The 110,858-nt window shown below is 43.6% G+C and overlaps 1 protein-coding gene across 4 annotated transcripts; it reads left to right on the plus strand.

The window, feature by feature from the left end:
- The first annotated feature begins 36,761 nt into the window (after nt 1-36,761).
- On the plus strand, nt 36,762-98,484 carry ABCB5 (ATP binding cassette subfamily B member 5). 4 transcript variants are annotated; one of them, XM_069960480.1, is made up of 28 exons: nt 36,762-36,843; nt 62,281-62,402; nt 64,072-64,126; nt 65,517-65,667; nt 66,731-66,773; nt 67,620-67,811; nt 68,063-68,234; nt 70,660-70,784; nt 70,857-71,031; nt 74,124-74,237; nt 75,687-75,797; nt 76,564-76,689; nt 76,803-77,006; nt 77,190-77,360; nt 79,276-79,437; nt 79,685-79,840; nt 81,420-81,563; nt 83,080-83,184; nt 84,858-84,935; nt 85,162-85,245; nt 86,885-87,088; nt 88,489-88,589; nt 91,202-91,342; nt 93,670-93,826; nt 96,075-96,272; nt 96,397-96,603; nt 96,755-96,901; nt 98,256-98,484. In XM_069960480.1, the coding sequence occupies exons 2-28, from the start codon at nt 62,365-62,367 to the stop codon at nt 98,451-98,453; spliced, it is 3,759 nt and encodes a 1,252-aa protein (XP_069816581.1). In that variant the 5' UTR covers nt 36,762-36,843; nt 62,281-62,364; the 3' UTR covers nt 98,454-98,484. The 4 variants fall into 4 exon arrangements, with proteins under 4 accessions (XP_069816581.1, XP_069816579.1, XP_069816578.1 ...); XM_069960478.1 differs by lacking the exon at nt 36,762-36,843 and adding an exon at nt 37,151-37,227; XM_069960477.1 differs by lacking the exon at nt 36,762-36,843 and adding an exon at nt 45,479-45,557.
- The last annotated feature ends 12,374 nt before the right edge of the window (nt 98,485-110,858 follow it).

Raw genomic sequence — 110,858 nt, forward strand, 5'->3', positions numbered from 1 at the left:
AGGCCCTAGCTCTGTCTCCTCCAGGCATTGACTGGTCCCAGCTTTTCCTAGCAGCTGGGGAGGGGCAGCATAGACCAGCAGTCAGTTATAAGGCAGCAGGCTGATGAGCAGATTGCAGAGATAACGAAACTATTCTCTTCGTCATTACTGTAAATTTGTTCATCTTTCGCCAACACACCATTTCTGTCATTATTTGATATAATCAGTACGTGTTGTGACAGCACTGGGATTTATCCTATTATAATGACACTTAAATGCTGCACAAGCTCTGTATTTATGGACAATGGATCTCTGTAAAATTTTATTGTATTTGTGATGCACATACCGTTGAATACTATAACAAAGCAGGGAGCTGCTCCAACATTCACTGTTTGTGGCTTGATGCAGGCAGATGGGCTGATGTCACTGGGCAGAAAAATCTTCAGAGATGAGATGAGAGAATTCATCAGAGAAGCCTAGGCTAGACTGAGAAGTTGGTGAAGTGTGACTCCACTACAGTGATGGTTGGTCGGAGTACAGCCCAGCCAGATGTTAGTTTGTTGTGACGCCAGTGCCGGTTGGGCACACAGGTGGCACACCTGCTTTTATATTAGTGAGGCTTGCTTTACCCTTTTCCCTGTGGTCGGATGTGAGGGGGTCCCTTGGGCGCTTATCACGGTGGTCCAGAGTGCAGTTGTGACCCACCCAGACTATCGGTACCACCACCCATAGAAAGGGTAGATGACCCAAGGACGCTGCTGTTACTGTGTAGGTGCTGAGAAAAGAGTCACTGAGTCTCGTTACAATAAATAAACTCAGTGGTATACAATAGACTTCTGACTTGATAAGAAACTTTAGACTTGACTGGCAAGACTTGTGCCGAGAGCTTGAGAGGTAGAATAGCCGTGCTTGCTTGGTTGCGTGTTGAGTTGGAAAGAAAGAGTGCAGAGGAGGATGTCAAGAGAGTCCCAGCCCAATGTAGTACTGTGCTCTGCTGGAACTTTAGAAGTAGAATAAATAGACTTGAGAATAGATATAATATTTGTGCCTGTGTTTTGACTATTTGGTCTTTGTACCACCTATTGCCCAAGAGTGTTGGGCGACCCATCCTAAAGGGTGACACAAGCCCCAGACCTTGTTACCTGGGTTGAGCAGAGTGGCCAAGGTTTCTTGGTTACACCCGCACTGCGAGATAGAGTACGTAGGCTTCTAGCAACTTTGCCCTATCCAGATCAGTTCCTCTTTCTTCAGGATTCTGTCCTGCACCTTTAGACTTGTTCACAGCGTGGGCTGGGATGATCCCCGACTTGTGCTCTCTAAGAGTGTTTAGCACTGCATAGTGTGTAGAAGTGCTGCTTTTAAGAGAAGAGTGTCCTTGTCTCCCATGTGTGTCTGTTCTGCTTAATAGCTAGACTAAGACTCACTGGACTTGTCCTTTAACAGGGGACCTGGCAGGAGCAAGGGCCCAACGTAACTGCTGTGAGACCGTTCTGGCTTGCGTCCTCTCTGTACAGGAATGTGACTAAGACTAAGACTACCTAGCACTTCCTCTACCCATGTGACTACCTTCTACAGGGTATGTAATACCTGCAGTGAGTGGGTGAGAAGAGAGTGCAAGAGAAGAAAGGAGAAAAAAGATAGGTAGAGAAGAGGAAAGAGCTCTCATTGGTGCAAAAATCACAAACAAAAATAACCCCTTGAGTACTACAGCTGTGCAATACTTAAGCATACAATATACATACTAGCAACATCTAGTGGCAAAACTCAGGTACAACTACATCACCACTTTTACTTGGAGTACAGGCTTTTGCGAAGGGTGTATATACTAGCAACACCCGCTGTGGGATACCACACTATCAGAGAAGTCAACTACGTATTACTGGATATATTAGTACTGTATTTAGATACATGGTATGTAGAACAGGCATCTACCCACTGTATGATAACTGTATGGTCTTGTTATTGGTTTTATTGACCTTTATATAGTGATTTGTTATGAAGTAACAGTACAGTGGTAATACTGGTTGGTGGTTATACATGATAATGGTGTGGAGTTATTCCTTGGCCCTTGAATAGTGGTATTACTTAGTAAATACATGATTGTATTATTCAAAATTATACAATTATACACATAATAGTTTTTTATGATTGGGCAATTTATTTTGAAGTGCTAATTTTCATAATAAAGTAATATTTAGGGACATTAAATTGCCAAAGCAATGTAACGGAGCCTAGTGGCTGTATTATATGACCAAAGACAAGATCTCCTAGATTGGTGCATAATTAAAGAGCTTATTACATGGCTCAATGATCATATGACCAGGGCACACAATCTCTAGATTGTTCATGCAGCCCTTTGCATTAATCAGCCTTCGGATGCATTTTTCCTATTACATAGGAAGATGTGGGGGCAACAGCAGATTATTTTTTTGGATAGATAAGCCACGGCACACCGATTTAGAATGCAGATGAAGTAGTTTATTTACATTGTATGGCTATGTTCACACTATGTAAGCTATGTAATAATCACGGCCATTGTTGCATATTTGCGACCGCGGAAAACTGACATGTCAGTTTTCCATGGTCGCTATTCAATGAGTAGCGGGCACAGAAAACCTGTCAGTGCACACAATGCCGCAATGACGCTCCATTGTGTGCAGCAGGGAATTTGCATACGGGCGCGGCCATTCTGTGACCCAGCCATGTGAATACGGCCTAAGTAGACAAAAAAGCTTTTACTCCAACCAGGGTAAGTAACTAGTTACAAAAACATGAGACTTAAATGGGTACAATGTTTCGGTCCTAACCAGGACCTTCTTCAGGCATAGGGGTCTCTGTAGTATAGGAGACAGAATCCCGGCTGGTGGAGTGTGAGTGCTCAGATTCCTTCTCCTACATTGTACACAAATAATATGTAATCAAATACCAGTACAGTGGTATCTTGGTTTAAGAGTAACTTGGTTTAAGAGCGTTTTAGTTTAAGAGCTCAAAGTTTTTCAAAATTGTGACTTGGTTTAAGAGTATTGCTTTGGATTAAGAGCTCCCTGTACTGGGTGAGACAGGGAATGGGGGAGGGGCATGGTCTGCATAGTGGGGTCTACAGCACTGTACACTGACCCAGGAAGTCTCCCTCACCTTCCAAATCATAGCAGATCCACTTCAGCCTGGGGCTTACATCAGGGGACAGGATTGTGGAGGTAATCTCTTCATAGCTGTAACCCCTCTCTCCCCGGACAGAGAGTGCTGCATATATGTGCCATCTGTCAGCCCTTGTGTTTCCCATCCTCTCCATTACTGTACAGTAACTTATAATATCACATATTCTGCTGTTTCTGAATGTTTGTTACATTTGTTTTACATGTTATTTTGAATAATAAATCATTATTTTGGGGTGTAAAACCATTTGTTGGTATTTCAATGATTTCTTATGGGAAAATTTTGTTTTGGTTTAAGAGTGGATTTGGATTACAAGCATGGCCCCAGAAAAAATTATGCTCATAATCCAAGGCACCACTGTATTTGATTGTTGTCAGCAATTTATATTTTTTATTTCTTAAAAGGGTTATCCATATTTTAGCTCAGGCAGCTGGAAAAAAAAAATAAAAAAACAAACACATGTTCACCCTCCTTAAGGGTATTTTCTGTAGGTCCCCAATGTGTTTCACTTCCAGGATCTGGGTTGGTAGAATCATTGCCAGCTCATGCCAAACCTGATCCCTAAAGAGTGGCACTACTTTAGAATTTTCGTATTATAAGGTTAATTGCCAGATTACCCCTTTAAACTCTGGGGGAAAGAGTCTGGGGGAAAGGAATGGGGGGGAGATGTCTAAAATCCTCCTTTACGCTCACCTCACTCATCTATCCTTCTTTTCGTTATTATTTAGAATAAAATGCATTTTTGGATTTTATGTTATGCTGAAAGAAATTGCTTTACAGAAATAAAATGATGAGTCCCGCTGGAGTGATCAATGTAAGAAAAAACATAAAAGTGCAACGTGCAGTGCATCCTTATGACGTCCATTAAAACTATGTTGCGGTTTGGGTTTGAATGGGAAAATGAAACTAGATTAAGAACATTGTGCGAAGGTTAATGTAATATAAAGGAAAATATTGAAGTGGAAGATGCATACTTTTAAAATGTTCATATCTTGGGACAGTGAAGAGTGATGTGTCCTTTTTTTATGTACTGTTATTATGGTGAGAATAATGTGGTTGGTTTACTAGTTTTGCCTCTTGGTGGCGCTAATCCATGAGAATCTTTGCATTATGAGAGAACAGTACCCACGTTCATGCAGCCCTTGCCCAAACAGTAAATACTTTACCTGTCTATATTCCCGGTCTTCTACTGCGCTGTCTATGCTTTCTGGCACTGTGCTTTAGAGTGGCTTGTCTGAGCTGACTGGCAGTGCCGGCCAATGACTGGCGGTCCCAGTCAGCCTGTCAGCCTGACAGTACAGACTGCAGGAGAACATTGGGAGCGCAGACAGGTAAAGTATTTACTGTTTGTTCAATCATCAGCCGTGGGTCACGAATCGCTGTTACACTTAGTGATGGACAGTTGGTAGACAATTATTTTAGGTCTGGGCCTAAAGAAATGATCAGCTGATTGATTTGGCTATTACAGGCATCGGCATCGAGCGGCGAGAGTGCAGAGGGGGCTGCAGGGAGCTGCGGGGGGGCTGAATGGGTGATTGCTAGATCACCCGGGCAGCCCATAGCAGATAGCTCCTATTCCGCGGAGTGACGGCAGCATATCGCTGCTCCAGTTGTTTGTCTTTCAACAGCTTTCAACAAATGACTGCAATGATCAGCCGACATCGTTCATGTTGGGTGATCATTGTCTTTTATTACAAAAGATGAATATCATCCATAACGGCCCGGTTGATAATCATTTTGTGTAAAAGGGCCTTAATTCTGCAGCACTTTACAATGCTCGTCATCACTCAAATCAGTCCCTGTACTCATTGAAGCTGACAATCTAAATACTAAAGTCATCTATTTGTGTGTTTTTGGAGTTCTTGATGTAAAACTTGGTTGAGCATTTGTATTTTCATGTGTCTGTAAAATTGCAGAAGTATTCTCCACCACAGAAAAGATCATGTCGTCCTCCAGTTTATGTATTTTTCTATCATGCAGATTTCAAGGGATTACCTTCTAACAAGACATCAAGCTATGAACCTACATCCATCTAACTCTTTGGATTAAATTTTACCATATTCAAAATGTCCCACTTACTCACATGATATATGTTTGTGATTGGTGGTTGTCCAACTACTAGGACACATATTTCTTATAAAAAGTGGTCCCATGTCTTGTGGTTGAATAAAGAGGCAGTCGATTATGTGCACAGCTGCTCAATTCAAAGTCTATGGAAATAAGGGGATATCCAGAGCAGAAACTATTGGTTTTAACATGTAAATAACTTATAATTAGAATTTCTCTACAAATGGTGCACAGATTGTTTGAACTCAGCAGTGAGCAACACTAGCGATGGGTCCAAGGGGATCAGTACTCGGGTTTCATTGGCTAAACCACCCTTCTTCTATGTCATTGTCTCTGCTCTAGACAAAATCCTCAGACTTAATGGGTGATAAAAAGACATAGCAACAACAGTAACATTGAAAAAATATATATAATTTTTATTTATTATTATTGTTCATGTAAGTGCCGTCCCCAAAACAATGTTGCCCTGGGCACAGGCCCTTGGGTGCCTAGTGACAAATACTGCCCTGGGCAATATCACTATTGACCTTATAAAATACAAGTCCCCAGTTTAAAGGGGTTATCCAGTGCTACAAAAACATGGCCACTTTCTTCCAGAGACAGCACCACTCTTGTCTCCAGCTTGGGTGGGTTTTTGTTGCTCAGTTCCCTTGAAGTGAATAGAGCTTAACTGCAAACCGCACCTGAACTGGAGACAAGAGTCGTGTTGTCTATGGAAAAAAGTGGCCATGTTTTTGTAGCGCTGGATAACTCCTTTAATGTAACCAGTTAGACAATTAGAATTAGATGCTTCATGCTGGAGATTACTTCCATTCTAATATTATTCTTTATTCCTACAATTCTCTCTGACGCCTGATATTTACAGAATAAATCCACTGTTCTGTGTTTTAGAGGACTTAACTTACAACCATCAAACCTAGGCAAATATCCCAATAAGACCAATGCCAGACCATAATATAAAGAATACTGGTGATATTTCTCCTAAGACTCTTCATTGGATTTCATGGTTCTGCAGGTAAACATGGCCTGATAATAAAACTAGAGACTGTAAGATGTCCATAGAAGTCACGATTATCAAACAGAATCTGAATGATTAGGGGAACGTTACTAAATGTTATTTCTTTGATACTAAATTTGTCCAGTTCTCCTGAAATCCTGCATGGTTGGGTCGCACCATTTATACCTGGAAATCCACTCATTGGTGTGTAGTGCTGCAGTCTCTCCTCCCAGCCAGCAGAGGGAGCTGCTTTCATTGCATACAGCAATCTGAGGGAAGCCAGGACCCAGAGGAGAAGGGTAGATTCCAAGCCCAGGAAACAGGAAGGGCTGCTGTGTTAGCTGGACATATATGTAGTGAGGGAGCAGTAAGAGCTGTGACTGAGAACAGGGCTAAACCAGGCCTAACCCAAGGTGTGAGGCAGCTCAGGACACCTGCAAAATGTAGCTACAGACCTGTGGCAGAGTGTGTGCCACAGATGCAGGGGAGTCAGGAGGTCCAGTACCAGCCACATTTTAGGGAACAGACTAAGTGCAGCTCAGTACAGGGGAGTGTATGGTTCAGCCAAAAAGAAACAGGTTACTGTCCCAAGTTGTCATTGTGTGGGACATGGTGCTTTCTGTAACCCTGGGAGACGGTGTGTGAAGGGAAGGGAGACTCCCTTTTCAAATGCGTGCGGCCGAAAACAGGGTTAATAACTAACAAAACTACCTACATTATTGATCTAAAAACTGTATCTTGTTCATATTACAAGCTTCTTAGTAAAGCTATATTCCCCACAAGATAGTATCTGTCCCTATTCCTGCACACTTCTAGTACATCACAGGTGCATAATATGTGTATCACATTAACCTTGTTATGACATTATGTCATAAATGAACGTCATGATGATTGCACCAGACCATAAACCTCTGCTTTCTGCTGTATAAAACTCTTAGATCAATGTAGGTAGAAAAATAGCTTAAAAAAATAGTAAAAATCTAGGAAATCTTTATTCAAAACATGTAAAAAAATAAAAAACATTGATGTTTACAAGAAAAAATGCTGACATGTTTGGACAATACATGCTTACAGTTTCACCTATGTGATCGTGCTGGGCCATGATCTTCACCCCGTTCAGTGTCCAGTTTAAGGCCATGTTCACATAATGTAAGTTCCATACGAATCACGGATGTTGTTGCAACGGCCGTGATTTGTACAGAGCCTATGTTGTGCTGCAGGCTGAGGGAATCCCGGCTGGAGTGTATATACAGGGTAAACACAGTAGAAAGCTGACATGTCAGTTTTCTGCGGCCGCTATACACTGAATAGCGGCCGTAGAAAACCCTGTCAGTGCACACTATGGAGCGAGCAGCTCAGGCCGCATGCTCCATAGTGTGCAGTGGGGAGTTCTGATGCAGGCGCATCAGAACTTAGTGGCGCTAAAGATCATCCAGCCGGTACTGCAGTACTAGCCGGGAAGATCTTTAATGAGACCGGCCGTTCTGTGACCTGGCCTTTCTCATACAGCGTGTGAACATAGCCTAAAGATACATGCTCTATAGTAAAGACTTAATGCGACCAAAAATGCGATATTTTTCACTTTAATTAGGCTGGGTTCACACTATGTATATTTCAGGCTGTATTTGGTCCTCATGTCAGGTCCTCATAGCAACCAAAACCAGGAGTGGATTGAAAACCCAGAAAGGATCTGTTCACACAATGTTGAAATTGAGTGGATGGCCGCCATATAACGGTAAATAACTTCCATTATTTCAATATAACAGCCGTTGTTTTAAAATAACAGCACATATTTGCCATTAAATGACGGCCATCCACTCAATTACAACATTATGTGAACATAGCCTTTCTGTGTTTTTAATCCACTCCTGGTTTTGGTTGCTATACAGCCTCAAACATACAGCCTCAAATATACGTAGTGTGAACCCAGTCTCATGAGGGTGCGTTCACACCTACAGGATCTGCAGCAGATTTGATGCTGTGTTCAGTTATTTAAATGAAATATGCTGCAGAAAATCAGCTGCAGATCCTGTAGGTGTGAACGCACCATGAAACTTTTGCGCTTATGCCATTTACCATCCGAGATCAGGAATAGCACAATTTAATAGTTCAGGCAATTACGCATGCGGCGATACCAAACATCTTTATTTATTTATTTTTATTTACTAAATGGGAAAAGGAGAGTGATTCAGACTTTTATTAGGGGAGGGTATTTATTATTAATAAAAACACTTTTTTTTAACATACACATTAATTACAAGTCCCCTTGGGGGACTTCTATATACACAGCACTGATCTCTCATAGGGATCAATGCTGTGTAATAATACATGCCTGACAGTTGCATTTAAATGTCCTAATTAGCGGGTGCGGCAATTGGATAGCAGCCGGGATCACAGCAGTTCAGAGCGGGCTCCTGGCGCGGCCCCTCTCTGAACCCCCTAATGGCGCCATGATGTACAAGGTACGTCATGGGTCGTTAAGGGGTTAAACTATAGTTCAATACAGCCATAATACAACTAAATAAAGTAATATTCTTTAAATTCTGTATTATAAAATAAAATGTAATTAAGCTACTCTTACCAGTCAGATATTACATTATGACCATTATGACATCACAGCTCACTACCACTAGAAAACAGAGGGGGAGATTTATCAAACATGGTGTAAAGTGAAACTGGCTCAGTTGCCCCTAGCAACCAATCAGATTCCACCTTTCATTTTCCAAAGAGTCTGTGAGGAATGAAAGGTGGAATGTGATTGGTTGCTAGGGGCAACTGAGCCAGTTTCACTTTATACCATGTTTGATAAATCTCCCCCAGAATGTATACAGTTTCACTGTCAGACAAAGTCACTTCATCAGACATTGGCTATCTAGCAAGACACTTACTGACTGCGACTTTAGAATTTACCTACAATGTCTGGATTTAATCTGGACAGTTTTCAGGTGGAAGCATTACAAGGAATTCTAAACACCTATTCCCTTGCTGCCGCGCTTCCGCCACCGGATGGCATCTTCAGCATCATTTACCTGCTGGATGAGAAGCTGGCAAGAGACTGCCTGACCAAAAACCATCAAGGTCGTATAACATCTGACTATATTGGATACTAAAGAAAACAAATGGATGCAGCACTCAGCAATCAAAATGCGGTTGGTGACAGTGGTATACACCTTTGAGGACCTCAGGTGCGGATATCCAAATAACCGCAGCACTCCGATAAGCTGTGATCAAACTGCACGTTTTATTTCTTCCACAAATGCATAAGCAACGTTTCAGTCAAGTACCCTTAGCATAGCTTGAAAACTGTCCAGGATAGCACAATAACATCAGGATAATACTACGGCAATCAAAAAGCAGAAAATCAGCATAAATCTTATTAACATATTGCATAATAATAATAAAGAAGAATAAACACATAGAAGTATTCTTTAGTCCTAAATGTCATTGTAGCTGCAGCTAGCAGGAGGATGACCTTGTTAGCATAAACTGGCCTCCTACACTGTGCTCTTTGGTTTGGTTTGATACTTCTAGGCTAATGGCCCTATTCCACGGGCCGTCTAGAAGAGCAAACGAGCGTTCTCAGCGCTCGTTTGCTCCTCGTTCCCTGCTCGCTGCCGCCGCTATTCAGCATGGATGCAGCGAAAGGGTGAGTGCGTGAGGGGCGGTGGGGAGCTGCGCCGGGGGGGGGGGCTGCCCGGGTGATCGCTGATCGTCCGGGCAGCCTATAGGATACAGCAGCGTCTGCTGCCGATGTTTCTATTCAACGGAGCAACGGCAGATCGTTGCTGTATCAGTCGCATGTTTTTCAACATGTTGAAAAACAAGCGACTGCAACGATCAGCCGACATGAACAATGTCGGCTGATCGTTGCACTCTATTTCACGGGACGATTATCGTCCGTAGCGGCCTATATTGGCTGGATACGGCCGATAATCGTTCCGTGGAATAGGGCCTTAAAGCATAACTGTCATTTTTTTGAAAAGATTAAATATCAACAGTTCAAGCGATTTTAAGAAACCTTTGTAATAGGTTTTATAAACCAAAAGAGTTTCCTTCTGGACTGAAAAAGCAATCTCCCAGCCTCCCCCCTCACTGCAGAAGAAGCAGGATTTCTGTCTCCATTATGTGGCTATGGAGAGGGGAGGGGCTGTTAGGAGTGACTGAGCACGGAGGATTTCTGCAAAACACAACACCCTGCAATCTTCTCTCAGTAAGTTCATAGGTAAGCACTGACCTTTCTGACCCCAGAATCCTGCTGTTTAGGTGCCCAGACTGTCTACAAACAGCTGACCTTCATGTCACCTCTTCCTGCTCCCTCATCTCCCTCGGCCCCTCCCCCCTCCATAAGGATAGAATGGAGAGAGCAGAACCCGTCTTCACTGGCTTCTCTGTAATGAAGACGTGTTTGCCTGATAATGCACAGATAAGAAGTCAGGGGGGGAGGCTGGGAGATTGCTTCTTGAGTACAGAAGGAGGCTTTTTTGGCTGATAAAACCTATTACAGAGTTTCTTAAAATCGCTTATACTACTGATTTCTGCAATAAAAAAAAATATGACAGTTACGCTTTAAGAAAAGATGCCAAATTGCAGACTTGGCGTCTATTAAACTGGCTCAAGAAATCCTGTGTGTAGTGGAGGGTACAGCCCAGTCAGCAGACCACCTGGTAAGGAGCCATCATCTTCTGTACCACATACCCCTGCTTTCCTATTTTCTCCAAATCACCAGTTATAGTTATATATTAAATTAATAATTTCATCTACTACTGATATAAATTAGTATCCCATCTTATGTATATGATAATGTAGTATTTGTTAAATGTTCCACGTATTATTTCTAACTATCAGGAAACGGAAGTTGAAGACTTATCTCTAAATTATATTTTTTTTATTCTTTTTTAGAGCTCAATCGGATCATTGGATCTAGATAAAAAAAACGAGCAAGAATGAATGAAACATCAAAACTAATCAGCAGTGGAGCTTATGGGGGAGCTTTATGCTGCGTTTACACGGAGCGATAATTCGTACGATTAACGATGTCGAAGTAACGTTTTTTTTATAATGATCAGGGTTTAGACGGAACGATATATCGTACGGAAAATCGTTTTGCGATCGCTTAAGCCTATCTCGCACGTAGGTTAAATCGGTAAACGTCTATCTACACGATCTGCTGATTTTTTTGCGAACAACGGTTTAAGAACATGTTGTAAGATCAAAATGAACAATTTCTCGCTCGTCGTTTGATCGTTTCTTGTGTTTACACGTACGATCATCGTTCGAATTCGATCATTATTGTGCAAATTCGAACGATAGTCGTTCCGTGTAAACGCAGCATTATGTTGCTGTATTATACATGTCCCAGGGATCCTTATACCATTGCTACTGCCAGTGCAATGTTACTATAGGAAAACCATATGAAGCCACATCACTATCCACTTCCAATTGCCACTATTCAGCTCAGTCAGGATATAACATGGATGAAGATTCTGGCAGTACTGGCAATGTGCAGACATCCCATATATGATCATTTATGTAGATTTATTATATATTTGTAGAGGTGACTATCTAGTAACAGCCATAGATCTAGTATTAATAATTAATCATTTGATGAGTTTTAGAGAAAGTTTTATTAATAAGAATTTATTATAAACCATGGATTTTCCTCCTGTGTGTACTTACTGACCCATAAAAAACAATATTTGTCATGAAGAAAATGGACAAGAGAAACATAATAAAACCAAGGACACTCAATCGGGCCTAGAAAGGGAGATATTAATGTTCGTAGATTGTCCCCATGTGGTCTCCATGTTTGCCTCCTTCACAACAAGACATCATTTGTGCATGGTCATGGAGTATGTAGGAGGTAAGAGTATATATGGAGCCCATGTCTCCTTATATTTTAGTGTCTTAATCATTGATCTTTGTAAGTCAATCCTCCTATGTATGTCTACACTAAGCATTTCTGTAAAGATTACATTCAATATATACAGTATGTGTATATATTATATACTGCTTCGGTGTCTCATCTCTCTTATTATTATACAGTATGTGTCATCCGCAATGTATAAATCCCTCACCTGTCATTTTGCTTCCTGCTATCGGTGAAGACTTGGCGACCTATCTTAAGAACCAGGGTCGTCTGCCTGTCATTTTGGCCCAGAATTGCATGGCAGAAATGGTCCGAGCTATAGAATATCTGCACAGCTATGGAATAGTGCATAGAGACTAGAAGCCTGACAAGTAAGTGACTGTGATATTACAGCTTGTTATAATGTCTGTGGATTATCATTTGTAGCTAAACCATCTTTTATATTACAGTATCCTCCTATCGCCATCTGGACACATTAAAATAACTGATTTTGGACGTTTAAAACTTGGCCTTATGAGACCAAAAAGTAACATCTACAGGGTTTGAATGGAGAGAGTTTCCTGATCGAGAGATCTGCTTTACCTATAGAAATCCGCTTATTCTCTACTTTATACAACTCATCAACTTTCTCTCCTTCTCTACTGTTTTCCTATCTAGAGGACTTTCCTTACTATTTCTCTGAAACCATTTAATTTTAATGTAGAGAATTTGAGTTAGTGACATAATACTTTTATTAATCATCATCTCTTTTATCTATTGATTCTAGGTTATTGGCACCCCATTGTATACAGCTCCAGAAATCATCCTATAGCACGGCTATGGAAGACCAGTTGACTGGTGATCATGAGGGATTATCCTACATGAGTTGATTCTAGTAACCCTACCTTTTGATTGGAAAACCAAAAAGGAGCTTTATGAGAAGATTATCAGGGGTAAGTGTGGTAAACTGGATGCTATACAAGGGACATCGATTTGATTTATTTAATTAGTTTTTTAGTTTAGGTGTTTGTTGTGTAAGGCCGAAGCTTTACTTAATATCACAGTCTAATGAAGTGGTTATATTTTCTGTCGCTATCTATCTAACAGATGACATCACTTGGGAGTTTGAGAACAGAGCTTCCCCTCAGGACATCATTGTTGAGCTCCTCAGAAAAGACCCTGCACATAGACTTGGGACAGGTAATGTACATAACAGTATTATTATTATCACTTCTTACAGCTAAGACCCTGTGGCAAGACATAGAGAAGGTCAAGGCCATGAGGATCATGCCTGAGAATCTCCACTTTACTTGTCTATTCCCAGTACTTTCATAGAACAACATTGAGTATATTTTATGGTCTAACGTTCCTTCATGTTGTCTATGTTCAGATATGGAGCAACCTCTGACATTTCTATATCATGTTTCTTTTCACTTTTCCACAAGGAGCACGAGCTTAAGATGCATCAATTCCTCAGTGACTTAGATTTTGACAACTTACTAAGTCAGAAGCCATTATATGTTCCTCAGGATGTATCAGACACAGATACCAGCTGCTTTGAAAGTAAGTAGGGTGAGACGTCACGTAGACTAAGCTTCCATCTAGTGTCCTCCATGTTATGTGACAATCTCTGCTACCACTTGAATCCTTATGACTTGTAGCTCACTCTGAGAGATACCAGCACATGATCTCAGAGGAGGAAGATGACACCGGGGAAGAAGACAACAGCTCTTAATTCCAGCACATCATGTCACCTTCCCGGAGGCTTTCTTAACTGATGAATGAAGAGAAACCCAAGTCACCTCCAGCATGCTTCCCAACTGAGACAATATCTTCTTCTTCTGAAACTGATTGTGACATTCAGAGATTTGCTGACACCTTATCGTCATCATAATCATCATATATAAATATCATCATCTACATATATATAATGGTGACACATTGGGTAGTAGGTCTATGGGTCCATATGGGATAGTGGACAAGGCAATCTTCTGCAATAATATTCCAGGTCACCATGTGATATAATATAATATAATAAATTTATAACATATTGTGATGTAATGCCAGATTATCAGGACTAGAGGTTGTCAGATTAAAATTATTCTACTAACTGAAGATACACAATAAACCTTATGTGCTGGAGTCACATCTTACATATAATTAAAATTAACATAATTTTTTTACTATTGGAATTTCAAGTTGAAAGAAATCTGCACTGAAAGACAAAAAATTGCAAGTAAAGTAGAAGACGGAGAGAATAGAACAAGAGGTAAGTGTGACTATAAACTTCATGCTACATAATGTCAGCCAGTGCTAATAATTCACATGGAGCGAACGTTATCAGTCACTGATGGGACGGTCACATGTATTCCTGCTCCGTGACATAACTCTAATTTCCTATAACATGGAGTCCAATCACTTACATTATATCTACTTGTCATAGGGTCTCGTATCCGCCGGCTGTGGTCACCCTGCTGACGTGGATTGTCCAGAGCTGCTCGTGCCACCAGAGGAAGCCGCATTTTCGGATGCAGTGCCGGATTCATTAGAAACATCTAGAAGATGAACAAGTAAGAGCTGATTGTTCTTCTGAAGATTGCAGGAAAAGACAAGTGTTTATTCTGATACTGATCTGGACATGTATCTCTCTTTTCTTACAGTAACTACCGGATGAGACCTATTACCAAGACTTACCTATTTACCAGACTTAGACAACCCCACCGTATGTCCATCACTGTAACATCCATGTAAATTAGAACTCTACTGACCCTAAGATTTATTTTGATCGCCATATTGGGGTCGGGAAGGAATTTTTTCCCCACAAATAAGGACAATCCATTAAAAAAGTCCTAAGCACTGAAGAGCAGAGTCACAATTTCTGCTGTATTTTTTATTATAATTTATTAATTATAATTAATTAAAAATTAGAAAAACCACATGGATGATTTATTTTCATCTCTTTATTCTTCCTCAATCAACAAGTTTGAAGTTGCACCTAATTTACCCCCCCCCCCAAACAAAAATACACACACACACATACAGTATATATATATATATATATATATATATATATATATATATAGATAGATATATATATAGTCCATAGTAAACCCGGCCGGAGTGTATACAATGGGGGGCATTTATTAAGTCCGGCGTTTTTTACGCCGGACTTATAAATGTCCCCGCATCTCCGGCGCTACATAGATTTATGTAGAGGCGGACTGCCTCTACATAAATCCTGTGCGCTCCGGTGCGCACCGCCGAAAACCTACGCTTCTGACCTATTCCAATCCCGCTCACCTCAGCACTAAGTCTTCAACTTTTACACTCACTAAAGCCATGTTAACCCCTTTCTCATGTATCCCTTCCCTAATTGTCCAGGGCTGCCATGAGATAATACCGCAGACTTCCTTAACCATTATAAATAAATCCACTCAAGACAACGGTTATGGGAAATTTTTTAAAGGCCAAAAGGCGCCTATGTTTATTAAAACTTCAAAATATATTTAAACTTTTAAAAATAACTTTATTCAATAACTGAAGTACAACTAGCCCAGCCAGCTTGCTCAGGCTACACTTTAATAATTAAAAATATAAATAGTAATGGTCACGCCTGTTCTTCTTAAAGGGAACCATTCACCCCGTGGCCCCCGGCAGAAACTGACATACAGTGACATAAAGGTCAATATACTTACCACATCGCTCCCGGTCCCGTCCCGGATCCCGTTGTTGACACGGAGAAATCGCCGATTCTTCTTCTCCCGCCCATTATGGTAATGAGCTGAGATGAGTCCAACGTCCATAGGAAACGACGGACGAGTCCAACTTATTCATGAGGTCCTCTTCTCGTCGCCGCCCATCCACGCCTCCTGGAACTTGATTGACGTCTTCAGTCTTCTGCCGAATTCCCGCTCAGGCGCCGCTGTGATGGTCTCGTCACCTCTTCTGCGCCTGCGCGGTAAACAGGATACGGTGTTCGAGCAATTCGGCGCACGCGCAGTAAACAGTGAAGCTGCGGAGCGGCTTCAATTGTGAACTGCGCATGCGCCGAAAACGACTGTCACGGCGCCTGCGCGGGATCCGGCGAGAAGAAAGAAGACGAGGAGGAAGAGGACCTGGCGTCATTCAAGTGTCGGAGGCGGGGAGAAGGCTGGACTTCGGACCCGGCGGCGCTCATTACCATAATGGGCGCGAGAAGAAGAATCGTCGATTTCTCCGTGTCAACAACGGGCTTCGGGACGGGACCGGGAGCGATGTGGTAAGTATATTGACCTTTATGTCACTGTATGTCAGTTTCTGCCGGGGGCCACGGGGTGAATGGTTCCCTTTAACTGAACAGCTCACCCCAACCGGGCCGAGACCGTCCTACGGAACCGGCCCCACCCCACCAACCGCTAGTTCAATCATTGCTTGCAGGTTAAGATCAAAGATGTCAAGTCCCACATCAGAAAGGTGGACCCAATCTGCCAGGTACAGCCCGGCCACACCACCCTCCAGGTCCATATGACGGAAGGAAAAACCTACCAGGGAAGGCAAAAACTTGGACATCGCCCGATTGATACGCTTGTGTATACGATCACAATACTTGAGATCTGTCGAACGCAACCATACCAAGCGAGGAACAATTTCCGAAAAAATCAGCCGAGCCCCCGGAAACATGCCCTGAATGGTGACAAAAGTACGCTTCATCAAAAACAATAAGTTGACAGTTCCCATCTTACCAACATCGTTGCCACCTAAGTGGATGATGACGTCCGGCTCCGAGGATTGCACAGACAGGAGAAGCAGCTGGTTGATAAGACCATCCCACCGCTGACACCCGATACCGAGCCAATAAACGGAAGCCGACTCAGGAGGAAGAGACAAATTGGAGGTATAACAGCGCCCCGCAGCTCTGTGTTCAGCTCGATGGACAAAGGAGTGACCAACAATCCAAATGATAAGACCTGCAATGAAACTGATACATTAATATAACATAAGAGCAGGACGAACATAGCGCTTATAAAACTATGAATCCCATCTCCCCAGGCGCCTGATGGCAGTTTCAGATAAGCGCAGAGAAAACGCACTAGTCGCTGCACCAATTCGGAAAGAGTGCAAAGAAAAACACACCTCCTCCAGCCCCAGAGCCAGCAGACAGCGCCGAAGAACAGTCCGAAACTGAAACTGGGTCAGAAGACGCGAGTCAGCATGAACAAGCAACTGCACAGCGTCAGGACGCAAGGCCATGTATCGAGAAGCAAAAGCCACAGGACACAGAGCCCTACCTTGCAAAGCGCCTACCCGCAACCATCTGCCCCGTCCCACCTGGTCCATTTTTGAGCGTGGGACAAAGATGCGCAGATAACGTGGCTTAATAGTCACATGCTGTAATAATAAACCACCATCAGCAAAACGACTACGCAGCAGCAATTCCCCTATACGCAGCGCACCAAAGAACATGAGGGCAAATGCAAAATTAAATAAAGAGGCCTCAAAAGGAGAAGAACAGCAGACATGACATACCATACATAACATTAGCAACAGTTCGGGGGACACAGGGCACCTCCTGTCAGGTCGCCCCTTGTCCTTTCCATAACCTTTCATGACCTGCCGGATCAAGAAAGAGGAATGCAAAGGCGGCTCACCCAACAGTTTTAGAAAAAACGACACCCCCGCCAGGAAATGCCCCAAACAACTGACAGACACCCCCTCAGACATTAACTGAAACAGACAGGCCAGAGCAGCCTGCTCGCTGTGCCTGAAAGGGGAAATCCCCCGAGGCACCAAAATAGCATACCACAGCCGCCATGCACGCACATATGCTGACCAGGTACCAGGAGCCAAGGACTGCTGCACAAAATCCCAAATCAAGCCCAGATGAGGTCCCACAGAAATTCCGGACAGCATTCCCCCTCCAGCTCCGCCTCGGGTGCCAGCTCCCGAAACCTGCGAAACTGGAAGCGAGAAAGTGCATCAGCTAAACTATTACGACACCCAGGGATATACCGTACTTTTATCCGAATGTTACAGTGTAAACATAGTAACACCAAATAACGCACTAAACGAACAACATAAGGACAGGAAGAATTCAAGCAATTCACTGCATATAAAACACCTTTATTATCTGAATGAAAAAACACTCTCCTATTAGCCAGCTGACAACCCCACAAGGTTAAAGTTACCACAATAGGAAATAACTCGAGTACTACAATCCGTGACGTAACACCCCTTTCAACTCATGCAGTCGGCCACTTGGCTGCACACCATTTCCCTGCAAAATATACGCCAAACCCTACCGAACCTGCAGCATCTGAAAACAAATGCAGCTCCGCAGCATCCACAAAATCAGCTTGCCAAAAAGATCGACCATTATAACTCTGCAAGAAGTCTAACCAAACTACAAAATCGTCTCGCATTTCGGCGTCAACCATCACCCGCAACAATGGATTCCTGAGACCCAAAATGCGAGCCGCTGCCTGCCTGCAGAATATCATGCCCATTGGCATAATGCGAGAAGCAAATGCCAAAAGGCCCAACAGAGACTGCAGTTCCTTCACCGAAGCCGATCTCCTAGCCAACAACCTTCACAGCCACTCACAAATCTTCGCTGTCTTCTCCGCCACCTCCGCTACCACCTGTAATCAATACAGGTGGTAGGTAACACAGCCTTGTCAGCAGCCAACGGAACACCAAACTCAGAACAAACAACATTAAAACAGCACATCACCTCCTCACACACACCAGTCCCTCCCATACCTAAAAACAAAAAATCATCCAGATAGTGGGTGATGTCGCCCCTCATACAGCGGACCGCAACCGCCCACTCCAGAAAACATGAGAACGCCTCGAAATAAATACAAGACAGGGAACAGCCCATCGGAAAACACTTATCTACAAGAAAACAACCATCAAACTGAAACCCTAGAGAATTAAACGAACCAGGAAAAATAGGCAACAACTGGAACACCAATTCAACATCAGCCTTAGCCATCAAACAACCTAAACCAAAAGATTTCACCAATTCCACAGCCTGGTCAAAAGTAGCATACGACACTGAACATAACTTTTTAGAAATACTATCGTTCAGGGAGCCCCCTGGAGGGAAAGACAAATGATGAATTATGCAATAGGCCCCGGGCTCTTTTTTCGGCACTACCCCCAATGGGGAGTTGCGAAAATCCACAAAAGCCGGTGCCAAAAAGGGCCCGGCTACTCGGCCCAACTGAATCTCCTTTGCAATTTTTTGTCGAACCACCTCAGGGTGCTCCCTAACCGACAACAAATTCTCAACCCATGTACAACCTTTACCGGCAAAACCAGGCAACACAAAACCACGACTAAACCCATCAAGGAGCAGCTGCGCCATCGGTCTGTTTGGATAGAGCTTGAGCCAGTAACGCATGCTCTCCAGCCTTACCGGCGTCAATGCCTTTTGACACCTTGAAGGATTGAAGTCCTTGGTGGCAGGCTGACTCGCGGCGTTGATTCGCTTGAAACAACGCGACATGGGATGTCCCCCCCACAGAAAGCACACTCGTGTTTATATTTACATGTGTGCGGCCAGCGACACTGGGAATCATTGTAGGCAAAGCAAGTGCCTTTACGAAAAGTCACAGTCGCTGCCGTCGTGCTCTTCTGTGGGGAAGGGCGCTGAGACGCCATAAGGTTCAGCCACAAGCCGACGTCCTTCACCCCCCCAACGCAGGGAGGGAAAAACCGACAGCTTCTGGCGGAAGCCCTCATCATAGAAATACCACCCAAGGCCCCCAAATTGTTTATAGGCCTCGAGTATTATTTCCACGTGCTGAAACAAACCACAGCACTTGTCAGGAAAACGTTCACCTAAAACACTGGCATAAATACAAATAGGCCTAAAGCCAATTATTAAATAAACGAGGAGCCGTGCGATGTCGGTCAGCCTCAGACCCATCCTCCCCCTTATCCTGCCACACAGGGGGCTCCTTAGCAGCTGGCAAACGGTACAATAGGTCAACAAATTCACCACTCCAGATCTTATCTTTCACAGACCTGGAGAGGTGAAAACCCAGAGGTGACATGGGACACACAAGTGCCTCCCTGTAGCAAGTCTCAGGGACCCCCCTCCCAGACGGGCCAATAGGGGTGACATCAGACACAGAGACACACATATCCAGTGCTGACTCCGGCTGCTGCCAAGCACCCGCCACATCCAGGAGAGGAGGGGGGCCAAGACACCGCCAACAGGGGGGGGTGGTGGGTACTAGGGGGACAGGGGGGGCGGGAGGGAAGAGCCACAGCAGGGAGGGAGGCAGGAGCAGAGACAGCAGCCTGCAGGGTCACTAAGACTGAGGAAAGCTGGGCTAGCACAGCTGGCAGGGCCAGGGGGATGGTAGAGCACTCACCCGACCCGGAACTCCGGCTCACCGCCTCCACTCCGACTCCAGAGGAGGGCCCCACAGATGGTCCGGCAGTGGCAGGCGGCTGCAGCAGGGAAGCCCCACATGGCAGCGAACTGCCGGGAGCCAACCACCAGCATGGGGGGGGGGGCCGCAGCAGCAGATGCCTGCAGCTACGGCCAACTTACGGCCTCTAGGCCCGACCTCCCAGCAGCGTCCGCGGCACTTCCGGCATCCGGGCGCGTTCCAGTGACGTCACTTCCGGCCGTCCTGCGTTCCACACGGCCGGCAGCTCCAACAGGGACAGGTGAATACCGGCGGCAGCAGCGTCTCGTCCTGGCACCACGGCGGGATCCCACCACAGGAACTGGAAGCCTCGCATCCCCCTCAGAGTTGGCTGGCAGCTCTCCCTCCTCCACGTCAGCCTGTAAGTCCAACGGTCCCAGAACGGCGCCATCATCCATCACAGCAGCATCACCGGCAGCAGCAGCGGCAGCACCAGCAGGACCCGATACCGTCTCTGGCCCAGGGAAGAGGTGGGCACCCGATGCCAGATCCACAGCACAGCGCTCCAGCCAGGCAGTCAGATCAGCAGAATCTGCCCGGCGGCGCAGCTCCTCGAACAAAGCCTCCATCACGGTAAGTCACAGAAAGCACAGCTCACTAGCTCTTTCCTATCCTCAGGTTGCTCCGGCAGATAGACCCTGTCTGCCTGAGCAACCCCTATTTTATACCTTCACCAATTCTACCTCCCACTATTCCTGACAGCCTATCACAAACCTTTATGAAGTGGTTATATTTTCTGTCACTTTTGCTTTTCTATCTAACAGGTGACATCACTTGGGATTTGAGAACAGGTCAATAATATTCCAGGTCACCATGTGATATAATATTATAATATATTAAATTTATCATATATTGTGATGTAATGCTAGATTATCAGGACTAGAGGTTGTCAGATTAAAATTATTCTACTAACTGAAGATACACAATAAACCTTATGTGCTGGAGTCACATCTTATATATTATTAAAATTAACATAATTTTTTTACTATTGGAATTTCCAGTTCAGAGTAGTTCAAGAAATCGAGACTAAAAGACAAAAAATTGCAAGTAAAGTAGAAGACGGAGATAATAGAACAAGAGGTAAGTGTGACTATAAACTTAATGCTCCATAATGTCAGCCAGTGATAATAATTCATGTGGAGTGGACGTTATCGGTCACTAGTGCGACAGTCACATGTATACCTGCTCAGTGACATCACTCTAATTTCGAAAATATAAAGCGTTTCTGAGCTCCCAGCATCATAATGACTAAGATGCCGGGAGCTCTGTACTCCGTTCCATAGTGCATCGTCCATATTTACAGGCCCTGTACGGAGCATATGAGTGCCCCCTTAGACTGCCTAGTTTATCAGCATAGAGAGCACTAACTGTGATGGTTTATCACACAGAATGATCCAGCTGCAAAGTAGAAGTAGAAAGTACAATCCAGGGCACTCACCAAGTAATAAATACAACCACCATATATTGGTGATTTATTGCAGCAGCAATAAGCTAGTGGCTGTTTGACGTCACCAGACACTTTCTCAAGGCCTTGAGAAAAGCGGCTGTTGATGCAAAACAGTCATTGGCCAACTCCTGCTACAGCATGGTGAGTGCCATGTACAGTGGTCCCTCAGGTTACCATATTTTCAACCATACAATGGCCTTTTCTGGACTACTTCAGACCAGACTCAATATATCATACTATAGACCAGTGCTTCTCAATTCCAGTCCTCAGGCCTCACCAACAGGTCATGTTTTGAGGATTTCCTTAGTATTTCACAGGTGATATAATTATACTCAGTGCATCAGGTATTAGCACAGGGGTCCTTTGTATGGGATATCCTCAAAACATGACCTGTTGGGGAGGCCTGAGGACTGGAAGTGAGAAGCACTGCTATAGACAGTCTTAATCTGCAACACACGTTAATGGTTAGATAAACTGCCTAATGAAAGTTGACATTTACAGGCACATCCCCTGTATTATTCATGTGGTGTATGTTTTATACTGTTTTATTTTCTCTTTGTTGTTTTTGTTTTTCTGGGCCCCTACATGATATGTACAGGACCCTGAAAAAGCGTCTGTCCTGTACTTAGAAAGCGATTTCTAGCTTCCAGGACCAAAGGACTGCTGTCAGAGATCTGTGTGGTCACATGACAGCAATGAAGAAGGGGTGTGTGCTCAGCATGGACTCATCAGGACTGACAGAGACTGCAGGGAGCATGAAGGACTGAGCAGTACAGATGTGGGTACATACATGCAGCACTCTGTCCGGGGAGAGAGGGGTTACAGCTATGAAAAGATTACCTCCACAGTCCTGTCCCCTGATGTAAGCCCCAGCCTGAAGTGGATCTGCTATGATTTGGAAGGCAAGGGAGACTTCCTGGGTCAGAGTACAGTGCTGTATACCCCGCTATATAGACCATGTCCCTCCCCAACTCGCGCTCACACCTAGTTCAGGGAGCTCTTAAACCAAAACAATGCTCTTAAACCAAGTCAAAATTTTGAAAAACTGTGAGCTCTTAAACCAAAACGCTCTTAAACCAAGTTACTCTTAAACCAAGGTACCACTGTATGTATATATATATATATATATATATATATATATATATGTAATATATCTACCAAATTTATTAGATTTGCGGATTTTTTTTGTTTCAAATATTTTGCAAAGGGCTTATCCTTCAATTATACACATATAGATATATATATTATATGAGTCAATGTATTTTTATTGGAATGAGGCGGAATAAATTATCAAATTTTATTTTATTACTTTTTTAAATATATCTCTTTTTTTCAGAATAGAACACGAAAATGAGCTGATGAGCGATTTTATAGAGATATATCGGTCCTTTCCGTGCTTATGGCAAGTAAAAAGTAAAATCGATATACGGAAGTTTCTACTCTTCTCTATACATGCCTGCCAGGAGAGGGATTAGATACTTGGGTTGTCTTTCCCCCCAGCGAAGTAAGGGGTCATTCACACGTCTGCAGAATTCTGTCTGTGCATGGACGGTGTTTTGCGGACTGGACCTCCCAGCATCATGATTAATGACACAGTGGCACGGCTGTCTTGGTACACTAGCACAAGCTTTTAAACAGTTTAGGGGCTCTCGACATCATATTCATAATGGAGGTCCAGTCCGCAGTAGTCTGAATGCCCCCTTACCAAAGCACTATGGGAGGCATTTATTAAGTCCGGCGTTTTTTACGCCGGACGTAAAAATGCCCCCGCAGCTCCGGCGCTATGGAGATTTATGTAGAGGCGGACTGCCTCTACATAAATCCCGTGCGCGCCGTTGCGCACCGCCGAAAACCTACGCCAGCTGAGGACTGGAGTAGGTTTTCGGCGTACATTTTGGCGGAACGGATGATAAATCGCGCGGACTCTGAGTCCGCGCCCTCCGTTCCGCCCACTCTCCGCCCCCTTTCCGCCCCCTGGCGTACTCGGCGGAAAGTGCCGATTTGCGAATATTTTATTCGCAAATCCGCCATTTTTGCTTAAAAAAAGACACAAATCGGCACTTTCCGCCGAAAATCATCCATTCGCCGGATGATACATGTGGCCCTATGTGTACATAATTACCCAGATATATGGTTATTCTGAGGGTGATTCTTTTTTTGCTACTGATTTCTTCTAGTTGGGCATTGCTCTGAATGTGTATTCATTTCTATATGAACTGTGACAGTGTGTTTTTGTCTCTTATCCATTGTCTAAAGTTGATATCATAAAGGATATGGAGATGTGGGAATCTTCTGGACAGTGGATGCTTTCTGTTTATTGTCTCTTGAAGGAACAGCGCCACCTATCAGGTATTGTTTCCCTGCACTGTTAAATAGTTTTGCTGTCCATGAACAATGTGTATATGTGTGTTTAGTACAGAAGAGCGAATCTTGCGCATGCTTGGGTTAGTCTGAACCCAAGTGTTCAGCATTTGATTACCAGTGGCTGAAGAAGTTGGATGCAGCCCTATAGAGTTATTGAAAACATGAATACAGCCTATGGTTATATCCATGTTTTCCTGGCAGCCTCTGGGCTGCATCCAACTTTTGCAGCCAACAGTAATCAAACACCTTGTGCACGGGTTCAGACTAACCCAAGCATGCTCGAGATTCGCTCATCGCTAGTGTTTAGCATTCTCCCCAAACCTGTGTCCTCCAACTGTAAGACCTAAGGTCCCGTTACACGGGGTGATTATCTAAATTATGTAAAATAATCTGCTATCAGCCGCACATCGCTCTGTGTAGCAGCAGACATGTGGCTGATATAAGCTGCACAGTCATTGAGTTGTGTGATAGGCTCCGCAGGTGAGCGCCAATCTAGCAGATCAACACTTTAGATTATAGATTACAGCGCAACTCGGGCCTTGTGATGAGGCCTCTGGGCAATAAGGAGAGTTGTAGTTTGCAAACAGCCTGCTGGGATATCCTGATGTATAGCGATTATTGTCATGGTGGTCAGATGACATTTATTATACTTTTTTTTTTTTTTTCTCACAGGTTTTACTGACATCTCACCTGAAGAGTTGCGTTTGGAGTGTTACACATCTCACAAAGAAGGCAACCTGCAAAATTATGTCATTTTTCATTCAGTGTTTTTGTGTTCACTTAAGTTTTCATTAGATGGTAGCAAAAATCCACAAATCTTTGCGCTACTGTACTGACACAGTGCGTCAGTGCCAATTACTTACAGCGTGCCAATGACTTACATTATATCTACTTGTCATAGGGTCTCGCATCCGCCGGCTGTTGTCATCCTGCTGATGTGGATTGTTGGATTGTCCAGAGCTGCTTGTGCCACTAGAGGAAGCTGCATTTTCGGATGTAGTGCCAGATCCATTAGAAACATCTAGAAGATGAATAAGTAAGAGCTGATTGTCCTTCTGAAGATTGCAGGAAAAGACAAGTGTTTATTCTGATACTGATCTGGACATGTATCTCTGTTTTCTTACAGTAACTACCGGATGAGACCTATTACCTAGACTTACCTATTTACCAGACTAAGACAACCCCACCGTGTGTCCACCACTGTAACATCCACATAGATAGGAGCTCTACTGACTCTGGGATTTATTCCGATCCGGTCCGATTCCGGTCAGGAAGGAATTTTTTCCCCACAAATAAGGACAATCCAACAAAAAGTCCTTAGGGGTTTTCGCCTTCCTCTGGGCCACCATAGCAAGTACTCGGCTGAAAATGAAGAAATTCTTTCAGCTTTCAACTTGCTATGTAATCATCTAGGAAGCCCATCTACAAATGTGGTGGCAGTGACGTTATCTACCGATTTAAGACAGAAGGAACCCAGATCCTTCACCCACCAGACTGGACAGAAGGCCCAATGATTGTAGAAAGACAGATTCTGTAATAACAACACAATGTCAACCAAGCCCTGAAGAGCAGAGTCACCATTGCTTCTATATTTAAAATAATAAAAATAAAAAAATGAATTATAATTAATTTATTAAAAATTAATTAAAAATTAGCAAAACCACATGGATGATTTATTTGTATCTTTTTATTCTTCCTCAATTAACAAGTTTGAAGTTGTACCTAATCTACCCCCCCCCCCCCCCCAAACAAAACGCTCAGTTCCTCCTGCTGTATAACCTGATATCTATAGATTAGTAGATTAGATAGCATTGTCTTGGTGACAGGTTCCCTTTCAGTAACCAGGGCATTGCAATAGACAAAGGAGCAATTCACTTTTACATTTTAAATAATAAAAATAGTAAAGCCTTATGTTTCCTACATAATCAGAATTTCAAAAAACGTGCCCACTTATGCCAACCTGTTCCTGGGCTGGTGGGAGGAGACAGTAGTCTTTGATGAGTCCCTCAAACAGTATCATGAGCTTATCGTTTATTGGGCATGATTCTTCGACGACATTGCTGTCATATTGTCTGGCACTAAGATCCAATTTGACGCTTTTATGGCCATCTTAAATCATACGGAATTGGGTCTAAAATTTACCCACAAAATACAGGAGAAGGAGCTTTGTTTCTTGGATTTTCCTTAGAAAAGGCAGCTGATGTACATATCCAAACAAAAATCTTTAGGAAACCAGCAGCAGGGAACACACTCCCCTGGCTCTTAGGAAGGGGATCCCTAGAGGTCAATACCTAAGAGCCAGGAGAAATTGCTCCACCAATGAAGCCTTTACAAAGGAGGTCCAAGTGCTAAAGACCAGATTTGAGGAGAGGGGCTTCCCCAAAAAGGTACTTAAGAAGGCCTACCAAGATGCAGCTATGAGAGATAGGAATACACTCCTGGTTCCAAAAATCCATACACTGGAGGAACAAAAGACTCGTATTATTGGAAAATTTGATGCGGCTGCAACTGACGTTCGCCAAATCATAAGAAGCTTTTGGCCAATCTTAATGTCATAATCACAGTTAGGATCCTATTAAAATGTAACCTTTATTAATCACTAAATATAAAAGATACCCACACCAAAGGTGCGCACAACAACAACCTCCACCATAGCAATATCGGACCCGAAGTCCACACGCCTAAAATATATACTTAAAACCCCTATGGACGTCCATCAACACAATAAAGTATGTACTTAGACAATGTATGAATAAATAGAAAACAATGTCATGTGAACAATCATACTAAAGTGCATGCGTCATAGATGGGCTATGTATTAACAGGAGCAGATTCTAAAAACGGAAAGGTGGTGGGAGTGACAATCCCTATAGCTCCCTGTAGGTGCACCACACTATCCCTGCTCGCTCAGGGTGTAGCGGGGTGATCGCCCTAGAAAGGGCGGCCCCTGCCCCGTACTACCCCTAATGCCACTCACCCTACAGTATCCCTACCTAGATACACTCCCGACACCAGTGTTTCGTACTGATACTCATCAGGGGGGTTTTTTTCGTATTTGGATAGGGTGGGCAATATAACAAAATATAACAAAATGTGGCTACAGCAGTTGATCCAAATAGGTTAGGATCACTGCACTCACGTGGCTCAATGGCCTCCGGTAACGGGCGGCGATACGAAAGCGGCTCCTGTCCACCTTACACCAGTATGGAGATTTAAATACCTCGCGGTCATGCAAGTAGCCGCTGCGTCACCTCCTACTTCCGGTCCTGTGGAACGCAGTATGCGCTCCACACCGTCACTTCCGGAGTGGCGTCAGCTCAATAATCATGTGACCGCTGTTACTAGGCGACCATACCAACAGTCGCTCTACAGATTTAACAACTAGAGATTTACATGGAAGCGTAACCCATCGCATATAGCAAACACCGTCTAATTTCTTTGGGCTCAACTATATGTATAAAACACCAGTTAGCATGCTACATAATACTGAGTGATATGTACATATTTACAAGAGTGGCACAAAATACAGGAAACAAAAAGAAACAAAAAGAAACAAAAAGGAGAGAGAGGCGAGAGGGGGCGCAGTGTGTCACAAAAACACCAGTCCCCCAAAAAATGGGGTATCATCAAAGATAAAAAACTATATTGCACATATACAACAACCAGGTCGCTAATTTATAAAAAACAAGCATAGGTTAGTTGTTCATTAAGACCACTGGGAAAGACTGTGCGCATCCGGAATATCCACTCCGTTTCGCGCTGGAGTATAAGTCTGTCCCAGTTGCCACCACGAACAGGGGGTTTCACCAATTCCAAACCTTGAAACTTGATACAGTTAATATCTCCTGCATGAACCAAATTAACATGTCGCGCAATTGGTTTGTCAACCTGATTTCTGATATCACATAAATGTTCGCCAATGCGCCGACGAAACTCACGGATCGTTTTGCCGATATATTCCAACCCACAGATACATGTGGCTTTGTAAACGATCCCTTTGGTTCTGCAGTTGAAATAATCCCGCATTGCATATTCTTTACCAGTTACATTACTTTTCACCACTTTACTAACCCCTATGTGAGTACAGGCAACACATCCACTGCATTTAAAAGTACCCACTATTTTCCTTTCTAACCAAGTGCCTTGGGATTTAGGGGGAATGTAATGACTTTTAACCAGTCTATCACGTAGACTCCGCCCCCTTCTGAAAGTGATTTGGGGTCTATCACTAATCGTTGCTCTGATATCCGGATCCAGGAGGAGGATGCCCCAGTGTCTCTCGAGCACCTTCCGAACCTCACTGGATGCGGCATCAAAAGTGCCTATAACTCTGGTGACACTCTTAAGCTCTTGCTTTTTCTTAGGTATCAATAGTTCTTCCCTTCTAGAGTTACCAGCCGCCTGATACGCTTTCCTCAGAACTTGATCTGGGTACCCCCTTTCCTTAAATCTGTCCCTTAGGATCGTTGCCTGTCTCTGATATTCAGTGGGGTTGGAGCAATTCCGTTTAACTCTTAGATATTGCCCCCGTGGTATCCCTAGTTTCAAAGGCTTTGGATGGTGACTATCCCATGTCAGTAGTGCATTGGTGGCAGTAGATTTCCTAAAAATGGTGGTTTCGATCTTTCCACTTGTACCCCTCTGTATAAGAAGGTCCAGGAATGGTAGTTGTATTTTATCAATTTCAAAAGTAAATTTTAATCCAATTCCATTATCATTGAGTAGGTCCACAAACTGTACAAATTCATCTCTACTGCCGTTCCATATCAGAAATATATCGTCTATGTACCTTGCCCATAATCCCACATGCTGTACAAGATGGGATTGTAGTTCACCAAAAACAAGCTCTTCCTCCCACCAGCCTAGGTAGAGGTTAGCGAAAGTGGGGGCACAAGGGCTCCCCATCGCCACCCCCCTAAGCTGGTGGTACATCTTGTAGTTAAAGAGGAAGAAATTATGGGCAAGGACATATTCGGTAAGCTCCAAGATGAACTGATTGTGTGCCTGATACTGGCACCCACGTGATCTCAGGAAAAATTCCACCGCCTTGAGACCTGGTCCGTGTGGTATGGACGAGTATAATGCCTCAACATCAATGGATGCCAACCATGCATGCTCATCCAATGTAATGTCTTCTATTTTAAGCAGTAAATCCATAGAATCACGAATATATGAGGCTAAACCAGTTACAAAGGACCGCAACACCTTGTCAATGTATATGCCGGCATTCTGAGATATGCTATTAATGCCCGACACAATGGGGCGGCCTTCAAGGTTTGGAATTGGTGAAACCCCCTGTTCGTGGTGGCAACTGGGACAGACTTATACTCCAGCGCGAAACGGAGTGGATATTCCGGATGCGCACAGTCTTTCCCAGTGGTCTTAATGAACAACTAACCTATGCTTGTTTTTTATAAATTAGCGACCTGGTTGTTGTATATGTGCAATATAGTTTTTTATCTTTGATGATACCCCATTTTTTGGGGGACTGGTGTTTTTGTGACACACTGCGCCCCCTCTCGCCTCTCTCTCCTTTTTGTTTCTTTTTGTTTCTTTTTGTTTCCTGTATTTTGTGCCACTCTTGTAAATATGTACATATCACTCAGTATTATGTAGCATGCTAACTGGTGTTTTATACATATAGTTGAGCCCAAAGAAATTAGACGGTGTTTGCTATATGCGATGGGTTACGCTTCCATGTAAATCTCTAGTTGTTAAATCTGTAGAGCGACTGTTGGTATGGTCGCCTAGTAACAGCGGTCACATGATTATTGAGCTGACGCCACTCCGGAAGTGACGGTGTGGAGCGCATACTGCGTTCCACAGGACCGGAAGTAGGAGGTGACGCAGCGGCTACTTGCATGACCGCGAGGTATTTAAATCTCCATACTGGTGTAAGGTGGACAGGAGCCGCTTTCGTATCGCCGCCCGTTACCGGAGGCCATTGAGCCACGTGAGTGCAGTGATCCTAACCTATTTGGATCAACTGCTGTAGCCACATTTTGTTATATTTTGTTATATTGCCCACCCTATCCAAATACGAAAAAAAAAACCCTGATGAGTATCAGTACGAAACACTGGTGTCGGGAGTGTATCTAGGTAGGGATACTGTAGGGTGAGTGGCATTAGGGGTAGTACGGGGCAGGGGCCGCCCTTTCTAGGGCGATCACCCCGCTACACCCTGAGCGAGCAGGGATAGTGTGGTGCACCTATAGGGAGCTATAGGGATTGTCACTCCCACCACCTTTCCGTTTTTAGAATCTGCTCCTGTTAATACATAGCCCATCTATGACGCATGCACTTTAGTATGATTGTTCACATGACATTGTTTTCTATTTATTCATACATTGTCTAAGTACATACTTTATTGTGTTGATGGACGTCCATAGGGGTTTTAAGTATATATTTTAGGCGTGTGGACTTCGGGTCCGATATTGCTATGGTGGAGGTTGTTGTTGTGCGCACCTTTGGTGTGGGTATCTTTTATATTTAGTGATTAATAAAGGTTACATTTTAATAGGATCCTAACTGTGATTAAGATATTTTTTCTGAGGTTTCCCAATTTAGTCAGAGGTTATTATCTGTACTACTCTGTGATTACAATCCTAATGTCAGACCCATTAATTTCTAGGATAGTGAGTACTAAACCTCAAATTACCTATAGGAGGGGGAAAAACCTTAGGGATCATCTGACACACAGTCACCACATTCCTCGGAAACCATCAGGTACTTGGCTTGAAAAATCGTGAATTTGCAAACTGCAAGACTATGTATGTAGTATATTTGGCTACCTGTCCTTGTGAATGTATTTATGTAGGCAAAACAAAAAGGGAATTTCACCGCCGTATTTTAGAACACATTGGTGATATCAAGCATAGACGTGAGAAACCGATCGCACTTCATATGCGAACCTATCATGAATCCAATCCATTTGCCATCATGTTTTAGTTGATAGAGGTGGTTCAACCATCTCCAACAGGGGGAGATATTGATAAAAGATTGCTACAAAAAAACCCTCAGTGGATTTATCGTCTTAAAGCTGTAGCACCTTTGGGTCTTAATGAGGCTTTATCGTTTATTTCATTTCTATAAAAAATAAAGGGGTTAATTGTCAATACTCCTAGTCCATTACCCTGCCATTTTAGGGCAAATTAACATCTATTATATATCATTGATACCCTGACCAATCAACATTTATCATTTCTAATGGCACGTCTCAGATCTAAGATAGTTACCATTTATCCTTGTTTTGAGTATACAGTGCATTAATTTTACCCTGAGACAAGCCATCTGCACTACATTGTAACAATTTCTAGCACCGTATGGGTGCTCTGATTTTTATCTATTTATCTTACAAGTCCAAGACAACATTATCATTTTACACCTGTTTCCCTGATAAACCTGTGGTATAGGACAGGAGAAACACGTTGCATATGTATATTGATAGTTGTTTATAGGTTGTGTATGTTTTTTAGTCCCACATTTGTTGTCACTGTTTTTTTGTTTTTTCCCTTCACTTAGTAAAGGGAGGGACCGGCACTGTGGTTGGGGCCACCCTGTTAAGGAGGTGGGTACCCCAAAAGGCAGGTAGAGTTTCTTCATCTGGTATAGCTGTGAGAGAGCACTTTTACCCTGTCCCCTGCCTTTCCGTTCCCCATCCATAGATACACTACCGTTCAAAAGTTTGGGGTCACATTGAAATGTCCTTATTTTTGAAGGAAAAGCACTGTACTTTTCAATGAAGATAACTTTAAACTAGTCCTAACTTTAAAGAAATACACTCTATACATTGCTAACATGGTAAATGACTATTCTAGCTGCAAATGTCTGGTTTTTGGTGCAATATCTACATAGGTGTATAGAGGCCCATTTCCAGCAACTATCACTCCAGTGTTCTAATGGTACAATGTGTTTGCTCATTGGCTCAGAAGGCTAATTGATGATTAGAAAACCCTTGTGCAATCATGTTCACACATCTGAAAACAGTCTAGCTCGTTACAGAAGCTACAAAACTGACCTTCCTTTGAGCAGATTATGTTTCTGGAGCATCACATTTGTGGGGTCAATTAAACGCTCAAAATGGCCAGAAAAAGAGAACTTTCATCTGAAACTCGACAGTCTATTCTTGTTTATAGAAATGAAGGCTATTCCATGTGAGAAATTGCTAAGAAATTGAAGATTTCCTACAACGGTGTGTACTACTCCCTTCAGAGGACAGCACAAACAGGCTCTAACCAGAGTAGAAAAAGAAGTAGACTGGAGGCTGCGTTGCACAACTAAGCAAGAAGATAAGCACATTAGAGTCTCTAGTTTGAGAAACAGACGCCTCACAGGTCCCCAACTGGCATCTTCATTAAATAGTACCCGCAAAACACCAGTGTCAACATCTACAGTGAAGAGGCGGCTGCGGGATTTTGGCCTTCAGGGCAGAGTGGCAAAGAAAAAGCCATATCTGAGACTGACCAATAAAAGAAAAAGATTAAGATGGGCAAAAAAACACAGACATTGGACAGAGGAAGACTGGAAAAAAGTGTTGTGGACGGATGAATCCAAGTTTGAGGTGTTTGGATCACAAAGAACGTTTGTGAGACGCAGAACAAATGAAAAGATGCTGGAAGAATGCCTGACGCCATCTGTTAAGCATGGTGGTGGTAATGATGGTCTGGGGTTGCTTTGGTACTGGTAAGGTGGGAGATTTGTACAGGGTAAAAGGGATTCTGAATAAGGAAGGCTATCACTCAATTTTGCAACGCCATGCCATACCCAGTGGACAGCGCTTGATTGGAGCCAATTTCATCCTACAACAGGACAATGACCCTAAACACACCTCCAAATTGTGCAAGAACTATTTACAGCAGAAGCAGGCAGCTGGTATTCTATTGGTAATGGAGTGGCCAGCGCAGTCACCAGATCTGAACCTCATTGAGCTGTTGTGGGGGCAGCTTGACCGTATGGTACGCCAGAAGTGCCCATCCAACCAATCCAACTTGTGGGAGCTGCTTCTAGAAGCGTGGGATGCAATTTCTCCAGCTTACCTCAACAGATTAATAGCTAGAATGCCAAAGGTGTGCAATGCTGTAATAGCTGCAAAAGGTGGATTCTTTGACGAAAGCAAAGTTTGATGTAAAAACAATGTTATTTCAAATACAAATCATTATTTCTAACCTTGTCAATGTCTTGACTCTATTTTCTATTCATTTCACAACGTATGGTGGTGAAGAAGTGTGACTTTTCATGAAAAACACAAAATTGTTTGGGTGACCCCAAACTTTTGAACGGTAGTGTACATCTTTACTAAGTAGTTGGTCACTTGCACTTTTTTGGCACTAATTCTCACTGTTGTATTTTGGTATGATGTTTTAATATTATTCATTAAAGGTTAAGTTTTAGCCCTAGGGTGTGTTCCTAAGTGTACTTCAGTGATATTGTTTCATGATTTCACACCATCGGGCATTGGTACCTGGTGGCCAGCGGAGGCCCCACACACCTTGCCTCTGACCACCGCACGTCGCCTCTGACCACCGCACGTCGCCTCTGACCACCGCACCTTGCCACTGACCACTGCACGTTGCCACTGACCACCACACATTGCCACTGACCACCGCACGTTGCCACTGACCACCGCGTGTTGCCACTGACCACCGCACCTTGCCTCTGACCACCACACCTTGCCTCTGACCACCGCACATTGCCTCTGACCACCGCGCCTTGCCTCTGACCACCGCACCTTGCCTCTGACCTGCACCTTGCCTCTAACCACCCTTAATTGCCAATAACCCCCTCCAGATTGCCCGTAACCACGCCAGATTACAGGTACCCACCTCAGATTACCTATAAACACTTCAGTTTATCCATAACCACCCGAGATTGTCCGTAACCACCCCAGATTGTCCGTAACCACCCCAGATTGTCTGTAACCACACTACGTTGCCCGTAACTACAGCAGGTTGCCCGTAACCACCCTAGATTGTCTGTAACCACAGCAGATTGTCCGTATCCACCCCTCGTTGCCCGTAACCACCCCAGGTTACCTCTAACCACCCCATGTTGCCTGTAACCACCCCAGGTTGCCTGTAACCACCCCAGGTTGCCGTAACTACAGCAGGTTGCCCGTGACCACCCCAGGTTGCCCGTAACTACCTCCAGATTACCCGGAACCACCTCAGACTGGCCGTAACCACCTCCAGATTACCCGGAACCACCCCAGACTGTCCGTAACCACCTCCAGATTACCTGTAATCTCATTTTTTTATTTTATTTTAGTAACTGCGCTATTCTAATAACTATTACTAGCTGCGGTTTTGCTCCAGCAAATTGGCACTCCTTCCCTTCTGAGCCCTGCTGTGTGCCCATACAGTGGTTTATGCCCACATATGGGTTACAGTTGTACTCAGGAGAACCTGCGTTACAGATTTTGGGGGACATTTTTTTCTCCTGTTCCTTGTGAAATTTAGAAATTTCAAACTAAACCAACATATTATTGGAAAAATTCAAGTTTTTCATTTTTACTGGCCAATTTTGAATACTTTCCTCTAATACCTGTGGGGCCAAAATGCTCATCCTACCCCAATATGATTTCTTTGAGGGGTGTACTTTCCAAAATGAGGTGACTTTTGGGGGGGTTCTATTCTGTAGACATTACAGTGGCGCTGCAAACGCACCTGGCGCTCAGAAACTTCTTCAGAAAAATCTGCACGGAAAATGCTAATTGGCGCTCTGTTCCTTCTGAGCCCTGCTGTGTGCCCATACAGTGGATTATACTCACATATGGGGTACCGTTCTACTCAGGAGAACCTGCGTTACAGATTTTGGGGGGAATTTTCTCTCCTGTTCCTCGTGAAATTGAGAAATTTCAAACTAAAGGAACATATTATTGGAAAAATTCGAGTTTTTCATTTTTACTGTCTACTTTTGAATACTTTCCTCTAATACCTGTGGGGTCAAAATGCTCACCACACCCCAAAATTAATTCTTTGAGGGGTGCACTTTCCAAAATGGGGTGACTTATGGGGGTTTTCTCTCTGCTTACACTACAGGGGCTCTGCAAATGCACCTGGCGCTCGGAAACTTCTTCAGCAAAATCTGCATTGGAAAAGCTAATTGGCCCTCCCTTCCTTCTGAGCCCTGCTGTGTGCCCATACAGTGGTTTACGCCCACATATGGGGTACCGTAGTACTCAAGAGAACCTGTGTTACAAATTTTGGGGTGCTTTTTCTCTCATGTTCCTTTTGAAAATGAGAATCTTTAATCTAAACGTATATATTATTGGAAAATTTTAATTTTTCATTTTTTTACGGCCTGATGGTGAATACTTTCCTCCAGCCCCTGTAGGGTTAAAATGCTCATTATACCCCTAGATTAATTCTTTAAGGTGTGTAGTTTCCAAAATGGGGTCACTTATGGGGGTTTCCAGTATACAAACCTCCTAAATCAACTTAAAAAAGTACTGGTCCCTAAAAAAATCAGTTTTGGCAACTTTTACGAAAATGTGGTAATTTGCTGAGACAGGTCAGATTTTGAAAAATGAGCCTGGTCTTTTAGGTGCAAATAGGCTTGGTCTTGAAGGGGTTAAAGACATGGTATCAGTCTGCAGCAGTCCTGGGTTCTTTTTGATCACACCAGTATAAGCTATGTTAACTGTGGCCGGCTGTCAGTGACAAAACATGTCACTATGGTGCCATGATACAAAACTTTTTTCTGCTAGGCCCCTGGAAATGGTATTTTAACTTCGGTGCTGTATGCAAATCCAGCTGAACTAGGCATCAGGGTGGTCCTTGCGGCCGATCTAGTCACAGTCCTGTAGCTGTACAGCAATGCAATCTCACCTCTCTTGGTGTAATTCACAGCTCAGTACCTGGCTTGTGTTACACAGAGGCAGGCAAGAGGCATGATTACATGTACAGCTTCAGGATCATGACTAGTTTGGCCACAAGGACTTCCCTGATGCTTAATTCAGCGGGATTTGCATACATATACTCAAATATATACTCCTTCCTGTACAGTAAACCAATTGCACCAATCAAAAGGCTGCCTTCCTGTGTCACAGATCAACTAAGAAAAAAAAAATGACACAGAAAACTGTATATAAATAAACACTTTCATCCCTTATTAACCCTTCGGGATCGAGGATGTAACTGTATGTCCTTTTTGGGGGGTTTAGTTACTGCTCAAGGACTTACAACGATGCCCTGAGATGAAACAGGCACAGGAAACTGATCGCACAGCCCCAATGGTTGCTATGACAACAGGAGGCTTCCCTGAGGCCTACTGTGTCATAACTACAGAAGCTTATGAGGCTCAGCCCTCAAACAAAATGTTTGTTTGTGCTAATGTTTTGTTTTGTACACTTTCCACAATATAATCTGCATGTTGTGTTCTGCAAGGTTCCTATGTTTTTTTCCCCTTGCTCTAAAAGCAACCTATTAAGTGGAGCTTATAATTGCACTATTTCATTTGGTCACTAGATGTCTCTGTTGTAGCAGGAACCAAGAGGATGCAAGAGGTTGTAGGAATGGAGGGGAAACTAGTAATAGTGATGGTGGTTATGCTGCTGTGACTTTGAGAGGTTAGGATTCTTAATAGGAGGAGTAAGAACCATCTTTGTAGGATAAGATGTTATATATAATATTACAAAGTTTCTTATATTCACTTGTACTATTGACCGATGCATAGTTTATTGCCTGTTTAATGACATTTTAGTCTCACCAACCAACAATCAGCAGTTTCTACTTCCCCAGTATTCACATATGACTGCCTAAACTCAAAAGGTGATATAATTAGAAAGATCTACTGTATATGGCATGTGACCTCCTGGGCATCATGTCCTCCACCCTACAGTAACCAACTGGGAAGCAGCTACTACAGGCTCCAAGATCTCCTTTAGCCTCCTTTCTACATTTCAATCAGCCACTTTGGCTCTCATATGATGGTCAGCTCTGATCCCTACGCAGTGAGTGCCCTCTAGTGGCATGCAGAATTTCAATAAAATTGTCATTGTGCTTTTGTGAACCTTCCCTTTCACTGTGATTTGCATAATTGCGTTAAAATAAAGACAGGATATGGTCCTCTTGGGATGCTTACTATGGTGTGCCTAGTATCTGATTAGTGAGATGTGTATCTTAAGGCCCTATTTCACGGAATGATTATCGTTCATAAACTTGCTCCAACGACCGCGCGTTAACGATCACTAAACAATTTTTTTTTAACACATAACACACGTGGGAACGTCAATGATATATGTAGTGTAACGATTATTTTGCGGTTGTTACATGACCATACGACACAACTACTTTTTTTAAACCTTTTTACGAACGACTGAAAGGTTTCTAATTTTACAAACCGATTAGCGAATTATCTTTCAAAGACCAACAATTTTTTTTTGACATGCTGAAAGACAATTTTGAACGACAATATAACTATTTCGCCCTTGTCGTTTGCTCGTTTCACCCCTTCCACGAAGCAATTATCGTTAACGAGCAGTCGTTGGAGCGAGTTTATGAACGATAATCGTTCCGTGGAATAGGGCCTTTATTTCTTTTTTTCCTTCATCTTGTTCTCCCCCACCCTTCCCCAGGAGTCTACGTGATGTTTAGTGTTGTCCTTTCTGCTCTCCTGTTTATTTACCTAGGCCCCAGACTCCTGGGCTCTGATTAGTGTTTTGTTGCATGGTTATGCTGCTGGATTTTACTCTATATGGTCTCTCCTGTCTGTATTCTGTACACCTTGTTATGGCTATTTCGAGCAGCGCTACATTTTCTTAGTCATGATTGTGTTATGTAAGGTTACCGTTGCTTATGTAACCCCATATGCCTGTATATTTTTGTTTATTTTGTCGATTAAAATGTATAAATAAACAATTGATTAAAAAAAAGAGACAAGGTTCGGGCAGCATGATAATAATGACAGCTTCTATTCAATTAAGATCAGAAAAGGAAATGTCATCTCTATGAGAGAATCAGTGCGAACCCCCCCCCTCCCCCCTCGCACACACACACAAAATTTTCACTGAGACATTGAATTCAGTAAAGTTCTACTGAGAGTCAATTACCTGTAGAAAATTTGCAAGTTTTACTCTTTTATACAAATGCTTGAGAGTTGCACTGGCTAAATATACTGTGATCAACAAGTCTCCTTCAGAAACACCATTACAGGTCTCAAAAATCTAGTGTTATTGCTTGGAATAAATATAAGGAAAGATAATCCGCCACTAACTGTGGTATGTAAATTCTTATTATCCTCTTTGGTATGAAAGAGATTAGTCAGGTTCTATTAACTCTGTGCTAACTTTATGCTTTGCAGCTGTCCTGCAAAACATATGCACTACCAAGCACAGCGATCTATGAACAAAAGGCATATAAAATATAAAGATAGTGATGGGGTTAGGTATATTGAAACTTCTGTGCTCACTAGGCATGGTAAAGACAGGGTATATATAGTGCATAGTGAAATGAACACATACCCCATATAAACAGATGTGTATTGACTTGCCTGTGCTTGCTACACAAAGAATGAACAAGATAACCAACATGTGAAAATACAAGTAGTGTATAAACCCACACACCGTATAAGCAGCGTATTTACTGCTGCGATACGCAGCAAACACGCAGCAAAAACGCATCAAAAACGCAGCAGATTATATCTAAATAACTGAACACAGCATCAAATCTGTACCAACAAATCTGCTGCGTATTTGCTGCGTTTTTGTTGCGTATCTGCTGTGTATACGGTGTGTGGGTTTGTACCCGTATAGTTATTAATAAAATTTCCATGCTAGGTATAGAAAAAGCAGGGCATATATGCCATGTCTGTGCTCTCAAGTAACCACCGCTCCCAACACCTCCTAACAGCTTGATCAGAATGGCCTAGATCAGTGATGGCTAACCTTGACACTCCAGTTGTTGCAAAACTACAATTCCCATCATGCCTGAATACCCAAAGAGTGTTAAGGTTAGCCATCACTGGCCTAGATGGCCGGCAGTTTGTTCTTCCAGTCAGGGCCGGTTTTAGACTAGATGTGGCCCTGGGCAAAGTTAAAGGTGGGGCCCCAAATGCTGAAATATTTTAGCAACAATTTAAGGTCCCCATACATTTTACTCTTTTGTTGGTGGTACCTGTTGCTCCTGGTGGGTTCGGCCATCAGTGTAAGGTGTATGGGGCTCTCTGGACAGTCCTCTGACAGATGATATCAGTGGACATAGGGGATCAAGCTTGATGGAAAATCAATGCCCAACCTCTTTGTTCTAAGAGAGATAAGCCGCCATCAGATCTGTATGGCTATGGCTTTACCCTCTCATAGAAAACACAGGAAAACTCAGATGTGCCAAATTTCTATGTATGGGGAGGACGGGACCAGATGGGAGAGATAATTGTCAGCTGAAGGAATGTTCAGCCAGCAGTTATTGGAAGTGTACGGCCACTTTTAAGGCCGTATTACACGGCCTGATATTCTGTAGAAGTGAGCGCCAATCTGGTAGAATGGAGCTCGCTTAGAGAGCCTACTACAGCAAAAGCTATGGAGGAGATTTATCAAACTGTTGTAAAGAAGAATTGGCTCAGTTGCCCCTAGCAACCAATCAGATTCCACCTACTTAGAATCTGAGTAATGAAAGGTGGAATCTGATTGGTTGCTAGGGGCAACTGAGCCAGTTTCACTTTACACTATGTTTGATAAATCTCCCCCTATGTGTATATATACAGTATATCATTAGTGATGTGTGTACAATCCTTGCTGTATATAGTAAACAATAAAGATATATATACTACCTGATCACGTTCCCCGGTGTCCTCAGGCCATGACTGTGATATATACTATCTGATCATGTTCCCCGGTGTCCTCAGGCCTTGTCTGTGATATATACTACCTGATCATGTTCCCCAGTGTCCTCACAGAGCGATAGCGTCCTGATTCGGACAATTTTCGCTCCATGTATTAGGGCCCTTACTCAGTTCAGAAGTTTACATGCCGCTACATGTCAGGACTACCGCTACATGCCGGGACCGCAGCTACATGTCAGGACCGCTGCTACATGTCGGGACCGCCCCTACATGTCGGGACCGCCCCTACATGTCGGGACCGCCCCTACATGTCGGGACCGCCCCTACATGTCGGGACTACCCCTACATGTCAGGACCGCCGCTACATTCTGGGACTGCCCCTACATGTCAGGACCGCCGCTACATTCTGGGACTGCCACTACATGCCAGGACTGCCGCTAAATGCCAGGAATGCCGCTAAATGCCAGGACTGCCCCTACATGCCAGGACTGCCGCTAAATGTCAGGACTGCCCGCTAGTGGTGTAAATACAAGAACTATTTATATGAATTGCTTTAAAAAAATAAATTTAAAAAAATCACTATAATCAGGACCAAATATTACCTCCATACCGTTATTGAAGAAAACACAATATATATAGGCCAATATTACCACCATAAAAGTGACCGCCCCATAATGACTCTATATACACTATATACAGACCAATATTACCGCCATAGAGTGACCACCGCATAATGACTCTATATACACTATATACAGACCAATATTACCGCTATAGACTGACCACTGTATAATAAATGACTGTATATACACTGTATACAGACCAATATTATGTGGTTGTCACCCTATGGCTGTACTATTGGTGTATATAGTGTATATATAGAGTCATTATGTGGCAGTCAATCTATGGCAGTAATGACTCTACGCTATATACAGACCAATATTATTGCCATAGGCTGACCCCTGTATAATGACTTTATATACACTCTATATACAGACCAATATTACCGCCATAGAGTGACCACTGCATAATGACTCTATATACAGACCAATATTACTGCCATAGACTGACCCCTGTATAATGACTCTATATACACTGTATGCAGACCAATATTATGTGGCGATCACTCTATGGCTGTACTATATATACTGTACTGTGGCTGTACTGTATATAGTGTCATTATGTGGTAGTCAATCTATGGCAATAATGACTCTATATATACGCTATATACAGACCAATATTAATGCCAAAGAGTGACCACTGCATAATGACACTATATACAGACCAATATTACCGCCTTAGAGTGACCACTGCATAATGACTCTATATACAGACCAAAATTACTGCCATAGACTGACCCCTGTATAATGACTCTATATACACACTATATACAGACCAATATTATGTGGGCGATCACTCTATGGTTGTACTATTGGTCTGTATATAGTGTGTATATAGAGTCATTATGTGGTGGTCACTGTATGGCGGTAATATTGGTCTGTATATAGTGTCATTATGTGGTAGTCAATCTATGGCAGTAATGAGTGTATATATATACGCTATATACAGACCAATATTAATGCCAAACAGTGACCACTGCATAATGACACTATATACAGACCAATATTACCACCATACAGTGACCACCACCTAAAGACTGAATACCACCTTATTTTTTTCTCAATAAAATACACCGTATCGCCTTAGTGACATCATCATACACTATACATAGGAGCTGCAGCAATTACATAGGACTGATGAGGCCGGAGAATGGCTGCAGCTCCTATATACAGTCTATTCACCTCAACACTTGGAGTCAGCAGTGCTTATACACACACACCATTATATATATATATATATATATATATATATATATATATATACACACACACTCACACACCCATGAAAACACATTATACAGATACAAACCATCCAGTCCACACACTATACACAGGACATGTAACACACACTGCATTCATGCATTATACACCTACATTCATACACATTACACACTACATGTACAGAATACTTACCCCCTCTAGCATGCTGGTTGTAGTGGTGAATCCCCCTCATGTTCCTTGCAGCAGCAGCAGGCTGTCATCCTCACCTGGCAGCCCTCTCCTCCATCGTCCCGACAGCTCCACACCAGAGGAGGAAGTCACGTGCAGTGAGAGGAGCTGGAGGGAGGGGGAGGGGGAGCAGACACCGAGCCCAGCGTCCTGCAGCCTCTGCGTGACCCCTGATAGCAGCAGCCAGGGATCACTGCCAGACGCTGGAGGACGCTGTCTGTGCTCTCCTCTCCTACTGGAACTGCGGTAGGGGGCCCCTGGGGGATGGGGGCCCTGGGCATTTGCCCTGCTTGCCCCCCCCCTAATGCCGGCCCTGCTTCCAGTGCATCTTAGAGGCGTGTAACAGTCATCTATCTTTTACCAAGGGGTACACTTCCCAAAAGTAGCCTCTGAGAGGATTTTTATAGGGCAGTGGAGGAAGCACTTTATATGCCCTCTTGTGCCAAGATCCAGAGTGTGATTACACCTCTAGTCATTTACATATCTCCATGTTTTGCAGCCATTCAAAATTTCTACCTAGGTGCATTATTTTATAGTCAATGATTCCAGATACATACTGCTCCATTCATTGGGATTGTATTGACACAAAAATGGGCCCTGTATAAGCCCACACCTACAAAACAGGGGGCAAATAATCATAGAAATAAAAATATTATACCTCAGCAGCTCCATAGAAGCTCCACCATGCAGTTATACATGGCGAGGAGAATGGGTGCTCGGAGACATATCCCAGATTCCCGACAACAAATTCAGAACTGATTACCTGAAAACTGATTACCAGAACTGATTTTTTTTGTAAGTCAATTGGAAATGGGTTCTGTTGTCTGGTATAAATTCAGTTTTTAAAATTTAGGGGGACATTTATCCAAAACATGCAATTTTTCTACAGAGTATTTGTTTGGTTTTTACCCACCCGAATAGGACTAATTTAACTAATTATAAATTAGTGAACAAAGTAACAGCATAAATTGTGCGATTTTTTTAAATTGTGCATATGATTCGTTAAGGGGGAAATCATTTGAGGGAATACTCAAAACAGGCAGATTAACCCTTAGAGGACCGGGCTAATTTTGAATTTTTGTGTTTTCATTTTTCCCTCCTTGTGCTTAAAAGGCCATAGCAGTTGCATTTTTTCACCTAGAAACCCACATGAGCCCTTATTTTTTGCGCCACTAATTGTACTTTGCAATGACAGGCTGAATTTTTTCATAAAGTACACTGTGAAACCACAATGTGTGGCGAAATTGAAAAAAAAACCAATGCATTTCTTTTATTTGGAGGGTTTTTGTTTTTACGCCGCTCGCCCAAGGGTAAAACTGACTGGTTATATATGTTCCTTAATTTGTTACGATTACAACGATATGTAACATGTATAACTTTTCTTTTATTTGATGGCTTGTAAAAAATTCAAACCATTGTTAACAAATATATGTTTCTTAAAATCGCTCCCTTCCCAGGCTTATAGTGCTTTTATCCTTTGGTCTATGGGGCTGTGTGAGGTGTCATTTTTTGCGCCATGATCTTTACTTTCTATCGGTACCTTGATTGAACATATGCGACTTTTTGATCGCTTTTTATTACAATATTTCTGGATTTGATCCGACCAAAAAGGCACAATTTTGCACTGTGTTTTTTTTTGCGCTTACGCCATTTACCGTGTGACATCAGGAATGTGATTAACTAATAGTTCGTGTGATTACGCACGCGACAATAATTAACATGTTTATTTATTTATTTTTATTTATAACGTGGGGAAAGGGGGGGTGATTCGCACTTTTATTAAGGAAGGGGGCTTTTTTATTGATAATGACACTTTTTTTTTTACGCTTACACTAGGAGCCCCCCTGGGGGACTTCTAGTATAAGCACACTGATCTCTCATTGAGATCTATGCTGTATAGTTATACAGCATAGGTCAATGAGATAGGTACTGGATTGCTTCTGGCTGCTGCCGAGCCGGGATCAGCGCCATTACGGCAAAGACCCCGACCTGGATGTGTGGATTGCTCCTCGCTAGACACCAGAGATGGGCTGCAGTAAGTAATCGGATGCAGCTGTCAACCGTGCCCGCTAATAACCATTATAACCGTGCCCGCTAATAACCAATCATATGGTTTGGAAAAATCAAGTTATATAAAATCTAACAATAGCAGATTCATCAAAAAAAAGTTTTAGTTAGCATACAGTAACATCCTATTCTAAGTGCATTCCTAGCAAGTTAAAGGGGTACTCCAGATGGAAAAAAAGTGTTTTCAGATCATTTGTTGTCAGAAAGGTATACAGATTTTTAAACTCAAGTCTTCCAGTCCTTACCAGCTGCTGTAGGCCCTACAGGAAGTGGTGTATTCTCTACTGCTGTATTCTCAGTGCTCTCTACTGCCACCTCTTTCCATGACAGGAACAGCCCAGAGCAGTATATCAAATCCCCATTGAAAGTCTCTCCTGCTCTGGATGTCAGAAATGTGCAGTAAGCCTGGTGTGAACTGGGCCTGTTTTTATTTTTTGTGTGACACACCCGCTTGCTTCTCAGCCTCCTGGTAATGCAGAAGTTACACCGCTCCCTGCTAGCCTTGATCGCTGCAGCTGAGCAGTGTCTTTTGATTGACATATTCCTTAGCCTGTCCGAAACCTTGAGGATCAAATCGCCGGTCTAATGGGGATCCAGACCAGGCTCTTGATCCTCATAAATGAAAGCAGAGCCAGTCTTTCTCTGCTGGCTATTAAGGTTCATACCCTGAAAGAAATGAAAGGTGGAATCTGATTGGTTTCTAGGGGCAACTGAGCCAGTTTCACTTTACACCATGTTTGATAAGCCTCCCCCTTAATCTCCAGAGTACCCCTTTAATTTGAGAATTCATATGAGACACATCAAAAAGTGTTCTCACTTCGCCTAGCTCACCGTTCAGTTTTCCAGCACTGGAAATTGTGATTTCAATAGTATTTCTATAGGCTGGATACTCGCACTATAAAACATTTTTTTTCCCGTGAGTTTTCATATTAAACTCTGGGCACATGCTTCTTCTTACTCCAAGAAGAACAATGGAATAAAAACAGGACGTCCAAAAGGGCCGCTTCAAAGTCCTAATCCATACTAACCTGTTCTGATGCTACAATAAATCCTATAAATGTTATAGCAACCATCCATACATTGCCAAGTAGTACAGATAATAATAGGGCAGTGTAATCTGATGTACATTGTGTGTGTACAGAGGCAGCGGCTGAAGTTCTGATGATGGAACAGGTGGAGCTGGGAGGGGCCCTATCTTCTATACCGGAAAGAAAGCTTTGTCAGATGAAACAGCACTCTAAGCTCAGCACAGGACCTGGTCTAACTCCTCCTTCTCCTGCCTGTCTCCTTAGAGCTAACAGGCTGGTAGGAAGGTGCGGCTGGAAGGATGGCTGCAAAGAGAAGGAGAAGAAGAGACCTGGATCCTGGGGTAAGAGCAAGCGACAAGGTAGAACCTGTACATAGGGCCACATCTTCTGTATATATAATGACTATGCAGAATTCCCCTTGTGATCCAGGGTGGGAAGCTTCATTATTTAGGAGATGCTGTAGATGCAGAATGTAAGGGTTATTGCTGAGAGTCACTCTATATGAAGTCTATTTATTGCACCAGGTTTACTTTAGTTATTTCATGATTTACACCTCCGACCGTTGTTTTTGTATATCTTTTACTGTACGGTTTACAGCATGGGAGATTAATTTGAGTGTTTTGCAGGCGACGTATTGTAAATGTATGTTTATATACAGTATATCTGTTCATGGACATAAAATAATAAGCCCATCTAGTATCCTGTCTTCCTGTCTGCATTCTCCTGAATTAGCAATAAGGTAGTTATTATAACCCCCTCCATCCTATGAAAAAGGATATAAAAACGGCAGCTTAATTGGACACCATAAAGGACTGTTTAACTCCTTAGGGTAAATGCACATTAGACTGTTTTGCTGTGTAAAAGTCGCATGGCTTTAGGTGCAGATTGTGCAGCAGGCTTTACATTCTGCATTGATATAAAGTGACATGCTGCAGGTTATCAGCACTGCAGGTTCAATTCTAGATGAGACTTCAAAAATGACATTTACTCTGCTGGTACTGGAATCTGCTGGGGATTTGCTATGTGAATTTCTGGGCTGAAAATACTCTAATCTAGTGTGAGTTTTCATTTAAAGACTCAGCTAACTTTGGTCGTCTATATTTATATATTCAGTTTAGGCATATTTTTCTGCTTTATAAATGTAGCAAACCTTCCTTGGTGTTCTTCCTGTTTTACTGCAATGCGACCTAGAATTATAGTGTCACTGTTGTTATACAAAAACTGAGTTTTGAGTCAAGAGTTTTGATCGGTCCAGGTCTGAGTGGTCAGACCCATACTGAGCGGGAGAACGAGGGGGGAGAGCACTGTGCTGCTGTGAGTCAGGCTCATAGACTTTCATACACCTCAGACCAGGTTGCTGTTGGACTTTCCTGTTTTTGACCACGTTCACACACTGTATTTGGGTGTTAAATAATGATTGCTACTGCAGGTTGCAACATTGGACAGCGTGCAATTACATTAAAGTGTATGGAACAACAGCCGTAGTGTATACACACTGTATACACTACGGCCATTGTTCATTGTGGCTAAAGAGAATAATTGACAGGTCCATTTTCTACGGTCGCTGTTCATTAAACTGAAAATAGTCTCCCAGCCATATTTTACACTGTGGTCAGTGGTAAATTGAAGCGCGGGCACACCCCAATGTGCCCGCATTCCAATTAAGATCAAATGATGTTCATCCCGCCAATACTGCAGGGTGAACATGTAAACAGGTGAACATGTAAACAGCGACCATTGTTTAACACGGACGTCTTCTTACACAATGTAAACATGTAACACTTTAGTTAAAGTGTTTTTGGGGGGGTTTGTCCCATTTGATTTACAAAACATGTCTACCAAATATATTCTACAAAATATATTCTGCTAGGACACAAACATAAATGAAGACAAAAAAGCAGGAACTTTACTGTGTATAAGTATTCACCTCCTGAAATTACACATGTAAATCTTTAGGGGTAGGTCTCCTTTAGTTTTGCACTTCTAGACATTGGCATTTTTTTGGGCATTCTTCCAAGAAAAACTACTCCAACTCTTTATGCAATGCTTTAGATTCTCAGCTGGATTAAAGGGGCTATCCAGTGCTACAAAAACAAAAACATGGCCACTTTCTTTCAGAGACAACACGACTCTTGTCTCTAGTTCAGGTGCGGTTTGTAATTAAGCTCCATTAACTTCAATGGAACTGAGCAGCAAAACCCCACCCAAGCTGGAGAGTGGGGCTGTCTCTGGAAGAAAGTGCCCATGTTTTTGTAGCGCTGAATAATCCCTTTAAGGTCTGTCAGTAAGCCATTCCAGGACATTTAAATGTCACTCTTTCAATATATATTAAACCAAAAAAAGGAGGAATTAACCCACAAACAAAATGCAGGACCAGATATAAAAAAAATATTATTATCCTTTATTGAAATATATATAAATGTATTGAAAATTTTCTTTTAAACAGTAATAAATACAAATACAGGAGCTGACACATTCACAGATCCCCAACAAGCAGGTGGTAGTAAATTATGTTACACAGTAAGGCTATGTTCACACTACGTATGAGACCGTCCGTTCCGTGACCCCAGCCGGGTCACGGAACGGCCGGTCTCTGGCCGGATCATCTCGGATGATCTTTCCGGCCGCGGCGCATCAGCATGCGCCCGCATCAGAGCTTCCCATAGCACACAGTGAAGCAAGCGGCCGGAGCCACTCGCTTTACTGTGTGAACTGACAGGTCTTTCTGCGGCCGGAATTCACTGAATTCCGGACGCAGAAAACTGACCTGTCAGTTATTTGCGGCGCCGCATAGATCCCGGCCGGAGCGTATACGATGTGTGTACGCTCCGGCCGGGATCCCATTGAAAGTAAGGTTATGTTTCACCCTGCAAAGCTACGGCCGTAGTTCTGCGGCAAGAACTACGGCCTTAGTTTTACGTAGTGTGAACATAGCCTCAATCCTCAAAAATAAGATGGAAGTTATAAAATGTAAATTAATTTACATACACAAAGCACTGGGCACCGGGCATATAGACTACTCAAATTTAAACCATAGGTCAGTAAACAATCATATATTAGCCTAATATAGTTAGTGCATACTACTTATAAATCGTGTCCTTGCCACCGCAATGGCCACCGCACCACTCACCAACACACGTTTCACGTGTTGCTTTATTGAGGGTGATGTCACAAGTGCTGGGCTCTCCCTTTTTACGCTACAATCAACCAATCACATACATACCCCAAATGTGCTGCCAATTTCTTGTAATCAGACGCCATCCTGCGTCTCAATCGGCAGAACCAGAAGTGACATCACTTCCAGTTCCTGAGAAAATCATCATAGAATCTGAGGTGATATCACTCATTAGGACATCCGCTCATCAAATAAATACATTGTATGGCCATCTGATATTTATTAGGTACACAGTATCGTATTATACATATATGGGTAAATTAGACTACCTTTGTGGAGCGTCAGACCGGATGTGATGAATCGTCACGTGATCGCCCTGACCCGTCACCTGATGACCAGAGGAATCCATTATGCCGGAAATGGCGTGGATGACATAGTACTACGGATCACATGAGCAGTCATGTGATATAAAACATATTAAAATACCATATTAGTTATATAAATATCGAGGGGTGGTTACTAGAGATGAGCAAACCGGGTTCGGGTTTGAGTCGATCCGAACCTGAACGTTCGGTACTTGATAAGTTGGGGCTGCTGAACTTGGATAAAGCTCTAAGGTTGTCTGGAAAACATGGATACAGCCAATGACTATATCCATGTTTTTCACATAGCCTTAGGGCTTTAGCCAACTTCGGCAGCCCCCGCTAATCAAATGCCGAAAGTTCGGGTTCGGATCGACTCAAGCATGCTCAAGGTTCGCTCATCTCTAGTGGTTACATCATACAACACCAAAAGAATTGTAAAAATTAACCCCATAGACGTGTCACGTGATGACGGGACAACCCCATGATTACCATTCTGTACATATAATAAATACAAAAACGAATGGACAGACCTTAAAGTGCTCAAAAAAAAAAAAAAAAAAAAGTGCACAGTGCAGGTGACATGCAAAACATGATTAGAAGTGCTGTCATACTTAAACCTGTATACTAGCAAAATAATTAATTATTCCAAAGGAAAAAAAGCATATGGTAGAGAATACAAATAAATAATAAAAAATAATACAAAAATATATAGAGATATAAAAAAAATGTGCAAATACGCATATATAGATTAGGAACTATATGGTGCATATGGTGTTAACATATTAGTGCAGCAAAATATATGTACAGTGTATATTAATAAACCAGATGATGAAATGTTTGTACGATGTAATGAAATATAAACTAGTGTCCAATAAGTGACCCCATTGTGAATTATTGTGTGATACCCATGTGAATATGTGATATATACCATGCAGAAAATCATATTGTAAGGGAGTATATATAAAGTGACACCAAAGTGTCAATATAGTGCTAGTTAATTAAATATGTGTAAATATATAGTGATGTAAGTGTGCGACAACCCCGTAAACATGTATGTTACCCATGGTCACTAAGCCTGTAAACATGATATATTAAGTTCTTATGTGGTCATATTTAATAAAGTGCCAACATCTAATTAGTCCTGTTTATCCTGTAAAATATATTGAATATATCACAACATATCTCATCATATATTATATATACAGTATTGCACTATGCCCAATGCCACAGTGCCACGCATAAAAGCTCAAACAAGACCATTGTATAAAAAAGTGCCCAGTGCTATGTACATCCAATATATCATAGTAAACCATTAGAGAACAACACCAATACTATAGTAACAATGTCCCATATAATTGAAATAGTCTAATGAGGGCAAAAACATGCCAAACTAAGACCCAAGGAGTCTAATGTCTGATGTCCTATGTCCATTCAGGGCCGGGACAAGGAGTTTTGGTGCCCTAGGCAGAGAAGGCAAATGGCGCCCCCCCCCACATTAGAATTGGTGCTCCCCGCACAGTATAATGCCCTGAATGTACCCCCACACTGTATTAAGAGCCCCAATACATACAGTAGTTACCTTATAACACTATTTCCACCATACAGTGATTACATATTACATGAAAACTGCACTGAACAGAACAGAAAGATATCCCCAATGATACCATTCCGTAATACCGCCACACCATGACCCCTATCACTACAACCCTATAACTGTGCAGTTACATCCAGTGACTCACATGGGCCGTCTTCTCTGATCTGTCACATTTTCTTTTTCCCTCCATCCAGCCTGGGCCACCTAGAAGTCGTCTTCTGGCTGTGAATCTTCTCTCCAGAATCTGTCAGAGAAACATTTTAGGCTCCAACACATACAGTAGTTAGCCCCCTCTGTACCCCTATATAGTAGTTACACTCCTCTGTGCCCCCATAGTTTTAAGGTGTCCCTGTGCCCCAGTATTGTAGTAAAGCCCCTCTGTGCAGCCCCAATATAGTATAGACTGCTGCGTGCTTGTAACGCCTGGAGTAGTGGATCCACTGGACCGGCACCAGCGATGGCACAAACCTCACCAGGGAGCGGAGTCTAAGGGGCCGCTGGTTTTCACCAGAGCCCGCCGCAAGGCGGGATGGACTTGCTGCGGCGGGCGACCCCCAGGTCGCTACCCCTGGCTTGGTTGCTGGTGACGGCAGGCGAGGCGTGGCAGGAGCAGTAGGCAGGAGATGGCACTGGCAAAGGTCTGCAGGTGAGAGCGCACGTGACAGGCTGAACGCAGGAACAGATGGAGTGGCTGGGAAACAGGAACCAGGAACAGGGACTGGGGACCGGGTAACGGATAGGACTCAGGAACAGGGACTGGGACCAGGTAACAGATAGGACTCAGGAACAACAGGGGCTGGGCCAAACGCTATGGGAAGCATGTAGAGGCTCCAACACTAAGGACAGGGCATGCTGGGATTTATAGGGGAGTGATTGGGTGCAACTACCAATTAGGAGCGCACTGCCCCTTTAAATCTGAGACAGCCGGCGCGCGCGCGCCCTAGGAGGCGGGGACGCGCGCGCCGGCCGGCACAGCGGGAGACAGGAGCGTGGAGAGGTGAGGCGCCCCCCGGGGCCGAGGTGACAGCAGCGCCGGGTCCCCGACTATGGACACCGGCTGCTGCATAGGGCAGGCAGCGGTCGCGGCGGCGGCCCGGAACGCGGGACGCCGCCGCGGCCGTAACAGTACCCCCCCCCTTTGGCCTCCCCCTCTTTCTTGCCTGCAAATGGTACAGGAAGCCACAAAGTCTTTGACATCTTGGGATAGGCTGGGCCACCAGTAGTGGCGAGAGATCCGTTGGCCGGTCTTACGGACTCCCGGGTGCCCGGCCTCCAACGAGGAATGTCCCCAGTTCAAAATACCTCTTCGAAGCGCAGGGTGAACATGAGTCTTTCCGGGGGGTACTCTCTGAAGAGTGGAGGTGACGACTGGTACTAGGCGATCAGGCGGTATAACGTGGCAAGGGACCTTCTGTAAGTTCTTCCGGTGGTGAGAGAACACGACCTTAGTCTTGGGTACGGGGAGAGGGTACACCTCGGCAGAGAAGGCATCCGCCGAGTCTTGGTCTTCTGCCGGTAGGCCGGATAGAGGCTTGGCCGGGACAGGAAATGACATAATACACTTGGTCTGAGGTGACTTGAGACACTGGTGGGAACAGTCCTGACCCCAACTGAGAATCTCCCCGGTTCTCCAGTCCAGCTGAGGGGCATGTTCTTGTAGCCACGGGAGTCCCAGGAGGACCGCGGGGGAAGAATGGGGCAGGACGTAGAAGGATATCTCTTCTTGATGTGAAGGACCCACCTGGAGGACTAAAGATGCGGTCTGGTAGTACACACGGTCGGTAAGAATTTCGCCCGTGACCGAGGAGATAGTCAGGGGCCTGGCTAGTCGGGTCACGGGTAGCCGCCATCTTTGGACCAATGTTGCCGCAATAAAACTGCCTGCTGACCCCGAATCGAGGAAGGCAGTAGTCAGATGATTTTGTCCTGAGGGAGTCCGGATGGAAACTGGCATAGACAGACTTGGAATGGTGGCATTTACACCTAGGGACACCTGTCCCACCGGACCTAGGTGCGAGCATTTTCCGGATGTTTGGGGACGTAGGGGACATCCCAGCCGGAAGTGATCGGAACCACCGCAATAGAGACAGAGATTCTGCTCCAGGCGCCGGATTCTTTCATCAGGCGTCAGGTGAGCCCGTTCCACCTGCATAGGAATCTCAGGAGAGGGTTGGGACATCGAAAGGTCAGGATTCTGGAAAACTGGCGCCAGCTGGGGATGGCGACGGGAACGGGTTAGTAAATGTTCATGCCGAACCTCCTCCTCCCTCTCCGAAAAACGAGTATCAACTCGGGTGGCCAGTAGAATGAGTTCGTTCAGGGAGGTAGGCAGGTCTCGGGCAGCGAGCACGTCTCTCACACGACTAGACAGGCCCTTCTTGAAGGTGGCCAATAGGGCGGCCTCGTTCCAGTCCAATTCAGCTGCCAGGGTGCGGAACTGGATGGCGTAGTCACCAACAGAGGAGCTGCCTTGAGAGAGGTTGAGGAGAGCAGTCTCGGCTGAAGAAGCACGGGCAGGTTCCTCAAAGACGGAGCGAAACTCGAATAGGAAGGCCCGGAGATTGGCAGCAACAGGATCATCACGGTCCCACAGTGGCGTGGCCCAGGCCAGGGCTCTACCCTCTAATAGGCTGATGATGAAAGCCACTTTAGAGCGCTCGGTGGAAAACTGACTACTCAAAAGTTCAATGTGCATGGTGCACTGAGTCAGGAATCCTCTGCACAACTTAGAGTCCCCAGAGTACTTGCTTGGGAGGGCCAGTCGGAGTGAAGAAGCAGCGTCAGGAGATGGTGTGCGCTGGGCAGTAGTCTGCTGCTGTAAGGCGGCAGTGAGTTGCTGGATCTGCTGTGACTGTTTCTGGATTTGTTGAGCCTGTTGCGCGACCACTCTGGCGACGTCACGGAGATCTGGCACCTCGCCGGGATCCATGGTTGGAGCCTACTGTAACGCCTGGAGTAGTGGATCCACTGGACCGGCACCAGCGATGGCACAAACCTCACCAGGGAGCGGAGTCTAAGGGGCCGCTGGTTTTCACCAGAGCCCGCCGCAAGGCGGGATGGACTTGCTGCGGCGGGCGACCCCCAGGTCGCTACCCCTGGCTTGGTTGCTGGTGACGGCAGGCGAGGCGTGGCAGGAGCAGTAGGCAGGAGATGGCACTGGCAAAGGTCTGCAGGTGAGAGCGCACGTGACAGGCTGAACGCAGGAACAGATGGAGTGGCTGGGAAACAGGAACCAGGAACAGGGACTGGGGACCGGGTAACGGATAGGACTCAGGAACAGGGACTGGGACCAGGTAACAGATAGGACTCAGGAACAACAGGGGCTGGGCCAAACGCTATGGGAAGCATGTAGAGGCTCCAACACTAAGGACAGGGCATGCTGGGATTTATAGGGGAGTGATTGGGTGCAACTACCAATTAGGAGCGCACTGCCCCTTTAAATCTGAGACAGCCGGCGCGCGCGCGCCCTAGGAGGCGGGGACGCGCGCGCCGGCCGGCACAGCGGGAGACAGGAGCGTGGAGAGGTGAGGCGCCCCCCGGGGCCGAGGTGACAGCAGCGCCGGGTCCCCGACTATGGACACCGGCTGCTGCATAGGGCAGGCAGCGGTCGCGGCGGCGGCCCGGAACGCGGGACGCCGCCGCGGCCGTAACAGTGCTGCCCCCAGAAATATATAGACCCCCTGAGTGCTCCCCCATAAATATATAGATCTCCTGTGTGCTCCCCCAGAAGTATATAGAACCCCTGTGTGCTCTCCCAGAAGTATATAGACCCCGTGTGCTCCCCCAGTTATATATATAAATCCCCTGTGTGCTGCCCCCAGTTATACATAGACCCCCTGTGTGCTGCCCCCAGTTATACATAGACCCCCTGTGTGCTCCTCCAGTTATATATAGACCCCTGTGTGCTCCTCCAGTTATATATAGACCCCTGTGTGCTCTTCCAGTTATATATAGACCCCTGTGTGCTCCCTAACCCTTCCCATATAACAGTAATTCTCCAAAACAGACAAAAAAAACCCCACTTATACTCACCTGGGCCATGCGTCTTCTCTTCACTGCACTCTTGTGGCAGAGTTACCTGCGGTCACAAGAGGCCGCTCTCCCCATCACATAACAACGCACCAACACACCCCTGACCCTGCAGAGCATCACATAACAGTCCACCCACACACCCCTGACCCTGCAGAACATCTCATATCTATGCACCCACACACCCCTGACCTGCAAAACATCTCATATCTATGCACCTACACACCCCTGACCTGCAGAACATCTCACATCTATGCACCCACACACCCCTAACCTGCAGAACATCTTATATCTATGCACCCACACACCCCTGACCTGCAGAACATCTCACATCTATGCACCCACACACCCCTGACCTGCAGAACATCTCATATCTATGCACCCACACACCCCTGACCTGCAGAACATCTCATATCTATGCACCCACACACCCCTGACCTGCAGAACATCTCATATCTATGCACCCACACACCCCTGACCTGCAGAACATCTCACATCTATGCACCCACACACCCCTGACCTGCAGAACATCTCATATCTATGCACCCACACACCCCTGACCTGCAGAACATCTCACATCTATGCACCCACACACCCCTGACCTGCAGAACATCTCACATCTATGCACCCACACACCCCTGACCTGCAGAACATCTCATATCTATGCACCCACACACCCCTGACCTGCAGAACATCTCACATCTATGCACCCACACACCCCTGACCTGCAGAACATCTCACATCTATGCACCCACACACCCCTGACCTGCAGAACATCTCATATCTATGCACCCACACACCCCTGACCCTGCAGAACATCTCATATCTATGCACCCACACACCCCTACAGAACATCTCATATCTATGCACCCCCCCCCCTGCAGAACTCTTTGTCCCGGCCCTGTGTCCATTGGTTCAAACACGGGGAGAAATGTTGACCATCCTTAAAACACCTAAAAACATATATGAAAATAAATTAGAGACATAAAAGTATATTTATTAGGTGACCAATAAAATGCCTCAAAAGAGATAATACATAATAGTTTTAAAAAAATGGAGGGGGGGGGGGGGGGGGGTAAAATAAGCAAGAGAAACGAAAGCCCCTTACTTGGACATAAACGGAACCAAAAATTCATCATCATTCATTAGTAGGACTGCAGGAAGTTTCGAAGTGATATTTCAGCTGAGATGTAAGTGGAGACATCGTGGACCCAGACCTATAATCAAACGAGCAAAGAAAAGAGAAGGCGCAGGAAGTGATGGAAAGGGCAGATAACTATTACAAAAAAGAGACAAAGCTATTGCCTTCATTCAGTCCAAAAGGGACCACTGTATTCAGAATATCCATTTAGTTTCCTTCTTAGCCAAACATTGCTTCAGATCTTTCAATGTATAGTAGCTTTAAAGGGGAACTCCACATAAGTAAATTTGTATTATTTGTAAAATTTGTATAATTTCTATTAAAAGTACATTAAAAGTTAATATAGATGTGTCTATACAATGTAATACCATATCTGTACGCTTCTGCCACACTGGTAGCTGATAGAAATCAAGGAAGTGAAGAAAAATGGCCTCTGTGCCAATTCACATTGTCTCCTGCTTCCACTGCTCTCCCACCTTAGGAGATAAGTATTCCATGCTCACATTGTGTGTGTGTTTGCTGAGATCAGGCTGATGATGCAGACAGGGGGAAGGGCATAATGTCCCAGGAGGCTTGGCTGGAGTAATTCACCATCTCTGACCAGCCAGAAGCAGGTGCTGCACTGATTTCACTGATTGTGCAAAAGTCTGCACTGAAATTATGGCTATGTTCACATATGCTGGAGTTTAATTACAGTACTGCAGTGTATTCACAAAAATGATGCAGTAACACAAGTAAATTATGCTAAACAGCACAGAGGATCAGAGCCGGCACTACCAATCCCACCTGGACAAAAAACAAGGCATAAACAGTATATCCCATGGATTATAATATCGCATAAACTCCTTATTGTGGGGCTCAACTTCAAATATAAAAGATGCTTGATCATAATATGTGCGTGGAAATAAAAAGAAAAAAAATAATAAATTTAAAAAAATTCTTTACTTTATTCCCATATCAGCATTACAGGTAGAGAATACAGCATGCTGTGTGGTGTTACAGGTAGAGAATACAGAGTGCTGTGTGGTGTTACAGGTAGAGAATACAGTGTGCTGTGTGGTGTTACAGGTAGAGTATACAGTGCTGTGTGGTGTTACAGGTAGAGAATACAGCGTGCTGTGTGGTGTTACAGGTAGAGAATACAGCGTGCTGTGTGGTGTTACAGGTAGAGAATACAGAGTGCTGTCCGGTGTTACAGGTAGAGAATACAGCATGCTGTGTGGTGTTACAGGTAGAGAATACAGTGTGCTGTGTTGTGTAACAGGTAGAGAATACAGGGTGCTGTGTGGTGTTACAGGTAGAGAATACAGTGTGCTGTGCGGTTTTACAGGTAGAGAATACAGCGTGCTGTGTGGTGTTACAGGTAGAGAATACAGTGTGCTGTGTTGTGTTACAGGTAGAGAATACAGCGTGCTGTGTGGTGTTACAGTTAGAGAATACAGTGTGCTGTGTGGTATTACAGGTAGAGAATACAGTGTGCTGTGTGGTATTACAGGTAGAGAATACAGCGTGCTGTGTGGTGTAACAGGTAGAGAATACAGAGTGCTGTGTGGTGTTACAGGTAGAGAATATAGCGTGCTGTGTGGTGTTACAGGTAGAGAATACAACAGGCTGTATGGTGTTACAGGTAGAGAATACAGTGCTGTATGGTGTTACAGGTAGAGAATACAGTGTGCTGTGTGGTGTTACAGGTAGAGTATACAGTGCTGTGTGGTGTTACAGGTAGAGAATACAGCGCACTGTGTGGTGTTACAGGTAGAGAATACAGCGTGCTGTGTGGTGTTACAAGTAGAGAATACAGCGCTGTGTGGTGTTACAGGTAGAGAATACAGCGTGCTGTGTGGTGTTACAGGTAGAGAATACAGCGTGCTGTGTGGTGTTACAGGTAGTAACTGTGTGCTGTGTGGTGTTACAGGTAGAGAATACAGCGTGCTGTGTGGTGTTACAGGTAGAGAATACAGCGCTGTGTGGTGTTACAGGTAGAGAATACAGTGTGCTGTGTGGTGTTACAAGTAGAGAATACAGCGCTGTGTGGTGTTACAGGTAGAGAATACAGCGTGCTGTGTGGTGTTACAGGTAGAGAATACAGCGTGCTGTGTGGTGTTACAGGTAGTAACTGTGTGCTGTGTGGTGTTACAGGTAGAGAATACAGCGTGCTGTGTGGTGTTACAGGTAGAGAATACAGCGCTGTGTGGTGTTACAGGTAGAGAATACAGTGTGCTGTGTGGTGTTACAGGTAGAGAATACAGCATGCTGTGTGGTGTTACAGGTAGAGAATACAGTGTGCTGTGTGGTGTTACAGGTAGAGAATACAGCATGCTGTGTGGTGTTACAGGTAGAGAATACAGCGTGCTGTGTGGTGTTACAGGTAGAGAATACAGCGTGCTGTGTGATGTTACAGGTAGAGAATACAGCGTGCTGTGTGGTGTTACAGGTAGAGAATACAGCGTGCTGTGTGGTGTTACAGGTAGAGAATACAGTGTGCTGTGTGGTGTTACAGGTAGAGAATACAGCGTGCTGTGTGGTGTTACAGGTAGAGAATACAGCGTGCTGTGTGGTGTTACAGGTAGAGAATACAGTGTGCTGTGTGGTGTTACAGGTAGAGAATACAGTGTGCTGTGTGGTGTTACATGTAGAGAGTACAGCGTGCTGTGTGGTGTTACAGGTAGAGAATACAGTGTGCTGTGTGATGTTACAGGTAGAGAATACAGCGTGCTGTGTGGTGTTACAGGTAGTAACTGTGTGCTGTGCGGGTGGGACCACAATGAAATGATAAAGTACTGCAAATATTTCAGTAACACAATGAGCCTAGATGTTCTGCAACAGATTTGGGCGGGAATGGGCAGGGTGGAGGACTGTGATGAACAGCTGAGGGAAAGCATTGCATTCTGGAACCAGTACTGCATTCTGGGAACTGCTCAACCAGGAAGTACAGAAACACAATACAGAACACAACCCCCTAAAACAAATGGATTTTTGGCAGTTTAAAAACTGGGATAGATAGGTAAGTAATGCTATATGCATTTTTTTTAACCTCTACCTGGAGTTACCCTTTAAATGTATGTTTAGAGGACTACTCCGGGGGGGGGGGGGGGGGGGGGGGGGGATAAAAGCAACTGTCCGAAATATTTTGACTTGTTAATTACTTCTGTATGCACTGCAGGAAGTCATGTAGTTTTTCCAGACACAGTACTCTCTGCTGCTGGGACCTGAAAATGAATGGAGTGATGTCACACCTGTGCAAACTACTGGGTCCCTGTTCTCAAGATTGTGTGTTTTGAGGGAATGGGGGGTTGCGATTAGACACGGGATAACTTTGCCAATTGGGAAAATCCCTTTAATGCGTGTGCCTTCTCAGAGTTGTAGTTGTGCCATATTCTTTCCATTATGCCTGCTGCTTAGCACAGTGTGCTGCTGTAATCTTTTATTATGTTGACATTTGCATCACAGCCATAGCCGTGTGCACCTGCTCATGTATATTAGTTGTTCTGGATGTGCTGACCAGATTTGTGTTTTTCACATGTGACATGCACATGTATATTATTCAGTTTTGTGACTTCCCATGTTAAAGGGATACTCTAGAGAATATATATATTTTTTTTTTTCAAATGAACTGGTGTCAGATTTGTAAATTACTTCCATTTAAAAAAAATTAAGTCTTCCAATACTTATCAGCTCAGCTGTGGTATATTCTATTCAGAAAAAGGAGCTTTTCTTTTCAATCTTTATTTATTGAAGTTTTTTTAGTTTTGACAACAATACTTTAGGGAATACAGAGAGAAAAGAGGGGGGGGGGGGGAAAGGGGTCGGGACCCCATTATAGATTCAGTTCAAAACTGTACATACTATAATACATAATGTAGATATAAGTTACAGAGTCATAACAGTCATAACAGTCTTTTCTAGATATAAAATATAGAGAGGGTCTTAGGTGAGAGGGAGGAAGGGGGGGGGGGGGGGAGGAACCAACAGAAACATGGGAGGGGGAGGGAGTCCTGCATCCCCCCATATCAAAGACTCAAGAACACAAGTTTAAATGTAAAAGTAAAATATCCATATACAGATATGTATTGTATATTTAAAAAATATCCAAGGATTCCAAACCTTTAAGTAGGCATCATGTGAGAAGTTCTACCAACTAATAATTTCCTTCAGCCTCCGGGTATTCTCCACCCTTTCAGTCCAATGAGATATTGATGGGGGGTCGGTAGGCCTCCAATGGAGTGGGATAAGCATTTTGAATACAGTCACCAAGTGGGTAATAAGAGAACGTTTATTCGGACAGAGAGAGGGGGTTGGTGCCCATAAGAGTACATATTCCGGGGAAAGTGGGGAATTTGAATTGGGTAGTTTGGAGATCCAGAAGGACACTTGTTTCCAGAAAGGGCGAATGGCACTACAAAACCACCAAATGTGGGACAACGAACCTCTTTCTCTACCGCATCTCCAACATGTGTCATTGGGTGTGAGTCCATGATCAAACAAGAAGGCTGGGGTACTATACCACCTAGCAAACAACTTGTAGGAGGCCTCTTGTACACCTACACATGTGGAGAGTGAGTCGCCATAAATTTCAACTTTTCTTCTGAGAAGACTATTTGGAGCTCCTTCTCCCAGGCTAAAATACTGCGTGGTTTACTTTCATTATTCCTGGACGTAAGGTGGTGATAAAGTTTGGAGATGGCCCTTTTAGGGGGGGGGGGGGGGGGGCTGGAAAAAGTGCTAGTGTTTCTAACCAGTTGTGTGGCCTAGGGGGTGATATTGATTTACTGTATGTGTTACAGATATGAATTATTTGTTGGGCTTCGGAATCATTAGGAGGCAATAAGGAAACAAGATTGTGTGAGGATTGTTGTTTAAGCAAATCTTTGAATCGCTTTTTCCGAAGGCGTAGCCACAACGGGGGTACTTCTTTGGGCCTAGATCCTAACACTACTTGAAGTAGATGTAAAGGGGTAATGGGGATGGCAGGGAAAATTCAGGGTCTTTTAGCTGAAGGGATTGAAAGACAAGGAGAGTGGCTCGTAATGTAGGTGGCAACACCTCTCTTGTTTTGGGGGTAGGATCAGGGTGCCACAACTGAAATTCCCTAAATATGGCTTAGTAGAGAGAGTTCAAGGTCAATGTGGGGTGGATAGGATTCAGGTAAGTTTCTAGTCAGGGCAAGCCATGGTGCGAGATGTGAAGCTTCATAATAAGCTCTGAGGTCGGGAAGGGCAAATCCTCCTTGGGATTTCTGAAGTGATAATTGTGCATATGAGATGCACGTTTTTTTGCCCTGCCAAAGGAATTCTTGGCGTACGGAGCAAAAGAAAAATGTAGGAATTTGTATAGGGATGCATTGTATTAGGTAAAGAAATTGGGGAAGGATATAGGATTTTAAATAGTTTTTTCTTCCTACCCAAGACATGAATGGCAAGCGGAATGAGGAAAAGTGTGATTTTGCCTTTTTTAGGAGTGGGGGGACATTTACTTGAAAGAGAGATGAAGGGTTTGGAGGGATTTTTATTCCTAGATATTTAATTCCCTGGTAAGGCCATAGAAAGGGGTAAGAAGATTTTAGATGAGGGATAATATTAGTAGGTGCAGAAATATTCAGGGATTCGGATTTTGTGTAGTTATCTTTGAAATCAGAAACACTGCTAAATTTATGAAAAATATCTAAAAGCGCAGGGAAGGAGATTTTCGGGTCAGAGAGAAAGAAAAGGTCCTCTGCAAAAGCAGCAGTGATATGTTCAAAAGATCCTATTGTTAACCCTGTGACCCGAGGATCCGAGCGAATTGTTTGTATTAGTGTTTTCATCACTAAGATAAATAAAGAGGGGGGAAGAGGGCAGCCCTGATGGGTTCCATTTGTAATTAAAAAAGGGGGTGCCATTGATTCTAATTTTAGCCCGGGGATGGGAGTAAAGTGAGAAAATTGCTTCTATAAGTGCAGGGGGGGAAACCAAATTTTAAGAGAGTGTGACTCATGAATAGCCAATTTATTCTATGAGGGATTTAGGGATCTAAGAAGTTTTCAATGGAGATTTGCTCCTGCTCCTGACAGTTCGTGACATGGACAGAGGTGGCAGCAGAGAGCACAGTGCCTGGACGATACACCACTTCCTGCAGAGCACATAGCAGATGATAAGTACTGGAAGACTTGAGTTTTTTGTTTTTTTTTTCATTGAAGTAATTTACAAATCTGTATAACTCTATGACATCAGTTAATCTGAAAACTGTTTTCTCCGGAGTACCCTTTTAAATAGTTAGACCAGAGTTCATTGCAGGTTGTAACAAAACAGGAACAGCAGCAGGGATATGTGTTTGTGTGTGTTTGTGAATTATTGATTTCTGCATTGATCTTTTATAATTAGACAATATTTAGATAATCTCAGCATGGTAGATGGAGATACTGCGACAGATTACTCCTTCCTTTTCCTCTCTTAGCCATACAGATGACACAGCCCTCCATTTCATCTATAGCCATGGATCAGCCACCATAATAAAGGCCTGGCAAGGGCCAAAACGTTGTCTCGAAGTCCATAGCCATGATCTACGTGGTATATATTTTACCGGTGACCGGTATTGTGGTTGATGAAATAAGGATTTTCATATTGGGGGGGATTTATCAAACATGGTGTAAAGTGAAACTGGCTCAGTTGCCCCTAGCAACCAATCAGATTCCACCTTTCCTTCCTCACAGACTCTTTGGAAAATGAAAGGTGGAATCTGATTGGTTGCTAGGGGCAACTGAGAGTTTCACTTTACACCATGTTTGATAAATTCTTCCCCATGTTTTTATTATGCGCCATATCAGTTATTTTCTATTCTGCAGTGGTTTTCATGGTTGTCCAAGAGAAGCAAGAAAAGGAACAATGTCAAAGAAGGGGAGACAGACATCAACAACGTCCACCCTACAATGGAATCTTTACTGGATGAAAGTCAGAAAGAAAATATGTATGTGTTATAGATTTATACTTTCTGAATCTACTATGGTGTTTAAAATAAAAAATCAACATATGAGCTCATCATCTAAAAAATGGTTATATATTATAGGATAAACAATTTAAGACTTAAAGCGAATCTGTACCCACAATCTGTCCCCCCCCCCCCCCCCAAACACTTGTCCCTTCGGATTGCTGCTTTTACTCCAAGATCTGTCCTGCGGTCCGTTCGGCAGGTGATGCAGTTATTGTCCTAAAAAAAACTTTTAAACTTGCAGCCCGTGCCAAACGGCAGTATCTGTGCCCTAACTTTGCACCACCCCTCCGTCCCTCCTCCCCACCCTCTTCATTCTTCATTATTATGAATGCTGAATGCTCCAGGCAGATTGCTTCCTATTCCTCACCTGTGTCAGCCCGGCACATGGGCTGGATCATTAAGCAGCTGTGTAATGTTCAGCATGGAGAAAATGTTCCAGTGGCATTCCTAATGATGAAGAGGGTGGGGAGAAGGGACGGAGGGGTGGTGCAAAGTTAGGGCACAGATACTGCCGTTTGGCACGGGCTTCAAGTTTGAAAGTTGTTTTTTAGGACAATAACTGCATCACCTGCCGAACGGACCCCAGGACAGATCTTGGATTAAAAGCAGCTATCCGAAGGTACAAGTGGTTTGGGGGGTCAGATTGTGAGTCACTTTAAAGGGGTTTTTCTCAATCTCAAGGTACTGGACCTTGAGATTTTTAAATAGAAGTAAATTCCAAAGCTATCTAACTTTCTGAAACCAGTTGATTTGAAACAAAAAGATTTTCGCTGGAGTACCCCTTTAATTGTACTTAGTTTATAATATATAACATAATTAAATTATAATGCCTTTAATGCTTTTATTTGTATAGCGCCAACTGATTCCGCAGCGCCTTAAATAGTTTTGTCAATGTTGATTCCTGTCCCCATTAGGGCTCACAATCTATATATTCTGTATGTTTTGGGTGTGGGAGGAAACCGGAGTACCTGGAGGAAACCCACTCAAACACAGAGAGAACATGATGTAATGTGCATTTTTATCTAGAGTATATAATTCTGAACCCATCCTACAAAATACTTATTTTTATAAGACTTGTTTATAGTTTCTGTTGTCATTTCAAAGCTAACATAACAGATTAAAGCGACTCTGTACCCACAATCTGACCCCCAAACCACTTGTACCTTCGGATAGCTGCTTTTAATCCAAGATCTGTCCTGGGGTCGGCAGGTGATACAGCCCCGGCAGCGCTGTGTCTAACGGCTGGGGCTTACATTTGTATATGCATTAGGCTGGCACACCCTCTCTGTCCTTCCTCCCCACCCTCCTCATTATTAGGAATGATCCAGGCCGATTGCCTCCTATTCGTCAGCTGTGTGTATAATGAACATGGGCTGGATCGTTAATACACCTGTGCAAAGCTCAAACAGCAGTAATTGTTCCTGGATCATTCTTAATGATGAGGAGGGTGGGGAGGAAGGACAGAGAGGGTGTGCCAGCCTAATGCATATACAAATGTAAGCCCCGACTGCAAAATAATGCCATAATAATGTCAATGCCATTCAGTCACATCAATTTTCCAACATTCTATCAAGTTAATCACTGTAATATCAGGCACAGCTCATGACATCAGCTTTTTTTTCACTTGTATTGCTTTTGTTTAAAGGAAAGAAAAAGAAGGAAAGAAAGAAAAAGTAAAGGCTGTTAGCCCTATTGAAATTGTAAGTATAGCATTGTTTTATGGAATACATGTGAACTATACATGTGAGTTGCAGCTGTGTGGGTTAAAAACAACAAATAAGAGTCAGGTGTCCCTTCCTACTATAACAAATAACCCTGAGACTCAATCCCCAATTGTTTTATATACACAGTGGTCAGGGGCATAGCTAGGATTCACAGGGCCCCATAGCAAAAATTTTTAAGGGGGCCCCCCTCCCCTACGCACGACACAAAGCACTGAGCATATATATATATATATATATATATATATATATATATTATATATAATATATATATATATATATATATATATATGTGTTTGTATGTATATATATATATATATATATATATATATAAATATATGATTTACTGCTGGTGCACTGATAACCCCTGACCTCTACACATTTTCCTTTCCCACTTGATTGCCAGCTGAAGAACAGAGGTCAGAGGTTATCAGTGCAGTGAAGCAGAGATCTCTGTCTTCTGCTTGTTAACCCTTTTTTGTGTTGCAGCATGTAAGTAAACGTTGGGTCACTTACACACTGCAGTACATGAGGGGTTAAGCAGAAGGACACACGCTCTTATCTTCTCCCCTGGGCCCCCCTCCTGCACAGGCCCCATAGCAACTGCCTACCTTGCCTCTATGGTAGCTACACCACTGATGGTTTATTATTATGATTGTGCATGCAGGACATATTTCCAGTATCCTCTTATACCTTTTATAATGGTATATTCAGGATCACAGCTAGGTAGGGTCTATTCTTCATTGACCATTTTAGCCTTCTATTTGCAAACTGGGTCATAACACTTTTCCATGAGAAATGTAAACAATTTATGCGTACACAAGGCAGCCAGTTATTGGATCCAAATGTAAGGATTCTACACAATAAATAAAGTGGAATAAACCCATGGGATTAAAGGGGTATAAAAAATTAACTTTTCCCCTATCCGCAGAATAGGAGAAAAGTAGGATCTCTGTACCCCCCTGCCGAATTCCGTTTCGGCTCCGTCAGCTCTGCTATAAATAGAGCAACGAACAGAGCCAAGTACACTGGAAGCGATGCACTCAGCTCTTTCCATCAGCTCTATAGGAATGAATAAAGCTGTGGGTCATGTACTGTACCCACGGCTCTATTTATAAGAGAGCCAGTGGGGCCCAATACAGGGTACAGAGGTCGGATCGCTATTTTTCCCCTATCCTGTGGATAGGGGAAAAGTGAATTTTTCCTGGAATACCACTTCAACAATTGGGCACATGTAGGCACTAACTATGCTAGTTTGATTGCATAACATAATAATACATTAGTGATACCACTAAACGTAGAGCCTATACAGTTGTTATGCACTAAACTTAGTATCTTATTATCCTTTGAATCTGATTTTTTTTTTTAGTTTCGCTATGCGGATGGGCTGGATATCTTCTACATGATTGTTGGGTCTCTTGGTGCAGTCTGCAATGGGATCTGCCTTCCTATAATGCACATTGTCTTTGGTGAAATGACTGACAGTATGTTGTGTCACAACTCATCAACACTAAACTCATGTAAGCATACTGAAGTTAGCAAAAAAAAAAAAAAAAATTATAAAAAGAAAAGGATTTAAAGAAATGTATTGTTTATTATTATTTTTTTAAATTACTTATCTTTATTATTTTATTTAAAAAAACACAATAAAAATAAGATAGAAAGAAAGGTTCAAAATAACTATTTCCATAGTTAAAAATAAATAGAACTCTTTCAGTCTGGGGCTCTCTGTATCTCCCAGGAACGACCATACATCTCGCTATGGCTTATGATCTGTACAGAATACCTCTAAAAATAGAAGAAAGAAATGTATCGCTTTAGATACATTCAAATATTATGAGACCTATCGTTTAAAAGTGTTTTTTTTTTTTCCAAATTAAAGAAACAGCAGCACAACAAGGAAGGTGTTACATTTAGCACTGATCTGTTGCTTCTTTGCTTCTGCTGAGACACTAAATGGGGGGGGGGGCACACTTCAGCTACACTGGTTTGTACATAAGGGACAGCTCCCCAAAACTTTATGCATGGTCATAGTTGAGAACAAAGTCTTGATTTACCTTTCAGGAACATTGTGGATCATGTTAAGAAGGCAGGCTGACTCAGGTTGCTGGCACACAGCCCTGACTTCCTCATGATCTCTGTTTTCCTCATGATTATTTGCCATGCTAAACCACAACCCCAGTTTCCGTGTTCCATACCATTCTAGCTGTTACTAAAGACAAATGTCCCCTAACAATAAGCAGTGAACAGCAAATTGCCTGGAAAGGAGACACCTAGTGGTCAAGACTTTAGAGCCATTTTTCTGGTCTAAGAAGTAATATTGTGGCAAATTAAATGAATTACAAATAGGTTAGTAACCACATATCACTTGGAGGGAATTTTTTTACATGGCAGTGACCATGCAAATGCACTATAAGCCACAGCCTCCCCTGTGAAAGCAGTGTTGTGTTGGCATGCTCCCCAGAAGTTGAGCACCAGTTGTGTGGGGACAACCCCTTTAATGCTTAACTTCAATGTTAACCCTGATCATATGTTCCAAGTCAAAGGTTCTAATATGTATTTGTTATGTTTTTGTGTTGACAGCTCATTGTAAACAGTTCAAACCATTAGAAGAACAGATGACAACGTAAGTTATATGATCTGTGTATGTTTATCTGCTAATGCTAAACACATAAGACACAACATAACTAAACCTTTTTCCTCTGACAGCAGACCTCAGGTGCCTTTTTGTCTGTCCTCATATACATTAGATCAGATCCTAACTAGATCCCAATTTGTCTGTCTGTGTGGTCGGCTTAAATTCAGTACCTGGGTATTTTTCACCATTTATAGTAGAGTATTTCAGATTATTATGTTACTTGCATAACACATGGGAAAGTGGTGACTGGGAGGCATTAGAACAGCTGTTGCAGGGGATCAGGGTAGGTGAGTACTTTTTTTTCCCACACCCCCCGGTCATATGTAAATTAATGTATTTCCCCAGACAACCACTTTAGAGGTTATTAGCGTATTTTGTCTTTTAGAAGCAATCATTATCATTTGCAGTAAGGGTATGACCCCATGTGGTATATACACTGATAGACACATTTACAGTAGCAGCAATGTGGATGAGATTTTAAGAAACACAAAATCCACATGGAAATTGACCTGTGTTGTGCAATTTAAAGGGGTTTTCCAGGATTAGAAAAAAACGCAGCTACTTTTTGGCAAACAGCACAACCCCTGTCCTCAGGTTGCGTGTGGTATTACAATTTAGCTCTATTCACTTCAATGGAACTGAGCTGAAAAACCTACACCCAAACTGAGGACAAGAGAGGTGCTTTTTATGGAAGAAAGCAGCCATGCTTTTCTAAGCTTGGGTAACCCTGTTAAGCATGTCTGTGTATGTTGTGGATATGCAGATTTGTCCACAACTCTATATATATTATTGTAGCTTCACCATAGTATTCATCTACAACTACTTTCCCCATAGGTTTTCCTATTACTATGCTGCTATAGGAGCAGTTGTTTTAGTTTGTGGATACGCACAAGTTTCATTTTGGGTTTTAGCTGCTGCAAGACAAACGCGTAGAATGCGGAAAACATTTTTCCATTCGGTGTTATCCAAAGACATGAGTTGGTTTGATGTCACTAAATCTGGAGAACTGAACAGCCGTCTCACAGAGTAAGTACTACAGAGGAGATTTATCAAACTGGAGTAAAGTAGAATTGTCTTAGTTGCCCCTAGCAACTAATCAGATTCCATCTTTCATTTTTCAAAGAATCTGTGAAGAATTAAAAGTGGAATCTGATTGGTTGCTAGGGGCAACTAAGACAGTTCACCTTTACTCCAGTTTGATAAATCACCCTCTACATCTTTTCATGTTGTAGTATTGTTGCGTTATTTAATATATATTATTTGCTTTTAATTTCTAGAGACGTCAATAAAATTAACGATGGGATTGGAGACAAAGTCGGTCACCTTTTGCAAAATTCTGCAACTTGTATAACTGGATTAGTAATCTCATTGGCAAAAGGGTGGCAGCTTACATTAGTATACATGTCTACAAGTCCACTAATGGCATTGTCATCGGCATTTTGTTCTAAGGTAAATAGCACATTTTACCATAGTAAATAATAATAGTAAGTACTCAACAACATCTTTAACATTTGCCGTTACTTGATACTTGCCAGCTGTCTCTATAACTCCCATAGACCAGAATGGAGAAAGTGCAGTCATGTGTATTCATTGCTTCACAAAAACTCTATGGGGGAGATTTATCAAAGGGTGTAAAATTTACACTAGTGCAAACTGCCCACAGCAACCAATCACAGCTCCTCCCTCATTTTACCAGAGCTGAAAGCTAAGCTGTGATTGGTTGCTGTCGGCACTTTGCATCAGTCTAAATTTTGCACCCTTTGATAAATCTGGGCCTATGTCTCCAGCTGGGGTCAGGAGGACCCTCACTTGCCAAACACCTGTCTGTAGATGTTCCATACTTGTGCAAAAACTCCTTTAACTACATTAACCTCTTGAGGGGATCAGCCAGCTTCATCCCAGGTGGCTGTAAGTCACTGACAATAGGTGGCACAGGGCAGCCTGCAATGCCGACTATATAACTGTTTAGATGGCAGCCTAAGGCCTTTACAAAGCCTCTGTGACAATGATAAATCTTTTTTACAGGCTATAACAATAAATTGCAGATTGTATTGCATTGGTTTGTACGAGCAATTGAATGATTGCTTATAAAAGTCCTCTAGGGGAACTAAAAGTAAAAAAAAAAATCCCAATAACAGAAATTCATCCCCTCCCCTTTTCTCATTTTTTATACGAAAATGTTTAAATGTTGGTAGAATTGCTTTACAAGGTGAATGGCATAAATACCAAAAAGTTGTTGTTTGGTTATTTTTTTTCACATCCCAGAAATTCCCACTTCAAAATAAAAAAAGCAACAGCAAGCTACAGCTACGCCAAAATGAGACTCCACACAGTCCCATAGGTGGAAAAATAAAAATGTTATAGTGATCAGAAAATGGCCTGAAGTAAACAGATAACAATACTTTTTCCACGCCGTAAATGAGAACAGCCGTTCCTTTAATAAAATACACACCGTAAAATACACTCGGTCAAACCGTTGTTTTCCCACAATGTATTGAACATTGCATTTCATTGTAGTATGAAAAGAATGGCCATTGTTTAATGGAAACCAACAGCTGTTCTTTTAAAAAATATTACGTTGTGTAAACATAGCCTAAGGCTATGTTCACACACTGTATTTTTACAATAAACAAAGGCCACTATTGTAGGTTGCAACAACGGCCATTGTTTATTGACAGTGTGCAAATAAATTACAGTGTATTAAATAACAGCCATAGTGTATACACTACAGCCAGTGTTTTCTGCGGCCACACATAATAATTGACAGGTCTATTTTGTGCGGCCGCTATTCAGTGAACAGCGGCTGTATAAGATAGCCTGTGCTCACAGTCTAAACTACAGCTCCCAGCCATACTTTACACTGTGGTCTATGGCAAATTGGAGCGTGGGCACACCCGATTTTGCCCGCATTCTGATTCAAATAAATTGATGTTCATCCGCCCGAAACTACAATATTGGGTGAACATCTCAGACATTAGTGGTTGTTTGACACGGCCGGATCAAAGAACAGCCGATGTTATTGCCATGTGTGAACATGGCTCAAAATTGAATACCCTATCCCAATTAGCAAAATTGTAGTGTGCATCACCTCCCCAACTCTCCAATTTTTTTTGTTTCACTGTATATTTTATCATAAAGTGAAGGGTGTTGTTAAAAAGTACAATATAGTTGTTCCCACTAAAATCAAATTTTACATGGCTCTCCAGATAGAAAAATAAAAACATTAAAGAGTACCTGTCACCCCCCCTGCCGGGGTGACAGGCTCCTGACCCCCCAATAGAGCAACTTATACGTACCTGATCGTGCCGGGTCCCGCTTCTTGACACGGTCAGGTGACGGAGATTTCAACGCCCGAAGCCCGGTGCGCACGCTCCTGAGATGAGTCCAACTCTCATAGAGAATGACCGACGCTCCGTCATTCTCTATGAGAGTTGGACTCATCTCAGGAGCGCGCGATCAAGTACGTATAAGGTGCTCTAGCGGGGGGTCGGGAGCCTGTCACTAGCACTACATAAATAGTATAAGATCTGATACTTACCTCACCACACTTCCCCGGTGTCCTCCTACGGCGTCTGGGTTAATCATTGGGCTCTTAAGTAAGAATAAGATGTTTTTTATGTTTTATATAGGGAAAGCTACATAAATGTATAAAGTACCAGAGTTATTTAAGGATATTAGAAAGCATGGAGGAAAAAAGAAACACCCAAAAATGAAAATTTTCTGGGTTGTTAAAAGATTGAACAAAATCCTTCACAAAATCCGTCGCCCCATGACACAAATCTATCATTGTCTTTGTTAAAATTCCTTCACAACCTGTGCAACATCTTAATGTTCTATAACACTAAAAACACGATTCTTTATACTCTGTAAATAGATGATGGTGTCCTTGACAAGCAAAGAGCTTTCAGCCTATGCTAAAGCCGGAGCCGTGGCAGAGGAAGTTCTCTCTTCGATTCGGACAGTAGTGGCTTTTGGAGGACAAGAGAAAGAAATAAAGAGGTGTTTTCTTAGTTTTCTGATAGACACAAATCTAATACACGTCTAACTTCATGTCATTATTTTTATTTTTAGATACACAAATAATTTGGGAGAGGCCAAAAAACTTGGTATCAAGAAAGCCATTGCATCCCAGCTAGCCCTTGGCTTTGTGTATCTATTTGTTTATGCTTCATACGGGCTGGGATTTTGGTATGGTACAATTCTAATTTTGGGAGATCAGGGATATACTGTTGGAGATGCCCTGGTGGTAAGTGTTTTTAAAGGAATTTTTTTTTGTTCATGATCCCTGTTATACAGATATATTCACATGGAAATTAACATTGCAAATTGCATTCTAATAAGTATTAACAGTGTCTTAGTGACTTTTATTATGGATAACCTTTAAAGGAGAAGTTCAGCAAAACTTTTATAAAAGTATTGTATTGTCCCCTAAAAGTTATACAAATCCCCAATATACACTTATTACGGGAAATGCTTATAAAGTGCTTTTTTCCCTGCACTTACTACTGCATCAAAGCTTCACTTCCTGGATAAAATGGTGATGTCACGACCCGACTCCCAGAGCTGTGCGGGCAGTGGCTGCTGGAGAGGATGATGGCAGAGGAATGCTCAGTGTCCCTCCAGTGCCCTATGTATATAAATGGCCTTTTGGCATTATGAAGCTTTGGTCAGACTCCAAGAGTAATGCATGGTACACAATGTTTTCAAATGTAAAATAATGTACTTGTGGAGAAGGAATCCTCTATCTGAGTATCATATCGTCAGTTCTGTGTCGACAAACACTTCAGAAGAGAAGGATTTAAGGGGAGTTATTTCTGACAGCTTTAAAATGAGTCACCGGTGCAACCAGGTTGTGGGGAAAGCTAATGGTATGCTGGGCTGTATAGCTAGAGGTATAACCAGTAGGAAGAGGGAGATTGTGATCCCGCTGGATAGAGCTCTAGTGAGACCACATCTAGAATACTGTGTCCAGCTCTGGAGACCTCACCTACAAAAAGATACTGATAAAATAGAACGGGTCCAAAGACGGACTACAAAAATGGTGGAGGACTAAATAAAGTTCAGGAGGGAAGTGTTTTTATTAAAAAAAAAATATTAAAAAAGGGGCAGAGGTTAGTTGGGAAAATATGAGAAACAACGTGAACAAATATTACTGTAATGAAAGAGTAGTAGATGCTTGGAACAAACTTCCAGGAGATGTGGTAGGTAAATGTACAATAACAGAAAACATTTTATACAAACGAACACTGGGCTTAGTTCATAAGAAATAAAAATGATTTTTATTATGTATAAATAGGTACCAAATACACATCAAATTTCATTGGAGTAAAGTTAAAAAAATGACTACAGTAATTAAAAAGTACAATTTAAAAAGAGGTGTCAGCAGAAATAAATCTGCATGGATAGAGCAATTGTGATAATGTCTCATATATTAACCTCTATCTTAGTATGTTACACGGGGATATATATGTATCAGATTGCTTTTAAAAGTCTCCACCGCCCATCGCTGCGTGGAATAGCGGTGGGCAACCGACGATTTGAGAAGCAGCATACATTACCTAGCAGGGCTTCTCCTCCGCTTCGTCCTCCTCCCCGGGTCCCGCGGCGCAGCAGCAGCTTTGGTGCGGCCTGGCTGAGCTGTCAGACCGCTCAGCCAATCACAGGCCGGGACCACCGCGGCCAGTGATGATGGTGCTCCGCGCGACCCGGGGAGGAAGACGAAGCGGAGGAGAAGCCCTGCTAGGTAATGTGTGCTGCAAGGGCTGCAAGGACATCAGTAATGATGTCCCTGCAGCCCTTGCTAAACGATCATCGGGCCATGGAATAGGCCCAGTTTACATAGTTGATCGGCCCATGGAATAGGGCCCTTGCACTGCATAGTATGTCCTGCCTGTACTACCACTGTTACTTGCCTGACAGAAGTAGTAGTCAGCATGTGTTCTCTCCAAGCAGTAAGACAGGTTTGGCAGACTGTGGACATTACAGAAGACTTTCCTAAGGTGAGGATGTGGCTGCCAGTGTTCATGAAGAGGCTTCGCTTCCGAAGCTCACTAGACTCTGCTAGACTGTACACATCCTGTAAATAATACAGTTATAGGCTATGTTCACACTAAGTAAAAAATAAAAAAATCAATAAAAAGGCTTCCTCTTTTTTTTTTTAAATATTGCCAGTTTATAATTGAAGTCAATGGAATGCATTGAAGTCATAGGAATCACAGCATAGTGTACCTAGTGTATTAATAACAGCCGTCGTGCATGGAGGCCATCAAAATAACATTTCTGCCATTTAATCGCGCAAACATGTTCATAATATTCATGGCAATAATTTTCATGCTTATTTATAGCGCAAACATTTTAAGTAGTTTACACACCGTACATTGATTTTACTGTTCTTTTAACCGTTCTTTGTGTTAAATTCAATGGACTTTTCCTAGGGAGCTACTAATCTAGTCACATGATCACAGGTCCTTCACACTGTTACTGTCATTATAACTTTCAAAATCTAAATCAACAATAGATGTTATATAAAGCAAGTTTACAATATACATTCATTACTTGTTGTTGTTGTTGTTATCATGCTGAAAAACAAAGCTATACTTACCAGAAATTCAGGTCCATTCTTCAGAAGGCAGATTTTCTGACTTGTGCTGGTTGGAAAAAAACGGACTAAACACATGAAGTCCTGGCCAGTACAGAGAGTCACGGCTCAATGCATCCATCAATCACATGACTGTCTTCCCTTTGTGAGCGTTCAGATGGCCTGGGAAAAACATGACTTTTCTGACTGTTTCCTGTTTTTTGAGAAAAAATGTCAGGAAACAGGAAGTGCCGTGTTTTCTATGATAACTATAAAAAAAAAAAGCAAATTGCAAATTTGCTTTATATCACATCTACTCGTGATTTAGACTTATAATGACTTATAGCGAGTTATAACGACTTTAAACAACTGCACTGTACACAATGGGGGAGATTTATGAAAGGGTGTAAATATACACCTGGTGTAAATTGCCTACAGCAGCCAATCACAGCTCAGCTTTCAGGTCTGGTAGAATAAAAGCTGAGCTGTGATTGGCTGCTGTTTACAACAGGTGTATATTTACACCCTTTCATAAATCTCCCCCAATAGCTTTTAAATTTGGACAAGAGATGGCAGCAAAGCACTAAAATTATTCCCATTCAGGATCACCTAGGCTGTACACTGTTTTAGAGCTGCAAAGGAATGAGTTACATAACATCACACCCATATCACATTTGGTGCCCCCGGCACACCTTACAAAATAACATGCACTAATAGCTGAAATTTTTACTATTATAGCCAAAATCTATCTTCTCTGACAGATCTTCTTCAGTGTGGTGATCAGCAGCTATTGCCTTGGACAAGCATTTTCTCATTTCGAAGCATTTTCTATTGCGAGAGGTGCAGCCTATGGTATATTTCAAGTCATTGACCAGGTAAATCCAAAGTGTGCATAAAACTTCAGTCGGGTTCAAATGGAATGGGTCCAAAACACGGGAAAAGGTGCAAATCTTTCCATTATAGCTTTTCTCTGTGTTCTAGATCCACCTCTGGTTTTGGTTTGACATACTGACCCGGATATTATATATGACACAGTGAAGCATGAGGAAAGTTTTGTATAGAATCTTATTGATGCATAGTACTGTTTTTAAGGTGCATAGTGAATATAACATATAAAAAAATCACATGCTAAAAAGGTATAGAATACAGGGTACTTTCAGTTACCGCCTTTGAGAGGGGTCTATGCAGCCTTTCTTATATGCTATATTCACACAGTGTATTTTCTGAGACATGAACGGACGTTGTTGGCGATTAGAGCAACTGCCGTTCTTGCCTTAAAATACTGCACTGCATTGAACTCTATGGGAAACAACAGCCGTGTTTCCTACACTGTATTGAACAACGTCCGTTGTTCCCCTACAGCCACACTAATAATTGACATGCACTAGTGCAGAAACAACAGCTGCTGTTCCCACTCTGTCCACACAATGTATGGCTGTTCTGACGGCCGTAAATTGCTTGGACTTTAATGGTTAATCGGATTGCAGGCACACCCAAATGTGACCACAATCCAACTAAAATAAAATGGCGTTGCTGTTGCCTATATGGTGATATCGGCCCCAGGAACATGTCAAACAGTGACCGTTGTTTGACACAGCAAACAACGGCCATTGTTTACACACTGTGTGAACATAGCATAAAGTGTACATGTCATTATTAAAAAACTTTTGACATGTCATAGAGACATGTCAAATGCTTTGATCAGTCTTAGGGCCCTATTCCACCGGACGATTATCGTTAGCATAATCGTTAACGATTAACGATCTCAAACGACCGCTATTGCGAAAGACCTGAAAACGTTCACTCATTTCCATGGAACGATAATCGTTACTTATGATCGTAATTGCGATCGTTTCTTCTTCCGTCTTTCTTCGCTATTGCGTTCGTATCTATTGCGAACGACCGAACGATGTCTTATTCAATGCGAACGATTTGCGAACGTTTTGCGAACGAGCAACGATAAAAATAGGTCCAGGTCTTATAAAGCGATCAACGATTTCTCGTTCGGTCGTTAATCGTTACTGCATTTCAACCGAACGATTATCGTTTAGATTCGAACGATTTAACGATAATCTGAACGATAATCGTCCGGTGGAATAGGGCCCTTAGTCTGAGTGTTCAGACCGGCACCTTTCATGAGAAGGAGACAATTTGGTAGCAGTCTCCTTGATTCCCACCATCTCATCAATCATCACCACCTTGTGTCAACCACAATTATTTGCTAATAACATCTGCCTGAACTTCGCTCTTCGTGCACCTCTACTATTACTTTGATAAACTCCATACCCTCAAACAAAAATAAAATCTTTATAAATTGTTTTCAGACATCTGCTATTGACAGCTTTTCCTTAGACGGTTACAGACCTGATATTATGAAGGGAGATGTGGAATTGAAAAATATTCATTTTTGTTATCCATCTCGACCAAATGTGCAGGTAAGAGCAATTACATTTTTTTTTAAGTTTGCTAAAAATTTTTTCCATAAAATTAAAATTTTTTAATAAACAATAAAATTTTGGTGCAATACAAGATCTTTTCTTTTTTAGTTTTTGTGTGTGCAATAGTAGATAACTGTAATTTATACTGCATGGTAAACACAGTAAAACAAAAAAACAAGCCCCATAAGAAACTAGCGCTTGTTAAGTTCCTTCGATAGAAAAATCAAAACATTATGAGCCTTAGGGTTTGGTGGAATATTTTTTATACTTTTTGGTATTTTTATGGTGCAAAAGTAAAATATGGTATTCATAATCATACCAGGTTATTGATTCCACCCGATGAACCTCATTAACTTAAAACATAACAAAAAAAACAAAAAAACAAGACATTATACTAATCCCAAAGTGATTTACTTGACAAAAAAAATAGCTCCCAACAACTAAATAAGTCAATAAAGAAAAAGTAAGACTATTGAAATACGACAATAAAAAAGTACTTGGTTATTTAGATCCAAAGTAGCCCAGCCAATTGGCGACTAAGTCAGCCGCGGATGGGTGGGCATGCAACATCACAGCTCCAGCACCCAGAAGCAGCTGAACAGTTGGAGCCAGGGAGGTAAATGCTCGGAGTACCCCTTTAATATCATTATGGAAAAATAATATTATCTGGGGAAGGTTTTTTTGTTTCCAATAAAGTCACAATAAATTGTAAATATCCCCCCAAAAATTTGATTATTATATAATGATGTCATTTGTTTTTAAGGTTTTAAACGGACTGAACATAAAAGTTAAATCTGGACAGACCGTGGCCCTGGTTGGACAAAGTGGATGCGGTAAAAGCACCACAGTGCAGCTCTTACAGAGAATGTATGACCCACAAGAGGGATTGGTAATTGTTTTTTGCTGTCCTCCCACCCAAAAAAATCAGATTTTAAAAAGTGAACAGACTAGTTTCTTAATATAGTTGGACTAATTCTTCCATTGTCTGATATGCTGTTGTAGATAATGGTTGATGGTCATGATATAAGATCCATGAATGTCAGACATTACAGAGAATTAATCGGTGTGGTCAGCCAGGAGCCCATCCTGTTTGCAACATCTATTAAAAAGAATATTGAATACGGAAGAGACTATGTGACCGATGAAGATATTGAAGCAGCCGCTAAAGAAGCCAATGCCTATGACTTCATTATGGCACTGCCCGAGGTAAGCATAAAGCCCACCAAGGCCTTAGCCTTATAATATCCAAGTCTGCAGTCTGTAGCACTGGGTATGTACTGTATCTGTCCGAAGACAAGAGAATTGTTTAATGGAACATATTATAATTTTGTTCTGTGTAAAAGTATATGATCACAAGGGTCAGTGTTTGGCCCATTATTTCTATTCCAGAAATTTGAAACTCTTGTTGGAGAAAGAGGCGCACAGCTAAGTGGTGGCCAAAAACAAAGAATAGCAATAGCCAGAGCCTTGGTGAGAAATCCTAAGATACTTCTACTGGACGAGGCCACCTCCGCTTTGGATACTGAGAGTGAATCAGTTGTGCAAGCAGCTCTAGATAAGGTGAGTAGAATAGATGCATGTCTGAAAGACCCAGAATATCTGGAAGTGTCCTTTACCCAACTCGGCTAATATGTGGCCCCTACTGTCATCATTGTCAGCAGCATATCCTCCATTTACATGGCCAATGTACAGATAGCAAATGGCAATTTTTCGACCTGCACAAGCTATACCAGCATCCAACAGACAAGAGTTTTAATAGTTGGCTGATCTGTACGCCTTATACAGGAGTCAATTCCTACAAACTTCATTCGGCCATTAATTTCCATTAGGCTAGGTTCACACACAGTAAAATAAATGCTAAATACAACAGTCATTTTGATGTTATTCTATTCTTTGTGTGTGTGTGTGTGTGTGTGTGTGTGTGTGTGTGTGTGCCAATTTTCAATCGACTTCAGTGGAGCACATTATTAGGCTATGTTCACACACTCTTTTTTTAACAGTGGGAGTGTTATCTTTTAGGATGGCCATCATTTTGTATCCAAATAAGGTCCGTTATTTGCCGTTAAATGCTGTGCGTCCAATAAAAATTATTGTCATTTCAACAATGTGTACATAGCCTTATATTGAAAATATGCAGTATTTTTACCTTAAAATTATTCCCATATTTTACCTTTATTTTACAGTGTGTGAATATAGTCTGAGGCCATGACCACACAATGTCTTTGTTTGATTGTTTGGCAGCCATTTTTTTGGACAGCCACATTATGCAGCCAAATAACAAAACTTTATTTTCAAATAATGGTTGTTGTTTTGAAATAACGGCTGCTATTTGGTCGCAAAATGACAGCTGTAAAAAAAAACGGCCGTCAAACAGCCAAAAAAATTAAACAAATTATTTTTTTAAATATTTTCCTTATTGCTTTTTTTTTTTTTTTTTAATGCTTTTGTAAATTTTTTCTGTGGTAAACTTGTGAAGTTACAGGTTTAGGCTAGATTCACACTATGTAAAAATGATGGACGTCTTTCAGAACAATGTCTGTCATTGCAAAAAAAATATCCATTATTGTTGAAATAATGTCTGTTATTTGCACAATGATACCTGTTGTGAGTTTTAGCCAATAAGGAGATACCTAATGTTAATGTTTTATGACTTTTGTTTAAAAAGATTGTTTACTATTTTAGTAATTATATTTTTTTCATTTATTAGCTAACATGATTAAACAATCACATTTAATTTCCCTTATAAAATTATTTTGTAAATGGAATGTGAAGGTTTTTTATAAAAGGATTTTTAACCGTTTGAACTGAATGTACCTCACGAAGCACTGGAGGCGGGCCCGCCGGCCCGCAGTGTGACAATCCCCTCCCCTCTGTGATGCGGCTCTATTAGAATCAATGAAGCCGTGTCACATAGAGGAGGGCAGATCATTACACTGGGTTCAGTGCTTTGTGCTGGGCCGATGCTCAGGAATAGACCAGAGCCATGTCACATAGAGGAGGGGAGATCGTTACACTGGGGCCGGCGGGCCCGCCTCTAGTGCTTCGTGGCGGGGCGGTGCTCAGAAATAGACTGACGCCGCACACAGGAACTGGGTGGCGGTTCAAAACAAGACCATGCATCCCTGCACCGGTCTATTCATGTAAAAAACCTAAAGTGATGTACCTACTGGTGCATTCACTTTAAATAAAGATTAATTTAAAAAAAGCAAACTTAATTTTCTTGTTATAATTCAATGAATGTAAATTTCTTCACACCAATGTAAATGATATATAAATGCCTACTGCGTTCATTATATTTAGATATATTAATAGGCAACCATGCGAATGTTATTAAGGTTTTACAAAGCCAATAATACCCTCAGCACATGCAGAGTAGTACATTCTACAGTATAGCTGCAGAACCAGTATTATCTATAATATACATTAACAAGCAAACAATCTGTGGCTCTATTAATATTAATTTTGTTATTTTTAGGCCAGTAAAGGACGTACAACAATTGTCATAGCCCATCGTCTAAGCACAGTATGGACAGCAGATCTAATTGTCGTCTTGCAAAATGGCATTGTGACTGAGCAAGGTTCTCACTCGGAATTAATGGAGTTAAAAGGAATATACTATACACTTGCTACAGCACAGGTAGAGGGAGAATGAAATTATATTTGATACAGTAGCGGGGCAGATGAAAAAGGAAAGATTTGTTAACAGATGAACAAAATTATTTATCTGTGCCACACACTCTTCTGCCTACAGAATGTCCTAGGTGGAAAAGAAACAAGGGTTCAATGCACCAAAATGTAGATGTTATTTTCAGCATGTGTCAAAGATGAAATTTTTTTTAATGGGGTGGGATATGGGTGTGACACTGTATGCTAATATTTTGCAGTTTATACAAGGAACAGAAGATAATAATGAGAAAAAAGAATCAGCAAATGGAATACCCAGTAAGCCAATGTCAATAAAGTGTCCTAACTCGCCTCTAAAGAATAACATAAAAGAGGGCAAGAAAGATGAAGATGATGAAGCTGAGAATGAGGAAGAGGTAATTCCTTATAGAGTTTATCCTACCCTTTCTGCAATCTGTTGGGGGTGGGAGCATGTTGCGGGCATTGCATGCCTGTGAAAGCACCTGCACATACACAATGTCCAAATGTTGCTGGGACATCTGTAACATCGGACAGGTATTTGTTATTTCCCACAACATGCTGCCACCCTCGCTCATCTGTGGAAGTTATCACCACGGAGAGAGGAAGGAAGTAGAGCCCTGGAGAGCAGAAGAGCAACAACGGCCGTACTTTGCATGCTGTGAGACATTGCCTTATTTTCTATGGGATCCCGGCCGGAGCGTATACACATAGTATACACTCCGGCCAGGATCCCGTGCGGCGCCGCAAAGAACTGACATGTCAGTTTTCTGCGGCCGCAATTCAGTGAATTGCGGCCGTAGGAAACCCTGTCAGTTCACATAATGAAGCGAGCCGCTCCGGCAGCTTGCTTTATTGTGTCCTAAGGAGAGTTCTGATGCGGGCACGTGGTGATGTGGGCGCGCGGTGATGCGCCCGCATCAGAACACTGCGGCCAGAAAGTACCGGGTGGAATGATCTTTGCAGAGACCGGCCGTTCACAGTAGATGTGATATGAAGTTTGCAATATACATTCTTTGTTTTGTTATCATGGAAAACATGGCACTTCCTGTTTTCTGACTTTTCTTTTTCTCAAAGAGTCAGAAAAGACTCACAGAGAAGGCAGTCATGTGATTGATGGACACATTGAGCCATGACTCTCTGTACTGGCCTGAATTCCTGTGTTTAGTCTGTTTTTTTCTACCAGCTTAAGTCAAAAAATCTGCCTTCAGGAGACTGGACCTGGATTTCTGGTAAGTTCAGCCTTGTTTTACAGCAAGATAACAACAAAAATAATGAATGTAAATTGCAAACTTGCTTTATATCACATCTACTGTTGATTTAGATTTTGAAAGTTATAATGACAGTGACACTTTAAGTTATTGGACTCTCTCTGCATCCTTTCCTAATCTATAGAGATGAACAAACCTTGAGCCTGTGGCATTTAATTATTGGTGGCTGAAGAAGTTAGATGCAGTCCTATTGCTGCCTGGAAAACATACATCCAGCCACAGGCCATTGGCTGTATCCGTGTTTTCAAAGCAATGATAGGGCTGCATCCAAGTTCTTTAGCCACTGGTAATCAATGCCACAGGCTCAGGTTTGGACGAAACCCAGCATACTCGTGGTACGCTCACCTCTACTAATCTACAAACTAACAAACTTCAAAACTCCCTTTTGGTGAACTGTTCCTTACTGAATATTTAATCTTTATTGAATTAACCTTTCTTAAAGTCTGAGTAGTTCTACCCACATAGGGCACTCCAAAACATAAATTACAGAGTATAATTCTGTAGTTTATTCTTCTCATCTCCCCCCCCCCCCCCGCGCCTCTTTGTAGCCACATTAAATAAATGCTCTCTTCTATCTAGACCCCCAGCCCCCTTCTTTGCTCCCTCTATTATTTTCTGTAGAAACATATTTCTTTAAACCTTTTCTCATTCATTTGTTCCTCATTATCATAATTATGTGTCTCTGCTTTATTTTCTTTTTTTTCAGGACAGTCTTCCCAATGTGCCTTTCCTAAAACTTTTGCAGCTTAACCAGTCGGAATGGCCTTACATTATGGTTGGGACTCTGGCATCATTAATTAATGGGGGAAGCCATCCAGCATTCTGCATCTTTTTTGCCAAAATTATTGCTGTAAGTTAATTAGAAGATCAAAGTACTATGACTAAACACATTTCCCGTTGGTAAACACTGATAGCACTACTTATAAGACAAATTCCCTTTAGATAACAATCCTGAACCAATACATATAAGTGCTCCTATACATTCCAGAGTAAATCCCCCTGTGTCCTGACGAAGGAGTTGTTCCTGAATCTACATAGAGGATGAGAGGGCTGTACTAGTTTTCTTACATTAGGCCCATGGACAAGAAAAGATATCAATAAAGATGAGCGAACCTGGAGCATGCTCGAGTCCATCCAAACCCGAACTTGCTCTAAGATAATATGGTTGGTATCTAGGGATCAGCGAACCGGGTTCGGGTTCGAGTTGATCCGAACCCGAACGATCAGCATTTGATTAGCGGTGGCTGCTGAACTTGGATAAAGCTCTAAGGTTGTCTGGAAAACATGGATACAGCCAATGACTATATCCATAATTTCCACATAGCCTTAGGGCTTTATCCAAGTTCAGCAGCCGCCGCTAATCAAATGCTGATCGTTCGGGTTCGGATCAACTCGAACCCGAACCCGGTTCGCTGATCCCTAGATACCAACCATATTATCTTAGAGCAAGAGTTCCTATCAACTGGCCAGCAAGTTGCTCTTTTAGGCTGGGTTCACACTACGCTTTTGTAATATGTTTATTTAATCCGTTTTTAGCAAAAAAACAGATGTAAAACCGATGCATTTGTTTGCATCCGTTTTCATCCGTTTTTCAATTTACTTCTGTTATTAAAAAAAGGATCAAAACAGACCCAATTTTTTTAATGGATACAAAAACGTAGTCTATCTCATTTTTGTGTCCATAAAAAAAAGGATTCATTTTGATCCATTTTTTTTAAGAATGAAAGTCAATAGAAAAACTGATCAAAACAGATGCACACGAACGCATCTGTTTTTTTTTATCCGTTTTTCATTAGTTTTTTGCAAAAATGGAAGATAAAAACAGATTGCAAAAAAGGTAGTGTGAACCCAGCTTAAAGCTATATTTACAAAAAAAAAGATAATAGGCGCCCTCTTTAAAAAAAAAAAAAAAAATACATCCCTTATTACTGAATTCTTATCGAAGTCAATGGAATGCCATTCCAGTGTATTAAATAACGGACGTTGATTAATGTTCATGATAATTATTTTTGCAGATGTTATTTTGCAAACAATAAACGTTATTTTTAGTTGTTCACACATTTTGTTTTCACCGTCCTCTCACTACCAGACGGACATCATTTTGAGAGAAAAAAAAAACTTTATGTGAATATAGCCTTAAATTGGAAGTTTCGATCTCTTTGAATACCAAAACATTGAGTGTTGGTATCCAACGAGACCCGAACTTCAGGTCTCATTGAGTGACTTACCGCTGAACTGGCATCGGGTCAGCATGACAGGTACTTTAAAATGTTTAAAAAATTTTAGGCAGCCACTTCCACATGAATGCCACCAGTTCTCTGCTTTCTAATTTCCCAGAAATAAATATTTTTTCCTTATTTTACCAGATTTTTGGATATGATGATCCGGATAAAATAAAACGTGAATCTGACTTATATTGCATAATGTTTGTCATTATTGGTGTCGTGTCCTTTTTTACATACTTCTTACAGGTAAGTTGATGTTTCTTTTAGTCCTATTAGTAAAATCTTGTCTATAAACCCAGTTTTACTGTCATTACTTTGAAGCGGTGAGTGTTGAGTACATTGCTGCCAAGTCAATGATGTGCCCTCCAGCCGTTCAGAGCGTGGCAGACTGTCTGTCTCTCATCATTGTGGGATCATAGTTACTGTTCATAATGTGGAATGCAATTAAAGTGATAGACTAAAGATGGGGAGAGGAGATTGTATGGCCATTTCAACAGCATTTATATTATTTCTAAAGAGGTACATTATTTCTATTAAACTAGTCATTTCTATTCTGATGTCTTTATCAGGGGCATAGCTAGGATTCATAACTCCCCATAATACAAAACTGTATGGGACCCCCCCTTCCCCACACACAACACAAAGCAGTGCATATATATATATATATATATATATACAGATGTAGCCGGGCTTAACATGAGTTGCAGCCAGGGTTAACTTGATCACAGTAACGCTTTTAAAGGCCCTATTCCACGGAACGATTATCGGCCGTATTCGGCCGATATCGGCCGCTACGGATGATAATCGTCCCGTGGAATAGAGTGCAACGATCAGCCGACATCGTTCATGTCGGCTGATCGTTGCAGTCGCTTGTTTTTCAACATGTTGAAAAACAAGCGACTGATATAGCAGCGATCTGCTGCCGTCGCTCCGTTGAATAGGAGCATCGGCAGCAGACGCTGCTATATCCTATGGGCTGCCCAGACGATTAGCAATCACCCGTGCAGCCCCCTCCCGCACTCACCCGCTCGCTGCAGCCGTGCCGAAGAGCGGCGGCAGCGAGCGGGGAACGAGGAGCAAACGAGCGCTGAGAGCGCTCGTTTGCTCCTCTAAACGACCCATGTAATAGGCCCTTTACTCAACTTTCTAATTGACTTAACACATCAAGTTAACCCTGGCTACTACTCATGGTAAGCCTGGCTACATCTATATATATATATATATATATATATATATATAATCTTTTGCTTGGTGATGTGGCCAAAAAATTACATCTCTTGTGGCCAAAGTGACTGGCAGAGCAGAGAGCCAATGGCTTCCTGCTCTGTCAGTCCACTGTATTTAACTATAAGGGCCCATTAGGAGCCCTTATGGTTAAATACATAGGTGCAGGAGCGGACTACCTTTTGCTTAACTCCTTATGTACTGCAGTGTGTAAGTGACCCAAAGTTCACTTACATGCTGCAACACAAAAAAAGGGTTAAAAAGCAGAAGGCAAGGATCTCTCTGCTTCACTGCTGACCTTGGAATTTGCAGCCAGAACAGAGGTCAAGGGTTATCAGTGTACACCAGTGAAGCATAGATCTCCTTGTCTTCTGCTTTTTAACCCTTTTTTGTGTTGCAACATGTAAGTAAACTTTGGGTTACTTACACACTGCAGTACATATGGGGTTAAGCAGAAGGACCCAGGACCGCTCTTATCTTACCTGTGCATCCCCGGGGCCCCATAGCAACTGCATTGCCTGCCTCCATGGTAGCTACGCCAGTGGTCTTTATATAGCTCCATAATATTTGTCCAGACTTTTTTCTTTAGTTTATTGTGCTTATTTTTCTACCTTTATTCTTTTCATTTTTAGATGGCTGTTGTCATCATTGGTTTTAAATAGTCTTCTGATTAATGCATTTCTTCTACTTTTCAGGGTTTTATGTTTGGAAGATCAGGAGAGGTTCTGACCATGCGTTTAAGGCATATGGCATTCAAAGCAATGTTACGTCAGGTTAGTTTTAGGCTATGTTCACACAATGTCTTTTTTTATGCAGAGAAAACTGCCGTTTTCTTATAATGATGGCCTTTAATAATGATGGTGATCATTATTTACGGCCGCCATGATAAAATAACGGCCGCTCTTTAGCCTGAAAAGATGCTGTGGCATTAGCATGGAAATTCTGTATCTCTGTGTCTATGAGTTAGAACATTGTGAATTTTCTTTTTTTATTTACTAGGAAATATCCTGGTTTGATGACAAGAATAATAACACTGGCGCTTTAACAACAAGACTATCTACTGAGGCTTCTCAGATCCAAACTGTATGTAGAGTCCAGTCAACATTTGATTTACTTAGCCTTTGTAATGCAATAAATACTTTTTACACTGTACCTAGTATATTGTTTTAGGGTAAATTCACACGGGCAGATCCGCAGTGGATTTTACGCTGCGAATTTGCAGCGAAATCCGCTGCAGATACTATGGCAATGACTTTCAATGAGGATACATACTCGCAGCGGGATTTACATCCTGCTGCTAATATGTATGTGACAGCCCCATTAACCCCCGCCTGCCAGAGCATACTTTACCTTTTACCCGCTCCGGCTTGCTTCGACGGCTCCTTCGTCTTCATGTCCCATTCAGCCAATCAGTGCACTGCCGCGCCACAGCCACTGATTGGCTGAACGGGACGTGAAGACACAGGAGCCGCCGAAGCAAGCCGGAGCGGGGAATAGGTAAAGTATGCTCCGGCAGACGGGGGTTTATGGTGCTGTCACATACATACTAGCAGCAGGATGTAAATCCCGCTGCGAGTAAGTATCCTCATTGAAAGTCATTGCCATAGGATCCGCAGCAGATTTCGCTGCAAATTTGCAGCGTAAAATCCGCTGCGGATCCGCCCGTGTGAATTTACCCTTAGACTTTTTCTCCACAGTGGTAAGCACATATGGCCAATTCCCCATAGCCTTCAATAGAGCACATTATTACATTAAAGGGAAACTATCAACTGGTTAGAAGCATCTATCCTGCTAATATGTCCCAATGGGGGCATATGTCCCAATGATGATGAAGGTACGTTTTTGACCTTCACTTTCAGTGCCATTTCAGGACATTAGAACTTCCTTTTATATAATAAGGCATTTCATTGCACTGGGGGTGGGGCTACGAACCAGCCGGCTGACCCCCCCCCCCCCCCCCCCCCCAAAAAAAAAAAAAAACAACAACAACTAATATCAGCATATTAGCATAGCAATATTAGCATATTAAATAAACTTCAAATATGCCCAAAGTCTAAGAAATTTACCTTCATCCTCAGCACCCTGTGTCCTATAGGGACATATCAGCAGTAGTGTTAAGGGTATGTGCCAAAAGTTTAGGCTCGGCAATGTTTGTCCAAGCCCAAATGCATTTGAATCCCAGCATTAGAAGAAAGGCAACCCTAGAGAGTCCTGGAAAACCTGCGTATAGCCACAGGCTGTATCCATGTTTTTTTTGGCTGAACTAGGATTGCATCCAACTTCTCCAGACACTGGGAGTCAAATGCCGAGTGTTCAGGTTTAGACGAATGTTGCCAAACTAAATTTTCTGAAGTTTGCTCAACACAAAAAAGTTGGCTCAACAAAAAATTTGGCTGTATTTTTAACACAATTTTACGGCCATATTTTAGCATTATTTTACTGTGTGAAACTAGCCTCATTGTAATATATGGTCCTCACATGGGGTCAAAGGTAAGATCTGAGGACTTCACAATTTACTTGGTTGGACGTTTTATTGGAAATTCCCTATTCCCTGCTTTGGACAAGGTAATACATAATCTTCAGTTGTCTTAACTGTAAATCTTGATAGCATTTCATAGCAAATAGCACAAGTTCCTCTAAATCTCTATTTGGTTATTCTTATAATGACTTGTTTTCTAAAACAAAAAAATGTGAGTCCCATTTTTCTCATTTTTTTAATTAGGCAACAGGCTCCAGGCTTGGCTTACTTGCACAAAACTTTTCCACCATGGGACTATCCATTATAATCGGTTTCTTTTATGGCTGGGAGTTGGCGTTGCTCATTCTTGCAATGACTCCTGTCCTTGTGGTTACTGGTCTTCTAGAAACCAGGGCCCTTATTGGCTTTGCGAATCGTGATAAAAAGGATCTTCAAGAAGCAGGAAAGGTGCTGTTCAATTTCTACTGCCTATATACTAGTTAACTCTGTGCTAAATGCTTAGCTCAATACAACACAATTCTATTTCTATATGGTGCTGTTATTAAAAAAACAAAAACATAACGACTGCCCATACAAACACACCCTAATCCACAACCACAACACTTTGGCCAACTCAGCTTCTGTTACAAAAGATTAAATAATATGTTGAAATTGCTATGTAAACACAAGAAGTATCACAAGTTAAATCAATGGATATTATAAACAATAGATATGATAACTTTACATTGTGCATATTGTACTTTGAAGTATAGAAGTAGAGCTGGCTGTACGCTAGGGACTGATTTAGCCCCACCAATGGCTGCTTTCCACATAAATTAATGTAACAGATACTTACCAGTGGCAGATATCTGTCGAAAACTTGGTCTGCTGTCAGAGGTGTAGCTAGGATTCATTGGGTCCCATAGCAAGAAACAGCACAGGGCCCCATAACACCTATACAGCTCCTTCCATGCTGTAGCGTGCCCTCTCAATGTCCAGGGGGATGGGGGTTGCGAGCAGTGCAAGGAAGGATGGTGCCAATGACCTCCATAACTGACCATGTCATGGGGCGGAGTGACTTGGTGGTTGGAGCATGCCCTGTCACTGTCTGAGGGGGGTTGCTGGCGGGAAGTGCAGGGGAGGATAGCGCTAGCAGCTGCCGAACCTGACTCTTTTACTGTTCAGGGGAGGGGGTGGAGGAGCGTTCCCTGTCCCAAGGGTGGCCCTGGCTTGGAGGAACGTGCCTTGTCAATGTCTGGGGAGGGGTGGTCAGGTGGTGCAAGCAAAGGATGGTGCAACCGGCCCTTAGTACCATGAAGGTAGGCCATGTTTATTGCCAAGGGGGGTCCGAGCGCCCCTGCCCCATAGTAGTTGCGTTGTCTGCCTCCATGGTAGCTACACCACTATCTACTGTGTTTTCTTTATTGTATGTTCTGCAATTAAACGCCTAAATAAAATGAATGAAAGCCAAGACTAGGCCACAGAGATTTACTGGCCATTTTGTAATCCATGGCATAGTATTCCAAAACAACAACCTTTGGAGGCTAAGTATGAATTATGCCATTCACCATTCAGAAAACATGATGGGACACAGTGATTGGTAAGGAATGTTTGTGTAAACACTTGTCCAGACAATCGTTGTACTGTGTAAGCATGACCCCAATTGGATCAGCTTGTTTATAGGGCCAGTAATAGAGAAAGCATTACTGTCTGATAAGATATATTACATAGTTTCTTACATGTTTTTGTACTATTGGTTAGTTTATAGTGTGTTGAAAGAACATTGCCTATTGAAATGTAAATGCTGCATAAACATTACACCATTTTTTAATATATATATATCTTCTCCTTTATGTTTTAATTATTAGATTGCAACTGAAGTTGTAGACAATATTCGTACAGTTGTGTCCTTAACTAGAGAAAAAGCCTTTGAAGACAATTATACTGGAAGCCTACAGAAACCCTACCGGTCAGATATCTTAATTCCATAAAGAATCTATAAAACTGAGACATGGAGATAAGCAAAACTACAGGACATTCGGGATCACAAAACCATGAATGCTGAGCCTTTGATTCCTGGTTGCTGTAGAAGATGGATGCAGCCCTTGGGTTGCCTGAAAAACAAGGATACAGCCTATGTATCTGAACCTTCTGTAGTTTCGCTCATCTGTAATGGCTATCTAGAACAAAAAAAAAGTATCTTCACCATTATAACTTGTAGATGATATGTTGCTTATCCCCCTCCTGCCACTGCACAGTAAATTAACGTCACTGCAGCCTATGCCTGAGGCCGCAGCGATGATAATTTACGATCGAGGATAACACAGCCGCAGAAGCTGTGCCTGTGTCATCCCCGGCGGGTCCTGGCTATAAGTGATAGCCGGGACCCACCGCAACTCTCAGCACCCGAGCCGCGCTCCGGTGCTGAGAGTTAACCCTATAGATAATGTGGTAAGCACGACCGCAGCATCTATAGGGCTTCAGACAGAGAATTCTCCTTCTACAGAGGGAGAATTCTCTGTCCGGGGCTCTGTGAAGTGATTGCAGAGCCCCGATGGAAGCCTCAGGCTTCCGGTTTCCTGGCTACGGAGCCCGGCGGGGAGAGGGAGGTAAGACATGGCGCACGCAGGGGGGAAGGGAGGATAGGCAGAGTGCGCACAGGGCGCTCTGCCCCCTCCAATGTCTCCCCTGCCGCTGTCACAAGATTGTGACAGCGGCAGGGGACAGAGGAGAGGTGGCAGACATAGGGACATCAGCGCATGGGATCATTATAATCCCATAAGCTGATGTCCAAAAACGACCTGGGCATTGAGGAATCAACGACCCATGGTTGTGAAAGGGTAATTGTATAAAAGTGATCTGAACACTTATAAAATGACTAAAATTAACACCAACATAACCACGTCTTAGATAAAACAAAACTTTCTTACCTGTCTAAATAATACATTGGCATGGACTGTCCCTATCTTCGAAAAGCCAATACATTTGGCACTCCTAAAGTTAGGCAAGCAGTGCCACAAATCAAACTCCACTACTATCAAACTACAGAAGTCACAATAGTATTTTACAATAGCATGGGAACAATGCCTCAGCGCTGCACACTTAGCCAACTGGTCATCCAACCCTCTAAAACAAGAGAGGCTCTACACATGTTTTTGAGGCTTCAATAGATCATATTTCCCCGATGAGTGATTGGCTGCTTAGCCAGTCAGTGACTGGAAGCGTGAAGTACCCGGATTCCAGCCGAAAATTACATCCTGCAGCTGTGGACCCGAGACCGGCGCTACAGAGGCACAGGGACAGGAGAGTTTACCTTGTTAATTATTTTCCAGCACCCCCTGGCTTCCTCCATTTTTTGAATTTCGTGGGACTTCGTCTTTAAAGGGTATTGCATGCATATGACATCATTGTATGATCATAGATGTCTGAATTTTTGAGACCCCATCCGATCCAAAGAAAAAGGGTCCACAATTCTGATTTACCACATCATTTTCTAAGCTTTTCTTGAACAGAAGCACTCCTGGTTACCAGCCGTGCAGGAAGCTAAGAGTATACAACCCTCTTATCCTCAGGATCAATGGCGTACCAGAGGCCAGACTTTTACCAACCATATAGTGATGGCATATTCTTGCAACTTGCTATCACTTTCTTTAGATCAGCGGTGGGGAACCTCGGCCCCGCGGGCCGCAGCTGGACCCTGAGACCTCCTGATGCGGCCTGCGGCTCCCCTGTGATGTGCACCACTCTGATGGGGCAGGAGCCGGTATACACAGCATCCTCTGTGATGGCTGCCAGACACAGGAGGATGCTGTGAGTGCCGCCCCCTTCCCCACCAGAGCGGCGCACGTCTTCCTTCTCCTGCGGGCCGCGTGCGATGATGTCATTTCATCGTGCGCCACCTGCAGGTGAAGACGGGCACAGGTTTGAGGAGAGAGAAGAGGACCTGGGCAGCGTGGGAGCGGAGGAAAGGTGAGTGGGATGTTTATTTTTTTTATTTGGGACAGGCACTGGGGGTAATTAGGCCACCAGGGACATGACTGGGGGGGTTAACTAGGCTACCAGGGACATGACTGTGGAGGTTAATTAGGCTACCGGGGACATGACTGGAGGGGTTAACTAGGCTACCAGGGACATCACTGGGGGGGTTAACTAGGCCTACCAGAGGCATCACTGGGGGGGGGGTTAACTAGACTACAAGGGCATTACTTAGGGGTTAACTAGACTACAAGGGGCATCACTGGGGGTTAACTACAATAGCAGGGGCACTAGGGGAACAATACTTTGCCTTGCCCCAGGTTCTGAGCACCTACGCTACCCCGCTGCCGCGCACAGTATAACATTGAGTGCAGCCCTCGAATGATTTTATTAATGCCCGACTGGCCCTCCACATGGAAAAGGTTCCCCACCCCTGCTTTAGATAGTAACACTGTTCTAAGCCTAAAACCTCAAAAATATCTTTAAAAGTAGACAAAGTTCCCGTAGAGTATTTTTGATAAGTCAGGGCAGTCTCATATCTTCTCATCTATTGACTTCTGTATCAATAAGGCTTAACATTTCACATTTTTTCATCTCATTGTGTAGGAATTCACAACGAAAGGCCCAGATATACGGTATTTGCTTTGCATTCAGTCACTCTTTTATATTTTTTGCCTATGCAGCAAGTTATCGATTTGGGGCTTATTTAATGAAAGTGGGAAGGATGAACGTGGAAGAAGTAATCCTGTAAGTATAAGGCTGTAATATGTCATTATAAAGACGTAACATAATTTTTATGTCAAGTGACTTGATCCCATCATCCCTGATTTAGAGTATCTTGGTCAGAGGCATAGTTATATGATGGTTGACAAGTCATGTGCTTCTGGCTTTGGGTGCCACGCATTTGCCGACAGGCCACTCTGTTCTCTGGGGCAGAAAACTGAGTCTTTCTTCCAGTTGTAGGAAAACCTAGCATGGTGCGCCTGTCCCTGATGTCCAGAGCTAATCCTGGTGTACACTTTATAATGGTGTCATTCCAAAAAACAGCTTGACATTGTCATTTATAGGGTGACACTCAATTTACAAGGATATAGTAACATACAGTTTTCTAGTATTAAATTAAAATTTATATTTTAGGTTTGATGTTGGGGAATGGGGGAATACAAGTAAATACTAAAGTAGACAGATAAGGAGAGGCAACAAGTCCTTAAAGAGAACCAATCATGGAAGAAAGTTAAAAAAAATGTATTCCCTAATTAGATGTAAATCGTAATTTTATTGACATTTGTAAATATAATTCATTATTTTTACTGTCACGTTTTTTAATTATTCACTTTTTACTTTCCTGTCTCGATCCGGCTCTTTTCAAAAGAGCTGGTGCGAGACAGGAAACTCCCGTCATGCAGAGCGGCAGGAAAGGTTCACATGATCCTTTGCCCGCCGCTCCGTTAATACACAGTGATCTCGCGCTATACAGCGCAAGATCGCTGTGTATTATCTAAAGTCCGTCTTCTCTAATCTATTTATTAAGATACAGACTGCCTCTGCAGTCTGTATCCTTATACTTTACCTATCCTCTTCTTCGGTGCAGCAAGGCCGGCGCCGCCATCTTGATTACGTCACTTGCATTCCAGCGGTGGAACGCAAGGCCCATAATTAGGATGGCGGCGCCCGGCCTTGCGGCACTGAATCAGGGGATAGGTAAAGTATGAAGATACAGACTGCAAATGCAGTCTGTATCTTCATGAAGTCTATCTATGAAGATACAGACTGCATTTGCAGTCTGTATCTTTATACTTTACCCGATGCTCTGTTCCCTGGCTGTTCCGGCGGCGGCGCCATCTTGATGACATCACGCTGGAACGCACCGCTAGAACGCAAGTGACGTCATCAAGATGGCGGCGCCCACCAGAACAGCCAGGGAACAGAGGATTGGGTAAAGTATAAAGATACAGACTGCAAATGCAGTCTGTATCTTCATAAATAGAGTTAGGGAGAGATATACTTTCATAATAGGGACAGTTACATTTAGGTGATTGGTTCTCTTTAAAGGGGTATTTAATATAGTTACACTTGTATAACCCGTCAAGTTAAATATTTTTGCAAATACATTCATTTAGCAAACTTGCCTCCTCCTCCTTATATGCAGCTCTTTACCTTCCATTGTTGACAGCTTGATGTCTAGGTTACAGACCACCACTCTGGTCTAAAAGCAGTGGTCTGGGTGGTGTGTATACAGCTATATGTAGATATTTTTATATTATACAGTATATATATATATACACTGTATTTCAATTATAGCGATATAAACACCAGCCAGACTGCAGCTTTTAGAGCAGAGTGGTGGTTGGTAACCTAGACTACAAGCTGTCAACAATGGAAGGAAAAGTGCAGCATATCAGAAGAAGACAAATTTGTTAAATGATTGTATTTAAAAAAATATATTTAAAGCAAATGTACCATAGGTACATTGCATTGTTTTTTTATATGAATAGACAGGCATCGGCACGGGGATGCCAGTGCTGCGTTCCGGTCTATTCCTGGGCACTGGCCTGGCCCGAAGACTGGAGACGGGCCCATCCGCCCCCAGTATGACGATTTCATCTCCCCTCAGTGACGCAGCTCCATCGATTGTAATGGAGCCATGTCACAAACGGGAGGGGGTGTTGCCACACTGGGGACCGGCGGGCCCACCTCCAGTGCTTCATGCCGGGCCAGTGCCCAGGAATAGACAGGCGCCGTGTTCAGAAACCAGGTCACAGGTAAAAAAAAAAGACCACGGCATCGGCATCCCTGCGCCGGTGTATTCATATGAAAATTCGTACCTGATGGTACATTCACTTAAACTTGATGAGTCCTTCAAGTTTACCTATGTCAGTTGAGATGGGAGTATCCCTTTAACGGCACATTCTGTGACAGATATTATAAGAATCTTTTCAGAAGTGATATAAAATGTAAACATGGCTAACTACTTGTACTAAAAATGCTCTTCCCTATCTCAGCTAGTTAAATTGCACATATATAGAACTATTACAGTTCACTCTGGAACCCTTAACATTTTATTTTCTTTACAGAGTATTTGTCATTTTAACTTATGGAGCCGTCGCAGTAGGCCAAACCTTATCCTTTGCTCCTGACTATGCTAAGGCCAGATCTGCAGCTTCCCATCTTTTTGCTTTGTTTAATAGAGAACCGGCAATTGACAGCTACAGTTTAAAAGGACAAAAACCTGTAAGCTTTATTTTTGTATATTTTTATTGCAGTATATTAAAGCGGCACTATCAGCAGATTCTTCCCAGAGAACCTGCTGATATGCCGTAGTAGCTAATTACAAACATAAGAGCATTTAGGGCGTTGCTCAGGGCATCGTCGCGGTCTGCCCAGCCCACTATGCATATTCATAACTGCATAGTGGGCTGTATACACTGCACAAATCCCCCGGGCCACCGCTGATTCTCTCGGAGGTCCCTCAGGACGTAAGTATAAGATAGACTTTATACTTACGTCCTGAGGGACCTCTGGGAAGATCGCTGGTGGCCCGGGGGGGGTTTGCGCATGCGTGGGATGCAGCCTGTCTCCGGCGGGTCTGCTTCCCTGCGCAGCCGCGGTGTATACAGCCCACTATGCAGTTATGAATATGCATAGTGGGCTGGAGGGGTGTGGCGATGCTCTCCGGCCCTGAGCAAGCCCTAAATGCTCTTATGCAAGTAAGAGCATTTAGTGATTTTACAAACAATGCGGGGGTGTAAAGGGCTTAAAGTAGCGGCTATGTATCAGGCTAGGTTCACACTTTGTTTTCAGCATCCGTTTAACGGATCCGTTTTTTGCAAAAAATTGATGCATTTGTGTGCATCCGTTTTTGATCCGTTTTTCCATTATAAAAAAACGGATCAAAACAAATGCATTTTTTTACGCACAATAAAGTACTGTTGACACTACTTTTAGGACCGTTAAAAAAAACGGATCCGTTAAACGGATGCTAAAAACGCAGTGTGAACCTAGCCTTACTGACATACATAGCTACTACGGTATATCAGCAGGTTCTCTGGGAAGAACCTGCTGATAGTGCCGCTTTAAGATACATTCTTACATTTGCTTGCTTTGTGTGATATATTTCTGTGGATAGGAAAAGCTGATTAGGTCTGAGTTAGTCCAGCCAAAAATCCATCACCACTAAGTGGCAAAAGGCTTTGTCACCGAGATCTCGTCAGCTGATATTTAATACTACACAATGAGTCATTTATAATCCTACTGACAACACTGTAGAAATCCACTCACTATAGAAATGCTTTCAATGAAGAATGCAGATGATTAACGGTTTAACCCCTTAGTGACCATACCAATTTGAGCCCTATTGCCCATACAGTATTCTTCATGTTTTCCATTGTTGCATTCTAAGAACTTTTTTTTTTTTTTTCATTTACTCTAACCATATGAGGGCCTCTTTTGTGAAAGACAAGTTGCACTTTTTAGTGCCTCCAATTTGGAGTTCATATAACTTAACTTTTTATTTATTTATTTATTTGGGCAGGGGGGGTATAATAATTTGGCATTTTAACTATACTCTATACTCCTCATGTAGTAAAAATAACATTATACTTATGATGATACTATTGATACCAAATTTATATAGTTTTACTAGCACCAAAGAAAATGTTAAAAAAAAAAATGGCACTCATATCCGAGACCTGTAATTTCTTTCTTGAGGGAGGGGGTTTATTTTTGCTTATAAACATTGTCGTTTTTATTGGTATCATTTTCTGGCACATGCAATTTTTTTGGGAGGCATACTAACATGTTTCTAAACTTTTTGGAAACTTTTTAACTAGCCCCATAACAGGGATGGCATGGAAAAAATTGGTACCTGGCCATTTGTTACAGGTAGCATTCATGTTTTGACTGCAGCATGTAACAGGTTAAAATGCCAGGACTGAGGGATTCTAAATTGCCAGGATCCTTGGTGACTGCAAAAACATAAATGGGTGGTCACTGGGCACTAGTTAAAATTTATGATCAATAAGGCAGAAAAACTGTGCATATTTTAATATAAAAAATGCCCAGGCAATACACAAACAGACCATTGATGTCTCAAAAAAAAAAAAAAAAAAAAAAAGTTTTTTGACAGAGACACAAAAAAAGTTTAGATCAGTCGGGGTCTGAGTGTTGAGTGTTCAGTCTGAGTGTTCAGACTGCGACTGATCAGGAGCTGTGTCACATGACCTAAACAGATTCTCAAAGTCTATGGGGGAGTACATGGCAGCCTGGTTGTCTTCCAGCTAATTCTGCTTTCACATATGCTCGGTGATGGTGCTGTAGAGGTGCTGAGCACTTGTTCCTAGATTCCCGTGTAGATTATAGTTGATGGCTGAGGCTCCCAGCGGTGGTCACTTCTTTATTATACTACACCTGTTAAATCTTCTAAATTTGTAATCATGTTAATATAATTTAAGATAATTTTTATTTATTTTTTTCACCTTAGGGTAATTTTCAAGGAAATTTAGAGCTGTGCCAGATATCATTCAAATATCCATCACGTCCAGATGTAGATGTCCTAAAAGACCTATCTGTCACTATACGCAGTGGGCAGACTGTGGCATTTGTGGGCAGCAGTGGGTGTGGGAAGAGTACTTCTGTCCAGCTGCTGCAGAGGTTCTATGACCCCTGCCAAGGAGCTGTGGTAAGAACAGTATCTATATGATAAGTAATATAGTCCAATATGCTTATTGTTATATAAAGCTGATATTTTATGATTTAGTTCACTGTCTTGGTCTACATTGTGTGTATCTTCTGTGGGTTTGTAGCTATTCGATAGCATCGATATAAAAAGCTTGAACGTGCAATGGCTTCGATCACAAATTGGAATCGTGTCCCAAGAGCCAGTGCTTTTTGACTGCAGCATTGCTGAGAACATCGCCTATGGGGATAACTCCCGTAAAGTGACTATGGAGGAGATACAACGGGCCGCAAAAGCTGCAAATATCCATTCCTTCATTGAAGAACTGCCAGAGGTGAATATTGAGAATCTCTGTACTCTTGATAATGAAAATAATATTGGTCGTCTACATGTGGGATATCACACTTGTGTTATCTGGATATGTTAGCTCTATCTCTTACCTCCTGTCTGCCATATCATATCTAACATTTGTTTGCCACCTATAGAAATATAACACATCGGTTGGAGGTAAAGGCACTCAGCTGTCTGGTGGTCAGAAGCAAAGAATCGCTATTGCCCGGGCACTAATACGTTCTCCAAAAGTTCTGCTGCTTGATGAAGCCACCTCAGCCCTGGACAATGAGAGTGAAAAGGTGAAATTTGTACATAACCCTATACTTTTTCCCCAAACAATATACACAAATCGTACTGATTGATTGAGTGGGCTTGCTACATCGCATCCCTGAACATCTATCTACCAGTTTGTCATTTACGTAATTCATGTTGTTTTCTTGATCTTATGTTGCATTCTGTATGTTAACCCCTTATCATATGTACAGTGCTCTAGAATTGAAGGCAGTTTAAGGCTATGTTCACACTATGTAAAAACAACGGCCACTGTTTGACATGTTCTCCCAGCAGGTACTGCAGTATCAGACGGATGAACATCATTTTCTTTAATTTGGATTGCATGCACATTTGAGTGTGCCTGCAATCCAAATTCCCATTGAAACAAGGGCAATGTACAGCCATGAGAACGGCCATACATTGTGTTAGCAGATGGCCATTGTTTACAGTCTGCCAGACGGAAATAATTTACAAGTCAATCATTTCCACAGCTGTAGGGGAACAGTGGCTATTGTGCAATACATCGTGTGCACAGCGGGCACTGTTCCGTATAGGATACCACACGGTGCATTCTTTCCTACAAGAATGGCCATTGTTTACTGCAAACAACGGCTGTTCTTGTAAAAAAAATACATTGTGTGAACATGGCCTTAAAGAGTCTCTGTCGTTAAATTTTTTTTTGCAGAAATCAATAGTCCAGGCGATTTTAAGAGGCTTTGTATTTGGGTTTATTTGCCAAATATGCCATTGTCTGCATGTAAAAATCCTTTTCCCAGGTCCCCCCACTCCTTTCTGTCATCCACTCCTCAGAATCAGGAAATCTCGACTGTTTTTTCATCAGTCGGATCTGTCTGGTCTATGAAGAGGGGGGAGGGGGAAGGAGTGAGATTAGCGGGCAGCTGAGAGCCAAGAACAAAGGATTCCTCAGTGGGGGAGCTACTCAGAGCCCTAATTAGAGGCCAGAGAGGTCAGTGGTGACTGTCAGAGGAGAGAGCCTGCAATGTGAATGTAAATGAACTCTTTGTTGTCCTAATTCACCTTCCTTGGGCATGCAGCATTAAAGAATCCTGCCCAGATAACTCCTGTAAACAGCTACCCTACTATAACAGGAACAACACAGACCCCATTCTTTGTATAGGACATATTATGGTCACAGATCCCAGCCCTTCTGCCAGTGTAATGATCTGAACTGACAGATCACTATAATGTTGTTAGTTTGGGTCTATATACTCGTAGTTAGGCCAGGACTTATGGATGTAAAGCAAATAAAAAGCAATTCCATATTCCACTCAATGTGAGACTGGCCTTGCTAAAGCAGCATATTCTTATTGTTTTACTGCCATGAAGTCAATAATAACTAATAATCTGCTCTCACATCAGGTTGTACAACAAGCAATGGATGAAGCGAGGAAAGGACGAACCTGCATCATGATCGCACACAGGCTGTCTACAGTCCAGAATGCAGACCTTATCATCGTCATAAAGAATGGGAAAGTAATAGAAATAGGGACGCACCAACAGCTTCTCACCAACAGAGGAGCCTATTTCCATCTAGTAAATGCACAAACTATAACTTAAAGGAAAAATTTTTTATTAAGGCATTATACTGTCCCCAAAAGTTATACAAATCCCCAATATACACTTATTACGGGAAATGCTTATAAAGTGCTTTTTCCCCTGCACTTACTACTGCATCAAGGCTTCACTTCCTGGATAACATGGTGATGTCACGACCCGACTCTCAGAGCTGTGCGGGCTGTGGCTGCTGGAGAGGATGATGGCAGGGGGACACTGAGGTACACAGGGCACTGGAGGGACACTGAGCATCCCTCTGCCATTATCCTCTCCAGCAGCCACAGCCTGCACAGCTCTGGGAGTCGGGGCGTGACATCACCATGTTATCCAGGAAGTGACATCACCATGTTATCCAGGAAGTGACATCACCATTTTTTTCCAGGAAGTGAAGCCTTGATGTAGTAGTAAGTGCAGGGAAAAAAGCACTTTATGTGCATTTCCGGTAATAAGTGTATATTGGTGATTTGTATAACTTTGGGGGGGGGGCAATACAATACTTTAATAAAAAATGTTCTTCTCCTTTAAAGTAAATGCTGTAAATAGCAATGAAGGCTTGAAACCCAAATGTTTGCTCTGGAGCTATTAGTAGAACGGCATTCCGAGAAATCTTTTATTTTTCAATTTAATGTGGACTGGAAGGAGACTAACGCTGCCAATGTGGCACTGTAGCAAATGAATAAATAGACAAATCAATAAGCCACATCTCTTATTTAGCATTATTTATAATCTAATACTTAGCATTGAAGAACACTGAAGGAAACTATATTATAGTGTTATTTTTGTACTAGAGTAGCTTATTCCAGTGCTTCATTTTATTAAAATATTTTAATAGGCAAAATAAACATGAACATGGATTTTCATTTGTAAAGAAGACAAATCTTTAAAATAAACTTTTTTTATTTTTTTAATTACTTTAAATAAACTGCAAATGTTACTAGAATTGTTTCCTGTCAACAATACAAATGCATTAACAACGCTTAAGAATCGGAAATAGTGCAAACGAAGATGAAAACGGCATTGTGTCAATAAAGCTTAAAGCGACTCTGTACCTACAATCTGACCCCCTAAACCACTTGTACCTTTGGATAGCTGCTTTTAATCCAAGATCTGTCCTTGGGTCCGTTCGGCAGGTGATGCAGTTATTGTCCTGAAAAACAACTTTTAAACTTGCAGCCCTGTGTCAAATTGACGTGGCCTAGAGCAGTGCTTCTCAAACTTTTTGTTCTTGGGCCTCACCCGGCAATCCGTGTTGATGCTGGGGCCTCACCAACAAACATATACAGCTATGAAGCACCAGATACTGCCACGTAGTGCACATAATATCCCAGAGCAGCGTCAAAACAACACCAAGTGCAGAAATAAATGTTGCTTCACCTTTCGTAAACCACCAGCACAGTGCAGAAAATACATACTGCTCCACCTGCAGTAACCCATCACCACATACTGCTCCACCTGTATACCAGCCCCACAATGCAGCATTTCTTTCTCCATAACCCACCTGGCAGCTTACACACACACATGCTAGCATGATTCTACTCTTAACCTCCTCTTCTCGGGTAGCTCCCTTTCCCCTCATTACTCCATTTCTGTACATTTGGCATGTGCAGTGTTCCTGGCACTGTCAAAGTAGTAGGTATTCCCATAATAGCTCCCACATAGTAGTTAATATCTTCAATAGTGCCTTACAAATTGTAAATTCCCCCACTAGTGCCCCACAAACTGTTAATAACCCCACAATTGACCTACAAATAGTTAATTCCCCCAAAAGTGACATATCAGTGTTCCACAAATAGTTTATTCCCCTGTAGAGCCCTGCAGTTAACAGGTAAATCCCCCAGATTAGGTATGTGGGTTGCCCCCTGTGCGTAAGATCCCCTGCTTTTCCCCATATACTAATAATTCCCCGGCTGTGACACTCATACAATAATAATGCCCGCTACTATACCCTTATATAGTTATTATGTCTCCTGCTTTGCCCTCCATATAGTAATAATGTCCCCCTGCTGTGTCCTCCATATAGTAATAATGTCTCCTGCTGTGCCTCCATATAGTAATAATACCTCCTGCTGTGTCCTCCATATAGTAATAATGTCCCCCTGCTGTGCCTCCATACAGTAATAATGTCTCCTGCTGTGTCCTCCATATAGTAATAATGTCCCCCTGCTGTGCCTCCATATAGTAATAATGTCTCCTGCTGTGGCCCCATAGTAAATGCCCCCTGCCCTACTGTGCCCCCATAGCAATACCCACCGTTCCACTCCCCCCACCATAACTTGAAAAAGTCATACTCGCCTAATCTGGACAGGGAGCGGGTCTTCCTCTCTTCTCCAGCTTCTGAGCCACAGGAAGTGAAGGGGGAGAGGAAGAGAGAGGGGGTACATGAGGTGAAGGGGGTAAAAGGGGGAGGAAAGTGGAGGTTATGGGGGAGAGGAGGATAGAGGGGGAAGGGGGAGAGGAAGAGAGAGGAGGTAAAAGAGGTGAGGGGGAGAGAGGAGGATGGAAAGAGGAGGTGATGGGGGAGAGAGGAGGTAAAGGGGGAAATGAAGAGAGAGGAGGTAAAGGGGGTGTGGGGGAGAGAGAAGGGAAAGGGGAGGTGATGGGGAGGGGACAAGAGAGGGGGTGAGGGGAGAGAGGAGGAGGGAAAGAGATGATGGGGGAAAGGTAATGGAGGGGAGGGGGGGGAGGAGGTAAAGGGGGAGATAAAGAGAGGAGGTAAGAAGGGGGTGAGAGGGAGGGAGGAGGGAAAGAAGAGATGATGGGGAGAGAGAAAGTAAAGGGGGTAGAGAGGAGGTGAAGGGGGAGAGAGGAGATGATGGGGGTAGAGAGGATATGATGGGGTACAGAGGAGGGGGAGAGAGGAGATGATGAAGGTACAGAGAAGATGATGGGGGTAGAGAGGAGGTGGAGGGGGAGAGAGGAGATTATGTGGGTAGAGAGGAGGGGGAGAGATGATGGTGGTATAGAGGAGATGATGGGGGTAGAGAGGATATGATGGGGGTAGAGAGGAGGTGGAGGGGGAGAGAGGAGATGATGGGGGTAGAGAGGAGATGATGGGGATAGAGAGGAGGTGGAGAGAGGAGATGATGGGGGTAGAGAGGAGGTGGAGAGAGGAGATGATGGGGTAGAGAGGAGGTGGAGAGAGGAGATGATAGGGGTAGAGAGGAGATGATGGGAGGAGAGAGGAGGGGGAGAGAGGAGATGAGGGGGAGAGAGATGATAGGGGTACAGAGGAGATGATGGGGATAGAGAGGAGGTGGAGAGAGGAGATGATGGGGGGTAGAGAGGAGGGGGAGAGAGGAGATGATGGGGGTAGAGAGGAGGTGGAGAGAGGAGATGATAGGGGTAGAGAGAAGGGGGAAAGAGGAGATGATGGGGGTAGAGAGGAGGTGGAGAGAGGAGATGATGGGGGTAGAGAGGAGGTGGAGAGAGGAGATGATGGGGGTAGAGAGGAGGTGGAGAGAGGAGATGATGGGGGTAGAGAGGAGGTGGAGATAGGAGACGATGGGGGGTAGAGAGGAGGTGGAGAGAGGAAATGATAGGGGTAGAGAGGAGATGATGGGGATAGAGAGGAGGTGGAGAGAGGAGATGATGGGGGTAGACAGGAGATGATGGGGGTAGAGAGGAGGTGGAGAGAGGAGATGATGGGGGTAGAGAGGAGGTGGAGAGAGGAGATGATAGGGGTAGACAGAAGATGATGGGGGTAGAGAGGAGGTGGAGAGAGGAGATGATAGGGGTAGACAGGAGATGATGGGGGTAGAGAGGAGGTGGAGAGAGGAGATGATGCGGGTAGACAGGAGGGGGAGAGAGATGATGGTGGTATAGAGGAGATGATGGGGGTAGAGAGGATATGATGGGGGTAGAGAGGAGGTGGAGGTGGAGGGGGAGAGAGGAGATGATGGGGGTAGAGAGGAGATGATGGGGATACAGAGGAGGTGGAGAGAGGAGATGATGGGGTAGAGAGGAGGTGGAGAGAGGAGATGATAGGGGTAGAGAGGAGATGATGGGAGGAGAGAGGAGGGGGAGAGAGGAGATGAGGGGGAGAGAGATGATAGGGGTACAGAGGAGATGATGGGGGTAGAGAGGAGGTGGAGAGAGGAGATGATAGGGGTAGAGAGGTGGGGGAAAGAGGAGATGATGGGGGTAGAGAGGAGGTGGAGAGAGGAGATGATGGGGGTAGAGAGGAGGTGGAGAGAGGAGATGATGGGGTAGAGAGGAGGTGGAGAGAGGAGATGATGGGGGTAGAGAGGAGGTGGAGATAGGAGACGATGGGGGGTAGAGAGGAGGTGGAGAGAGGAAATGATAGGGGTAGAGAGGAGATGATGGGGATAGAGAGGAGGTGGAGAGAGGAGATGATGGGGGTAGACAGGAGATGATGGGGGTAGAGAGGAGGTGGAGAGAGGAGATGATGGGGGTAGAGAGGAGGTGGAGAGAGGAGATGATAGGGGTAGACAGAAGATGATGGGGGTAGAGAGGAGGTGGAGAGAGGAGATGATAGGGGTAGACAGGAGATGATGGGGGTAGAGAGGAGGTGGAGAGAGGAGATGATGCGGGTAGACAGGAGATGATGGGGGTAGAGAGGAGGGGGAGAGAGGAGATGATGCGGGTAGACAGGAGATGATGGGGGTAGAGAGGAGGGGGAGAGAGGAGATGATGGGGGGTAGAGAGGAGATGATGGGGTAGAGAGGAGGTGGAGAGAGGAGATGATGGGGGTAGACAGGAGATGATGGGGGATAGAGGAGATAATGGGGTAGAGAGGAGGGGAAGAGAGGAGATGATGGGGGTAGAGAGGAGGGGTAGAGAGGAGACGATGGGGGGTAGAGAGGAGGTGGAGAGAGGAAATGATAGGGGTAGACAGGAGATGATGGGGGTAGAGAGGAGATGATGGGGGTAGAGAGGAGGGGGAGAGAGGAGATGATGGGGTAGAGAGGAGGGAGAGAGAGGAGACGATGGGGGGTAGAGAGGAGGTGGAGAGAGGAAATTATAGGGGTAGACAGGAGATGATGGGGGTAGAGAGGAGGGGTAGAGAGGAGATGATGGGGGTAAAGAGGGACTAGAGAAGAGGTGGAGGGGGATGTGCTATTACTGAGAGGGGTCTGGCCAGCTTCCGGTAAGGGAAGCAGGTCAGCGAGGGGGTTATGGTGCGCGAGGCTACCCCGCCGCCTCCTGCAGTGGATTGTGGACCGGCAGATGTGGCACCACACTTCCACCGGCAGCAGCGTCAGCCGTAGGACGTGGGGGGCCCCATCCCCCGGTACACAATCCACTGCAGGAGCCGGCGGGGTAGCCTCGCGCACCACAACCCCCCCATAGCCACTGACTTTCTTCAAGGCCCTGCTGGTCCGGCGGCCAACTGCGGGGATAGCAGCCTGCCGCCGCCGCATCTCCTCTCCGCCAGTGCGGTCACCTCTGCCAGCCTGCCTGGGACTCCCCAGGCTGCCGCATATCTCACTTGAGCCCCCGATCCGGCAGCCCGATCCTCCGACTTCATCCTTCCTCCAGCAGCCTCACCAAGTCCCCTACCCCTCAGATTGCTGGTGAGCTGCTGCTGGGGGAAGGATGTGAGAGCAGCGGCGGCAGGGATAGGTGCCAGGACATTGCTAAGTGATTGCAGTGTCCCGGCATCCTAAACAAAAGTATTTCATCAGCAGGTCACATATCCCGGAGTCCCTGCTGTGTGCCGATGTCGGACACAGACCGGGACCCTGAGTCTCACCAGACTGCGAGCTGCGCCTCACCAGTGAGGCGCGCCTCACAGTTTGAGAAGCGGTGGCCTAGAGTGTCTGCGCATTAGGATTGTACTGCCTCTCCATCCCTTATCCCTGCCAATTTGACACAGGACTGCAAGTTTAAAAGTTGTTTATAGGACAATAACTGCATCACCTGCCGAACGGACCCAAGGATGACCCCTGACTTTCAATCAGATTGTCAGGGATTCGCCTTATACGCCGGAAAATGTTAACCCCTGCCTCACCGCAGCGCTGCTACGATCAGACAGGGGTTAACTGCAGCTAAATGAATAAAATAACAAACAGCTAACTCACCTGGGCCCGTTCCCGACCTCCGCACATCTTCTTCACCGGTCCCATTCCCCGGCGCAGGCAGTGTGACGTACACTGGCTGCACTGGGGATGCCCGAAGCTCTCCCGAGCAGCCGAGCATCTAAACGGAGACGCTTGGCTGCTCGGGAGAGCTTTGGAAGAATGACAGAGGCTTTGGGTACTTCCGGAGCCTCCCAAAGCCCCTGCCATTCTTCCGAAGCTCTCCCGAGTAGCTGGGGAGAGCTTCGGGCATCCCCAGTGCAGCCAGTGTACGTCACACTGCCTGCGCCGGGGAATGGGACCGGAGAAGAAGATGTGTGGAGGCCAGAACGGGCCCAGGTGAGTTAACCGTTTGTTTTTTTCAAATGGTCGCCCCATACGGTGGGGATGCGGGCCATTTTTGAGCCCCCCCACCGTATGGGGTGGCCATACCCGGCGTATAAAACGACCCCCAAATTCTGAGAAAATTTTTTAAGGTTAAAAAGTCGTCTTATACGCCAGAAAATACGGTACATATCTGAAGGTACAAGCAGTTTGGGGAGGGCAGATTGTGGGTAAAGAGTCGCTTTAAAGCGAATGTATCATCAGGTACATCGCTTTAAGTTTTTTATAAAAAATAGACCAGCGACGGTGTGAGGATGCCGGTGCCCTGGCCTTTTTTTTTGAACCGCGGCCTGGTTTCCACTCACAGCACCAGTCTATTCCCGGGCACCGGCCCGGCCTGGAGCACTGGAGGTGAACCCGCCAGCCCACATTGTGACGAAACCCTCTTCCCTCTGTGACAAGACTCCATTACAATTGGTGCCTGGGAATATACCGGCGCTATGTGCGGGGACGGGCCGTGGTTCAAAAGAAAGACTGCCGCTCTATTCATATTAAGGACTTCATGCAATGTACCTACTGTAATGGTACATTCGCTTTAAAGTGGTACTATAAGTTTTTATTAAGCCAAGTTGTCCGAAGTTGGGATCGCTCCACCCTTAGCCTTGAGACCCAATGCAACTGTGATTTATAGCCGGGAGAAGTGCACAGCTGCTGTTCATTCACCAGCGAGACATCTGATATGACTGTTGAAAGGAGTCTTATAATGGAATTATAATGGAGCCCAACTCTGCCATGCGGCAGTCTCAGAAATTTACACCGACTCTGGATGTTCACCATGCCTTGATGTGCCCCCTTCTCATCCATCAGGTGAGCAGGGCATAAGGCTGGGTTCACCCTGCCTTTTTGCAGTCCGTTTAATATATATGTATATGTAAACAAAAGGATGAAAAAATTTATGCAATTGTGTGCAGTCCGTTTGGATCTGTTTTTTCCATTGACTTCCTTTAGTAAAAAAAAAAGACAGATCAAAACAGATGTCGTTAATCAAGTATTTGTGTCTGTTAAAAGTAACCATTTTAAAACAGATACGTTTGTCGGACTGCAAAAACGCAGGGTGAACCAAGCTGTCAGCATTGTGAAGTAACCTGGTCTGAATTGGGTCTGTTTTGCTTTTGTGTGGCACACCCGCTTGCTTCTCAGCTTCCTGGCTATGCAGGAGTTAAGCTGAGAAGCTACGGGACTTGATTATACAGCTGGATGGCCTGTTTGATGATGGGCTTCTCTGCCTGTCTGCAGCCTGGAGGATCAGAGCGCTGGTCCAATTAGGATCTGGACCGGGCTCTGGCTCAGCATAAAACAAAGCTAAGGCCAGTGGCGGATTATAATATGGGCAGTTTGGGCGGCCGCCCGGGGCCCGAGGCTCCGGGGGGACCCATGCCCCGCCGCCCACATTACAATCTGCCACTGAGTCTTAGTCCCCCGGCTGATGCGCGGCTGCCGGGGGTGTCCCGTCCTATCCCCGGCAGCGCGCGCATCAGAGAGCTCCCTGTGCGCCTGTGGCTGTGACTTCCGGCGCACGGGGAGCTCTCTGATGCGTGCGCTGCTGGGGATAGGACGGGACACCCCCTGCAGCCACACACCAGCCAGGGACAGACCAGGAGGTGAGAGGCTCGACGGGGAAACGGACGGCAGGTGAGTTGTGTTCTGTTTTTTTTTTGTTTGTTTTGTTTTATAAGGGGGGGAGGGGGACCATCTTTAAAGGAGGGGAAGAGGGGGACCATCTATAAGGGGGGGGAAGAGGGGGACCATCTATAAGGGGGGAAGAGGGGGACCATCTATAAGGGGGGGGGGAGGGGGACCATCTATAAGGGAGGGAGAGGGGGACCATCTATAAGGGGGGGGGGAGAGGGGGACCATCTATAAGGGAGGGGGGAGAGGGGGACCATCTTTAAAAGGGGGGGAGAGGGGGACCATCTATAAGAGGGGGGGTCATCTTTAAAGGAGGGGAAGAGGGGGACCATCTATAAGGGGGGGAGAGGGGGACCATCTATAAGGGGGGGAAGAGGGGGACCATCTATAAGGGAGGGGGGAGAGGGGGACCATCTTTAAAAGGGGGGAGAGGGGGACCATCTATAAGAGGGGGGGTCATCTTTAAAGGGGGGGAAGAGGAGGACCATCTATAAGGGAGGGGGGAGAGGGGGACCATCTATAAGGAGGGGAAGAGGGGGACCATCTATGAGGGAGGGGGGAGAGGGGGACCATCTATAAGGGAGGGCGGAGAGGGGGACCATCTATAAGGGGGAGAGGGGTACCATTTATAAGGGAGAGGGGGACCATCTATAAGGGGGGGAAGAGGGGGACCATCTATAAGGGGGGAAGAGGGGGACCATCTCCTATAAGATCAGCACCCTCCTCTCCTGACATCCTTTGTGCTGCTGTGACCTCCCCTATAAGATCAGCACCCTCCTCTCCTGACATTCTCTGTGCTACTGTGACCTCCCCTATAAGATCAGCCCCCCTTCTCTCCTGACATCCTCTGTGCTGCTCGGACCTCTCCTATAGATCAGCACCCTCTTCTCCTGACATCCTCTGTGCTGCTGTGACACTGTGTCCTCTCCTATAGGATCAGCACCCTCTTCTCCTGACATCCTCTGTGCTGCTATGACCTCCCCTATAGATCAGCACCCTCCTCTCCTGACATCCTCTGTGCTGGTGTGACCTCCCCTATAGATCAGCAACCTCCTCTCCTGACATCCTCTGTGCTGCTGGGACTTCTCCTATAGGATTAGCACCCTCCTCTCCTGACATCCTCTGTGCTGCTGGGACCTCTCCTATAGGATTAGCACCCTCCTCTCCTGACATCCTCTGTGCTGCTGGGACCTCTCCTATAGGATTAGCACCCTCCTCTCCTGACATCCTCTTTGCTGCTGTGACCTCCCCTATAAGATCAGCACACTCCTCTCCTGACCTCCTCTGTGCTGCTGTGACCTCCCCTTTAAGATCAGCCCCCTGCTCTCCTGACATCCTCTGTGCTGCTGTGACCTCCCTTATAAGATTAGCCCCTCCTCTCCTGACATCCTCTGTGCTGCTGTGACCTTCCCTATAAGATCAGCCCCCTCCTCTCCTGACCTCCTCTGTGCTGCTGTGACCTTCCCTATAAGATCAGCCCCCTCCTCTCCTGACCTCCTCTGTGCTGCTGGGACCTCCCCTATAAGATCAGCCCCTCCTCTCCTGACATCCTCTGTGCTGCTGTGACCTCCCCTATAAGATCAGCCCCTCCTCTCCTGACATCCTCTGTGCTGCTGTGACCTCCCCTATAAGATCAGCCCCTCCTCTCCTGACATCCTCTGTGCAGCAAGGGACCAAACATTATGTTTATTGGGGACAGCATGGGGGGTGGGGGGCAGGTTGGGTGGACAGCCCGGGGCCCAGGGTACATTTAATCTGCCACTGGCTAAGGCACAGTTCCAGCGATGGCTATTTAGGTTAACTCCTGGTTCCAGCTCCCCATCTATTCCTGCGAACCCCTTTCCTAATCCCTCTGTTTGACTCGACTTGTTATCTGACCTTCTGCCTGACTATTTGACGATCCCTTTGCCTGCTGATTTTGTACTGCGTTGCCTGTTTGGATTTGACCCGGCCTGTTTACCATTCTTTTATGTTTGTTCGTCCGTCTCGTTCTGTGTGCACTTTATCAGCGTAGGGAACGTCTACGTGGTTGTCCACGGCCGCCTAGGGCAGATCGAGGCAAGCAGGCAGGGACAGTGGTTGGGTTCAGACCTAGGGCCCACTGTCTTGTTGTGTCTGTATCACCCGATCCTGACACCAGCCTAAATTGGCAAAAAGTGAGAGATTTTTTTGCCAACCTATGCGCAGACGCAGGGATGGTAAGTCCCTCCAAAGTAGTCCGATTTTGTTTTTGTTGGAATGCACTGTATAGACATACACAATAAATCTATCCTAATCTGAGGTTAGTGGCAGTTGCATTATCGGGGACAATTCACCATTCTCTGGATCACCACTGCATAACAGGTTGGTCTTAATGGAGTTTTTTGGACTTGCAAATAATGTTACTCATATTCTCCTTCCTTTGTTTAGGATTGTGATGTCACGGCATATGTAACACTCATTGTGTAACATTGTAAAACAAGTTGAGACATTGCAGGAGCTATGGCATAGCGTCAAAATGTTTCACAATACCATTACTATACCCATCATCACTTCAGCGTGGTGGTAAGAGATTGAATAAAATATAATGGCACCAATGAAACGTTTAACATACTGTAAGCTAAGTGTAAGTTCATCCTGTTTCTTCTCTAGCAGAGCACTTACCTACAGTGTGATTCTCAAATAACAACCTGGTCATTAGATTCCTTTAAGAGTTTGTACAGATGATGTAAATTACTGGGCAGTTATCCTGGATCCAAAGATATAAATTCCAGCTCACCACCACAAGAGCACATGGACATACTGGAGACACAGCAATCCAGGTTCAAAAGGAAATGTTCATTCCTCTGCCCAGTTGATGGGCCTATTACATTGTGCAACGATCTTCCCATTCAACCAACAATTCCCTTGTGTAACAGACCCTTTGGTCATAGCAGAGCAAGAGGACACTAGTCAAACATGGTTCATGAACTACTGGTTGGCCACTAGGATAACGAAAATGTTTCAGAGTAGCAAAATTTTTACAACAGGAATCTTAAAGCGAATGTACCATCAGGTACTGTACATTCGCTTTAACATGACCCACGGATAGATCAGCGTAGGGAAGCCAGTGCCTGGTTCCCGTGTATGATGCCGTTCTATCCACGGGAATTGGTGGGGCTGGGGGTCCCTCCCACTAGGAGCGGGCCGGCCTGCCCCCAGTGCTTCAGCCCCGGCCTGGTACCCGTGGATAGAATGGCGCTGTACACGGGAACCGGGGCGCGGTTCAAAAAATGGACCACAGCACCGGCTTGCCGGCGCCGATCTATCCGTGGGTCGTGTTAAAGCGAATGTACTTGATGGTACATCCTCTTTAATGTCTCTTGATTTGGTAAGTGTGGAAAGGGGGTGGGGAGAACATAATAAAGAATGTATACTTACTATTCCCCGTGCCCCTGCAGCGCCATGTACCTGCTTCCGGACCCCCATCAGCATCATCCTGCTCTCCCTCCTGCAATGTTATGACACGTCACATGGATACCCCACTTAGCCATTTAGTGACTTTAACGGGACACCATTGCAGTCATTGATTTGCTGAAGGTACCCCTGACATAGCAGGGAGCCAGACAAAAAATTATATCGGGAGCCTATTGGCTCAGCACTGTGGGGGCAGGGGGAACGATAAGTATACATTCTTCCTCATACAAGTTCCACCCACCCCCTGCCCATGTAAATCAGTTTTAGACAATAGTGTATTGTGCTCTCTGTTTCTTATCACTGTATGTACCTGTTGAGAAATACAATTCACACTGCTAAACAGCATCTCATTGAAGACTAGTAAATTGGTGATGGCCACTACACTGCTTCCCAACGCTAACCAAAAAATCTCTTCAGTACGATTATACTAGACATCAGGCATACCAGCATCGATTCATAACCTTTATTAATACCATTTGTTACAGATATCACATACAATGTTGAAAAATCATAATGTATTTTTGGGGAGAAAACGGTTAGCAGAAGACTTCCACCATTGATTTTGTGGCTCATTGGGGTCATTTGGTGATCCCCTGGATCAACATTGCGTGATAAAAGACTTTTACCTATGGTTGACCTTGATAGACAGTGGCATATTTCATTCTGTGAATTTTATTACGCATGTTCTGCTTAGTTTAAACTAGGTCAGGTCATGATGTCATTGAATATATAACTCGTAAAACAAGTTTAGACATCCCAGTTAGCATTATGGTATTATGTCAAAATCTTTCCCAATAGCATTCGGGTGCTCATCATTACTTGAGAATATAAAATATAATGGCACCAGATTAGAAAGATGAGATGACTGATTGATGGGATGTTAATGAAGTTGTCCTGGCCTGTTCTCCCGCCTATACTGACA

This window comes from Dendropsophus ebraccatus, chromosome 2, assembly GCF_027789765.1.
Source record: "Dendropsophus ebraccatus isolate aDenEbr1 chromosome 2, aDenEbr1.pat, whole genome shotgun sequence".
Classification (NCBI taxonomy): domain Eukaryota; kingdom Metazoa; phylum Chordata; class Amphibia; order Anura; family Hylidae; genus Dendropsophus; species Dendropsophus ebraccatus.

Excerpts from the sequence above, each read along its gene's own strand:
- ABCB5 (XM_069960477.1), top strand. The coding sequence starts at position 45,516 with ATGGCTGCAAAGAGAAGGAGAAGAAGAGACCTGGATCCTGGG. Across the intron at positions 77,007-77,189 it reads TCATTATGGCACTGCCCGAG|AAATTTGAAACTCTTGTTGG; the intron begins GTAAGCATAAAG and ends TTTCTATTCCAG. Across the intron at positions 96,273-96,396 it reads ACCCCTGCCAAGGAGCTGTG|CTATTCGATAGCATCGATAT; the intron begins GTAAGAACAGTA and ends GTGGGTTTGTAG.